Source organism: Miniopterus schreibersii, assembly GCF_964146895.1.
Source record: "Miniopterus schreibersii genome assembly, chromosome: 12".
Taxonomy (NCBI): Eukaryota; Metazoa; Chordata; class Mammalia; order Chiroptera; family Miniopteridae; genus Miniopterus; species Miniopterus schreibersii.
Window position 1 is genome coordinate 66,197,261 of NC_138112.1, and position 140,729 is coordinate 66,337,989.

Sequence of the window (140,729 nt, forward strand, 5' to 3'; positions counted from 1 at the left end):
GGGCAACTCTGGGGACAGATGAGCGCAGGAAACTACCGGTCGCCCCTGAGGTCCAGTTCGCCCCCACTAGGGTTTCTGAGGGTTCCTGCCCAGGTGGGCGCGGGAGGCGGGCTGAAAGGCGCAGTATTTGGGACAAGCTTATACAAAAAAAACAAAGCAAAATACTCGTCCAACCAGACGGGGCTTCCGGTCCCCACCCCCGCCCCCGCCCCACCCCCACCTAAAGCTGTCCTAGGTCCGTGTTGCTGTTTAACTAGCTCGACCCAGCCGAAATCCAGGATTTCTTTGGTGGAGTGGGGGCCCGGGGTGTCGCGATCCCCGCCGGGCCCCTCCCGCCCAAGTCGAGCGGCAGCGGAGGCGGTTCAGCCGCAGCCCCCCGACGTGGACCCGGAGACCGAGGGAAGGGGGGCCGGGCCGGGAAGCCCTGGGAGTGGGGGCGGCGCGGTGTGTAGGGCGCGCGGAGAGTCCCCCCGACGCGAGATCAGGGCCGGCATGCGGAGCTGAAAAGCAACGACAGAAATCCCTTTTCGGTTTCCAGACTTCTCGCTCGCAGAGGAAAAAAACAGTTCACTTCCTCGTGTCGACCCGAGCACGTTACCAAGCGCGTGAGGGTGGGAACGGCCACAGGGCGGCGGCCTGAGGTTTTGCCATGAAAAGGGGCTCACGGCCTATTGGGGAGGCCGCTGGTGGCCGCAGCTAAAACTGCTGCCGAAACCCGGGATCGAACCAGGGACCTTTAGATCTTCAGTCTAACGCTCTCCCAACTGAGCTATTTCGGCGGCCCCTGGGCGGGGCCTCTCCGCATATGCACAATAAACATTCGTTTCATTGTAACAAGTTAGGTCAGGGCAGCACAGGGGTCCCACCCCAGAGAGGCATTTAATAAATATCGCGGAGATGACTGACCAGACGGGCCCCTGTTCTAAGCTAGAAGAGACAACTAATTTTACTTTTCTCAGTTGTTTGTTTTATTAACTGCCCTGCAATCTGCTTTTCTCATTTAAAAATAAATCATGGACTTCTTTTCATGCCAGTTGTGTAGACTATTTTCATTCTTTTTAACCCATGCACAGGGTCGACTTATATGGATATAACACAATCCGTTTAATCAAATTCCTAATGATGGACATTTTTACTCCTCCCACCCCCAGCTTTCATTATTAAAGACAATATTGCAATGACTAGCCCTTTATATTTATTTGTTATTTTAGTGAGAAGGCAGGCTTCCCAAGGTCAAAAGACAGGAACATTTTGAATTTTTTAGATATTGTCAGATCGGACTGAAACGTATGGGAAAAGACTGTAAGACCACTTGTAAAGACTTCAGATGTGGACTTACAATGTTACCTCCGGGTGAGGCACACACACGGTCATTGTATCTGTATGTTAAAAGCATTGCTTTGCTAAACCTAAATAGTCAAAATATACCTCAGTGTTTGTAATTCCACCTTGGATTTTTAAATTTTTAAACATATAGACATTGTCAGAAAGTGGAATCGGCTCAGACCTCTCTCCAGCTTCCGAGAAGCAAGCTCCCGCTTAATGCTATCCCCTAATATGCGAGTTGTATTCCACCTCCTCCCATTTCATAATTTTGCATTCTCTGTGTTCATATAACCAGGTGGGGCAAAAGCAGGTTTACAGTTGTTCATATGGAAAATAATACAATAATGGATAAATAATAATACAAGAATAAACTCTGTTTCATGTACTCTCACAGCTGTAAACCTACTTCTGCCCCTCCCTGTATATATAATTATACCAGCCCTGGCCTTCACTGAACCTGAAGCTCTGCTGATGGGGCTCAGGATTGTATATTTTTTAAGCTGACCAGGTGAGTTAATGTGCAGCCTCTCTCAGCATCCTATTCCTCAGTTCTCACACAGATAGGTAGCTGTTACAGATAGGCCCGTGTTTTAAACTGCTTACTCAGCCTCCCCACAGGCACCTCCTGCTCAGATGTCCAAAAATGAACCCGTCTTTCCCTAAACTTGTTTCTCTTACTACCACCTTCCCTCTAAGCTCCCCAAGCCAGAGAAATACAAATTCCTTCCTCCCTCCTTCTGCTCTTCACCCATAGTTGAACTCAGGTGCTGGCCATTTCAGTTGGATATTTCTGGAATCCCTCCACTTCTTTTCATTCTCAAATCTTCCCCAACCTCTGAATTGATCTTCCTACCTACAAATTAGTTCCCACACTGGAACCCATCATCCTACTTAAGAATCCTTCGCTGGCTCCCTAGCTGAAAACAAAAACCAAGGTTTATCGACATGCTACCTAAAGACTTCCCAGCTGGGGCTTGCCCTCCCTTCAGCATCGTGTCAGTGCTCTCCCCTTGACCCTAAGCTCCAGTCATTCCTCACTCAGGCTGCTGTCCTTGACTCGGCTCTTCATCTTTGTCTACGCCACATTTTTGCCATTACTTGTCAAACCCCCATTAAACTTCGACACTGTCTCCTAAGTTCTAGAAACCTTCCCTGACAGGCCTCTGTCCCCGCCTCCCCATCTCTACAGGCTAGTTGCCCCCTACAGCGCTTTCACACCACTTGTCAAACTGGATTGTAATTGCCTGTTTACCTGGCCACTTGCATCTCTGAATGCACATTACATAACAAGCTGGAGTAAATGTTCAATGAATGAATGAAGACATTCCTAACCGTATCTCAGGGCCAAGTGCTTCTTTACTAACTTCTGAAATCACCTGGGCAAACTCAGAAGCGGTGACCTCTGCAAGGCTGTATCTAGAGAAGATTCTGAGCTCTTTAGTTCTTGCCTTTAAAGGTGCCTCCTCTGGCCACCCTACCTCCTTCCCCTGAAGGATCGCTGGGAACTAAAAGATACTTGAAGAAATAGTAGGGAGGAAAGTCTGAGGAGAATAAAACAAGATTTTATTTTGTGAGTTTTGGAAGAGAATGCCATGAAAGGCTTGGAATGCTTCCCACGGAGCAGGACAGACCACTGGGCAAAAGCTTTATAACAACGTATACTCTTTAAAAAAAAAAAAAAAATGGCTTTATTGATTTCAGAGAGGAAGGGAGAGGGGGAGAGAGAGATAGGAACATCAATGATGAGAGAGTCATTGATCAGCCGCCTCCTGCACGCCTCCCACTGGGGATCAAGACTGCAACCCAGGCATGTGCCCTGATGGGGAATCGAACCGCTGTCTCCTGAGTCATAGGTTGATGCTCAACCGCCGAGACACACCAGCCAGGCTCACAAGGTATCGTCTTAAAGTGAATAAATTCCAAAGATTTTTCTACACCCAGCGGGGCGTGGCTCAGCGGTTGAGCGTTGACCTAGGATCCAGGAGATCGGGGTTTGATTCCCCGTCAGGGCACATGCCCAGGTTGTGGGCTAGGTAGCCTATCAATGACTCTCCCATCATTGATGTTTTTCTCTCTCTCCCCCTCCTCTCCTCTCTCTGAAATCAATAAAGATATGTTTAAAAAAAAAAAAAAGGTTTTTCTACGCCTTGATTTCAAACCCATACATTTTATGGGTTTAACATTTTGTGGGATTGCAGAGGCCCGACAAGTGTAGCGATTTGTAACTTTGCTGTCATAATGCTGAATCACGAGTGTGGTGGACATGTCAGGATCCATATCCCAACCCTTCATGTCACAGTAGCCCATCAAACGACTAAAGGAGGGAGAGTTAAAATGTTTCAGGTACATGTGACTGCTCCTCCTGGAGGGAATCATATACCACAGTGGTATTCAAGGTTGCAGGATGCAGCTCTAACACATGTGGAGGGAGGGTCTACCGTGATGGTTACTAGCTTGCCAGGAAAAAAACTGTTGCTGATTCCCAAGTCCAGCATTGGGAATCAGGCAAATGACTTGAACAGATAAGTGGCCTCCTCAGAACCAGATCTCTGACAACATAGCTAATGTTGTGGACACCAGAGCCTTGAGAGTTCAAGGTGCCTGAGGCCGAACTTCAAGAATGCTCCTTCCCATAGGTGGACCCCCCAAAACGGCACTATTCGCATTAATAAGCCTCTGAAAACAGAAATATGCATTTCTGTGATGCGATAGAATCCAGGAGGAAACAACTATCAGCTGCCTTCCAACCCAGTTTCTCCCAGAACACAAGGTCGTAGGGGTCACAAACTCCAGGGTTAAACAAACCCAGCTTTGAATTCCAACAATGTGACTAACCGATCAGCTATGTGACCTTGAGTGAATTTGTTGTTTCATTGCCTTTCTTCATACTCAACATGGTGATTGTCACATTTTCCTCTTCAGACTGTGAAAGCGTAAGCCACACAATGTGAGAGTTCCCATCTCAACAGCCCTGGACACAGACTGGGACGCTCAGCAGGCTGCAGGCCTCCTGCAGCTCACAGGGCAGGGTTTGCTCTGCTGGAGGCCTCTCCTGCCCCTTTGCTTACTCTGCCCGCCCCAGCCCTCCCTGAACTCTACAGAGAAAAGCTAAAGGAGTGTGTTCACTGTTCTCCCCCCCAAGGTCTTTAAATCAATATTCACTTGCTTATGTTTCAAAATATAGTTTTGAAACCCTGTATGAAACAGATAAGAATTTAAGAACCTAAACTGGCAAGAGGAATTAAATTTTTATTTTTGAGGTGAAACAGGCCTGGTATCAATAACGCTAGAAACTAGTCCCCCTACCAAAGTGGGACACTGACCATGACATTACCCTGAAGCAGTGGGGCTGCTAAAACTACTCTTCTCCAGAATGCTGTTCAACATCTGGAACATCTGGAAAGCTGTGCCCAGTTTTGTTTTTTTTGGTTCCTCGTGAGGATCAGCATCCCAGTTCCCAGAGAACAAACCACCCCTGGGCACGCTCTCCACCTCCTCCCGCCACCTACCTAGTGGAAGTGAATCAGACAAACAATATGACTTTTTAAAAATTATTTAATTTAGTAGTTTTCTTGGAAAAAACCAATAAGGCAAAAAACAAAATATATATAGTTTTGTTTTCATGTGACTTTATTTCACCTGAAGCGTCTTCCATTGGCAGGAATCTCACTGGGGGCTGGGCTGGAAGTGTAGTGCAGACGGTGGGGGAAGAAGGGTGGCGGGAAACAGGAAACGTCACGTGGGGGGGGGTCCCGCTGTCTGAAGCCCCGATTCATCAGGTCTTCTACGGACCTCCCTGAAAGAAGCCCAGGGCCACCCCTTGCTTATGCTGGGAACCCGGCTCTTAGGAGGAAATTCCCCAGCAGCTGCGCCTGTCAAGTTCATCGCAGCTGGGGAGGGAGGGAGAGAGGGAGGGAGGGAGGGCGGAAAGGGCCAAGAGCACTAATTCCTCGGGTATAAGTGAATCCGGCTTCCACGGAGGGCTGGCTCCCTCTGGAATGACACAGCCCCTGGGACCCACACTGGCTGAGGCTCCGCAGTTAGGGAAAGAAACAAAACACAAACAAAAGGCATACAAGGAAGGCACCTCAATTTGTGATCCTCAACCAAGGGTGGGTCGCACGGGGGTGAGATTTCTGAAGCAGAAAACTCAAACAAATATGGAACAAAAACGGAGGAAGCCAGCCCCCCCCCCCCCCGTCTCCCCGCGCGTGGGGCTGCCGCCAGCCCAGTCCGGGAAGAACGCTCTAAGCGCTCCTTTGGGGCTCGGCAGCGTTGCTGCGCCCCGGACCGGGCAGAATTAAACGCGAAGTCACCCTCCGGCCTTGCAACCCACACTCCTGACAGAAGGAAACAGGCAGGAGAGGGCGCGGCAATAGCAGAGCAGACTCCAGACAGCAGAGGGCGGCCCAGCCACGCCGCCCTGACGTCCCTGTGCCAACTGGTCCGCCCCTGGGGGAAGGCGGAGGGGGCTCGACCCGCCTTCCCACACCCAAGACACAGTCCCAGGGAGACCAGCGGTATCGAAAAACAAGATTCTTAATGGGAAGAAGGAAAATCAAACAAAAAAATTATTTCTTCTCTACATATATATAATATACAGATATTTAACACATTATTCCATAGGTGGCTCCAGTCCACGGGGCTCGAGATACGGTGACTGCGGCTGGGATTCTGCAGGAGAGAACGGGCAGGCCGTGTGCGCCCGCACGGGCACAGCCCGCCCCGGCTGGGGGGGAAGGCACGGGGCGGGCGGGGCCGTGGGAGCGCAGAGCCGCGCTCCTCCTCCACGCGCCTGTCCCCGCCGCTCTCCCCTGAGCGAGGCCCTAACACCCCTTGTGGGGACACCGCAACCCTCCGACCGGCCGCCGAAGTGGCCTCCGGTTGTACCAAAGGCGATGGAGAGCAGCAGAGGGCGTTTCACGGGAGTGAAGACCGAAGCTTCCGAGCGCGCCGCTGCACGTCCCAGCCTCGCGGGGCAGTCCCCGAGCGCGGCCACCGGGAAACGCCACGCCCACGCTCCACCCCGTCACGCACGCTGCCTCGCTGGTGTCTCGTGTTTCTTTTTGAAGGAACTTCTTAAACCAGCTCTTGCTGAGCAGCACCAAAATGCCCCTGCGTCACAATCTTGGGTGGCCCTGGCTGAGCAGGACACCGCGCGGGCGGAGCGCGAGGAAGAGCCGAAGCCCGGCTGCAGGGGTGGAGAGGCCACCCTTGCGACCCCACAAACCGGAATCTGGCGTGTTGATTTCAGTGTCAATCGGCTAAGGCAACCAGCCAATCACCACCCCTGGCGTCTGCTTCTGGTGATTGATTTGGAAAAAGGATTGGTTCAGACAGACACTGGAGGAAAGCCCTGGGTGAGGTGCCCACCGCCAGCTTTCCCGCTTCCTCTGTCCTCGTGGCCTTAGCGTCCTCCGCTCGGTACTGTCCACTCAGAAAATGTCCGGGCATGCGGTCCACTCCTGCTTTTCTTTACACTCCCAGTACCCGCCCCTGTAAATGTGGGTTAGCTCGTTGGTCACCGGGTCCTTCTTCCGCTCAAACCACAGCGCCTTGTAGGGGTCGTGGGGCGTGCCTAGGGGAGGGGAGAGAGTCAGCGGCGCGCTCGGCCCCGGGGGCCGGGCGCAGGGCGCAGGGGCGGGTCCTTACCGTCCTCCGTGGCCCTCGCCGCCTCCGCCTCCCTCTTCTTCCTGGAGAGCCTCTGCTTCTCTTCCAGGCGCTGCTTCTCCGCGTTGGCCTCGTCCCAGCGCCCGTTCTCCATCAGCCTCTGGTCGGGCCGCAGCCGGCTGTCGGTGGGGGCCGTGCCCGCCTCCCAGGCGTTGAGCGTCAGCGCGAGCTCCGAGAAGTAGTACATGTTCTCCGCGTTCTTCCTAAGGGGGGAGAGGTCAGGCCGCAGCCGGCCCGCGGTCAGGGGCACCGCCGGAGAGGCGCCCGGGCCGGGCGGCGGACCCACAGCCCGAGTGCACGGCGCCCGCACAGCCGCCGACCCCGCCTCCCGGCTCGCGGGGCGCTCGGCCGAGAGCAGAGACCCGCCGGGAGGGAAGCACCTTCCAAAGGCAACGCCCTGCTCCTGCTTCCGCCGCTTTCCTTTTACCCTCTTTCTGGGAAATCTTGGCTCTCACCAGACTGAACATGTGAAACGATGACAGACAAACGGCTCTGTCTTAATTTATTTCCAAAGTCCTGTCCAGGACCTGGGAAGCTTCACATGCTGCTGGGCCTTCGGGCTAAGTTGCGAGCAGGCGGTAGGCACCCTGCCCCTCCAGCCTTCTCGGGAGTCCGCGCTAACGAACAGCACCGCGCCCACGGGAGCCACAGCCGCAGGGCTCAGAAAGCACCAGGTTCGGTCTGGGCTGCCGGGGCGAGGCCGCAACTCCAGCCCACGCGCCAGCCTCCGCGCTCGGGCCCTGCCTCGCCCAGCCCCCCACAGCCCGGGGGGGGGGCGGGATACTCACGGCAACGGGTTCTTCTTCCACAGCTCCACCCTGTTCTCCTCCGCTTCGTGGCCTCTCTGTCGAGCATCACCCCCATTGTCCCCAGCGAAGGGCTGGACTTTGAAACAATCCATTTTCTCATCCCACGTCCCCAGCAGCACAAAGTGAACTTTCCCTGATGGATCTGTCACCTCCCCTGTCACCTACAAGGACGGACAGCAGGCTTTGGAGTACAGACCAGTCGCTGTCGGTCGGCTTACCTGGCTCTTCTGGAAACCCAGGTCCTAGGGTAAATACTGGTTAAATCCTATTATGGCACACACCATGGAGTCGTCCAAATTACTTTGTTTCATTTTTTTTTAAGCTGCTTAAAACAAGCGAGGCATGCGTTGGAGCAATATTTGTTGCAATGATACTGTGTAGGAAGAGGGCGTGACTGGCACTCGGAATTATACTTTCTTATCTCCAGAATACACAGAGTGCCACAGATTTAAATCCCTAACTATTTCCTCTCCCATCAAACTCAAGCCACTAGTCCACTGTGGCGTAAGCACACGCTCACCCAGACCCATTCTCAGGCCACTGCGCCCTGCCCGGGCCTCCTCCCCGCTCGCCCACTGCTTTGGCCTTTCCCTCGCTTAGCTGTTCTTTCCCAGAGGAGGGCAGGGTTTGGTTTACTGATGCAGCTCCGCCCCTACTCACCGGCCTCTCCTCACCTTCTGTTTTTATCATCATATAGGTATAGAGGAGCAAGATACATTTAGATTATCTCTCTCTCTCTCCCTCTCCCTCCATCCCTCTATCCCAGCCCCAAAGGAGTAGGCTTTCTAAGGGATACAAACTAAATGAAAAAATTTAAATTCCAACTTCTCTTACCTTTCTCGCCACATCCCGAGAAAAGTAGCTATAAGGAACAAATTTAAGATTGCACTTGTCTCCTGTCTTGTGATTTATAATATCAATTTCACCAGACTATAAAATGAAAAGAATCATGGATTAGTTTTATTAAGACTGGATGACTTGAGTATCTGCCAAGCCCGTGCCTCATAATGCTTGCTTTCCAATCTCACATTCCAGCACTCCTCTGTCTAAGACTCAGGTCTCGCCGCGGGCGTGGCTCGGGTTGAGCATCGGCCTAGGATCCAGGAGATCACAGTTTGATTCCTGGTCGGGGCACATGCCCCGTTACAGGCTTGATCTCTGGTGGGGGGCGTGCAGGAGGCAGCCGATTAATGGCTCTCCCATCTTTGATGTTTCTTTCTCTCTCTCCCTCTCCCTTCCTCTCTCTGAAATCAATAAAGATATATTTAAAAAAGAAAAATCGTTTGCTTAAAACAAAAAAAAAAAGGACTGAGGTCTCAGCCAACCTTTCACTGCTCTGAAATCCCTTTGTAAGCCTGGTGCCCAAGACAGGATGCCGACCAAACACCTCTGCTTGTTTTTGAATCGTGTGTCACGTTAGGTGGCATGATTTCAGCATCAGCACACATACTGATATTCGTGTAACAATTTACTTTTCCAAATCCATCCTCACTGATACCCTTCAGGAACTCTGTGCTTAAATCAAAGTATTCTAGCCCCACCAGGTGGCTCAGCTGGTTGAAGCGATGTCCCATACATCAAAAGGTTGCGGGTTGGACTCCTGGTCAGGGCACATGCCTACGCTGCAGCTGAGGGTTTAATCCCGGGTTGGAGTATGTATAGGAAGCAACCGATTGATGTTTCTCTCTCACATCAATGTTGCTCTCTCTCCCCCCTAAATAAAAAATTTTAAAAATCAATAAAAACATTCTCAGGTGAGGATTTAAAAAGAAAGGTATTCTACTCACAATTTCAAGGTTACACGTGGCAGGCCTTTCTACACTTAATTCCCTACACCTGCCATGAACCTTTCCTGACAGCTCAGCTCAATGTTCCCACTTTTCTGAATTTACTACAATCACTGTCTTAAGCGAATACTGACAGATACATTAGTACACCCCTTCCACTAGAGTATTTTGTTAAATACTTGCAACCTATACATATTTGTCACATATGCAGCGACAGTAACTCTTTGAAGGACAGAGGTTCACCTGACTTGGTAGCCCCGGGCCCTGGCGCCCTGCCTGGTAGTCAATGCCTAAGGAATAATGGAAGGATGAAGACTGGGAGTGGTGCTTATTATTTTCTTGTATCCTTCACAGTGCTCAACAGTCCCAGGAGTCATTGACTATAGCCAGTTGGTCATTTATAAATAATAATTTGTGATACAGAAACTCCAGGAGGTTGGGGTGGGGCTACTGCCGAAGAGAAATTCTTCAGGGGAAACTGATAAGCCAGTAACAACAGTCTGGGCTTGAGTAGCACACTGGGCAGCTTGCTCACCTGGTCTATCCACAACTTGCCCACGATAATGTTGTGCACTGTGGTGGTAACTTTCTTCCAAGTGTAGTGGTGCCCAGTCGCATGGAAAATACAGTGGATGCTACCTGGAAGCAGACAGAGGTACACAAATTAAGCCCAATATTAAAAAAAAAGAAATAGCGCTATGTTAGCTAGAAAAACAATGGATTTTCTTCTTTCAATATTTCTTGCTTTTAAAAGGAAAACAAGTCAAAAAGGAATTTATAACCTTAAATGAAGTACTGGCTGAATTTTTTCACTTGATTTTTTTTTTAAATATATCTTTATTGATTTCAGAGAGAGGAAGGGAGAGGGAGAGAGAGAGAAACATCAACGATGAGAGAGTTATCATTGATCAGCTGCCTCCTGCACGCCCCCTGGCCTGCAACCTGGGCATGTGCCCTGACCAGGAATTGAACCGCGACCTCCTGGATCCTAGGTCAATGCTCAACTGCTGAGCCACACCCGGCCGGGCTTTTCACTTGAATTTATTCATTTATTTATTTATAAATATATCTTTATTGATTTCAGAGAGAGGAAAGGAGAGGGAGAGAGAGAGATAGAAACATCAATGATGAGAGTCATTGATCAGCTGCCTCCTGCACGTCCCCGACTGGGGATCGAGCCCGCGACCCGGGCATGTGCCCTGACCGGGAATTGAACCCTGATTGCCTGGATCCTAGGTCAACGCTCAACCGCTAAGCCATGCCTGGCTGGGCTTCACTTGATTTTAAATTATGAACAAAATATAGCTAAGTGATGACAACCACTGACAACTGATACAGCTTAGCTAGGAAGCAAGAGTGTACAAGTACAGAATAAAAATGAAAGCAAAAACCCCAATCTTTTATCCAACTGTGCCCACCATACCGGCTGCAAAATTTATAGGGACAGGCGAAATATGCCCCAACATGAAAAAATAAAATTGCATTGTGGAAAGTAGTATACTTCAGTAGTTAGTACTGGGGGCTGGGCCCTATTTTTTAGTAACCAGCTGTGTGCTTCAGCAAACCACTTATCTAAGGGCCCTAACAATAATAAAGGAGTAGTGGAGACAGTCATGGCTTCAGAATAAGACAGAACTGGATTAAGTCCTGGCTCCACTACCCACTAAATAAGTGACCCTGTGTTGTGGAATAAAGAACTTGTCTGCTCTTTGTGGTTCCTGGGAAGAAACCTCTACATCCTTGGAATTTCCCAAGTGACAGTAGTGTTTTTGTTACTCATGGGCCCTGAAAGTTTATGTCAATGAGTCATCATGGTGGGACCCTAGATAGCTTAGGCTAACCAGATGTTCAGGAGGAAGGCGGGCCAGAAAAACCAACTGTGACTCAGAAGTGGAACTTTGAGTTACCTGATAAGGGCTAGACCTCCTGACCTCCTGGAAATGATATTCCCTTCCCTCCAGGAGGGAAGGAGGCCTGAACATTGTATTCAATCATATGGTTAATGATTCAGTCAACCACGCCTACATAAATAAAACCTCTGGACAATGAAACCTGGAGGAGCTTCCCTGTTGGTGAATATATCAACGTGCAGGAGGGTCAAGTGCCCTGATTCCATGGGGAGGGCATGGCAGCTCCATGTTCAGGACTCTCCCAGACCCCACCCTATGTGTGTCTTCACCTGGCTGATCCTGATTTGTACCCTTTATAATAAAATTGTAATAATAAGTATAGCATTTTCCTGAGCCCTGTGAGTCATTCTAGCAAATTACTGAAACTGAAGTTGTGGGAATTGAACTTATAGTCAGCTGGTCAGATGTGCACGGGACGTCCAATCCTGTGGCTGTCATCTGAAGTGAGGGCAGACTTGTAGGAGACTGTGCCCTTATCTTATGTGGTTGGAATTAACCTGGGCAGTTAGTGCGAGAATTGCATTACAGTACTACACACCCTGGGGATGTTTTTAACTTTCCTTGGCCTCAGTTGTACCTGTCTGTAAACCTGGGGTTAGCATATCTTGTGCCGTAAATGTCTGTTTATTTACCCATAACATGCTTAAAACATAAGAGGCACTTGGTAGGTACAGTCTTCTCCTGTTCCTATGAGTTCATCTCTAGTGAGTATCAAATCAAAGTCTGCTGGTTGTTTGAACAGAGGTGACTGAAGAGTCACAATAATAAAAATATTTTAAACATATATGTCTTTATACTGTTTTGAAGCATATATATATATATGTATGTATACATGTATCATATATATAACAACATAGTCCAGTCTCTCTGTAACCACCAGTGACAAGCAGCACTGTGGCTCAGGTGTGACTTTCCTGCACAAAAGAATAAGGTAGCCCTCGCAGCTGCAGCAGGGGTGGTGATGACAATGACACTGACAACAATGCTAGCAACTCTGCTGAGAGCACTTCTGTGAACCAGACCCTGTGCTAGGTTCTCCTCATATGTCATCTCACTTCATCTTCACAACCATCTTCGAAATGCCCTAAATCTCTTGCTCAGTACCTCTCCCACCAGCACTGTAGCCTAAACCACCATCACCTCTGTAATAACTTCTTTCTGGTCCCCTAGCTTCCACTTTTGCCCCCCTTAAAGTGTCTAGTCAAAATGACCTGTTTAAAACATGGCGTATCAACTTACCACACTGCGAAAAACCTCTGTGACTTCCCACTGCAATTGGAATAAACCCTCTCAACTCACCCATCATGTCCCTCCTCGCTCACTCTGAACCAGCTGCTGAGGCCCCGCAGCTTCTCAAACATGCTCTGCTTGTCCCTAACTCACGCCTTTATCTTTGGGGTTCTCTCTGCCTGAAAGACTCTCCCTCAGATCATCTTTTGGTTCATTTCTTCTTGTTACTTAGGTCTCTGCTCAAATGTAACCTTTTCAGAGAGGATTTCCTTGACCATCCTATCCAAAGAGCCACACACACTTGTTTCTCATTAACCCCTACCTCCACTTTATTTTCTTCTTAGATCTGCTACATATAAAATCAAACCATTTATATATTTACTTTTTTGTCTACTTAAGAAAAGAATGTGAGCTAAATGAGAGCCAAGTGGCTTTTGTTCACCATGGTACCCACAGCACCCAGAGTATTTTCTGGCATATAGTGAAATGCAAGTACCTGTTGGTACCTCAGCTGTAGGCACTATTACCCCTATATTGGTTTCCTATTGCTGCTGAAACTAACTGCCACAATTTAGTGGCTTAAAACAACACAATTTATGATCTTACAGTTCTGGAGGTCTGAAGTCTAAAAGTGTCAGAGGGCTGTGTTCCTTCCTAAGGCTCTAAGAGAGCCTGCCTTTTCCAGCTCCGAGTGGTCACCTGCATTCTTGGGCTTGTGGTCCCTTCCTAGCACCACTCAAGAGTCTTGCTTCTATTGCCACTGACTCTGACCTTCCACCCTCCCTCTTATAACAACCCTTGTGATTACATTGAGCCCAAGGAGCAATCCAGGATTATCTTCCCATCTTAAGATCCTTAACTTAACCACACCTACAAGGTTCTTTATGTAAAGTGACATATCCACAGGTTCCAGAAATTAGAATGCAGACATATTTTAGGGGGCCTTATTTAACCTCTCATATTTCCATTTTATCAACGAAAACTCTGAGCACAGAGAGGTCAAGTAATTTGCCCAAGGTCACAGTTAGAGTGGCAGAACTGAAGTTCAAAATAAGGTCAGAACATCTGTATAGCCCAATACCACAACCCTGTATTTCACCTTGATGATGTACCTGCTGTTCTACAGTATCCCTTCCAGCTCACAGGGATAGTGCAAAAACAAAGAATGTCCTATCACTGCCTTCTTTTATGTAATATTTGTGTCTTGAAAACAGATCTAAAAACAGAGCCATTTAAAATGTATGAAGGGGAAGACAACCACTTCCAGAATGGTGGAGTAAGGACTTCCATGTAGCTGCTCTTCAGTCAATAAGAACACTAGCAAAAATTATCAGAATAAACTTTTTCAGAACTCTGGAAATTAATCAAAGGCTTACAATAATTCAAGAAGCATTTATTCAAGAAAAATGGCTGAATCTCAAAAACAAAAATGAGCTTCGGGGCAGGCATTTTAACTTGCTCTAGTCCCACCCTCCTCTCACCAGCTTGGCAGCAGCCTTGAAATCCAGCAAGCAGCCTAGCAAACATTTTTGGGGAGCCTCACACTTCACCAGCAAGTATGAAGTTCCCCAAAAGCCTTATCTTCAAAGAAATGTCATCACCTGACCTATGTGATGGTTCCTTGTAAACTCCCACTCACAGAGCTCAGCACCTGCTCATCTCAAACAGCCTTTCCCTTGGGGCAATTATCAAAACCATAAGCAGCAACTGCCAGTTTAACACAACAGCTGCCTGAGGTGGTGAGAGTAGTTGTAGTAGTTGAAGAAATATAGGCAGGAAATTCCCCCACACTGACAAGCACCTTTATCTACACATCCAAGAATCTCAATGAACATCATGTAGGATAAACTCAAAGACCACCACACCGAAATCCCTCATAATCAAACTACACACTGAAATCCATCATAATCTAACTATTAAAAAGGAAGGACAAGGAGAATCTCGGAGGCAGTAAGAAGTGTTCCTCAATACGACTATCAGAAACTGCGGTGGCCAGAAGGCAGTGGGATGACACATTCAAAACGCTGGCAGAAAAAGACTGTCAAACCAAAAATTCTATATCCAGCAAACCTATTCTTCATAAACAAAGGAGAACATAAGACATTCCCAGATAAAACCCGAAAGAATTCCTAGCTAGCAGATCTGCCCTTCAAGAAATAAAGTCCTCCAGGCTGAAATGAAGGGACACTGGACAGTAACCTAAATCTACATTGAGAAATAGATCAGTAAAGAAAACTACAATTAAACTATATAAAAGTCAGTATAAATACATTTTTTGCTTGCAACTTTTTTTCTCCTATATGAGTGAAAAAACAACTGCATAAAACAACAGTTATAAAACTATGTTGATGGAATTATAGTGTAAAAAAATACAATTTGTATGAAAATAAAAGCACAAAGGAGGGGAAAGGTAATGGATCCATATAGGTGACAAAGTTTTCGTATACTATTGAAATTAAATTGGTATTAATTTGCACTAGATTATTAGAAGTTCATTGTAACACCCAGGATAACCACTATGAAAATACCTTTAAAAATATAGTAATGAACAAAACAGACCCAGAAACACAGAAGCATGGAACAGACTGAGGGATCTCAGAGGGAAGGTGGGGGTGGGGGAGTGGGTGGGGAGAAATTAATCAAAGAACTTATATATGCTTATATGCATAACCCATGGACACAGACATTGGTATGGGGAAGGCCTGGGGATGGGGTGGAAGCAGAGTGGAGGGGATGAATGGGGGAAAAAAGGGGACAGCTGTAATACTTTCAACAATAAAGATAAATTTATATATATATAAAAACACAGGAAAAGAAATAACAAAGGAACTAAAATGGTAAACTAAAAAAATATCTACTTAACACAAAAAAAGGCACTAATGGAGGGCTAGTGGAACAAAAAAGACATAGGATGTATGGAAAACATACAAAACAGCAGACGTAAGCCCTACCTAATCAGTACTTACAATAAATGTAAATTGATTAAACACCCTAATAAAAAAACTTAGAAACTGGAAGAACGGATAAAATATATGAGGGGGATTTTGTGACTGAAGTACCACTCAGGGTCAAATTCAGGGTCCACGGAGCCCAGTACACTACTGACACAGAGCTCGACAGGCTCACCAACCGTTTCACTCATGTCCTCGAGTTTGATTCTTCCCGGGCTAGAGAACTCCAAACTACACATAATGCTTTCACTTAAATATATCTCTTTAAACTTCAAGGTTATTGCCTAGATCCTTCCAATACCCTGGAACTTGAGAAAATTCATGGTCTATCATTTTGCAAACTTCAATCATATTTTCCAGAAACACTCTTCTTTCCAACCTGTTCAGTCTGTTTTACAGTGGTACGCAGACCCCCACCATCACGTCAAAAAACATCTGTCTGACGACTCACTCTCGACCCCATTCATTTATTTTTCTTCAGTGACATCTACTGGGGACAATTTGCCCTCTGTGAGTTGAGTGCCATTGCAAATATGAAAATTTCATTGCACGATTCTCCTTCCAGGTCACTGATCCAAAAATATTAAATATACTCATCCCCAGGACTGATGTCTGGAAATCTCACTCTTTATACTTCTGTGTTCAGTTTCCTGTCACTATGTCAATTCTTTGTTTAATTTCCTTATGAAGGTTCGGATCTTGGTTTTGTTCACTTATATTTCCCATGCCTGGTATGTGGCAGGTACTCAGTATCTAATAGACAGAGGGACTTAAGACAACACATCCTAGTGACCTGAATCCTTAAATAACCATAGGAACAGAATCCCATCAAATACTTTTTTTAACTCTAAAAAACTAGATCTACCAATTAGAACATGTTCATATGGTTACTTACCCCTCAAAGAATTCTAGATTAATCAAATTATAGAGAAATGCACAGCACATTGCTGGTAAATTAGATTTATTGCTATTTTTACAATGTATACAACCCTCCTTAGAATGAAATATAACCCATCTCTTTAGAGAGCCTCAGGTGGCCTCACAGGTGAGTCATACTGCAATTTGACCACCGACACCCTAGTTCTGAAAATTAGGTGTGAACATCCCAGGTGTTTTTACTGCTCTTAACCGAATACTTCTGAAATTCTTAGCTTCAAAGATAATTAAGCAATTAGAACCTTTTTAAAGGTCTTCAGTAAAGACCAAGACCAACATCACTTGGTCTCCTTTTCATCTAAGAGCCTCTTGTATATAACCAGGAAGTGACAGAATTAACACTCCAGTTTCTTCTCTCTTTTTGTAATTACAAACATTCCTGATTTTTTTCTAGCTAATTTTTAGTCTGCACTATACCTGCTATATTTTGTGTTTCTGAGAGAAAGGGAACTTCAGAAGAAGAAGAAGAAGACTACAGTGCACTAACCAAGCACTGCAGCCAGGCCTCAGGGAAGACCAGACCAGGAAACAGAAAGCCGCAGGAGCTCAGGCAGGTGCTGTCAGCTGTCTCTAGAGAGCTACCTAGTTTCTTTCGACCTGCTCTGTGCTGCTTTTTCTGTAAACCAGCATTCCCTCTAGTACACATATGGCCAAGTGTGGCTGCTCTAGTTCAACAGAGTATCAAGAATCTCTGCTACATTTTTTGAACAATCTCATTTCCCCTAAAATGCAGATTCTCTAACGTTGCATATTAGGATTCCTATCCCCAGGCCTGTTCTTCTCGATCCTGGTGCAAAGTTAAATTGTAATACAATAAGATCTTTTAAAATAAAGTTTCGTTTTACCTGGAGTTCAGCCATTACATAAATGATACCTAAACAATCCTGTAGAGGAAGACAGTGGGGAGGAAGGAAAGAGAAAGGGGAGGGGTAGCCAAGAAACCTAACCTGGTAGTCACAAGAGTTTTGGTTTACATAGAGAACCCAACTGCTAGGGTAATGGGAGAAACACCAGTTAAGAGAATTTTTTTTGCATGTCAGAATTTATATTTTAAAATAGTACTTAAAGATTCATTAAATATAGATAAGATGAACAAAAAATTTATGGCTGGATGGGTCCTTAGAGCTGCAGGCCTCCTCACTCATTCAATAGCTGGGAAGTTAAATGACTCGTGAAAAGTCAGCAAGTTATAAGGTTCAGTGCCCACATCAGACTTCTGGTCTCCTGACTCCTAAACCAGTTACCTCGTCTACAATGCCAGAGAATCCTCATTCTGGGAGCACTAGTTCTTACAAAGATGGTGGCCTTACCAAGGGGCATGATGGAGAGGTATTTGCCTCGAAACTTGCTGGTGATTTTGATCTCCTGACGCAATGTCCAGCCATTTTTGGACTCCGCATGGTGTGCAGCGGCCGGGGGATGATGACTCACCTTGAAGAAATCAGTGATTCAAATAAGAAGGAAGAAAGGAGGAGAAGGTATTGCCTAGTAATTGGTGATGAACACCTGAAATTCATACTTGCCATTCTTGCACCTGCACCAGTGTGGGAGCCCTGAAGGAAAAGAAGGCAGTGTGGGATGACAGGGACTGGAATTTCTACAAACAACACCTGGTGTGGGCAGGAGCAACCAAAATATCATGCCTTTCTTCAAAAAGGAAATGTGCCCTGGTCAGTTTGGTTCAGTGGTTAGAGCGTCAGCCTTCGGACTGAAGAGTCTTGGGTTTGATTCCCGGTCAAGGGCACATACCTGGGTTGCAGGTCCAATCTGGGCAGGTGCAGGAGGCAACCAATTGATGTCTCTCTCACACTGATGTTTCTCTCTCTCTCAAAAAAAAAAAAAAAAGGAATGTATCCTCAGGTGAGGATTAACAAAAAAAGAAATGTCTAGCTGTCCAGAGGCACCTTTACCTGCTCACAGAGGGATCGGTACCCATTCTCCTCTAATCGGTCCAGTTCGAAGGTCTCCCCAAGGAGTGGGTTGAATGGCTTGCTGGTACGGGAAACAGTAGTGGAGTAGGAGGACACGGTGAAAGCTGCAACATAACAGAGCTGTTCTAGAGAGTTCTCACACTTTGCAGCTTGGTCTAAGAGCTCATGGTATTCCAGATCTTCAGTAAGGCGCTGAAGCATCGATAAGGGCTCATTAAAGTTCACCTGTCAGGAGAGAACAGATATAAAAGCTTGGCCCACACATCTATAGGAGACAGTTTAAGTTTTCTGAAGGTGGAGAAACATACTGAATTGTCACGATGATAAAGCAAATCACTGGGAAGAGAAGACCCTTTGCTCAGTAAAGCAGCTCTAAGATCTAACTTGCAAGCAATCCATTCTCCCTGGTCAACTGTTCATGTCAGTGGGTGGTATGCATCACCGTTTCACTTACATCCCGAACTGTAAGCTCTTGGGGACGGGAACCGTGCCTTTCTGTTCATCACTGCGTATGCTGTAGTCAGCGCCCCACACATGGGAAACCATTATCAAGTAGGTAATGAATGAATGAGTACAGAGGACATGCATTTTAGCACAAGGGCGCCCAGAGAGGAAGTTAGGTATTTAACACTGTTGAGGGAGTCAAGAGAGGGCAATCATTTTCAAGCACAGGTAGGTCCTGGCTAGTGAAACAGAAACATTACAGTCAGCTTCCACTCCTGGACCAGAGGGTTGCTAAGTATCGGTTCAGTTCTTTACCAGGCCAAGATTCCGACCTCTTAGCTCCGAGGCTGGACAGCTGTTTTTTGGACCTGGAGTGCTCTTGATGGGGCTAAGAGGGGGCTGTGTTTCTACCTCTCAAGTCTTAGAGCCAACTTAGGGCACTCAACCACCAAGTATCTGTGTGCTTCTGTTGTGGAGACGACAGATGTCCGCTCGCTCATTCACTCACTTCCTCATTCACAAACATTTATGGAGCCCTCACACATGCCGGACCCTAAGCTGCTCACTGGGTGTAGAGACGTGAACGAAAGAGACACTGTCTCCCCAGTCTCCCCCTTAAAGAAGTGTTATTTCCTAGACTGTTTGGAATTTAAGATGACATTAGTATTTTTAAAAATGCTATAAAAGAAGAGTTTAGGTTTCTAGACTAGCGCATAAAGCTTACTTAATCTGCAACACAGCTGAATAGGCCTGGATATCACCAGCTGGAGTTCTGAGTTCAGAGAACAGAGGATGGAAAAAACCAAATTCCTTTCTAGTGAATGGAGCTAGCCTAAAGCAGTATGTCAGTGAAACAAACCAAGCGAAACCACTATTCTTTCTGACGGCCCCTCTTTTTCTGTTTTTCATCTCTGTCCAGCTTCCTACCTGCCGATCTCTGAGCCACAGACTCCCCTCATATTTACTGTCATCCCAGTGATAAAATATCTTATCATTTTCACTATAATAAACTTTAAAAACAAAATATGAAGTAAAAAATTTACTGGAAATGCCATCAGCTAACGACAGCCATTATTAATATTTTTAGATGTTTTTTAAATGCATTTGTACATTTCTAAATAGTACACTAGAGTCTGCTTTTTCTTTGAGGAATGGAGCGACATTCCCTATGAAAACTTCCCAGTGAAGACAGGGCCACGGGACCAACCTCAGAAGACCCCTCCAGCGGGAAGTAGGACCTCCCTCCCTCAACAAACAGTGCCACTCTCCAAAACCACCCTCCTGGCCCAACAGAAGCGCACCGTGACGAGAAGCGTGCACACCGAGAGGGGCAACAGATGGAAAGAACTTGAATCTTCAGGGTGTTATGTTTTGTTTTTTACAGAGGGCACTTATAACTATGCCAACAAAATTTCTCATTGGCAGAATTTCAGGTGACGTTAAGTAATATTTCCAGACATTCTGAGAACTGGGGATGGGCTGTGTCCTCTCCTGGTGGCTAAAAGACATCTGAGCATTGCCTGGGACTAGAACCATCCTTAAGCGATCACTGTTTTTCACACAGACACAGCTCTGACTCCCCTCCCCCCACCAATGTTCCTGGAACCATAGTTTCTCTAAAAGTGCCAAGCTTTTCATATCAGTCATTTTATCACTTAGAGGCCTAATAGGGACACAAATGAATCTGTGAATTTAAAGAGGAAGGAAGCAGGAAATTCGTTATATAGCTGATGGAGAGTTGGGCAGCCCAAAGACAAGCTGGAGGTCAGCAACAGCAGGAAGCCACAGCCATTGGTAAGCTGGGGCCCAGAGGCCAGAAGCATTTGGCAGAAGCTAAGACCCTGTAAGATCCTGGGTTTTCTCCCTTCCTCCCTGCTCCAAACTCCTCCTGGTGCCTGGTACTGGTGGAGCCCAGCCAGATGCCAGCAAACATGGAAGGCCAAGCAACAGCCTAGGGGGACCAGCTTTCCTGTGACACAGCACAGAGCAGGGCAGGGCGAGGACTAGACCTGGAGGCAAACAGGAACAGGACTGCACATTCCGAGCGGCCAAGTCAACAAGGAACTAATGGTAAAAGGACGGGAGGTCACCTGTACTCAGAAGTGGTTTCTAAGCAGGTCTGCGTTTCTGAGGTTGTGAGACCCACCTTTCCGGTGACCTTTCTGCGGCGCCTGCCTCAGGCACCAGGCAAGTGGCACATTTTTTTAGGCCCCCAGCAAACCAGCTATTGTTTCTTCAGGGTGCTTACTCCTGGTCTTTTCTGGAGGTCCACATTCTCCTAACAGAAATCCTACACACTTACATGTCAATCTATTTGTTTTCCAAGACCCAGTTAACTAACCACTTTGACATCTTCTGAATGGTATGTATGTGCCAGGCACTGGTAAAGCACCAAGGTTACAGAGCCAATCAGACAGTCTGCGCATGAGGAACGCAGTCCATGGGCACTGGTCCGTAAGCCCCAGGAGGGGAGGAGAATGCTTTCTGTATTCCGTAGGCCACGTGCCTGGCTGTGGGCAGAACCTGTGGCCACCCTCCACTATCCAGTCCTCCTTCCTTCTACAAGTAGTAGAACCCCCAATTTTTAACTAGGTGATAACACCAAAACTAGGAGTCTTCATTGCCTCTTCCCCAGCTACTGTGGCCACATAACTAAGTTCTGGCCAAAGAGACTGAAGTGCAAGTGTTTATGCAACCTCTAGGAGCATGCCCTTCTTTTCTTTCCTCCCTGCTGGCTGGAGCAGCCCCTTAGGACCTGGAAACGGGCCACAGGTGGCAGAGCAAGAGGACAGAAAAGAGCCTGGTCCAACACTGCAGAGCATAGCACCAGCCCTGAACCACTGCTTCTGGAATTGCACATGACAATGAATTAAGCTAATATTTGTTTAAGGCAGGGTTTGGCCAGGCTCTTTCTGTACAAGAAGAGAGAGTAAATATTTAGGCTTCGAGGGCCATATGGGCTCTGGCACAATCACTCAGCTCTGCTCTTGTAGGATGAAAGCAGCCACAACAGGCAATCGAATGAGCGGCACTGTGTTCCAATAAAACTTTATGCGCACTAACATCTAAATTTCATATAATTCTCATGTTATGAAATATCTTCCTTTTGATTTTTTCAACCATTTAAAAATATAAAAACTGAAATTTATGTAATCTTATTAACCCATGTCACTCCAATAAATTTAACACACACACACACACACACACACACACACACACTACTGTTAGCTTGCAGGCTGCACAGAGAGTAGCCAGATCTGGCCCAAGGCCCCTGGTTTAAACCAGTATGTTCTGAATTTGTTTCTTTATATTGAAGCTATACCTAACCAACATGCTGGTATAACATCAGCACGTAAACGCTTGTGGGATTAATAAGCAAGTGCTATCCACTGCCCAGACATACACGATGAACTTAGAGCACAGGAGAGGTAACATCTCACCCTGGTCAGATGCATGGATGAAACTGTGCTGATTCCTGAAGAAAAGGGTATTTAGCGCAAAAAAAAAAAAAAAAAAAAAAAGGCAAGGGTGGGTGGGGAGCTGCCAAAATTTTGAGCAGAAAGAGCAGTGTGTGCAAATGCCCTGTAGGGAAAGCCAAGATGCCTCTGAGTACCTGAGGGGAATTCCCAATGACTGACCAGAACACTGAACGTGTGGGCACAGCCTGTCCTCGGGGAGGAGCTGCAAGTCCACCAAGGAATCTGGTCTACTCTCAAAGCCACAAAGACCTAGTAAAGGGTTTTCAGCTCAGGAGTGACATGATTACACTTTCAATAAAAAGGTCACTCGGGCAACACTGTGGACAGAGCGAAAGAGGGTCTGACTGGAGGCAGGGAGGTCAGCCCAAACACCATCTTACCATGATGAAGGTCCTCACCTGCCTGACTAGACTGAATATTTTTGCTTCTATGCTCCCGAAACCTTTGTATGTACAGTACTTCAAACAACACTATCACAGAAAACAATACTTTTTACCTGTTTTCATGCCTGTCTCCTTTAAACTGCACATTTCTTGAAAATGGAACAATTATCTTTGCACGGCTAACATAGGAACCTGCTCTTAAATAAACTACTGACCAAACGCATCTGATTCTAGGTGATCTGGGAACACAGCAGACCCACAGCTCACACAGAAGCAAATCATTGTAAGGGATAGTGTATAACTCTAGGGGTAACAAAGGCCACGCACAGATTGCTATAGCCGTGGGAGAGGCTGCCAGGCCACCTTCCTCCCACTGAGGCCTGGTGTGAGAACCTCACCGGCATGGGGATCTTAGAGAGTTCCTTTCCGATGCAGTTCTTCATGATGCTCCACAAGTTGAGGCTATAGTTTGGTTTGTATGGTATTCTAGTTCTCTTTTCCTTCTTGGTCTCTTCCAGCTGATGCTTGTACTAAGAACAAAACAAAGCCATTCAATCTCCCAAAAAGGACAGAAAGCCTCGTATTTATAACCTTCCCTTCCCCCATGCTAAAAAATATTTTAAAACAAACAAACAAAAAACCCAATCAGTACTTTCTGTTTCTCTTAGTGCTTTACCGGCAAATCCTTGGGAATCACCCCTCGAGGCCCTCACTTCAGGTAACTCCCAAATAAGAGTTACCTGTTCATCAAGGCTGATGTCACTGCTGGCTCCACTGATGTTGCTGCCAGTACGTCTACATGGATGGGAAATGTGTGAGAATTAGAACAAAGACCAGCACTAGAGTTGGGTCCTGCCATGTCTTTACAAAGCAGAACGCTAAGCATGCTACACAAACTTATCAATGGATGATCCAATGACACGCAGAATAAAATACGTATGAATTTAAACATCTCTGGACAACCTGGTCAGGTAAAAAAGCTAACAGTTTTCCACTTACTTAAGGAAAGAGCTTAGATCTCAGTAAATATTGACAATTATGATACACCCCTGAAGCATTTCTAACCTGCTGATGGTCAGGCGTGTTCATTCTTATTGGGAGTCAAAGGTAACTCACTTGTGGCCCAAACTTTCAGGCGTGGTGATGATCTCAGGAGCATCAAAAAATTCATTCTCATCATCTTCGTCACTCATGTCTCCTTTGCCAGAGCAGCATTGATCTGGAAGGGGAATAGCCTTGTTCATTCGCTTTGGCGAAAACCTGGCACAGTGGGAACTTTAAATGCTAATCACAAACATAGCCACAAATAGTAGAAACCAGTGGAAAAGCCAGAAGAAATCCATGGCTCCAACTGCATTTCACATGAGTCACTGATTCCGGAGAATTCGGAGTTCTTCTACCAATTGCAGAAACGCCCTGGCTCCTCTTAGAACCAACTACGCAAAGGCCCAGCATCTTACCTTTGCCAGGACCCGCACTGCCAGGAGCATGTGCTGGCAGCACTGTGGCTCCTCGGAAGGCCCGCTCCAGGTGATTATGCTGCTTCGCCAGCTGCTCCAAGGTCTCTTCTAGCCGGATCCGCTGGTCTCGCTCATACTGTAGTGATTTCTGCCATTTTTTACTATGGGTCTGAGCTAACATAAGGAAATCTCTGCAGGCCTGTAGGGGAAAGAGTTAGGGTTAACATTCACTCAGCTAGTCAGTGACATCCCTCAGGCTCTGTGAGCCCATTAAGTAACCTTATCCTGGGAACTTCAACAGGCAGATTACAATGAAAGACTTTCCCTGTCATTCCCCAGTGTCAGGGACAGCCAGCTCCATGAGGCAATGAAGGTCGACTCCAGAGGGGAAAAAAGCACGGTTGTCACGGCTCTCTCATATTTTCCTGGTCATGAGGAACAACCAAATGCCAAGTGAGCAGTAAACCTAGACAAAGTATTTGTGGCAGCATCACAGAGGGCAGCTATGTGAACTACACCGGAAGGAAAGAAATCTATCCACTGAAAGAAAGGTGAGGAAAAGCAGAGGATGACAGCTTTCAATAAATTCCTGACTAAGCCCAAGTCGCCTAAAGCTGAGGAATTCAGACACTAAGAGCAGAGAATCTGCACTGAATTGAACAAATGCAGGGAAATGGAATTTGTTTTTATTTTGGTCACTAAGAGAAACAACTGACCATAAAAATTAGAAGCCTACCTGGGGAATCAAAGGAAGGCTCTCTAAACAAAACACTAATGTGATCATATCACTGGCTCCCTGCTGGTATTGAGGCCAAATCCTAATCACTGGAAATGAACATAAAGGGCCCTTCACAGCAGGGCCCCCACCTGCCTCGTATCTTCCTCGCCGGGCTCCTGCACCCTCCCGTGGAATCACCCTGAACTGCTCAACCTCTTCCTGGAGGGAGAGATTTCTTTTGGGCCTGCCTACTATCATAGCAGATGCCATTCGCTCTGCCTAGAATGTTCTCTCCTACCCCTTTTCTCTACTTGGTCAAGACCTCTTCATTGTTTCAGATCTATGGCAAATGTTATTCTTCCGTGACACTTCCCCCCAGAGGCCTATGCAGCCAGTCTCTGCTGTACATTTCCACAGCACTTGGCACAACTCTATCCTACACCAGCCACAGCAGCATGACTGATGTGCGGTCTCTCGAGACGGATCACACACAACTTGAAGACACACAGTTTATAGTTAATTCATATACATATCTTCAGCTCCTAAGTTGCTTTGTACATAGCAGGAGCCTGATAAAAGTTTGCTTAATAAATAAATGAAAAAAATTAAACAATGTAATCTTAAAAGTCAATGCCCTGTTCTAGAAAAACTAGAAGGTAAATGAAATTTCTACACCCATGGTTTCGACTGCTGCCTCTAGGCTAATGACTATGAAATCAGTAATTCCAGCTCTGTGCTCATGGAGTTTCAGACCAGAATATCCAGTTGCCTAGTCAGTGGCTCACAGTAATCTCAAAATCTGTGGGTCCCGAGCTGAACTCACCATGTTCCCTCTCTGACTCAGCTTCTCCCTCAGTGTTCCCCATGGCACCACAGCTCCAGGGCCCTTCCACATGCCCAAGCCAGAAAACCCAGAAGCATAGTTGATTCTGAGTTTTCAGTCCCCCCCACATCTGACTATCTAGTCCTATCGATTCTTCCTTAATGTTTCTGGAATCTGCACACTTCTCTCCACCCTCCATACTCAGAGGTAGTACAGAGCACATGCACTGGAGTTGGGTTGTTGGGGCTCTAATTACAGCTCCATCTCACTGCCTAGCTATGAAACTCTGGGCAAGTAGTTTAACCTCTTTGTGCTTCATCTTCCTCATCTGTAAACAGTAACTACCTCAAGAGTTGTTGCTTTACGTGTAAAGCGTTTAGAAGCATACGGCTCACAGTAAGCATTCAATAGGTGTTAGCGATGATACTAAGCCTGCGCCAAAATCAACCTTGTTCTCTTTTAATGCACTACCAACGACCAAGCCCATTTAGTGTGATCTGCACCCCATCCCCTCCTCACACTCAATTCCTTTCCAGCTTCTCTCTAGCTACTACCCTGCTCCTCTAACAGTCAACTACCAGCAGTTACAGGTTTGGGGAGAGAGGGAGGGATCCCCACATGCCACACCTCTACCTGGATTGACTCTTCTCCCCCACTTTCTTTTAATGATGTTGATCACAGCTAAAGCTTAGTAAGAGACAATTATATGTTTGGCATTTGCTGAACACTTTATACCAATTATGTGATAAAAGCCTTTCAACAACCTTGTAAGCAGTTTACTAGTATCATCATCACTTACAGAAAAGGAGCTGAGGTCACGGAAGAAGCAGGTTATACAGTTAACCAAGGCAGCTGGACTTTAGGGCCCCCAGCTCTATATTGTCTTTTTTCATAGGAGGGCTCTCTGGTCTTTCAGAATTTAGCTGAATTCAAACTTCTTCCAGTCTGAGTGGAAGGCCTCCAATGTGCTATGCCACAGCAGCCTGTGCTCATTTCTGTCAGGCACTTAGGACAGGCCAAACTGATCTGGTAGCTTCTCTGTCCCCTCATAGAGTAATCTCCCTGAGGGCAGGGACCATACCACATCTGTTTTATATCCCCTAGCATAGTGCCTAGAAGACAGAAGCTGCGAGGTAGATGTTCACTGAATTAGCAAATGGATATGCTAATAGCATCAGATTTACTCCCCTGGTTAGATTCACGCTGGTAGTAAGAAAAGCTATATCCTATGAAACTGAGTAAAACGTCTTCTTCCTTTGATATATATGCCCCTTTGGAGACGTGATGCGCTAGGACTGTAATCTCTGACATGCATATTTCACTACAGGCCTTGCCCCTATCACCTAACAGGCACAAAGGAAACAAGACAGGTATAAAAAACGCCTTTTAAGCAATAACTAGTGATGAAAGGGTACAGGCCGGGAGGACAGGCTACGACACAGCTTTCCTCTGACGCCCACGCAGTCATCCCCTTTGACATAAACTCTGGACCCTCACAACTCAGGGAAGAATTGCCTGAGGAACAAAGATGAGCATAGTTTCAATAGTAAAGTCCAAACGAAACTTTCAGTTTTATGAGAAATTTTTCAATGAAGAGGTGTCTTATTTAGCAGATTCTCCACATCAAGGGTAGCAAAAAGCTGCCATGGAGCGGGGTGCTCATCTGACAGGGTAAGAGGCAACATCTGCGACCAGGAGACCCGTGTCTCCAGCTTTTCTGTGACTTATTCGCTGTTGACTAATTGACCTGGATGGCTTCTGCTCCTTTCCTGGATTATCAGGATCACGGGAGGACCAGAAAAGCAGGCAGTCTCTAAGAAGTGCACTGTCTGGAGAAAGAGTGCGTGGGAAATGCAGCGTCAGTACTGATAAGCAGTCCTGGAGGCAGCGGACCTTCTTGCGGTGGGCAAAATAACTGTCCCTTCTACCTTTTGTGAGTCAGAGCTCTGAAGAAAGTGCTCTGTACTTAGAAAATGATATGAAGTAACAAAGGGGTTTTAAATGAGAAATATTAGCCATCTCCTTGGTCACAGGGCACACCTTTGATCTGTACGAGCCACGAGAATCACACTAGTTCTAAGCAAATGTCTATTATCACTCCCCCAACAAGGGAAAATCAGGCCCTAGTGAAGTAATTTCATCCCATTTAATAAGATAAGGAAAAAAAACACCTGCATAAGCCCTTTCTCACAGAGGCCCCTTCTCACTTGCATTATGAAATGTCTTCTAAAGTTCTCATGTGGGAGCTGCTAAAACAACCTGCCAGGTGAGAATCAGCCACCCGCAGAGGAAAAACAGCATTGTTTAAACCATGTATTAATTTCATACTGTGCGCCCAGCACCTGAAATGCATCATTAATGCCCCTGGGGATTTGGCTTTACCTAGAGTCTTGCAGTCAAGCAGCAGAAGTACCACAAACCAACAACAGCCACCAAGGCAGAAGTCATAAGGAGGCAGAGCACTGGCCCCTTCTTTTTAAACAAAAGTGCCCAAAGCTGAGTGTTTTGTCTTATCACCCCAAACTACCCCTGAAACCAAGGAGTAAATATGGGAATAACTAGTATTATAAAGTCCTCACTAGTACTTGATCCAACTCTATTTACCACACTGTAGGCCAGAATACACTAGCAATGAAGGGACCAGACTCAAACCTAAAGCTCAAAGAACTTGACAGTGGGAAGGAACCATGAGATCTTTTTGTTGCAACAGATAAAGTGAGCTCACAATAAATAAAACCGCAACCCAGAGAGGTTAAAAGATACAATTAACATCACCCTCGGATGTCCTGCTGGTGCCAGAGCAGGGCTGAAATCTGGACTCCTAACTAACTCCCTGGCTGGAGCCGTGTTCTCCTGATGATTTGAGCAGAGCAGGAAAATCATTCCATCTGTGCATCCTGTTCTACTCCATGCAACAAACAATGTAACTTCAGTGCCCCCAGCAGCAAAGCAGGACCTACTGTTCTGTGCTTTATCAATTAGTTTCCCTGGGAAGAATCACATTTTGAAAGAGGGAGAAAATCAAAAGCAAAAAAGACACCATTTGCACTTACGTTGATCATGGCATTGGATGTGATCCTGAAGAGTGTGGCCCGTTCATTGACCTGCTTGATCTTTTCGTTGCTCTCGGCGGGCAGCCGCAGGGACTCTAGCTCACTGAGGGAGCGCTGCAGTGCCGTGCCGTGCTTGGCTATCAGGTCGTTGCATGTGCTCAGGTCTTCCACTTTGCTGGTCAGGGTCCGGAGGGTGTTCTGCAGCTCTGTCTTGTCAGTTTGCGAGACAGACTCTTCATCTCCTGACTCATCTGCAGAAGCAAAAGGTAAGTTACATGATTCAGTCCCAGGAGTGAGAGCCTGAACCCTGCCAACTCTGCCCACAACCAAACTGACACTCCTCCCACTGTGCATTCTGACCAACTGACAGTTTGCCATTACCAGACAACTTCTCCACAGTGTGGTCCACAGCCCATCTGCATCACAAACACCTGGAGTTCTTCTTACAGGTGCAGTCTCGCCCCACCCCCAGAGATTTTGATTTGGCAGGTGTGAGGTAAGGCCCAGCAACCTGCATTTCAAGCAAGCTGCCCAGGTAATTCTGATGCACACTCAAGTTTCAGAACCTAGAGGACAGGATGGAGAAGCTAAATGGCTCTTGGGGTTAGGTATGAATTATTAAGCCTTTAAACTCTAGCATGAGAATTCCAATCTAGTCCCAGATGATTATTACTGCAAATCCACTATCATTTGGTGAGCCCTGCATGAAATGGGCTGAGAATCACAGTCTACCTCTTTGTAAACAAAGTCCACATCACCAAAAGACTGATTAATTTACTTGTCTTTTCTGAAGATGAGAAGAAGATAAAAACTTGGTATTTTCCGACACTACAGCCACACTGCACTGAAAGCAATGCAAGATCTTCTGTTACATGACTCTCTAATGGTAAGTCACGCAGACAGCTACGTTGTACCTCTCGCTACCAGTTCTGTACCTAACACTTTTGTAATTGCAAAGTTGCAAAGTGGTTTTCCAGCAGTGTCACTTCCTTGGGGGGGGGGGGGGCTAATATCAGCACTAAAATCAAAACAAGAGAAATAAGGAAAGACTTGACCCATCTGCTAGGCAGAAAGGCAGGGCCAAAGTGAAAACATAACCTGTTACCAAAAAGTTTACAAAGCAGTGAATTTTCCTTCACTGCTCAAAAGATAATAAGAACGGTACTAGAAATGACAGAAGGCAAGAAAACAGCAGATGAACAAAGGTCAGCCGGTGACCATCTTGGTCAGTCCAAATGAACAAGCTCAGTACGCTTAAACTACCAACACTTAGGGGGGAAATCCTACCATCTTCCTTGACAAAAAATCCAAACATAATTAGATTGCTCTTTTTCAGTAGAAACTAAGATAGCAAAATGAAGATGTTTCATAGAAAAAATCACATAAAATGCTTTTGACAGTCTACAGAGACTGTTTCAACTCCACTAACAAATAGTTAAGTAAGGAGGTGTCAGGAGAAAAGAAAAAACTAAGGGTATATCCAAATTGTGAGTTGTAATAATTCTAAGACTGATCTAGCAATAACATAATTATTTCTCAAAATCTGAAGGTAGTCAATTGGCAATAAAAGCCAAAGGACAACTGTTTATGCCCATAGGGCATAAACCTCAACCTCAGCACTACTGACATTTGGCCAGATAACTCCTTGTTTTGGGTGGCTGTCCTCTGCATCACAGGAGGTGCAGTGGCCTCCCTGGCCCCTGCTCATGACAGACCAGCAGCACCACCACCCCTCAGCTGGGACGAGAAAAGATGGCTCCAGACATTGCTGAATGTCCCCTGTGAGGCAGAACTGGCCTTGGCTGAAAACCGCCACTCCAGGATAAATACTGCATGGTGAGGAGAAGCCCGAGACATCTAGGCCATAGTTGATAATTAAATGACAATCGGGATAAAATAAGATGTGTGTGTAAGCCGGGTGAATGGAAAGTTTCCCAGACACAGTGTTCTTTGCTCCCTACCCGATTCTGCCAGCATCTTCACAGCCTTGGCCTTGGCCAGTTCCAGGGCCGTCACCCAGCGCTGCCGCTCCACTTCCGAGCTGGCCTTCAGGTGGTAGGTCTGGGCACCCCCATTGGAGATGATGAAGTTGCAAGAGTCCTCCACAGTGATGTTGGCTGTGGCCAGGTTGATGGTACCACGGCAGGTATGTCTCATTTCTGCCTTTGACCTGCAATAACGAGGCAGACATATGCTAAGTAGAAAGCTAATGGGTGGCCTGTCCTTGATCAAATTCCATTTCTCTTCATAACTCTAACCCCTTTGAAAATACAGTGGTCTTAGGAATGAGTAAATTCTAATATTTCCCTCAAATGGGTCCCTAAAATTAAAGAAATAGTCAGTAGGGATTTCCTTTCAAAGCCTAAGTATTGTTTCTGAGTCAGATTGTTTTGCTCTGCTGGTCCTCTCACCCTTAGCTATTTAAAAAGATGCTTCGCTGAAGTATAAAACAAACTATAAATTCAGCAATTTTAAGTGTGCGATTCAGTGGGTCCTGACAAATGTGTATCACTGTGCAACCACCTCCAAATCAAAATACAGAATATTTCCATCACCCCCAAAAGTTCCCTTGTGCCCTCTCGCAGTGAGGAATTACTTATTTAGAAAGCTATAATTATAAAATAGTGCTTTATAAACTCGTGCAACAAAATTTCGTAAAACAGTCTTATTCCTTGAGAGAAAGAACAGCTCTGTTTACATATACTGAACGATCCCTGCCCCCAACCGGAACTCAGCCCAAACACAACCTGTCTCACTCTGCTCAGGACTGTACTGCAGAAGTGTAGAGCACACGTAGATGTTTGAAGTATTAACTATTGACTACAGCTCAAGTGATATGAAACAGGAAGAACTAGTTTTCTGTGGGAGAAGAGACAAAATAATCATAAAAGAATCACCAGGTGGTCTAATCTTTCTGGACTGAGTTCTTTCCTAAGGTCCACTGACCTCTATTGGTGGCAACTCCTAAGCCATCCTATTAATAGCCAGGAGAGATTCAGCAAATCTGTTCTCACAGGGCTGGGTGTAAAATTTTCCCCCATCTCTCCTGATTGACAGTTCTATTCATAGACTAGCTTTTGAACTTTACAGCAATGCTTGGTGACAACAAGCTACAAGAGACTTACGTGAGCTACCAAGCTGCTGGCACAATTGGGTGCACAGTGCAAACTGTGCTCATTTCCCCACCACCTGCCGGCTATGCCCAGGGACCTGCGTGTTGAGAACTCGGTTTTCCCTGACCAAGAGGTCAAAGTCCTTTGTCAACTGCCACAGTGCAAAGCAGAGCCACTTCCCTGTCACTGGAACCAAGTGGCCAAACATACCTGGCACATCCAGAAACTCTGCATGCCAGAAAGGACATACGCCTGTCTCCAGAAAGTGACTCGGTATGTTTGAGAAAGTTGGTTTACTGTGCTTAGCAAGACAGACTTGCTATTGTTCAGTCTGTCACATGAAACTGGTTTGCATCCTCAAATGCACAAATGAGCAGGCTGGGACGGCTGGGGGGTCTCAACGGACTGGGCCACTTTCTATGCCCTGCACCTGTCACACTGTAACGTGAATCCCTGTTTTTTCTATTCTTCCCTCCCCTCCCCCTACCCAGAGCTTCGGTTACATTATGAACAATGCAGACGGAATTACACACCCACAGCGGACGGCGCTCACCCCTGCTTTCTGCTCCAGAGGTGCTACTTGGACCTTCTACCACATTCCTCATAATGTGTTGGTGCTTTTCACAAATCACCTCCCAGGGATCTCTTCTGCCTGTTCATCTTCATGAACTAAAGAAGGTTCTCAAATCATAACATCTGTAGCAGTTTTAAAAATACAAAGGGACCCTGGGAGTAAGGCAGGCTTGACCTCAGGGCTCTTGGGTTTGGGCAAATACACCAATGGTTATAAATGATTAGTATAGAAGCCGGGAAAAAAATGATTTTCAGGGTGCAAGGTAAGTTCTTCATGCACTATAGTATTAGGTGGTATTTCTGGCTAGAAATTTCCTCCCTGAAAAGGCCAGCTGAAACAGTAACTCCATCTCCAGAGGCTGGCCAGGAAAACTAATACCATGGGCCTGTCATGATGGGTCTGGGAGAGCTGGGATTCTGCATGTGGTTTTAAGTAACTGCCATCTGTGTAACTGGGTATATAAGGAAGAACAGGGTACATAAAAAGAGAGAAGGGGTGTGGCCAAGCCTGTTAGCACAGCTCATCAGGGGATGGGTCTAGGAGGTACATCTCAGTAAAAAAGAAAACAGTATTTTTAAAAAGCATGTATAGAAAATAACAGGTTCTGGAGGCATGAAAAGCAAGAATGACAACTTAGCTAAGCAATTCTAGGCACATGGGGACCGGAAGAACACTTTTAGGAAGAATAAACTACCGACATAGTTGGTCGGAAGTACTTCAGTGTGATTTTGAGGGTAGGGCATAGACTTGGTAACTCTGGGTCCTGTTGCTTGGTTGGTTTGTGGGTGGGACTATCTTAGACAGCAAGGGCAGGCCCATGGCATATTTCCCAGCATGTGGTTTGGTATGTTTTGGAAGGAGTTTTATCTGTGGTCAGACAGGTACCACTAGCTCTTGTAAGAGAGAAGTCACAAGTGGCTACAAGTACTCGAAGAGAAAACAACATATAAGTTAATGTCCAATCAAGATCAATATTGATCAAGACTGGTACTGACCAAAGAATTAACTGGCCTGGAAAGTGGATATAAGAACTTGGATGAGGGAAAATGATTGTACATTAAGACCCTTGGTTGATATACAACTATTGAAAATAGGGAATCAGTGTTAATAGTGACTTACAAGCCAAGTAAGGATACGAATCGACTGAACATTAGAATGATGGTCAGTTTAGTTACTTATTTTTTAATATGTTTTTATTGATTTTAGAGAGAAAGGAAGAGAGAGAGAGAGGGAGAGAGAGACATCGATTGGTTGCCATCCGCACAGGTGCACCCAAACCGGGGATCGAACCCACAACCTGGGTATGTGCCCTGACCAGGAATCGAACCAGTGACCCCTTGGTTCACGGGACAATGCTCAATCAACTGAGCCACACTGGCCAGGGCTGATGGTCAGTTCAAAAGATAAACATAAACTTGAGTAGGGGAAAAGCTTAGGAGCAGACTAAATTTTTGATATTTGATCAAACCTTAAAGTCCTGGATAAGTAATTAGAAGAGGTTAAAATTAAAATTAATTCTGAATATAATAATGCAAATGATATACACAACTGATCACAATTAATGTCACTTAAGCAGTGAGGATGCACTAAGGCATTTTCTACTGTTCCTAACTCCAACTAAACCTCCAGCTCCCACCTTCAATTCCCCCTCAAAATACTCTAAGAGCCAATACAATAGAGTTAATGGAAGAGATTCGTTCACCCTAACTCTCCTGGTGGCAGAGTGACCACAGCAGAGGAAAAGAAACAGAGTGAGCTGCTCTTAACAACAGCATTTTGTGTCCTAAATAGGATGATCTTCATAAAAAGATTTCAATTAGAAATGTCATCATACTAAGCAAAGTCTCCCTTAAAGGAGACTTTTATACATTTTGTATAAAAGAAACATAGAAACCATGAGCTCTAAACTTAGTTGCTATTGATAATTATCTCTGTATCTGATTCATGTAACAGGAACCTGGGTTTTAGGTTATGTTGGTGTGAAGGGAACTAGTTTCAAATCCTGACTCCTCAAGACTTTGGGAAGGTTGCCCAAGCTAAGTCTTGGTTTCCTCATCAGGAAGATGGGCATATCTCCTAATTCCCAGGGTTGTTGGGAGTCAACAAATACCATACACAAAACACCTATCCAAACTGTCTGGCCCTCAGAAAGTGTTTAAGTCCTGTCCCCAAATCCAGTATCTTAACCCCTCTTATCTATAGGAGCATGAGTAGCCAAAAACATGTTATGGCAAGATTGTAAGTCACCATAAGTATATATTAAACATTCCAAACACACACTGTTGAACAGAAGTACTCATAGCAAAGACACTGAGTCTTCTTTTAATAAACTGAAACCACACTAACCAGACAGCCCAGAAATACTACTGGATAGAAGACCTAATCATTCCCATGGGAGGCGGTGGGGCAAGCAAAAATAAAAGCAGCACTGGAGTGCACCTCTCCATTCTGAGCTGTCCAGGAGAAAGCATACCCAAGTCCTGGAGAGAGAAGGAAGAGGGGGGCTAGATGGAGGCCACCCTGTGCACGGTGTCCTTGTGCCTGGACGTGGAGAGAGCAAAGGCGGGTTCATCAAGGGCTGCTAATAACCTTGAAATCTGGAGACCTGGCACAGACAGCTAAACCTTGGGAGGTTTACTCTGAGTTCTTTGAAAGCAGTGCCTGGGCTTTGCACTCCCATATGTGCCCCTGGGCACCTACAACAGCGCCTTCCTTGCAGAATCAATCTTTACACCCATGTGCTGGTGGAAACGTAATGGAAGAAGGGATGCTCTTCACACATGCAAAGGCCAGGGGCCGAGGGGGAAGGTGTGGCAGCGCGGATGGGGAGCCCAGGCAGGGGGGTAAGTCCCGGGGCGTGCACTCTCCGTGACGGTGGGCTCGTGTCGCGGGCTGTCAACGCGCGCAGGTGACGAAAGGGGCCTGGGGCGACCTTGGCTGCCGTGCGGGGACTGAGGGCTGCGGTGGGGGGACAGCGCCCCGGAAGCAGTTACCTGTAGTAGCTCAGGAGCCCGTTGCTCAGCACGAACCACCGCCGCTGGTAGCCTTTGATATAATTAGTCCATTTGAAGAGCCAGCCTTCTCGAGCCGAGCCCGAGCCCCCAGCGCCCGAGCCGCCCGAGCCCCCCGCCGGCGGCGCGGGAGCCGGGCCCGCCGCCGCCACTCCCCCGGCCCCCGGGCCCGCGCCGCTCGCAGCCGCCGCGGCCACGGTGCCCGGCGCGGCCCCGGAGCCTGGCGTCGCGTCTCCGCGGCCGCCCCCGCCTCCCACCACCGGGGGGCCGGTGCCGCCGCCGCCCGGAGCTGCAATGGCTGCCGGGCCCGGCCCCACCACTCCTCTCAGCTCCGCTGCCGCCATGAGCTGCCACCGCCCCGAGACACAGAACCGGAACCGCCTACGAGAGCCGCCGTCGCCGTCGGAGCGCCGCACACGGCTAGCGCATCAGCCGCCGCCGCGCAGCGTCACCGCCCCGCCCGGTCCGCCGTGGGGAGGCGGGACCGGCCGGGAAGGAGCGAGTCGATTGGTGCCGCCGAGTGTCACTTGCGGAAGACCCCTAGGACACTGGTGTTTTTCTGGGGCCTGTCATTCTACACAATCCAATGAGAGCCCCTGGTGGGACTCGTCCGCCAGCCACGTCGTTGATTGGTTCTTATCGAGGCCAATCAAACTTCTGTAAAGCTCATTGGTGCTTTTCTGAAGTCTCCAGCGCTTCGAGAGGACTCTAAAACCAGAGTGCCCGGCCACTTTGATCGCCCATTGGCCAGTGATTCCGCCACTCATTTCAGTTCATGCTCCCGTCACCGCCACGTCACCCCCTCGCATCATTCTTCTTAGCGTCCCTCTTCCGCCCTTATGGATTGGTGATTGGTATCAGCGGCCCAATCTCTTCTGCCATTGACTGTAGCGGTGGAGGAAAAAGGGGAGGAGTCTCGTCACATCCTTTTATTTTTTATTGCTTGGTGTGAGTGCCACTCACCTGCTGACCAATGAAAGAAATCTACTGGGAGACGGGCAGGCCGGAACAGCCAATCAAATCTGGAATGTGCGCTTGGGGGCGTGCCCGCCTGCTTCTAGCTTTGGGGGGATGTTGGTGGGAGGTAAAAGCATATCAATTTCCCTAAAGCATTTTTGATATAAGTGCCGTGATGGAGTCGCTCTTGCTGAGTTAATCTCTCCGTAGTTTCTCAGCAGTCACGCCCTGCGTGAGTCTCCTCCTTCCAGAGCCCTCTTCCAGCAGCCGGCTTGGGTCTGGAGGCCCAGATCCGGGAGGAGCCCAGAAATAGCTTCATCAGTTCCCTCCCGGGTCCACGATCGTCCTAAGTCCCTTCCCTAGTTTTCTTATCACCGCACCGCACTCCTCATTTCCTGCTCTAATTCTGCCCCACGCGTTGCCCACCTTGCCGTGGGGAGGGCCTGGCGTTATCCACGCTTCCCACCGGTGTCTCTTCCAGACCTAAGCGCACGTGTGTATGCCTAACTTCGCACCACATTTTTTTTTTTTTTTTTTGATAAATTGAGTTTGTTCACACATTTGTGAAAGTAACATTCAGTAACTCATTTAACATTTAGATGTAAACGACTGTTAAAATGGAGCTTTGGGGAACCTGTTACATTTTGCTAGTTTAGATAGGCAATAGAAATAGCTGCTAGGCACTGGAGAACAAATTGCTTTTTCTTGGTAGGGTGCTTCCCGGTTTCAAGAAAGTAAAGGAAAACATCCTTTTTAGAAAATGTTTTTAAAAGGAGAAATTTATTGAATTCAGAAGAGAGAATACATTTTGAAAATCTGCAGTTAGATGTAGGCTATTTGGGATTAGTTTGTGTGTGTGTGTGTTTAACTGAACTAAAGTGAACCCATTTATGCTATAGTCCTCCTGCCTTTGCTACTTACTGGCTCTAGGACTTAGGGAGTTATTTATTTAAGAGCTCCAAGACTCAGTTTTCACTTCTGATAAATAGAAATAAAACACTACAGGGATGCTGTGGGGCATTTGAACACGTTTGATAAATTGTAAACAGCTACACAAATGTGAGATGTGTTGCCAAATACACCTCTCAGAGTACTTGCCAATCAGAATGAAGACATACTTTTGCAATGGAGAAATCTGGCTGTCCCACCTTAAGCCAGTTATTCAACTTAGCATCGTTAACCCTGGGACAATCAAGTTTTTATGAGGTTCCTGGTGTGCTGCAGTTGTAAAGTATTCAGCATCACTTAATGGTTTTTTTTGTGTTTTTTTTTGCTAAAAATGTTCAACCTGAATCCAATCAAACCCTTAGGCCTATCCCCTTCATAGGGGCTGGAGGAACCAGTTAGACATCCTCAAAGAAACAGCAGGAAACAATCAGATAAATCAAGAATGAGAGGCATTCTCTAAGACAACTGGTTTTATAGAAGATAAAATCACAAAGATTAACGAAAACTGATTTCATAAAAAAAGGTTAGGGGGTGACTGTTCTGTTCCAAAAAACTTAAAAGACAACAAAATCTTGATTGGATTCTGGTTCTGGGATATAAAATAACCAGCTTTTTAGACATTTTTGGGATAATTGGGGAAGTTTGAAAATCGGCTGGTATTAGATGTTAGGCAGTTATTACATTTGTTCAATGTAATATCGGTATGATGGCTCTGAAGGAAAGCATCTTTAAAATTTGAAGAAATGTTTAGGAGCGACCATTGTTAACAGTGTGACATATAGTCTACTATCTTATGGATTTTAAAAATTAAGTAATTTTAATGATGAAATATTTGGACACCTGTACTTACTAGTTTGCTAGGGCTGCCGTAACAAAATACCACAAACGGGGTGGCTTAAACAATGGAAATTTATTTTTCTACAATTCAGGGGGCTAGAAGTCTGAGATCAGGTATTGGCAGGGTTGGCTTCTGGTCTCTCTCATTGACTCAGGTGGCTGTTTTCTCTCTGGGTCTTTGCATGGTCTCCTCTCTGTGCCCATGTCCTCTCATCTTATGGGGATACCAGTCCTATCAGATTAGAGCCCACCCACACAAATGATCGTATTTTAACTTAATACCTCTTTAAAGGCCCTGTTTCCAAATACAGTCACATTCTGAGGTTCTGGGGGCTAGTTTCGAGGGACACAATGCAAGCCCTAACATCCACAGAATGCATATATGAAAATTATGAAGCACAATAGTAAAACTAATACTCATTAATGCACCACTCAACATAGTAATGACATTTCCTACATCTTTATGCCAATCCCATTCCATAAACACTCTCAAAGCTAACAACTGTCTTAAATCTATTTTTTAAAAATTTTATTCTCAGTCACTTTACCTTTCAAAGGCTCAGTCTCCTCATCCTGTAGACCAGGAATAGTGTTGTGAGGCCCTCTCCTAAGTGCCCCCTTCTCTTGTCTATTTCCATCTTCATACAGCAGTGATTTTTAAAAGCGTAAATAAGATCATATGTTGTTTTGTACTTTTTCCTTAAAAACTCTGCAAAAGCTTCCCATGCAATGAGAACAGATCCCTTCAAGATCCTGTGTGGTCATCCTATCCTGGCCTAGTCCCTTCACTCCAGCAATACTGACCTGCCATGGCCCCTTCAACTCCTCACTCACTCTCATCTCAGGGTCTAGACCATCTTCATTTTGCTTGGGCTCTTCTGAGACCTTTGCAAGGCTGTCCTCTCATTAGTCATGCGCCTGCTTAAATGTCACATGCTCGAGGCCCTTCCTGACCAGTCTGAAGTGCACATCCCTCCATCGCTCAATTCCATTATCCTTTTGTTCTCTTAGCACTTATCACTGTAACTATGCCTCTCAGAATGTAGGTTGCACCACAGCAGGACCTTCCTTTGTCTTTGGCACCACTGTACCTGGAGTAATACTGGACACAAGTGCTTGCCTTATATTGCCAAATTGTCCCTGACCTGGGGTGGTTGTGATAAAACAGTCACAGTGTATTTTGAAATGAGCCTTGCACACACAGGCTAACTTATTACATTAAGGTCTGTCCCCTGAATAATCCTTTTAAGCTGTTTCTTCACAGCGTAACTATTTCATGAACAGGCATTTGTTTGATGCCTGGCAGGTGTCTCTGTGCTGGGTCTTGGGGTACAGCTGTGGACAAGACAGTTCCTGCATTTGTGGAGCTCACATATTAATGCAGTGAATTAATGAACGAACCAATCACTTATGACTGAATATACCTAATGTAAAAATGCATTTCAAAATACTGGACCATACAGATGCCTCACAAGGGCCTTCCTCCAGCTCTGATCCTTATACATTGCTATTGGCCTTGATAATTGCAACCTGAATTGCCTTTTTTTTAATATTACTAGGAGGCAATTGCTTAATTTGTCTACTGAAAATGAAGGCATTAAAGTCCAATCAGGAGAGTTTGGAGATACGTCCTTAAATGCTTGTAGCTTTTCTGCTGATCCTATATGAAGCACAGGTCCAGGGCCACAAGTCTTTTTGTATCCAGGACACTAGATGTAGAGCTTAACATTTACAGTTTAGATCCCAGCTTTAGCCCTTACTAGCTGGATGGCCTTGCTGATCTAGTTTGGGTACTGTACAATTAATTATAGTTGCCCATCCCATTTCAAAAGGTTGCAGAGAAGACTGAATTAGAAAACGAATGTGTGTTCCTTGTACACTGTAAAAGAGCTGTAAGGTGATATTCTAGACTTGCCTTTGTTCACGGTTGGATGAACAATGACGACAAAAGTTCATGAAAGTTGAATCTTATTAGTAAGGGAGCAGTCAATGAATTATGGCACAGTGGCACACAGTGGGACACTATACATTTAAAAAATGGTAGCTCTCTCCAGTGACACAGAAAAGATGTCCATGATGATGAGAAAAATACAAATGCTTATACTCCTAACTGCCTGCACACGCATACAGATCACTTGGGCTTCTGGGGTGGAACCTGAGATCCCTTTCCTTTCCAAATTTTATGCAGACTTCTCTCTGGTTCTTTAGACTGGTACAAAATCTAAGCAATTTAAGATAGTCTATTCACAACTGGCAAAGTACACACAGCACTGCTTACGTAGCTCTCTCCCTTATAGATGTTTCCCAACTTCCAGGTCTGATTTAGGTTAATATTACTGTGAAGAATGAACGTGGCTAAGTTGGGGAGCTTGGTGAGTCACACTGAGTAATAAATGATAAGCTCCTTGGAACAGCTTTATGTGCAGTAATAAAAAGCAAAGCAGAGCCTGTTACGAGACCTGTAATCTACTCATAACTGTGTCTCTGCTTCAAAAAGCAAGGGCAAAACAATGGTATGAAGTGATTTTAAGATACTGATTCCTCAGATTAAAGACCTGTTTCCTAAAAACGAACATATTAATTTCTTAAGGATCTCAATATTAATATATGTAAACATACTTGGGCGAGGCAGAAAAGTATAAGGTGCCTTCAGCCTCCCTGCTTCTTTTCACACAATGGACTTCATCACCCTCCAATAGATGGCGGATGGCATCCAGTTCTCTGCATCAAATTCAGTCCTGCCTTGGCCTCCCTAATGACCGCACACACCACGATGGCAGAAAAAGGGGGTGAGAGACCTGAACCTTTTATCTTGAGGATTTTAGAGTAAAAATATACTCAAGTCTGAAATAATTAACATAAATTTACTATAATGAACTAGCAAATTTCCCCCATCTCCTTTAGGGAGTTGAATTGTGAGGGTAGCTTAAGGCCAAACTGGGCCACACGAGTCTCTTAAAAAGTCACATATGCCTAGAGATAGATGGCATAAAAAAGATGAACTATAGGGTATCTACTACAATTCATAATCCTATTTTGTAGCTAAAATGGGTAAGTTTTTAAAGGAAAGTTACCATGTAAACATAAGATCTTTCTCTCTCTCCCTTACAACAAAATTAAAAAGGTGAAAACATTAGTTAATATCCTTACCAATCTCCAACACCAGTTTGCCAGTGTATCTAAATATGCCAAAAACAAATTAAAAATCATGTTCAGAAATAACAAGAAAGGAGAAACGCAGGCACACGTTTTTTCAAGTATACAATTTGTTTTTATTTACAATACCCTATAAAAATGTAAATTTAGAAACTTTAATTTTTATTAATTAAAACCAAACAGAAAAGCACAGAGAGGAAGAAATACTAATCAAGTATCCACTTGATTGGTTATGAAGTGGAAAGGCAGGGAAGGCGCCAGTGGAAATAGTCAGTTGATAATGGCAGAGGAAGCTAGTCATGTCACTGGGAACAGCTGGTGGAGCCAGGGCCACAGAATGAGAAGAAAAGGAGATGGAGACAAGGACAGCTGGTTATATGGAGGATTTTACTGTTGTACAATACATGTATGTGCAAAATGTTTATTCTCTTTAAACATCATAACCTGTCTCCCCCACTACATTCGAAAAGGTCAGAACAGCAAAAAGTAAATCAGGACAGTCATGTAAAATGAATTCAGATTTTTCTTGAGGGCTGTTATCACTAGGGATCAAAACCCCTTATCCTGGTTGCCTGCTGAATGGGAGAGGGACAAGAGGAAAGGGTCACAGCAGGCTGTCCCTGCTAGGGTTCATTTCCAGGCCCCTGGGATGGGACCTGGGTGAGATGAAACAGCGAGGACAGCAGTTCTGCCCACGCGTGGGGAGTGAAGGACAAAGCAAGCCCGACTTAGCTTCCACGTTTACATTTGGAGGTTTCTATCCCAGACACTGAATAAAAATGGGGGAGAGAAGTAAAAGCATGGCTTACTGAAGTAGTCTCAGGAAGACAAAAGCTACACTGTGGAAGCGGGCTCTAAGTTAGAATCACCTCGGGCAATCTTCCACACACTAGGGGGACAGGCTCAAGTACACTGTAGTTGTAGCAGGAAAAAGGCTTAACCGTGTGCTGTTTCCACTCAGGTGGACAGAAACAAAGGAAACTCAAGTGGGGAGGAGACAAGGACTTCTCAGTCTAGAGCTGGGCGCCAGCCAGTTAAGAGTTCTGATTTTATTAAATATGCTGGCATACCCTGTATTTGTATTAAAACAAGGGGAACCCACTGAATTAATTATAAGGAGGACTAGAAACAGACCAAGAATACATCAGCTGGTTTGTGTTTAGAAGAGGGATGTGTCAACTGAGTATTTCTCCATCTAAAACTCATTCTTTAAGGAGCCTCTGGAGACCACAGAAACATATGTAGAGGGGTGTGTGTGCACGCATACGTATATTAATTTCTACTTAATTGGCTCTCCTATAGTCATATTAATATGGGGCAATGAAAACGACTTCAGTAAGATGCTGGAAGGGATCCTTTGGCAGACTACAACCTACTCTGAACTGGGAGAGATTATATTTGTGTCTCTAGGGCAAAGAAAATGCAAAATTGAGAAGAGTTGAGTAAAAGTAGGACATGCAGAATTGTAACAGAGAAGGTAAGAGGAAACCAGCAGAAGTATCACCCAGCCAAATATCACAGAGCAGTGGGGAAACGCCTGGCGTTTAGAGACAACCCTTGAGAACAGGAATCGGTCCCACAACACACTCTGGGGAATGAGCTACCTCCCCTCCCTCGTTACAAACACTCCATTGGTGATGGCAGCAGTGCAGGTGACAGCCAAAAGGAGGTACAGGACACATTTGCAGATCTTTTACCGTATCCCCTGAACTAGCCTACAGGTATAAAGAAAGAAAGGAAACTTGTTTGTATAAATGAGTTAAAACAGAAGGCCATGTATTATATCCTTGTAAAAATTCTCGTAACAAAACACCTATGATGTCTCTACCCTTAGCATTCAGTCAACTATGAGGGTGCTGCTGCACCCAGTACAGTGTTTGATATCTAGTAGATACTCATATACTTGAAAGAGGTCTTTAATCTCTTCCACCAAATTCAGATTTATGCCCCCCGACCTCCTCCTCCTAACTTCTAAAGTGCCAACATTAGTGAGATGTGGAACTCTCTTGTTGCCAACTTACTGCAGCTTTGTCTCCAGCAAGTTCAGTTTCTGTCGGTCAACATAGCGAGAAAAGAGAGATACTAGGTTTGTGGGGATAGAGATTGGCTTGGCCAGGGCTGCCTGGGGAATCTGCAGAAGTTCTCGGGTTGCCATGAACATCACCTGCGTCCTGAAAGGGAAAACCAGTAAAAACAATTGAAGAAAAAGAAAGAAAAAATTACCTAAAAGAACTTAAAAGAAGAAATACAGCCCAGACTGACCACTGGTTGTTTTCCGTTGATTCTGTAGCAGGGTCTGAACTCTGTAGATCTTCCCCACGGCTCAGGACGACGAGGAGCAGTGACAGGCCAAACTACAAGAGGAAAGAGGGAATCAAGCTCAGCACCGCATCTCCTTCTCCCCCACCACCGAGGGGAAATAAAAATGACCCCACTGCTGTTCTTCTGTGTGAGACCGGGCAAAGATCAGACAACCATAGCGGACAACCAAAGATCAGGAAACCAACCTGTGCCTTCTCCTTGCACAGCAGCAAAAAGCATCATCAATGGAAATGAAAGTCCCAGTGTCCTACGGTTCTCTCTGCTCCCCCACCCCATCCTGTGATAAAAAGATAATTTTCCTTTCCATGAATAAATGAATTAAAAAGGAAAGTGAAATGAAGACAAACTTTGATACAGAAAATTATAGTTTATGGGAAAAAAAACAAACATTAAATAGAGTAAGATATTTTGAATTAAGAAAAAAGGTGTTAAAACCCGTGGGAAACTGTACAAAGAAAAGTAACTGGGATGATCAGGACACAGAGAGGAGATTTTTGTTAAAAAGGACACACCTATCTGGAAATATAAAGGCTGAGCTGGATGCTAGTAAGTCTGACAAAGAAAGAGAAAGAGGGTAAACAGATGCACTCCCATATCCAGGACTATCACGGTCAGCAGCATGCGCTACAGGCTAAAACACATAATGGTTTGTTTTTAGGGGGAGCAGTAAAAGCAGGAGACGTGCAGTGTAAAGGGGCACAGACGAAAACACAAATAGGGACCAGAAGTGGAGTCAGAGTGATCATGGACCATAAAGAGAAGAGGGGGCATTGTGAGATCCCACCCACCTGAGTTCCCTGCACAGAGGAGAACCCTACCTTCCCGCAGAAGTTCCCTTCATGTCTGAAAACAACACTGGGCTATATAACCCTGTCTGACCTCACAGTTTTCTACTCCTTTTATCAAAATTAGTACCAGGAAACCCAATTACATCGGAGGCACACAACTGATCACTCCAGAACCCCACCTGAAGTCCCCAGAGGCACTGCCGCTGCTCTCCCTTCAGAGTCATGCTCTGACAGGTTTTCAGGTGCAAGGAAAGAGCCTGCTTTTCCACTTTACTGTTTTAGCCCTCTGAACCCACCACATCATGAGAACCATCCATGCGCTGGGCACTACAATAAACTGTTCACAGCTGTTCTCTCATCCTAGGAAAATGCTGAAGTGGAATCACCACCCCCACTTCACAGATCAGGAAACTGACTCAGCAAAGTGAAATAACCTGTTCAGGGTCACAAACCTAGAGAGTGGAAGGCAAGGAATGCAAACTTGCTGTCTCAAAGCTCACGCTCCTTCCTCTGTATTATGCGTCCCCTATGAGTCTCTGGATCTTTAACTTGACATAAATGAAACATGGAATGGGATGTTCTTCTATTTACAGTTGTGGAATGAAGACTGTTACTCTCTATTATGCTTCCTCCTCCTATGAGAACTCTTTTATTTGTGATGACAATGGTGTGAACTAAAAGATGTTTTCCACCCTTCCTTGCAGTCAGGCTGGCATGTGACTAAGACTGGCCATTGGGATTAAGTAGTTGTTAGTTAAAACTCCTGGAAAAGGTCCACATGTTTTAGCCCTCTGCACCCACCTCTTCCTGATGCAAAGTGGAGCCTTGAATTCTACAACCACCATGGACCGGGAGAGGTCATGAGCACAGCAGCCACTGCTACGGATGGCAAAGAAGGCAAACCGAAGGAGCCTGCATCCCTGACCACGCTGTGGAGCCACTAGACCAGATTTACTGACATGAGATACATAAAACTGCATTTTGTTGAAACCACTGTTATTTCTAGTCTGTTACTAAGAGCTCAATGTAACTCCCAACTGAAAGAAACCTTTCTAACAAGTTGCCACGGCCACAGCAGCCATTATTGTTATCTATAACTCAAATTCAGAAGTGCTGCAAAGTTCAGGGGCGAAAAAGGCAAGACTACCTTGTTCTGGAGAACAGCAGTGAGGTGAGGATTAGAGGGTGCTGGTGCAGCTGCACTCTGAGGTAGGTTCATTAGCTGTTGCAGAAGGCTGGTGACAGTCACTGATGGAAGATGATAGAGGAGGAGAGAGAAGGGACTCAATAAGCATGGCAGCACCTACAAAGAAGAAATAAAAGCATTAGATCCTGGCAACCGTTACTTTGGTCACCCTCCATTGGTGGGCATGGATGGAAGGGTGCTCAGCTGTGTACTCAAATGCCTGAGGCGATATTTAACAAAAAAGGGCTGACCAGTCTAGCAGATACTACAGGAGTCTTAACAATGGATTCTAAGGTATCGACTGAGAACTTTCTCAACTCCATTTGCGTAGGAAACATCATGATTTACGTGAACCAAGGGTATAAAATCACTTCTCAAATACAAAAGACTCATGATAAAACATCAGTATTTTAATTTACCCCACAAAGATTTAAATGCATCAGGCACTCAGACTGAAAGTTAAAAGGACAGCCAGACCCTTAGGGATCATAAATATGCAATTTCAATACACTGTGAGAACCCCTTAATATAGGGAAAGTCTGAATGCTACAGAATTACTGAGAAGTATTTTCAGACTTAATTCTATCTTGGTTTATTCAAAAGCTCAATGAGGAAATGGAGAAATGACTTACCAGTTTTATAGATTATTAGAGAAGCTACATGACCAAGCTCAGTGTTCAGGGTTACAAAGCTAGTAGCTAGAAGCAGAATCCAAGGCTGTTGGATTCTAGCCTGCTAGCCATTCATTCTTTTGGCCATAAGGCCCAGACTGAAAAGTTAGAATACAGAGCTACCAACATAACTAGGTTAAAACACATGAAAGGAAATCAAAAGTGCTTCCAGCACTCAATAGTCATGGTATAAAAAAATGATACTTGGTTTTACTTTAAATAGCAGCCAAGGGTGGAGAGTAGGTAACTTTTTGTGATCTACTAATTTATTGTATCATTTCATCTATAAATACTTATTTGTATCTCTAACAAAATCTCTCATGACATTATCGCACCTAACAAAATTTAATTCCTCAATATCATCTAATATCTACTTCAAATTCAAATTTCTCCAATTGTCTCAAAAATATCTTTTAGCAGTTGGTTTATTCTAATCATGGTTCAAATAAGATCCACACATTGACTGCACTTGGTCGGTAAGGCTTTTAAAATCTGTGAACAGGTTCACTGTCACTGTCCATCTCCTTTCCCCATATCATTTATTTGTTGAAAAAACTGGGTCATTTGTCCCATAGCTTGGACCTGGCTAACTGTACCTGTGTGGTATCATTTAACAGAATCCTCTATCTTCCCTTCCCCCCCCATAAAAACTGATAGAATTAGAGGTTTGATTAGATTCAAATTCAACGGGGGTTATAGAGCTGTGTGCTTTCTACTGCATCACATCAAGATGCACATAGCATCCAGTTGTCCCCCTCTTACTGGTGTAAACAGTGACCAGAGGGTTCAGGTGCTGTCAGCCTGCTCCAACCCCTGTAAAGTTCCCCATCCACCTTTTAGCTAATGCTTTTAGCACCAGTAACGACTGCTATCCAGATTGACTGCCTTTTCCATTGGGGGCTGTAAAATGATTTCCTAATTTTATCATATTTTTGCATTTTGTAGCTGAAATTCTTCTCTAAAGAACTTTCTATTACCAACTCTCTGGTCACCATATTTGGTTGTGATGAGAAGGCAGAATGAATGCCTGATTCTTTTATTTTACTTACCAGTTTTCAGAATAAATTGATGGCTTAGAAATCTCTGAGGGTGACATATTTTTTGGTATCATTATAAACACATGAAATATACCTATTTCAATCCATTGCTGTAATTTTTCTTTAAGATGCAAATAATCCCACTTTTACCAACAGGAGCCCCTTCAAGTTGGTTTGTGCATCTTTTACACAAGACCCTGGTAATCTTTTGGCTTCCTTGCTTTCTGGCACAAGATATTCCAGGATTATCTTGTACATTTTACGCCTCAGTCCTGGAACTAGCTATTACTTCAAGGAAATGGTATTTAGAGAGTGGTCTACTACACATTAATAAATATAGGTAAAAACTTAGCCTCTCTATTTAACCAAGTTTTCCTCACTAGTGGGTAATCTCCACTGAGGCAGGCACTTCTGGATTGCTAGCTGACAGCACTTAGAACTAGGCTCCATATTTCTAGAATCTAAAAAAGTGTCTGGTACACAGAAGTGTTCAGTAAATATTTGCTGAATGAATTAAGTTCTCCCAAACTTGTTTCCACTGATGGGTTCCTCTGAGATTACGATGAGTGTCTGCCTCCTTGCCTACAATTTATATGCTGTAAGGTAGTGATTACTTTTAATCTTGTCTTCTATTTTCTAGGATAAACCTCAAATCCTTAAGCTCTAACCCATTTTTCATTCTTGAACTCTTTAAAAAAATGTACTTGTCTCATCTCAATTCACTTTTTCCAATGATGAGACCTAAACTTCACATTCATTTCTTCTGTAGATGCTTAAAATTTCCAGAAGGTATTTTTTCAACTCATTTCAGAAGGGATAATTTTCAACCCTTTCATGTTACACCACTGATAAAGTATCTTGAGATCGTGTTTCCTGGGGACTATTATCAGATGGTTATTGCTCAACCTGTAGTTTATTCTAATAGCTTCACTATCATTAATTCTATTTTTCTGAATCTCAGTTAATAACACTAACCCTTTGTGCTATCCTTGGCAATTTCTTGTTTTGAACTTCTAAGACAAAGTTTTGCTCTTTCAAGTGTTACGACAGGAATAAGCAAAGAACAATTCTTACCAACAGTTAACTTGTAAACTTGATATTCATGTTTCAATTTCCAACCTAGTTTAGATCATGATAAAAATTACTTCAAAGCACTGACCTGCTTCCTGTGGGCAGGATGCCATTCAACTCAGTCTAAGGTAAATGTTAAGCTGGTGACAACCCAATGAATGCTACTTTATATCCAGTCAAGTAACCAAGACCGTTAAGTTTGCAAATGCTAGTGAGCATCCTATTCAGCTGGGGACCTTGACAGATCCAGAAGCCCTGATCTCTTCTCTGTAAACTCTGGCTCAGCCTATTTGGGGTAGGGATAAATTATTTGCCTCCCAAGTAATTCGGATACAGGGCTACAGCTTTACAATTATGTTAAATAAGGAAGAACTACTGCCTTCTTCATGTTTAGAAACATGGTCTGTTGGACAAAACATGTAATTAAAAACATAAGCCTGCAGTAAAATTTTGTTTTAAATAATCAAGTCATACTGACAAAGGTTAGGTGAACCAACACAAAAGGAATGGGGAGGAAAAGAAATGTGGGTTCTAGATATCTTATTAACTCTGAAGACCCAAAGGAGAGCCGTCCCTTCCTCCTGTGAGGATCACCTCATCTTGTGCATCCTTCTTAATAAGGAAAGGGAGGTTCCTGGCCGTTGTCATGAGAATGTCGGCTGCTTGCTCTGTGGAGAGGAAAGGGAGAATGCGGGCAACCATTCTCTTCCCCTTCCGGATACACATGATCTGGACAAAGTGGTCATCACTTGGCCTGCAGGGGAAGAAAAATGCTAACTCAGGTCAGCAAGAACGATATGAAAACCATTTTCCTCTTACATGTTACTAAATGAATATACTACATTTATTTTCACTCTATAATTATATGTACTACAAAATAGTGGGAATTACTTCTCCAACTTTCAACCAAATAATAAAAAGTAATTTTTCAAGTTTCCCAAATGTTTCAAAAACCATATGTTAAAAAAACTTGGTCAAACTATATGCATTAATTTCCTTTATTAACTTTTCACTAACTACACAAACTTTTCACTAACTACATGGTTTATAGAGCAAAATTTGAAAAATACATAAGCAAAAAGGAAATAAAAGTATTCATAATCTCAGATGTAGTGTTAACATTCTGAAGAATTTTTTGCTGTGTGTAATATTTTTATCTTTCTGCCCGGCCGGGTGTGGCTCAGCAGTTGAGCGTCGACCTGGGATCCAGGCGATCAGGGTTCGATCCCCGGTCAGGGCACATGCCCGAGTTGTGGGCTTGGTCTGGAGGCCGATCAATGACTCTCTCATCATTGATGTTTCTATCTCTCTCTCTCCCTTTCCCTTCCTCTCTCTGAAGTCAATAAAGATATATTTAAAAAAAAAAAAAATTTATCTTTCTGTGGGTCCACAGAATTCACATGGCTTTGTTACTTCACTTTTCCACATCAATAAGTAAACTTCAACTACATACGTTTTAATGGCTGGGTAACATTCCAATCCATGCATAAACCCACATTTACCCAACCACTTCCCTGTCAGCCCAACTCCAGAAAAGAAGGGGCTTATTCTTATGTTCTGTTTGGTGTATGTCCTGGCCTACACAGTCCTCTTGCATTCATCAAATAAATATTTGGGATTTAGAGAACATTTATCTTTAGCAATATTCTGTTCCAGATACTGGGTGGGAGAGAGATGATAGAGATACAGAAAAAAAGATATATTAAGGAGTTTAGTTTCCACTGGAAGACTGACTGGCTGCCATAGTGTATGAGTACTCTATGAAAATCCCAAGGAAGTTTAAATGTTTCTACTTTTCAGCTTGGTAGGAAAGAAAATACATAAAGATTACAAGGTTGAACATGCTAGTAAGCATAACCCAGGTACAATCTGTAAACTCATATACAGTAACTAGATAATATTCCCCACTCTCTCTCCAGCACCCAGCACAGTCCCTAGTAGATACTAAATAACTATTTGTTGAATAAAATGAATTCAGGATAAAGAGATTTTTCTCTGGCTGGGAAGGATTACAAAATGTTTTATATGAAGTGGCATTTGAGTTAGGCCAAAAGGACAGACTTGGAGCTCACAGAGATGGAAGGGAGCATATCTGAAACGTAGAAATGTACCAAGTTCAGCTTAGCAGAGCAGGGAGTCCAGCTAGTCTCATGTTTTCCTCAAAGTGCATAATTCTTACCTCTCTTGTCCAGGTAATTTCCCCCTTAAGTTGTCATACATGCTACAAATTTTGTGCTTTCTTTCATCCATCAGGGCAGGTCGCTCTTCTTCTAGACTTAAGAGGTAACGCCTTTCATAATCCTCCACATCCAGGAGCAAACTGTAGGTCTAAGTGAGGATCAGAGTATTAGATAACCCACCTCACAGTTTAGGACTAGCAGATAAACACCTAGACATAGAAGCTCACTGCAATAAAACTGACAGAACGGTGCTCTTCGAAGTCCAGAAAAACATTCATCCTCTTTGACTTCTACTCCAGAAGGTAATGATGGTAAAACGATTATACACTTTCTAAAATTACCAGCAGCAGCAAGAGCTCTGTAATAAAACCACCTGTATCACTGCTGCAAGCTATGCCTTCCATTAATAAAAAGGTAATCATTTTACTAGTGGGCGCCAGACACTGTTCTAAGCACTTTGCATGTATGTACTCATTCACCAAATACTCACTACAGCCTAGTGAGAAAGAGACTATTATCATCTCCATTTTACAGATGAAGAAATTGAGGACTGCACAGAAAGGTTAAATAACTGGCCTCAAGTCTCAGACTCAGTTAAAAGTGAAAAAGGCATGATTTGCAGCCTGGTTCCAGAGTCTGGGCTCTTAACCACTACACTCTGTGGCCTTGCAACAGTATTTACGCTTCACAAAGTAACTGCCAATGTATGTGTTACCTTGTTTTTCTTAGCACCCAGCACAATGCCCAGCACCCAGGGAGTATCCAATAAACAGATGTGAACTCATTCAATTGATTAAATCAATTCATAGGTGGAATTGTGACCTAAGTACAGTGCTCTTTCCATGAGGCCCCAGGTGAGGTACACCACATTCCTTTCTCGTGTGCTCAGTACATAACCGGCACTTAACAAGAATATATCCATTAATTAAAATTACGGAACACTGATCACTTTCTTTCCCACTTCTTGTGTACACATACATTTGACAGTTCCTTATTTGAAAGCATAGCAACAAATTCTGAAACTTACTTTCTCAATTATGACAAGGGTTTTTCGTCTCTTGTCCCGAACCTGTTTTTCTTTTGTTTCCTAAAAAAGGACAAGACTATTCAATTTGTACTCTTTACCTCTGTTAAAAATAAGTTTCTATGTGTGCATATGTTAAGTTCCATTTGTAACAATTCTTTGGGAAGACAATCTTGACTCTTTGAAAATTAATAATCTAAAAACACTGATGTGGACAAAGGTCACAGTTGATTGAATCAATCCACACACAAACCATTAAAATGAATTCACAGATAGGCAAAAGGTAATTGTAGAATGCAGAAGATGAAGATATCACAGAAAAATCTTAAAACACATAGAAAATGATAATTTAAAAACTGGAGCCCTGCCGGCGTGGCTCAGCGGTTGAGCATCAATCTATGATCCAGGAGATCGAGGTTTGATTCCAGTCAGGACACATGCCCAGGTTGCCGGCTCAATCCCTAGCAGGGGGCATGCAGGAGACAGCCAATCAATAACTCTTTCATCGCTGATGTTTCTCTCTCTCTCTCCTTCTCCCTCTCCTTTCCTCTCTCTCTGAAATCAATAAAAGTATATTTTAAAAAAAACAACCCCAAAACAAAAACATGGAGAAAATAGCTGATGCTGTTTGCTGCCAGTTACCCAGTGGAAAGATTCCTGCCACCCCAGGTCCTGCCTGGCTGCCTTAGAGATGAAGGTGCTAGAATCTCAGCACAGCTGAAGAAAATCAGAATGCCATGACAGGCCAGGCGAGGGCAGACTGTAAACAACTCCATCATGCCTCATTCCATTCCGCAGCGACCCCAAGAGTAGTAGTGATGACCCAAAATTTCTTAAACACACAGTTCTGCTGACACTTACATCGTCCTCACTCCGAGATGTCACAACAGCATCAATCATTTTCCGGGGATTATTCACACTAGAGACGGTAAGCTTTCCCAAAGAGCCCTCAAACTGCACTGCAAGGACAAAACATTTCCAACAAAAAGTCAGCTGTGCAGGCAGGCGGCTTTCTGAGATCTTTATACTCTCTATTCTTTATTCATAGAGTAACAATTTACTACAAAAATCTATGTATTATCTAAAGCAATCTCATATCAAAATTTGCCCTTTCCCATTTTTTATTGCAATAATAATCAAATAAAGATCTGAAGTGTTCCTCCCTTATCTATTTCATCGATATCAGAAATTAAAACAGGTATTAAAAAGTCATGGAATCTCAAGTAGAAAAGGACCTAAAAGGTCACCCACCATACCACTCATTCCACACCTGAATAAAGGCCGATCTCTGTGTTTATTAAGGACAATGGTGCTTCATTAATTAGTTTTAAACATCTCTATCCAATCACCTATATAGTTATTTATATTTTATCATATCAGCAGCCTGTCAAATTCCTCTTATTACAGGTGTGGGGATAACGGCTTACCTGGCTTATAGGCATGCTCCAGTTTGGCCACCTGAGGGGTAATGAGCTTGGTGCGCTCCTTTTTAGGGCCATCACCTTGCAATTCTTCAGCAGCTGACAGTTTCTCCAGTTTTTCAAAGTAATTCTGCCACATGAGAAGATAATTTCAGTTGCAACACAAGCACAGAATATGACAGCTCTTTACCATTAAATAATTATACTGGTGGCTGTAACAACTTGCCATCTGTAAATGTATTGATCTCTAATTTTTGTTAGACCATAAATTTCCTTTATCAAAAAATCCCAGCCTTCAAAGAAGTTAATTATTGATAGAAATATCTTTAAAGTTAGACTGCCAATATTCTCTTTTTTTTCCTTAAAGATTTTTTAAATTGATTTTTTAGAGAGAGAAAGGGAGAGAGAGGGAGAGAGAAAAGCATTGAGGTGAGAGCAATATATTGATCAGCTGCCTCCTGCACACCCCCTACCAGGGTTTGAACTCGCAACCTAGGCATGTGTCCTGACGGGGAATCAGACCTGCAACCTTTTGGTTCATGGGATGATGCCAACCAACTGAGCCACATCAGCCAGGGCAGAATGCCAATATTCTTAATTGAAAGAACCAGATTACTGATGCCAAAGGGATCTGAAAACACTGGTCTGAGCGCCTGTGTGTGTGAAAAATAAAAAGCATCTGTGCAAACCTTGTAGTGAACAGTGAGAGGCTCTCCAGCTTATAGAGGACAGAATTTGTGCAGTCATTCTTACGACGTGAAGACTACTTCAAAAGAAAACTATCAACACTCAACTCTACTAATATATTTGAAGGAGAGCCTTCACTAGAGGAAAGGACTGAACTGTGATCCTCAAACCTAGCATAGAGTACTTACCTGGTAATAGAAATCATCCAGGTAGGGATCAGTGCTCTGCAGTTGCATCATCTGGATTTTGGATACCCAGTCCTTTTCTCGCTGCAACATGAGATTGGCATAGGGATCCTTCCGGAGATGATCTTGGTGGCTGCTCCGGTGACTTGCTCTATCTCCTGCACCATTGAGATTCCGATGCTGACTGAAAAACAAACATATGCCACATTCACTTAAAGTGGGTACATTAATTATGCCTTATAATAATACAAGAATAAACCAGGCCTCTTAAAAAGATTCCCCTTTGCTTTTGTTAAAAGAGAAGTGAAAAAGAGGTGAATCTTTACAAAATTTGAGGGGAAAGACCTATGTAGTACACAATTAAGGAAATAAAACTAAGGTCTGACTTCCTTACCAGATGCTAAGCATGTTCACCTATGGATATTTGTATAAACCCTACAATAACCCTATGAGGTAGGTTTATTTTCCCCGTTTAAGACAACAAACCAAGGTTGAAAGAGATCAGGTAATTAATCCAAAGCCACACAACTGGTCACACGACTTTGGTATGTATTGGTCAGAGTATGAAATTTGAGCACAGGCCAGTTTGATTCCTAGTTTATAGACTTTTTAAAAACTTGTTGAAAATCATGGAATACTTCAAATGTAGAGAAAAGACTAGCAAAAACTATGATAAACATACACTTTCCTTCTACCCAGACATAGTGAAAAAAATCTATTTTGCCAAATTAGCCTTGGATTTTTAAAAAGTAATATTAAGTGTTATATTTAAGGCTGAAGGCCCTCTTGTACTTCTCTAGATGGATGCCAGTTTCTAGCTTCCCTTCCTTCCTAGAGGAACAACTTTGGTATGTATCCTCCCCGAAATGTTTTTATACATTTTTCTTCTTTTTTTTTTTTTAAATTGTTGACAGTATTACAGATGTCCCCCATTTCCCGTTTGCTCCCCTCCAGCCAGCCCCTACCCCACCCCAGGCATTCATAGCACTATTGTCTGTGTCCATGGGTTATATACACATGCATTATCAGTTCTTTGGTTACTTGTGTGTCCATCTTTAAATTTTATACAGTGTTATTTTGTGTGCCTTTCAGTTTTATATAAATGGTCTCCTTGTTTCTTACTCAACACTGTGCTTTTCATATTTATATCCAGGTTGATAATATACCCAGGTATGTACTAAAAAGTAGAACTGCTGCCCTGGCTGGTGTGGCTCAGTGATTAGTGTCGGCCTGCAAACAGAAGCATCTCCGGTTTGATTCCTGGAGAACATGTACCTGGGTTGAGGGTTTGCTCCCCACCTCTAGTTTGGGGCACATATGGGAGGCAACCCCATCGATGGGGTTACATCGATGTTTCTCTCCCTCTCTCCCTCTCCCTCTCCCTCTCCCTCCCCTCTTCCCCTGCCTCCCTCCCTCCCTTCTACTGTCTCTGAAAAGCAATGGCAAAAATATCCTAGGATGAGAATTAACAATAAATAAATGAATAAATAAATAAAAAGTGAAACTGCTAAGATATGGTATATTCACATTTTCAACCTTATTATTTATTGCCAAAGTCTCTTAAGAGGCTGTACACTCCATTCTTGCCAACAATGACTATGATGAAATGCTTCAAGTTTTGCCTATCTGGTGATATAAAATGGTTATCTAATTTTAATCTCCATTTTTCTATTACAAGTGAGCTTTCTGAGACTCTTTTCATTTTTATGAGCCACGTAGGTTCTACTGGGAACTGCGTATTTGTGTATGATGCCCTTTGTTATACAGAACAGTTATCATGAGATCTACCCTCTTAACAAACTCTGAAGTGTACAGTCCCATGTTGCTAATGATAGGCATTAGATTTTTAATATGGTATTTTTAAAATTAATATTTTAAGAGCCCATACTGTTTTTTTCCTGCAAACAATATTCCAGAGCTTCTTTGCAAGTGAGAAGAGATTAAACACTGAGAACAATACAACTGAAGGTTGAAGAAACCTCAAAGTTCTGTTTAATTTTCTTATTTTATATATATGAATGATTATAGAATAAGTTCCACTAAGGCAGGGTTTTATATACCATTCTTTCAATCCCCAAACCTACTACAGTGCCTGGTATACAGCTGGGGTCACATATATCAATATATGTTTGTATTTGTTGCATTAGGATTAAAAAATTACAGCTAAAATTAAAGAATGACTGTTGGCTTTATATACGACCTAAATGTAAGGCTAGCCACCATAGTCCAAGATTCCTTCAGGGCTGAGATGGTAGACAAAAGGTAGTTAAGAATATGGTAAGAACTTGGTAAGGAGTATAAAATGTTGGCTAAAAAACCCCACAAAAAACCCACATCTAAACTGTATTTCTGATTTATGATCAACAGAATTATAGTAACTTGGAAATTAGCTGACAAAATCTTGTCATTAAAGCTAGTGTATCAAAAACATAAAATGACAGCTTATATGTTCTGACTTTACCAGTAAAATAAACTCAATACTAATTAAATTTACTAAAAAAGTAAACTAAATTAGTAGCACCTTGTTACACTGTCAAAATGAACATCTGAACCAAGAAACTGCAGAGGAGGAGGGTGAGCACTTACTTTCTGTTCTGCTGCTGTCTCTGATGCAGAAGTCGACGGTGCTGGGGATGAAGGTGAGTGGTGTCTGCTCTAAACATTGGGGCCTGAGATCTAAGAAAAAAGGGAAAAGGTTTTCAATTCTGTTGTCCTGATGTTTTCAAGAATGTTGTCAGTACAAGATAACTTCATACAGATCCATCCAAGGGAATTTTAAGTCTATTCTAAGGAGATCCTTTAGAAGAAAAAGATAGCCGTATGTTCTTATGTCTTCCACAAAGGCCAATTCTCAACTCCTGAGCAGACGATCATAAATTTCAGGGAGCTAACATTAAGGCAGTTTAATTCTTTTTCTTTTGGCTCCTGTTAAACAGAAGCCTCCAAATAGAGTTAATGTACTTAGGTACAATGACTTGGCATGACACTGAAACTAGTATGTGTGTTTGTAAAATGAATATAAAGTGAGACATAAACTTTAGAAGAAATAAAGAGGTGATTAACTAGTAATGTGCAAATGTACATAGGAAGCATGTGACTTGGGGGAAATGAGACTCATGAGGCCTCCATATTAAAACACTAAACGTCAACAGGAAACTCAGCCAACAATGAATAAACAAACAGCAGCATTGGTTGTGTATACCGTAAGTTTTGCAGGTGAGGTCCTGCGCCAGGGGGGTGCTGCTGTGGAGGAGGCGGTGTAGCAGGGGGTGGAGCACTAAAGAAGGCACGGAAGCCTGGTGCTGGGGGAAGCATCTGCCCAACTCGCCCTTGCAGCAGCTTGGGATTCATGGCAGCAAGAGGACTACCAACAAATCCAGGGACCCGTGCAAACTGGCTGGGAGACATCCGTCCAGGCTGTAGCTGCAGAGGAACAAAATCTTAGATTTAGTTAGGCAAGTCCCCTTGCTTTTACCCACAGAAAAGTTAATACTGTTTCCATCAGTAACTTTGTTTGAAAAGGTAATGGAAAAAAAAGGAGGCAGTAGTGATTGACCAAAGAGCAAAAAAAGGGTATCATCTAGGAAACCTTAGGAAAGTAAGAGAGCTCTTTATGGGTCAGGCTATTCAAGGCTTACCTGTGCTCCTCCAAGAAGCTGTGCTCTCTGGAGGGGGCTGAGAACAGGAGGAACACTAGGAGGGAAAGGGTGACCCAGTAAGGAAGAGTTCTAGAAAAAAAAAAAGAAAAAAATTATACTCATATTATGAAACAGGTAAACCAATATAATAAGGGAACTCAATAGAGATCCAGAAGAAACTTGGATATAAAAACTCTTAAATTATACAGTCATGCTGTACACTGAAGAAATGTAAAAGAGAATAATTATGAAATTATGAAGTACTATGATCATGTAACATGAAAAAGTAGAACGAGGGACAGAGATAGCAGGAAACCAGATGATCACTCTGAGTTTAGATTTTTAAAGATAAGAACTGAAGTAAGAAACAACTGAACATAATGAACCATGTCTTCTGAACAGGGTACCAGAAGATCCAGAAATTCAAGTAGGGAGATAGAAAAAATATGTATAATTTAGGAGAAGACTATATACTCGTATAGTGATTATATAGGTAGTGATCAGAAAACATAGACTGCATTTTCATTAGGTTGTAGAGTGACATACCGGGACATTGCAGAGCTGGTTTGGAGACATCCTCTCACCATAGGGAGCAGGATAACGTGGTGGCATTGGGGGCCGAACATGGACAGGCTTCGGACACAGAATCTATCAGGACAAACATATAAACAACTACACTCAGTGAAGTCAGTTTTTCCTCCACCTACAGTCCCTCCCCTCTAGCACTGGTAGAGACACAGATCTCAATGCAAAGCCCTACTTCTAAGCAAATTGCTAAGGCTATGGGTTCACATACAGAACCTTTGGTCACTTCCTCTCACAAACATCAAGCAACAGTGCCACTTTTAACTGAGGAAGATTTAGCTAATTCTCCAGTTATCCCACCCTTCCATGCTATCTGAGGGAGGTACCAGCAGATATTCAAACTTGCAAATTCTCTCCAAGAGGATATATTTTGGAGCAGTGAGGGAGAAGGAATGATAAGAAAGCTGGAGGATTAACTAAGTCCTATTCTAAGCCCCTGTGATATGGCCGCCATGCTTAGCTCTTTTGTGATACATGTGACTCCACCATTTCATGGGATATTGAGCCTAACTAGGCCATACCAACACCACCCTCCCCCCATACCTTCCAAATTGGCCTTCCTTTTCAGCTGCTCGTTTCAGGTGGAGGAAAGTCTATGGAACAGGACTGCACAGGCTCTAGGGAAAGCAGGGATATCTTAAAGGTAAAAAGGGATGTGGACAATGCTGTGTGTTCCCGCTCCCCCCAGCTTTCAGTTACCTCTCTGCTAATGTTTTGGGCAGCCAGCAAAACCCTTTAAAAAGGATATATACACTAAATGTGGTTAACTACCCTTTTTTTCCCCATTTAAAAAGCAGCAGCAACAGGAGCAGCACCAGCGAGGGGCATTAGGGAATGTGTCTCTTATTGGTACTAACTTCTCCTCTAATTGGCTATTTTTCTTTCTAATCTAATGCCTACCCAAAACATCCACCCTCCTCCCGGCATCACCAATTTCCCAAATAGTTTTGCCCAGATTCCCAATATCCTGGGCTGAGTGCCTGTTAATGAGAGGTACCTGTTGGTTGAAGCTGGGTACAGCCATCTGCTTAGGTGGGGTGCCTATGGGGACAGCTCTAACAGGAGGACTCCCAATGATTGGTGAAGTTGACCGCCTTGGTAATGCACGCTCGGAAGGGTCTCGATCATCTTCTGGGCCTTGTGGGGGCCTCTGAGGCAAGGCATATTCTAATACAGACACTGTAGGCATTTCCTAATCATGGAAGTAGTAAAAAAAAAAAAAAAAAAAATTAGCTAACTTGAAATGTTTTAATAATCTCTACAGATGTCAAAATATCTCAAGAAAATTTTTAAATTTTATTTTTACTACATATCCAGTAAAATTTACCCTCTTTGGTGTACAGTTCTCTGAGTTTTAATGAATGCAGAGTCATGAATCTACCACCACAATTGAGATATCACTCCTCAAACTTCCTCCATACTTTGGCTTTGTAGTCAACCCCCACCCCCACCCCCAAGCACTGGCAAACACTGATCTGTTCTCCAGCCTTATAGCTCTGCCTAGAAAAGACTTTTTAAGTAACTCAGATTGTAAGCTGACAAATCTGAGTAAGAATGGCATCCGTTCAACCCTTTCAAAGAAAAGCACAGTCAAGTGAGCACTTCCATGGAGGCTGAGGAAAGGTACAATCAAGTGGTACAACTATGAGTGCTGGATGGAGTAATCAATGTAAGACATGATATCCAATTACATGTTTCTGCAAGGAAAGGATGACAACAGGGGCCAGCTTGAAATTTTCACATATTAGGAATTTTATATAAAGAGAAAATGTTTAATACCTGAGCAAGCAGTGGTCCTCGGATTCGCCTCAGAACTTCAGATCCATCCCAGATGCTGGAATTGAGACTTCCTGGTTGGGGCTAACAAAAAAGGAAAACACACCAAGTCTGGAACAGTGTGGGCTCTCTGCAAGATATATCTGCTTTTAGCGAACAGGGTTCTAAAGAGCCTCAACTGCTTGAGAATAAGAAATTATAGGGTTCAAGAGTATACATCATCCCCCAACTTCATCTCTAGATCTGTCACCAGGAATTACATTAACAATTTTCAATAGCATGGCATATATAATTCTCTCATTATAGTACATGAAATAAAATGGCAAAGCTCAATATTTCACTTTAATTATTAGTCTGCTACTGTGCTCAAATCAGAGTAACTTACTCACTTGCAAAACTGGCCTGGTCTGCACTGCCCTCATGATGGCTGGATCTTCAAGTTCATTTTCAATCACCATCTTACTGAGCCTTTCTGCCAGATTTTCCTCATGGTCACCCAACAAGTCCATCTCATCCCTTTCTCCATTGCCTGTTTGTTCATTAACTGCTACCGGTAGCTTCTCTTCCAATTCAGCCAGTCGCTCATGTGCTTCTTGCCAATCATCATCTATAAGGAAATCATAAAAAATAAATATTGGCTCTAAAAAAGTTTTATAAAATTCTGTTAACCAAGTGAATAATTCCAACTCCAGAGGATAGCTGGAAAGTTAAATTTCCACTTAGAGACAGGAAATAAAGTTTAAACTAAGTAGCATAATAAAGTGGGCTTTTCACCTTTAAGAATAAGTAACACATACCAAGCATTTAGAGTAATAGCTTAATAACATTATCAATGGTGTCCAAACTATATTCTGAAACCAATTTTGAAAGTGTTGGTCTTGAATTTCTAACATTTCAGGCAACAAATTTAAAGTTACAACTCACTGCACTAGCATATAGCTTTCTCTTATATTATAACTGCCATCTTTACAAGCTTTTGAATTTATTCATTTCATTCAATTAATATTTGTTGATCATCTATTATGTGACAAGCACTGTTTTAGGTACATAGGAAACATAAGTGTACAAAACAGACAAGGATCCCTGCCCTCCTGTAGTTTTCTTTCAAGCAAGAGATAGAAAACAGACAAACATAATGAATAAGTAAATTAGAAACTATATTAGAAGATGAAATGCTACAGGAATATGGAAGGAGAGAGGCAGGCTGAAAACTTTAAATGGGATGATGAGAGGGTAACATCTGAGTAAAAGATTCAAGAGTAAAAGAACCAGTCATGTGGATATCTGGAAATGTTCCAGGCAGAGGAAGTCAGTGTAAAGGCCTTAAGATGAGAGACTGATGATTTTGAGAAACAGAAAGAACTGTGTTTGGACTGGAATAATCAAGGGGGGAGATGAAAGAAAATGAGGTCAAAGAGGCAGTAGGAGGGAGCTCCTTCAGGGCCTCTTGGACCACTCTGACTGAAAGAAGGGGTCATTGGAGGTTTGATGTGGCTTGACTTTTTGAGAGAATCACTCTGGCTATGGTGTTGAAAGCAGACTGGGGGAAGGAGGCAGCAACACTGGAAGCATGGAGGACTGCCATGTGGCTACTGCAATACACCAGGGCAAAGGTGATGGGTCAGTTCCTCTTCTATTTTGACTATGTCTTTGCTATTCCTGCACACTACTATACAGTCTGTAGCACTGGCACTAGGTTGCGGTTTCGTTTTTTTATGCTGACACAGGATTATTTTTGAGTCCTGCTATAGCACAGATGAGCATCTTCGGAACCACCATCACTTCTCTCATTCCAGTGCTCCTCAATCTCATCATTACATTCTGCTTCCATCATAAAAGCTCTACTCACTATTTTGCTCCTCTCAGAACTCAAATTCAGATACCTTTCCCTCTTCACTGAGCCTTTCCCTAAATAACCTTTTCATTTTAATTCCACCTTCACCTCATCTAAACACGCACTACTTTCTATTCCACAAACACCCATGTATTCTTTTGTATGTGTTATATATTTTATTTTGATTTTAGTTTTGTTTTCTATGTCCAATACAATTCAACAGAGGGATAACAGGTAATTCCCTTTATAACTAACACAAAAACAAAGAATTCTCAAAAAGTGTCCTTAATGACAATTCTTCCCATATAATTTTCCCATATACCTCATTAGAAAAAGACGGAAAAATGGAAGGGATCATGACAAGAAAAAAAAAGGTGTCTGATATGTAGGCACATGTAACAGACGGTAACCACTTAATTTGTTAAAATTATCTTTATTCTTTCTTCTTACAAAGAAAATACATGTTAAATCACACAAATATGTAACTTAGAAAGTAAGAGTTTCCCATAACTTAACAGGTATGTTAAAATTTTCATATTGCAAACTATAAAGTTTAACTTGTTTCTTTTTTACTTAAGCAGTACGGCTTGGACATCTTTTCATGCGTGTGCGCACACACACAACTACTGATAGTATTATCTTATTCTTTTTAATACCTATGTAAGATTCTACCCTGCTGATAAACTAAAATTAATTTAACTTATCCCCTACTGACAGAACTTTAGATTATTTGCAAATTCTCAATATATCTTAACATCTTAGGCAAATATTTAAGTAGGCTAAGTCCCTTTCGGGGGTCAGATTATAAACACTTACAATCTGCTATTTTTACTACATAACAATGTATCACTTAACACTACTGGTCCAAAAAGTAAGGGAAGTGGCACTTCTTTAAATTTATAATTTGGTATGATGACAACCACTGTCTAGACTTTGGGCACTGAATTAGATTTAAAAGTACTACTTATGGTAAAGAGAAAAATCTACTTTAGATGAATTAAGAGTATTAATTTAAATAATCAGTTATCTTCAAAAATATTCTTAAAAGAACAAGTGTAACTAAAAATCAATTTGACATTAATATTTGTATCATCTTTGCTAAGGAAGAGTAAACTGAGAAAGCTTTTAAAGGACAATTTTTTGCAATTTTATTCAGCAACGCCAAAAAAATGGTAGTCTACAATGTCAAATAAGGAATGTTTTTACATTTTTCTTTTTTAAAAAATATATCTTTATTGATTTCAGAGAGAGGAAGGGAGAGGAAGAGAGAAACATCAATGATGAGAGAGTCATTGATCGGCTGCCTCCTGCACGCCCCTGACTGGGGATCGAGCCCGCAACCCGGGCATATGCCCTGACTGGGAATCAAACCGTGATCTCCTGGATCATACATAGGTCGATGCTCAACTGCTGAGCCACGCCTGGCCAAGCTTTACATTTATTTTCCAAATTTAATAAGTTAATTTGTTAATGGATCGATTCTAATGCAGCAGAGTTCTAATCTGCATTTTTTTCATTCACTGCTTCCATGCCTATCTTTACTAACTTTACCAGATCCTACCAAAAATGAATAGTCTGTTTGTCCTTAATAATTACACTTTAAAAAAAACCACTGGTTAAATAGCCAATATTCAGTGAGAATGGCTGTTGTGAATTGGTACTTTTTCATACATGTAAGTAAAGGAATCTATGCCATAAATACTATCATCATTCAGGTTTTACTTGCTTTTGTGAAAAATCATCTGAAGCAATGTCAGAGATGGCGGGCCTTTACTGTAAGAGGATACTTCACTCTGTACCTTTTTCTAATGACCTAAACATATAGTTACTTACATACGCCAATGCTGGACCTCAATCCACATTGTTAAAAATGATAAACAGTAGGCAAAAGAATGAGGGAAAGAGATACCTGTTTTTCTTCAACTCATTAACTTCTAACCTGATATGGGTTAGTGAATTAGGAAAGTAGTAAAGTTAGTAAAGATAAGCATCGAAGCAGTGAATGAAAACAATGCAAATTAGAACTCTGATGGCTCCCATACTTATACTTGCAATAATTCCCCTGAAGTCTGTCTCAGGGATATTTTAAAATAAAAACAAAATGATAAGGAAGTAGAGATGATTTAATTTTAAGGCAATCTCAGTCCCTAAAGATTATAGCAGCTAGCAATAAAAGTAGGAAGAACAGGAGGGAGGGTCCTTCCACGTGGAGGTAAGAGAGTCCCAAAGATTCCCCCCCAAACTGCTTTAACGGGTGGTTTACACTGATTTCATTTATAGTTACTTAACCTCTCTGTCACTTTCCTTCCTCATTTGCTAAAATGAGGACAATGATAGCACCTACCTCACAAGGTTGCTGTGAGGACTATATATAAAACATTTAGAATGGTGTCCAAGATGCTTACATCTTGGAAAGATAAGACTTTTAGAGAATAAGTTGAAATTACTGTGGCCCAATTATTGCTGTAAGATGCTGCAAACATTTTCATGCAGAAGACAGTGACTAGTTTCTTAAGGAAAGGTGACATGAGAGTGTTTCTAGCTAGTGACTTAAAATAATTACTGTACTAACAGGTTTCATTCAAGACACTCCTTGAATTAGAAACCATCAAACCAAACATATGTCAAAGGCCTGACATTTTATCTCCTGGTTTACCAGCCATGTATCTACTTGTAGAGATGTATTAAGCAGTTCACAGGTGGACTTACAAAGCAATTTCCCATTTGTAAATCCTTATAGTATTTAGATCAAGATATTATGGGGGGGGGGGGGAGATGTTATGAGGAATTAAGATTTTAATTTTACAATTCAAGTACATTATATTCAATGGAAAGGGTTTGTGTTTAGAAATCTTTTTCTCCATTATAAACTTTGTTGACCAAGAAATCCTTCTTAATCATCCCTTATGCCCCACAGTACAAAGTGGGCAACCAAATGCTATTTCACTGCCTTTGCTTTTTACTACCTGTTGTTTTCTGTGCAACCCCAGGGGCTTTCTCATTGTGTGTGTACTTTTCTTTCCATTATATAAAATATAGTTCTGAATCTCCAGCATTCTTTTAAGGCAATATTTTCCCCATCTTGTGAAGAACGTAGGAACTCAGAAGACTATCCACAGTATTCTGGAAGTCAATGAGAAGGGAAGACTATTCCTCATCTGTCCAGGTTCAAAACTGAGGACATATTACTATGCTGCCTCATCTTAATATAATATCTATAAATCAATTCCATCAATTTATTTTAATATTGAGGAATTTGCTTAAAAATGGTAAGATTCAGTACAATATTTTAAAAGAAAAAGATTTCCAGAAACAAGCACACAATGTTTGTAGCTTCTATTGTATTCTATAGGTTATTAGTAAATTAACTTCAAATACAATTTGCAATTCACACCAGTTCCCTGTCTTTGTAATTCTATTCTATTGCTTTTGCCTGTGATCTCCTTGGAGCGAGAACAACATCTTAGATTATGTCATCCTCTTGGAAGATCTCATCTCCTAAACTATGGCTATAATCCAAAAGGTCTTTGGTTCCCTTCTGTAGTGAGTCTATCCTTCTACCTTAAACACTTCTTTTGCTGCTCCTAATAGTGGAGCTCTCTACTGAACTTTGTAAACCCTAACTGATAATATACTCTTTCATTTTTGCCAATTCATTCAACTCAGTCTAAGCTTTAATAAATTTAAGCTGTTTAGGTTACAGCAAAACCAGTAACCATTATAACACTTTTAAGACCTCTTATTTGTTTTTGATAGTCAACACCTTGGGCCTACCTACTACTGTTAAATTACCTCTTCTTATTACTTAACTTTGAATATTTGCTGCATAGACAGAAGTGCTTGATTCCAAAGAAATCACACATATTTACATATCCCAGCAAAAACAGAGCAAAAATACTTGCACTGAGTCTTACCTATTCACTTTTTAAAATGTACAGTTTAATTTTAACTTAATAGTGTACTTGTCCTAGGCTCTCTAATTTTAAACTTTATCATATATGTCTGCTCTCTAAATTCCCCATCTCAGTAACCATAGTTCTGTGGCCTCTAAAAATAGGTTGGCTCTTTAACTTTTTATAACCTTTGCCAACTCCTAGAATATTTATCTATATCCAAGGATGGGAAAATTTCATCTTGTTTCTAACCTATGAAGACTTTCCATCACCAAAATTCTTTGAATAAAAGGATTATTTTATTGAAGATACTATGAGATAATAGCAGGGTCATGTAATATATAGTACTGATCAACTGAATTTTAAAACATACATATCCGAATCTGAGTTTTCTCCTAGTCCACTAGTTTTCCTTAAGTTACATGTTCCACAAATAAAAATTCCCCTCTTCTAGGATTATTTTATTTATTTATTTATTTATTTATTTATTTTATTTTATTTTAAAAATACATCTTTATTGATTTCAGAGAGAGGAAAGGAGAGGGAGAGAGAGATAGAAACATCAATGATTAGAGAGTCATTGATCGGCTGCAGCCCACAACCTGGGCATGTGCCCTGACCAGGAATCGAACTCTGATTGCCTGGATCCTAGGTCGATGCTTAACCACTGAGCCACGCCCAGCCGGGCTTCTAGGATTATTTTAAATCTTTATTCTACTTCTCTAACCATTTGAATTCCTTATAGTGTCAACCTAGAGCAAAAGATCATATAGCCGGAAGGGACAGGGCTTAAAGAACATCTGGTTTTAAAAGTGAGTCAAAAAGAGGCCCAGAGGAGAAGAGTAGATGCTTCCAGTCAAGACTAGATTATTCTAAGACCAAGATGGAATGTTTTGCTAAATTAGTGACTGAGGTTACTCCTGCTAAGACTTACAAAGTACTTATAAAAGAGCATTTGAAAACAGCAAGAGATCAAGATGATATAAGACAAAGATATCACTTACCAACTGCACCTGACCCAAATGTATCATCATTGAATTGATCAATCTCTTCATCTTCCTCTCCCAGGCCCTGAAATGCATCCTCATCTTCATCTAGAGGACCATCCTCCAAAGACTAAAAAAAGAGAAAAGAGATTTAGTTATTCATTAAGTTCACAACCTCATTGTAAAATATTCTAAAAATGTTCATCTCACCTTCCCAATCAACATAATAGCTTATGACTTTTTGTAAAGATGGCATTTTTCCTCTCCCCCAATTTCCCCAACATTGGAAAATTTTCAGTATCTTCTTTTCTTTCAGTTTCTCTTTCCTATTCCTTATTTCATTTAGCCTTTTCCCAAAAACATCCCATTTCTCTATCAGGAATCTAATAAAAGCATATCTTCATGGTTTGCCAGCTTCCTTTACATCACTGGGTAGAACAGTAATGACAACTGAAAATGAACACTTTCCCCTCTTCTGTTTCCTACAGGCCCAAACTCTGGTGATAAAACAGAAAGCTAAAATTTTCAACCACAATTAAGTAAACTCTCAAAAAGCTGTGATATGTCAAGTTCAAGTTCTGACTCCACTCTTACAAATGGCGTGAACTTGGGCAAGTCATTCTTTGAAATTAATTCATTAAATACCTCTGGAGCACCTACAGTGCCTCAGGCTTTGCTAGGCTCTAAGTCTCGGTTTCTTAAGTGGCAACACAGGAACACCACCACCTACCTCACGGTTATGAGGATCCAATGAGGCATAGATTTACGCGAAGACTGGATTGCTCAACAATGCTAGATATCACCATAACAACTTCAGCGGGTTCTATTTTAAACACTTCCTCCTTCTACTTCACTTTGTAACAGATTTTCCAAGTTTTCTTTTCTTTTGGCAACTGACTACCGCTTCTCATCATCCCTCTATGTTTCCATTTCCTATCAAGTATAAAGTACGTGTCCGCGATTTTCAGACTCAGACTCCAAAGGCAGGGCTGTGATATACCTTGCCTGGCTCCCTCGCAGCGAGGCTTTTCCCAAAGGCAAGGCTAGGCCACGGGGCCGTCTCACCCATCCTAAGCCCTCGCAAACGTACACGAGCAGGTGTGCAGCTGCCTCCACCTTAGACGCAACATCCCGCAGCGCTCCTTTCAAATCACAAAGATCTACTTAATCAAATCGCTGGCTTTTTACATTGGAAAGACTCTTATGGATTATCTAGAGCAGCCCTTTCACTCTAGAAATCCGGAAACTTTATGTCCAGAGATTAGGAGTCGCTCAAGGTCACGCAGCGAATTTGTGACAGGTTAGGACTCTCGACGATTGCTTCACGCACCGGGACCGGCACCAAACCCACGTCTCCCTCCACTCGCCCGGAGGGAACTTCCGCCGGACACGCCCCCTCCCAACTCCCAGGCCTCTTTAATCAACAGCCTGCGGACCCAGTCGAAGGGCACGCCCGGGCCCCATGGACCTGACGGTCGCCTGTGTGCACAGGTGTGTGTAACTGGAGGGTCGGTGGTTCCGGATCCAGGGCGGGAAACGTCTCTGGGCTTTCCCCGGTCCCTCTTCCTCAAGAAGAGCCACCAGGTGGATGTAATGCTTCCCCTCCGCCGCTCCTCCCGGGGTGGGGCTGGCAGGTGGTCCCGTTAAGGGACTTAACGGGCCCTCCCCGCCTCAAAACCGAGGCCAACTCTCCGCAGCCACAACTAAGAGGAGAGTCCCGTCCCCTGAAGCCAGCTCACGGCTCTTGGATGAAACCCACGACCCCAGGTGCGACGCGCTCCTCTGAGTCCCGCGGGTCCCACGGCCCGCTCCGGCCCCCCCCCCCCCGAAGCGCGGGACAGCAGCACACGGGATAAGAGGGGAAAAGAGAGGAAAAGGGGCGCGTGAGGGAGGGAGGGGCCACTTCCGGTCGCAACAGCTCACCTCGTAGCGGAACATTCTTGGGGAGGGGGGAGGGAACGGGGAGGGGAATGGGGGAGGGAGGGAAGAAGAGTTGTCTCCCCGGGCTCCTCCGCGTGCGGGTCCTCCACCGGCTCGCGACCCCTGGCCGCCGCCGTACGCCAGAGCGTGCGTGGGAACGTGCGCAGGCGCGCCTCCGGGAGGGCGGCCACCCAGCTCCGCGCCCGGCGGCGTCTGCGCGAGGACGGATTTGGCGTCCCGCTTCCTCGTCTCGGCAGCGGGAAGGAGGTCCCGTGGCGCGGGACTGCGCATGCGCCGCCTGTCGGGGGCTTCCTCGCGTCCGGACTCGCGGCTCCGACTGGGTTTCTCTGCGCCGGCCCAGCGCTCAGGTCAGAGTCACGAGTTTTCCGTCACCGTCGGGGCGGAGAAATCCCTTGTGATTGTCACAGGATATGGCTTTGAAGAGTTCCAGGCTTAGTCTGAGCGGGGAGAAATGGAGATTCCTGGGCTGTTTTTTCTCCAACGTCCGTCAGGGCTCGCGGGCGGCTCGGCGCTCCTCAGGCTCCGTGATGGGCGCCGAGTGGCCGGGAGGGAAAAGGGGGAGTTCGGTCTCTCAGAGGCGCTGAATTCGTCGCCACCTTCAGCGGCCCGTCACCCACTGAATCAGCAGCGAGTCTGGGCTGTGCTTTATGCGTCTCGAAGTGGCGACGGCGCCCGGTTTTTTAAAAAACCGAAGGCATGCTCCGGAGGTTTCAGTCAGGGTGATATTTTTAGGCGCCAGGCGCCCCAGGCACGTGGAGCGTTAGAGCCAAAAAGGGCAGCGCGACCGTGGGCAGCAAGGTCGCGGAGGCCGAGGCGCGCGGCGCTGGGCGCGCCGCCGGGCGACACCTGGGAGCAGACCCGGAGGAGAGCGTGTCCGGGTGACGAGCCCTGGGCGCGCTGGCTGCGGAACCCGCGCTGGTTTGCAGCCGCCGCCAGCACCTCCCATGCCCTTGGGCCTCCGTGCCCCGGAATCGGGTTTCTCCGCGAGGACTGAGCTTGCGCGGCGGGGAATGAGTGCTCGGGCGTTTCGCAACTCCTTTCCCGGGGTGTCTCAGGGTGCAGCCCCGCCTGGAGCGGCGTCCAGTGAATTCCTTTCCTGCTGCTGTGGTTGGGTTCACGAGAGCCTGTTGGAAGGGAGTTCTGGGTGTGAATCAGCGTTTTGTGTCACTGGCCGTCAGCTTGGGGCAAGCTCGCTAAACACGTTTCAGCCTTCGTTTCTTGGTCAAAGGGGTTTAAGGATACTTGCCTCACGGAGCAGTGGCTCATTGGCAAGGTGATGCCAGTACCACTACTCGGGACGGCTGCGGCCTGCCTGGCTCTCTGCCAGGTGCTCTGTATGGCTGATCTCATTGAATGTCTCCTTACGCCAACCCCATGAGGGAGGTACTCGTGTTTTTTTTCTACTTTATAGATGAGGAACCTGAGGGTAAGAGACGTTACATAATCTGTCCCAAGCCCCCCAGCTGGCAACTGAGGTCTGTCTGATTCCAAACACCCAATCTCTTAATCCTGTGACAGTTTAACAAAAGCAAAAGTTTACTTGGGCCGGGCCTGAAGCTTAAAGAAGTGGAGCAGGCCAAGGAGGAGGTAATTGGTTTTCAAGCACGCATGGAGCTTCACAGAACTTCTGTGCTAACGACGACCACAGCACTGGTACCCTGTGAACCACGGGCTGGCACACTACGGCCCTTGGCTGAATCGGGCCAGTTGCCTGTTTTTGTAAATGAAGTTTTGTCGGAATGTAGCCACCCTCATTTATTTACATAGTTTCTTTGGTTGCTTTCCGGCAACAAAGGCAGAGTTGAGACCATTTAGCCAGCAAAATCTAACATCTTTACATCTAAGTAGAAAATATTTAGAACTGAATGACAAACATATTAACATATCAAGACTTTTAGGATACAGCTATAGCAGTTTATATAAGCGAATAGGAAAGCCTAAATATAAATTAACTGTAGGATAAGCTTGAAGACAGTAGAAGGAAAGAAATAATGAAGAGCCAAAAGTAAAGAAACAGAAAACAAGGTGTCATAGAGCAGGTCCACAAAATTCCCTCTTTTTTTCTTTTTCTTTTTTTCTTTTCAGCTATGTAATAGCTGTTATTAAGATGGGAGGCTACAAGTTCTTTTCACAAGTGATTCGTTAGAAATAAGGTACAACATGGATGGGACTGGAGAGTATTAATCTAAATGAAATAAGCCAGTCAGAGAAAGACAAGTATCACATGGTCTCACTCATATGTGGAATCTAATGAACAAAAATAAACTGATGAACAAAATAGATAGAGGCATAGAACCATGGAGCAGCCAGACAGATTTCAGAGGAAAGGGGGGGGGTAGAGATTAATCAAAGAACTTACATACATCTATGCATAACCTATATGCACAATAGTGTGGAGAAGGCCTGGTTGGGGGGGGGGGGATGCCGGATGGAGGGGATCAATGGGGCGGAAAAGGGGACATCTGTAATACTTTCAATAATAAAGATAAATTTAAAAAAAAAAAAGGTATGATGTCTCTGGAGAGTGTCCCTTGAGTGAGTGGAAGAAAGTCTCTCCTGCATGCCAGTTAGGTAGAAGAGACTTTTGACAGCTGAGAGAGGATGTCAATTAGAGAAAGAAATTGTGGTAAAAAACAATTTTAGTTTCTTGTGAGACTAAGATGGGATTAATTTTCAGTAAGTAATGTACAACTCTAAAACAGTGTCCTCAACATCACCAAGAGGACTTATTAAAAACCTAGACTGCTGAGTCCCATCCCTAGTTTCCGACTTAGAAGGTCTGAAGTAGGACCTGAGAATTGCAAGGTTCCCAGGCAGTGCTGCTGCTGCTGGTTCTGGAACTATTCTTTGTGAACCATTGCTTCAAGACATTGTCCACAGTTAGAGAGCGGGAGTAAAAGAGTGGTGGGCTGCCAGATTGTAGTCAACAAAGTCATGACAGACAGACATCCCAGAAAGTTATGGCAACCCTTGGTAAACAAATTGTAAGACAAAAGGATTAGGGCTATAACAAAGATTTAAATTTACAAGATGAAATTTGTGGTGCATTAACATGGCCATAAATTCTTAGGCCAAAGAATCCCATCGAGGTGGGTTCTATTTCCTCTTCTCTGAATCTGTAATGGACTGTGACTTCTTTGACCAATGGAGTATGGGAGAGGTGATGCTATGCCAGTTCTGGCTCTAGTCTTTAAGAAGACTGGCAGTACAGTAGTCCCCTGTTATCCATGGGGGATACATTCTAAGACCCTCAGTGGATGCCTGAAACTACAGAGTAACGAACCCTATATGTACTATGTTTTTCTTCTGTACGTACATACCTGTGATAAAGTTTAATTTATAAATTAGGCACAGTAAAAGATTAACAATAATAAAGTAGAACGATTATACATATACTGTAATAAAAGTTATGTGAATATGGTCTCTCTTTCAAAATACTTTATTGTACTGTACTCACTTTATACCTAAAGGAAGAACTTTACAGCCTCTCTTCGGCATATCTGAATCGCCAGCATTGCAACTTTTGTGCTTTGGAGCCTTTATTAAGTAAAATAAGGATTACTTGAACACAAGGACTGCCACACTGCAACATTCAACCTGAGGACTGAGATGGCTACTAAGTGACTAATGGGCGGGGAACTGTGGAGACACTGGACAAAGGGATGATTCATGTCCCTGGCAGGATGGAGCCACTCAGAACTGTGTACAGTTTAAAACTTAAGAATTGTTTATTTCGGGAATTTTCCATTTAATATTTTTGGACCGCCATTGATTATGGGTAACAAACTGGAAAGTGAAACTGCAGATAAGAGGAGGCAACTGTATAAGCCCATGTAAGATACTAAATAACCTTGCTGAAGAGATCACATGGAAAGGCCCCGAGACTCATGGAGAGGAAGAGGGGTCCAGCTGTATCCAGCTTACCAGCCATCCCAGTCCAGTCACCGGACATGTGAGTGAAACTGTTTTGGACTCTCCAGACCAGCTTAGCTACCAGCCAGGAATCAAGTGACCCTTTTACACAATATGGAGCAGAATTACTCAGTTCAGTTTTTCCTGAATCCTGGCCCAAAAAGTCATGATATATAATACAATGGTGGTGGTTTTAAGCTACAAGATTTTGGAGTAATGTATTACTACTAGATAACTGGGACAAGTCTGTTTAGAAAAATTATACAAAACTTGGAAATAAGGAAGGACTATTGTGTGCCCTTTCAGTGTTACCTAACAAGCCTGCTTAAGGGCCATTTGAAGTTCTAGGTGGGGGTAACTTTGTTTGGCTGAGTATTTACTATTAAGGAGGTCCCACACTCAGTAAAGTTAGATGTGAATTTATAGAAGGTTGATAAGTTGCAAATTATTTTTGTCCAGTGGAAATTATTTCCTTTTGGTAGAAAAGATAATCCCAAAGGGAAAAGTTTTATTGCCCTGCCAGACATTAACTGGCATTATGTGTAATTTTTGAGACTTATTTCAGCATTTTCCCCCAGCTATGTATAGTTCTTAGTTTGTTTCGTCTTTTGAGAATACAAGAACCAGCTTTACCACCTTGGTGGTCCTCTCATTAATGACACACACAGATGTATTTTTTTAATGTTTTTTTAAATTGATTTCAGAGAGAGAGAAACATCAGTGATGAAAGAGAGTGTCATTGATCGGCTCCCTCCTGCACACCCCCTACTGGGAATGGAGCCTGCAACCTGGACATGTGCCCCGACCAGGAATTGAACTGGGACCTCCTGGTTCATAGGTCGACGCTCAACCACTGAGCACACCAGCTGGGCAATAGGTGGCTTATTTTTTAAATTACAAAACGCTGAAAGCCACAATTATTTAATTGCCTTTCACCTGTGCTCCACTATGTCCATCCTCTTCCTCTTGACAGGTGTTTCAAAGGTCCTGTAAGAAATAAGCAGCTTAGAAGCAACAGCAGCTTCTGCAAATGAGGCTCCCACTGAGTGTCCCACTTCCCTTACCATGTGCTTTAGGGTTCCCAGGACTGAGGGATTTGTATAAAAATTAAAAAAATATGTGCCTGCTTAAGGGCCATTTGAAGTTCTAGGCAGGGGATTTGAACTGCGTACCAGGCAGCCCTCTGGATGGCCCCTGGTCTTCCATTCCTTTGCCTTGAGTATGGGCTGAACCTAGTGACTCACTTCCAATGAACAGAATATGACAAAATCGATGGGATGTCACATCTGAGATTAGGTGACAAAAACACTGACTCCCATCCATCTGTCTCATTCTCTCCTTCTCTCTGTCCCTCCCACCTGCTTGCTCTGATGGAAGCCAGCTGCCCTGATGTGGGCAGCCCTATGGAGAGGCCCACACGGCCAGGAGCTGAGGGTGGCCTCCAGCCAACAGCCAGTGAGGACTGAATCCTGCCAAGGACCACGTGAGCGACCTTAGAAACAAGTTCTTTCCCAGTCAAGCATGAAATAGGACTGCAACCTCAGCCCACACCTTCCCTGCAGTCTTGTGAGAGATCTTGACACAGAGGCACTCGGCCAAGCTGCACCCGGATTCCTGAAGCACAGAAGCTGTAGGATAGTAACTGTTTGTTCTTTCAAGCTGCTAGGGTTTAGGGCAGTTTGTTGCTCTGTATCTGAGTTTGAGGAAACCAAATTTCTCATTACATGGTAAGTATATTTTTGTTAGGGATGTGGAACCTTTCCAAAAACTAGATCCACAAATGAAAATAAAGAGTACATGATATTTTTGAACTTGAAGCGTGGGAATCATTAGTTTTGATCAGCTCTCTTACTTGAAAGGTGAGAAAATAGATCGTGTGATGTCAAGTGACAGCTGTTCTGTGGCAAAGCTCTGTGTCGGGTCAGGAGACCCTCTTTTCCTGAAGCGCGGGGACCTGGCTACCCCAACAAAAATTCGTTAGGAGGCGGGACAGGCATCTGATTTACTTTTTTCTTTGCATGGCCACCAGGGGGCGCAGAAGCCCTTTGTCCCACGGGTGGGAGACTCCACCCAGCTGGCGCCGGGGGCGGGAGGGAGCGCTCGGCACCGAAGGCGCGGATCGCGGGCCGAGAAGGGCCGAGTTTGCCCGCCCGGCCCGCTGCGGCCGGCGCGTGTCTTTCTGGGACGAGAAGAAGTCGGCGTGGAACACGCGCCGGGATCGCAGGAGCGGGCAAAGGTCTGTTCGAATCACGAAAAGTATTACAGCCCATTAACCTGAGTGCACCGAGCAGGTTCTTCTCCCGACTTGAGATGAATCTTCGGGCTGTCCGTCCCACTGATTGAGAGCCAGCCTCGCTGGGTGTATCATCTGCTCCCAAGAAAGGGGACCAGTAGGGAAGAGGGGAGGGAGGGAATAAAGAAGGGCGGGGGGCAGGGCGAAGGACCCGCCCCCTTTCCGGAAGGCGCAGCTCACCTGGGAGTCTGCACCAGGTGGAGGTGAGGCGGCTCAGGCTGCCCCGCAGGCCTCACGCCAAACTGTAAAGCGGGCACTCTCTGGTTTATGGGTACGGAGACAGCTCCCCAGAGAAACGGTTATGCACGTTCGCCCCCGTTATACACGCGGTCAGCCGCAGGCGCCCCGCTTCAACCCCGAGCTGCGCGCCATTCCTCCGAGTGGCCCCCGCCTGCCCCGTCACGAAACCCGGGGGCTCGGTGCAGCCCGCCGGCCCCGCCGCGCTCCGGCTCCGTCCAGGGGCGCCCTCTATCACCCGCGCAAACCCCGTGGTGAGGGGCCCCTCACCCCCAGGGAAGCCAGCGCCCCCTCCCACCCGTTTCAGCACAAAGCGCGCGGTGTTCGTTCTCCGTCCGCCGCACGGTGTCCCCGCCGCGCAGCGCGTGAGCCTGCTGAGCGCGGGAGCTGGGGCGCCGCGCGGCCGGCGGCGAAGGGCTGTCCAGGGGCAAGGCCGGGACGGGGGCCGGACGCTCCCGCTCTTCCCGGGCCCGCGGCCGGACCGGCCGGCGCTCGGCCGTCTCCTCGGACGCCCCGCTCCCTCCGGGACCGAGGGGGGCGGGGGGCGTCCGAGGGGGCGGGGGCGGCCGCGGGGGGCGGGGGACGGGGAGCGGGGGGCGGGGGCGGGGCGGCCCTTGACGGCGGGGCGGGGCGGGGCGGGGCGGGGCCCGGCGGCGGGCGGGGCGGCGCTGCGCGGAGCGGCCCGGGAGCCGGATCTGCAGCGCGGCGCCCGCGGGGCGGAGGGGGCGGCGCGGCGGAGCCTCCCGCGGCCTCGGACGCTCCTCCTCGCCGCCGCCCCCGCCCCCCGCGCCCGGCCCGGCCCCGCCGCCACTTCCGGCAGCTCCCCGGGGACGCGCTCGGCGGGACGCGCACCTGCCTCGGGGCCCGGCGCCAGCATGAGGGACCGGCTGGAGCAGCTGAAGGCCGTGAGTCCCGCGGGCCGGGGCTGGGGGGGCGCCCCGCTGGAGGGGGTGCGGGCGCGAGGCCTGCCCTCCGCGAGCCCCGGCCGCATCCCGCGCCCGGTCCCCCCCCCCCCCCGCCGGGTCATGTGCGGGTGATTCACCGCCGGGCTGCGGTTTCCCCGGAGGCCTCTAGCCCCCCCCCAAGCTGGACAGCGCCGGTCCCGAGCTGGGGTCCGCGGCGGGGTGCTTGGGCCTGGAGGACCCTCGGTGAGGTCCGCGGGCACCTGCTGCCCGCTGCCGCCTGGCACTGCGCCCGGACCGGCCTCCTCGCACCCCCTGTTTCCCTTCTGGGGGGCCCAGGACCGGCCTCCTCGCACCCCCCTCCCCTCCTGGGGGGCCCAGGACTGGCCTCCTCGCACCCCCCTCCCCTCCTGGGGGGCCCAGGACTGGCCTCACACCCCCTGTTTCCCTCCTGGGGGGCCCAGGACTGGCCTCCTCGCACCCCCCTCCCCTCCTGGGGGGCCCAGGACTGGCCTCACACCCCCTGTTTCCCTCCTGGGGGGCCCAGGACTGGCCTCACACCCCGTTTCCCTCCTGGGGGCCCCAGGACTGGCCTCGCACCCCCCTGTTCCCCTCCTGGGGGTCCAGCCCGTGCCCCCGCCCCGCACGTGCGGGATGGGCCCAGCTCCTGCCCAGGGGTCTGTAGTTACCCATTTCCCCAGCACCCCCAGGACGCGGTGTCGGGCAGAGGGTCTGGAGGTAGCCGGCCTCCAGCGCTGCTGCGCGAAGGCTGTAAAATCTTGGGCTACTTGCTCTTTCCAGCCTCTATTTTCTTATCTGTCAAATGGGGGTGATCATGCCTTAGAGATTTGCTAGGAGATCGAATCACATAATGGGACTTACGGAGAAGTGTTAGAGCACAATAGGTTTTTGAGTCCGGTATTCACTGACTCACTCGAGCGGTAATTGTTGAGGGCGGTCTAGGGGCAGGCCCAGCGCTAAGCCCTGGGCAGCGGCTCTGCATGAATGGAATTTAAAATCTAGCCCTGGACACAAAGTAGTCCGTCTACTTGGGAGCTTGTTAGAAATGCGAAAGTACCAGCTCTGCATCCCTTAACCTCTGAGTCGAAGCTTTGTCATCTGTAAAATGGGTGGTTGCGAGGACCAGCCCCAGGAGAGTGCGCAGAGCCCTCGGTGGGGTGCACAGCACCGGGGACTAACAGGTGAGCGTGGGGAACGGAATGCTACTCTTCAAGCTCTTTGGAAAAACAGAGGCCTCGTAGGAGTGTGAGGAACTCGTAGGATAATGTCACGATTGTTTTTCTTTTTCCTGCCTCATCTCTGATGAGATCACGACCTTTCCCCGGCCCTGGGTAGTAGGGCAGCCGAGGAGGCAGGTCTAGGAGGAAGTGAGAGAGGGAAGGGACAGTTGTGGGAGTGCGAGGAAGTGAGACGGGGAAGGGACAGCTGTGGGAGTGCGCCTCCCTGCCTCCTGCCTGCTCTCTGTCACCCGAGCCTCCCCACACAGTGGCCACCAACGGGCAGAATGGGTTGACGCTAATTTTGTAGGTGAGGAGACGGGCTCAGGCTGAGCAGGAGGGGTGCCACAGGTCGCAGAGCTGGCGACCCGCCGCGGTGCTCTCTCTCTGAAGCCCTGGCTGGGGAGGCAGAAGGAAGGAGGAGCCTGGTTTTGAAGGTCTTCTCTTGTCGGCACACCCAGCCAACATTAAACAACGCAAACTGAACTGCAGGCAGAGACGGTTCCCTTCCTTAGTTAGGGATCCATTTCCAGGGGAGGAGACCCTATGGCCTCTTTCAATAACCCATTGTCAGCAAATAGCAAAGAGCCTTCAATGAGCTCTGAATTCCAAGTATAAATTCAAGTTTCCTTATGACTCCTTGTAACATGGAGCTAATGCTGTGTCTCCTCCCTTTACCGCTTGGGGTGGTGGCGAAAGGGAGGCTGGGGCCGGTGCAGCTATTGTGCGAGTGCAGTTATTACGGGAGTGCAGTTCTGAAGCCGCAGGTGCTCTGGCATTTTGGAGCAGGGAGATGGGTGGGACTGGGCTGCAGGTTCAAAGGGTTCTACCCGTGGCCCCGCCACTTAATAGCTGTTCCTTTGTATCACTTTCCCTCTCTCCTTCTCTGTCCCTCCTCTGTAAAATAGAGTTCGGTTGATCTCAGAAGCAATATTAATGTTTTCCACGAAGACTGTTGTTAAGGTTTATATAAATGTTGGCTTCTAGTCCAGTTCCTCTCTCCCCCTCCCCCAGGAGAGAGACAGTTCTCGCTGCCGCAAGATAACCATCTTCTCTCTGAATTCTTTTATCAAGGAAGGACATTTGTTAATCTGCATGAAACCAGTTTCACACTGCTAAGCCTGTGCAATCTCTTTCCGAGGCATCTTTCTAAACCCTGGGGGAGGCGAGCTGATAACTGCCTCCAGAGAGCTGGAGAACTGTCATGTGCAGATTAGGTTTGCTCTGTGTAGATACAGGGAGAAGATGTGAAGTGGACGGGTAGGAATTGTGATTATGCACGAAAGCATTTTTAGCGGTCAGAGCTGCCCAGAGTTCAGCTAGGCTGGCTGGAGAAGTTGTGAACATTCGAGCATGGGAGGAAGGAGGCAGGAATTTGTTAGAACATTGCATGTTGTAGGGATCTGAGCATCTTTGAAGGAAGGGAGGCAGATCAGGAGGTTTAAGGCCCCCCTCCACCCTGAGGATGTGTGGGTGTGTGAAGTGTTCATTGTGAGCCTGTGCTAAGCACCCGTTAGGCTCTGGAGTCCATAGGACTGAGGTCTCAGAGTTGCACCTGTAAAGTGAATAATCATACCTTTCCCTGGGGTCATTAGGAGGGTGAAATGAAATGATAATCACCCACCCCAGTAAATGTGAGCTCCTCAACTGGAACTGCTGGGAGCAGCGTCCATACTGGAGGGCACACCCTCCTGAGGCCTTGGTCACAAGACCTGACTCATCTCCTGCACTGCTCCTCCTCCTGGACTTTCTCAGCAGGTGGCTTCTTCAGTGACTGGGATGAGGCTCGCCAGGAATGTGCAGTGCCCACACCTTGCCTATCTCACAAGGCGGGTCCTGCTGATTTCTGATTTCTCGAGAGCTGAACTTTGGATCTGCTGAGTCCAGACCGTTCCTGTCCAGGAACCTCTTGCCTGGCCCTCTTTTCATTCAGCAAACATTTACTAAGCACCTACGATGTGCCAGGTCCTTGGGATGGTGCTGGGGTGTAATGGTGATTAACACATTTTCCTGGGTCTTAGGAAGTCCGTGGTCAGATAGGAAGACACACAAGAAGCAGACACAGCGATGTGATCATTGTGATAAAAGCACCTGTAGCAATACCCTGTGGGAGACGGGGACAGGGCATTAGGGAGTTGGGGTGCTTCCCACAAGAGGTCATGCTTGAGTACAGGCCCTTCGACAAGTCCTGGTTAAAATCAAGTCTAATGTCTTCAGAGGCATGTAGAGTCTCCCACCTAAGGCAAGGATCCTGAATTTTCTCAACCCCGCTCCCGTCGCTGGGCGTCCCCCATGCACAGTGCAGTCAGTGCTCTGGCCTCCATGCGGTGGGCATGCGCATCACTGTTTTTCACTTCATTCTACTGGGCGTGATCGTTAGCCAGAATTATTACACAAAGTCCTGGTCATAAAGAGTAAGTGGTCATAGAAGGAAAACAAAGGGCTGTATTTTATGAAAAGAGATACTGCCCCCCCTCCCCCCCAAAAAATCGAAGGTAGATAATGATAGTAGAGAAGCCAGTGATGTATGGAAAAGAAGTCAAGGATTTTGGGCCCTGTTGGAGATTAATTTACGGAGGACTGGAGACGATTTGGGATGTACTGGCCCCTCCAACGCCAGCACCTAATGAAATCACCTGCCTGGGGCTCCAAAGGCCAGGGTTTCACCCTTTCTGTTCTGTCTTGTGTCCTAAAGGGCTCGTCTTTGGGCTCCTTCCCCAAAAACTTGAAGTTCTGGTGTGTCTGCAGGGTCAGAGTTGCTCAGGGTAACGGTGATGCCGAACTTCTCCTTTAAAGCTTAACTCATTCTGTAAATATATATTGAGCCCCTACTATGTGCCAGGCTCCTTGGATCATAACCAAATCTTAATACCCCGACTTGAGAATCTCTTCATTGAGATAAGACTTCTGTGATAAGACTTCTGCCTGGCCGGGGACTTCAGGGATAAGACTTCTGCCTGGCTGGGGACTGCTTCCCCAGCTCCCCGCGCTCCCTCCAAGGGGTCGTTTCCTGGGTGAGTCGTTTTGCTGGGAGCAGATGGGAAGCAGAGCTGAGATGAGAGCGACAGGGATTGAGTGGGGATTACAGACCCATCAGCCAGAGGCCAGAAGAGAAAATGCTTGGATGAGAGAAGGGGATTAGTTTTATTTTTATTCCTGTGAGTGTGGGGGAGGCGGGGGGTGGGGAGGACTGGACTGGCAGGCGCCGAGGGAGGAATGCTTGGTCATATGTCCTGTCTCCCCTTCAGCGTTCCCTTCCCGTGTCAAAATCCCTGCCTGTCTGCCAAAACTCATTCTTTACAGGCGGTGCTCCCTAACTGGAGCTAGAATATCCTCCCGCCCTCCCAGCCCATATATTGCTTTGCAGCGAAATACCTTTCTTTTAATAAGTCAGTGGGGTTATTTGTTATCATGGAGTGGACGTGAACCCACCTTCCACTTGTTTGTTTATGAGATGGACTCTGTCTTCTGGGTCCCCTTGTCTTTAAGATCAGTGGTTCTATTACTTCTTCTTGTCACCATATAAGCTACAGTGACAGTGATGATTTATTGAGCAGCTGCTTACCGTCAGACAGGACCTGGGTTAGAGCCTTACATACCTTGTCTCTCATCCTCTCAATCCTGCATGGCAAGGTGCTCTTATGTTCTCATTTTACAGGTAAGGGGCGTGAGGCTCACAGTCGACTGAGGTCTCCAAAAATTGAGCATATCTTTCTTGCTTTATTACGTCGCCCTGAACTGTGTTTGTTCATCTCCCCAGCTCCTGTATGCTCCTTGAGGCAGCGGCAGATGGGCCGTTCCTCTGCGGCCCAGCACCACACTCTGCGGTAGTTAGTTACCTATTAAACGTTTGTGGACTAATCAACAACAGCTTGGCCCTTACACATCCCTTATTCATTATTATGACTTACTCTTCCCACTCCGTTCCCTGTGGGTTGGTGAGTCTTTACTTGCCCCAAGTGCAACATTAACTCAGGGACCCCATGCATTGGCTAATGAAGCCAGAGGCCACTGGTTTCCACCCTCAAGGACATGGATGGATGAGTTTTCAGGGCTCCTAGCTATATTCCACCCCCCAGCCCGGTACCTCATGGAAGGTCACCCTTGTTCAGAAAGAAGTGAAGGGGAAGGTGTGGGTACCACAGTGAAACTCTGGCTGCCCCACTCCCCCCTGGCCAAATCTTAAACAGCCCTTCAGGGTCAGTCCCGACATCATCGCTGCAGGGAAACTTCCACACCCTGAGCTGACAGCATTTCCTCTGCCTCCTGGGACCTCCACAAACTCTGTTTTTGTCGATATATCAAAGCAGCCACACACACTTGTAATTTCAGGAGCCACCTGCCCTGGGACGTCCCGCTCTGCGAGAGCACAAGCTGCGCATGCCTCGTTGCCCCGGCATGTTCACGTCCCAGCGCACAGTGGGACCTGTCACCCATGCTGGCCGTGGATGAATGGAGATGTTCTGCCAATGAACTCACCTGAGACTCTGCAGTCCCTGGGGGGCGCTATCTCCAGCCACCTTCATATCAGGCCCCTCTGCCTTTTCCTCCCCTCACCACTGTTTCCGCGGTTAGGGCAGCCTGTTTTCTGGCATTGAGCTGTTTCCACGGCAGCGTTCCCCAGTCTGTCCGGAGACTGAGTGAAGTTCAACTCCCCGCCCCAAAGAGATCAGTGGACCGTACACTGTCTGGTATGTTTAGCCATCTGGGTTAGGGCAGCTTGGTAGGGCATCGGATTAGCTTTATTTTTAATTGACTTTTTATTCTAGACTAATTTTTAGATGTACAGAAAAGTTACAAAGATAGTCCAGAGAGTTCCTGTCTACCCCTCACCCAGTTTCCTCCATGGCTAAGGCCTTAGTTACGATGGTACACTGGTCAAAACCGAGAAACTGGTATTGGTACATCGCTATTCACTGACCTCTAGACTTTATTTGGATTTCACTAGTTTTTCCACAAATGTCCCCTTCTCTGTTCTAGGGTCCAATCCAGGACACCACACTGCATTTAATTGTCATGTTTTCTCAGCCTCCTCTGGCCTGTGACAGCTTCTCAGTCTCGTGTGTCACGACCTTGTGGGTGTGGCATCTGCTTTTAGTGCCCTGGAAGTGCGTTTCTGTGGCTGTGGCCGGTGATGCATGCGGTAGCTGGGGTGGGGCTGCTGTCGGGAGGCACCACTTTGTGATGGTTGAGAACCGGGGCCCTGCCGCCAGCTGCCCGGGCTGTCCTGCTCAGGCACGCACTGTCTGCATGATGTAGACAGTTTCCTGCTCATCTTTCTGTTTAGTTTTCTAAGCTGTCAGACGGGGAGGGTCTCCAGAATATTGCTGTGAGATTAAGTGCCTTGGTAAATATTGAGCACATGTCTTATAGAACCCTCAGCATGTGTGGAGCGCTCAAAAAATGTTATCTGTTAAAACCATCAATGGTGTGTTCTGGATCATGAAGGAGATGATCCTTCAGGGAAGGGTTGAGAATGCTGAGGATGGAATAGGGAGACCTTATGAGTTCCTTCCTCCTTTCTGTATCCTGAGAACTGGACATTGTGGGGGTGTTGGGGAGGAGGGAAAGGGGGGGCAGGCAGGAAAGAGTGAAGAAGGCTAGGGAAGGGGAGGAAGGTTTGAGGGGGACCGGAACTCTCTAGGAAGAAGCAGAGGCATTCTTTGAATGGTTCCTGGGAGCAGAGAGAAAGCAGGAAAAAGGTGTAGTCTCCTCACGGCAATGGCCCTCCTGAAGGTATCCTTTGGTAAACCCACTCCACTTTCAACATTTCCCCGAGGAGTCACCTCTGCACACATCTCCAGTAGGCTTCTGTCTTCCTCAGGCTCCGCCTCGAATGCAGGCGAGGTTGAGCACCCCCTCTTCTCCTGGGTGTGCAATTCCTGCACTGAGTGCGGACATCGCTCCCCATAGGGACTGGTGATGACCGGTGCGCCTGTCTGCCTGCCGTCCGAGACAGCGAGGTCTTGGAGAGCAGCGGGGCCCAGTCGGGTCTGTGTGTCTACAGTACCTGTACTACTGCTTGGCAAGTGACAGATGGTTGATGAATATTGTTGGGTGAATGAGTGAGTGGATGGATGGATGAGTCGGTGCCCCTGGATGGGACCTTGCAGTGAGAAGGAGAAGGTTGTGGGTGTGGTGGTTGGTTATGAGACTCCAAGGCCCTCCTCTAAGTTAAATGCACTGTGAACAATGTATGGGGCCCAGCAGCCCGCCCAGCGCTTGTTCCTCTTTGGCTGAGTGCTTCCTGATGAATTAACCTCCCTAACCACAGGTTACTCCTCAGGATAGATAACATCTGCCCAGAGGGCATTTTTGTTCTTTCCTCCTTCCTTTGTTCAGGTGAACTTCCACGCATTTTCACTGCTCCTCCTTGTAGACCTAGGTCAGGTTTTGGGAAGCAAAGGCCGATAGGAATGAACATGACATGTGGAGATGAAACTTCCATGATCTTTATATACAACAGATGAGTGTGAGATCTTTTCAATCACACGTAGAAGATTAAAAAATACCCACCGTGTTATAGGGCACAAAGAAAATGTCAAATTCCACAGAACGTGAAGTTTTCTCGTCCAAGTTCCTCGATAATGACGTAATAAAATTAGAAATTAACAGGACAATAATAGACCTCCCCAGATGTTTCTTGCTTTGGAAATTTAAAAACACTCTTCTAAGTAACTTTTGGGTTAAAAAGAAAACAAAATGGAAGTGACAGACTATTTAGATGACAGCTGTAAGTAACAGAATTTGTGAGAATGTAGCAGAAGCAGAAGCCACAGGGAGCTTTATTTCTTTAAATACATGTAGTAGAGAAATGACTTCATTCAAATAAATGAACTAAATCTCAGCTCATTCTAAGGAACCTGCGCGCAGCTTCTGAGAATTGGTGTGAGGGTTGCATCTTTAGCAAAAACTCTCTTTAGAGAAAACTAGGCCCGATTCTCTGCTTTAGATGGCATGGTCTTGGGCATTTAATATGTACCTAGCATTGCTTTAGACCTTTCATATGTATCAACTAGTTTAATCCTTGCAACAATTCTGTGAGTATTCATGTTACAAACAAGGAAACCGAGGCACCGAGAGGTTAAGTGACTTATTTAAGATCGCTAAGGCACCCAGCTACTAAGGCACAGCTGGGTTTTGAACTCAAGCAGGTGTATCTCTGCGTCTCTGCATACACGCACATTCATAGGATTATATGCACCGGTATCTTTTTCATTCATCATATAGATTAGTCCGGTTTAGTTATATTGACATTGCAGCGTCCCCTGAAGTAAGGGAGGGTGTGTTCCCAGGCCCGAGTGGGAAAGGCGTCTTCAGGTGGAGTGTGGAAGGTAAGTACAGGGTGCTGGGCTCCCGCAGACCGGCTTTTGTGTCCTAATGCTGCCATTATTAGCTGAATCACTGTGGACAAGTCATTTAACCTACTTAAGTAGTTGCTTCATCTGCAAATGGAGAAAGTAATAGGGATGATGTAAGAACCAAATAATATATTTGAAACCACAGGAGTTTCTGCAGTCAGACACACGTTATGTGGTAGTGCGAGTGTTGTGGCAGAGGGCATGGGGTGGGGACTTGGGCTGCTGTCCAGTCGCCCACTGGCTCACCGGCCTTGGCATTCTGTACTGAGTTTATTCCACGGTGTCTTCGTCTTCCAAAGGTGGCCAGTCCCTGAAAGTGAGAGTTCGAGGATCACCTGGGGTTCACTATCCGAGTGTCTCCTCTTGATCCATCTGACAAGTGTGCTGGGGAAGATGCATTTCAGCGGAAAGGGGAAGTGTTCCCTCTGGGAGGGTTTCACCGGACCAGGAACAAACAGTGCAGGAGGGAGAACTGAGCACTGGAGAAAGGCCATCTGACTCTGTGTTGGGGAACAGAGAACACGGAGTGCCTATTGAGAGCTGACACTCAGAATTTCTGGCTTCTTTTAATTAAAGGAGAGGGACAGGAAAAACCAGGTAGTGGGCAGTGTGTCTCGTGTGTGTGTGTGTGTGTGTGTGTGTGTGTGTGTGTGTTTGGAACTTTTGGACGTGGTGCCTTTCATCTTTGGGAATTCACAGACCCTCATCCTATGGAGACACATGCTGTGCCCAAGGCCCACTGCTCCTCTCTCCCACCTGTGCTTTCTGCAGGGCTGGGTGCTGCTCTCCTGGGCTCCCGGCTGCGTCCGTGACAGGCTGCTTTGAGCAGGGTGCAGTGGAGTAGCAGGGGTTTAGGACCGGGTGCAGTGGAATAAGCAGGGGTTTAGGACCGACAGCATAAGCTTGAGCCCTGACTCTGAAAGCCAATAGCTTGAGTAACATAGAACTTCTCTGACCTGCAGGTGCTGAACTTCAAACAGGTGGGTTTTGTTGACATAGTTTATATAAAGCAGCTAGAGTGTTATGGCCACCCGGAACCTACGAGGGACTCTAAGTAGCAAGTGTATTTTATTAAAGGAGCTAACGAAGAGGAATTGCAGGTTAAATCACTTCATATTGAGATCTGGGCCCCTGAACTCTTTCCACTTGCTGTCCAGAGAGGAGGTCATAGCCCTGGCTGCCCTCACAATGGAGAGGTGGGGATGGGTGATAGGTCCTGGGCTCTCGCCCAGTGCTACCTAAGTCACTGGCAGCATCTCCCACCTCCTGGTGGGAGAGGCAGCAGGAGGCTGGGGTCGGGGTCGGGGTCGGGGTAGGGGAGAGGAAGTGGGCGGTTGGGTGCATGGTTCTCACATACTTTTTTTTTTTTTTTTACTGTGGCTGATGTTGCAGCTACTGGAACGTTCCTATTACCACACGCCTTGATTCTTTGATAAAGATGCTGAAGTTCTTTTCTTGGCTGTGCTCTGTTATGTGGGCTGAAGATAAAGGCACCATGTGCTTCCCTTGCCCTTGGGGTCCCTGGGGCCTCTTGGACTGTAAGGGCACGGCTGGGTCGCAGGGGAAGGAGCCCCAGCCCTGGGGTCTGCTGGGTCCCTTTCTGGAGAAGCTTGGTGGTCGTTCCCAGTGTCACGTGACTCCAGATAACCACATTATCCAGATCACCTATAAGACTGGTCCCCTTCCTTGACTTTTTTGATCTGCCCTTTGTTGCTGTTGTGGTTGCTGTTATTTTATAGTTTTGGAAGCAGCCCACTCCAGTGGGAGAAACTGCCTGGGAAGATGGCATTCAGGAAACCTAACACGTGTTACTGGCTGTGTCAGTAAATCGTTATTTGGTCTTGCGCCTTGGTAGGCCCATCTCTAAGTGAGAGAGTTTAATGATAGAATCTGTAAGGTTGCATTGAGCTCTACAAGTCCTCTGCCCCCACCTCCCCACCCCCGTCCTTCCTGTTTAAAGGTCCTTAGATCCAGGTTAAAGCTATAGAGGAGTTGGTGCAATCTTACACACAGGTGTTTAATTGAGTTGTTACCGTGTGCTGCTCATTGCATAAGGAACTTTAAAACCTAATCTTTCTTAATCCTCACAAAAGCCCTGGTAGACACTATTGCTCCTATTTTGTAGATAAGAAAATTGAGGCTCAGAGGTGTTAAGCCAGTTGTTGAAGTGCCCGGTACGCCATGGAGTGCATTAGGGAACCCTGGTTGTCCTGATGCCGTGCAGTCGGTCTTACTGACTGAGCTGTAGTGTGAGAGCCTCCTGCGGACGAGAAGGGTGCACTCCTTAGGCACCAGGTCTTCATGGCTGGGTGGCAGGGGAACTGACCCTTACTAGGTGCTGGTGTGCGCCCAGTATTGTTTGAGAAGCTTTCCATATGTGACCTCCTCTAGCCCCCAAGAGATGTGATCAAGCATGTGGTGTTACTGATATTCACAGGTAAAAACCTCAGAGTAGTAAGGGACTTGCCGGAGGTCTCCCAGCCAGTAATTGGTGACACGTTTTGGACCTCGGTGGTGAGTTGCCAAGGACTTCCCTTTTCCCGGTTCACACATTCTCTCCCTGGAGGTGGACTGGACTGCCCTGCAGGGGCCTGCTGAAAGCCAAGAGGTGGTGTCTTGGACATGGGAGGTCCCTGTACAACTTCCAGGGGTCTCAAAAAACCTATGTCATGTTGGAGAGCTAGGTGCCTGCCTCTCATGCTCCAGGACGCAGTTCCCAGCTTCCAGAAACTTCCCTCAGTCCATCCCGGGATGGTGGCCTTATTCCACTTTCTTAGCACGTGTGCAGCTTGAAGAACTCTGAGTTGACACACTCGTGTGTGTGGGTGAACACACACACGCATGGGGCATGTGCCTCAGCGTGGGTCTCTAGAAGACCTCTGAAGACAGGAAACCCTCAACAAATGCTTCCTAGAGGTAGGCTGGGTTCCTGATTGCTAGTGAGGATCACGGAAATCCTTCCTGGGAGGTGAGCTCTCTGGAGGCTGCTGGGAGGCCCAAGTATTCGCGATAGTTGATGAAGGGAGCATTTTGTCTCAAACTTGACAAACTGCTGGGTGAATGCAGGCTGCCGGTCTATGTGAAAACTAGTTATCTATTCAGCTAAAATTAATTGATTAAATTTCTGTTATGTAGCTAGTGCAGGGTAAGTGCCCAGAATACATGTGGAATACATTAATTAATGAGCAGTACAAGTTATTTTAATTGCAAGTGACAAGAGCCAATTCTGGGCAAATGAATAAAAAATGTTAGAATACTGTTCCGCCCATTGAGAGAATACTGAGGAAGGTCTGCAGAACCTGCCCTAAGCCCAGGGGTGGTTTGGGAAGGACAGAAACGAGGGTAGCTCTGGGAACCTAGCAGATATCTCTGTTGGATGCTGACACTGGTCAACTCTGCTGTGTCCCCTGCGCAATTCAGATTCCTCAGGGAGCCTGGGGCCTGACTGAGAACCTTCCCAGAATCATGTGGGCAGGTGAGGGGTATCTCCCCAAAGGAGGGCGTTCTGGGCAGGCACACACACTCAAAGCATCTACTGTAGTAGGTACACACGGTGACCCTGCCCCTGCAGGAGTTTGTGATCAGTGGGGGAAGGATCAATAAGTAAAGGGATGTTAGCAGTAGTTGAATTGGCTGCTGTGTAAGTTTTCATAAAAGGCATTGGGAGCTTAGGGAGGTTTTAAGTTCATGCAGGGAAGTGTCACGTCAGGTTGACAGGTAAGATTGTTGGAGATTGAGTTTTAAAGGCTAAATAAAAATTTGCCAGCTGGACAAGTGCGTTCCAGGAGGAAGTCCCTGTGTGACAGTTCAGCAACATGAAAGAGTGATGTGTCCAGGAAATGCGGGAGTGCCTGGTGGAGAGAGTGCCTCACAGAGGGAGAAATGGGGTGGGGCCTGAGTTAAAGGGCCCCAAGCTCTGCTGTGCGTGGGGACTTTTAGTCCCGGGAGGGGAGCTCTCATTGAATGACTTTAAGTGGCAGAAGGACATGATCAGGTCTTAGTTTTAGGAAGAGGGTTGGGGGGGCTGTAGCAGTGCCTCAAATTTAACTCCTCTGAACGTAGCTGTTAAACTTGGGTGGCAAATGGTTCCAGCTGAGCCACAGAATGAGATGATGGGAATGCCAGTCAAAAGAGACTCCCCAGATGACCAGAGAGAGAGTCCCACGTTTTGATGGCAAGTCCCAATAACTCCATCTTCTGTTGCAGATCAGGGGCATGGTAGCCAGTGAAGAAAAGAGGCCCCTGGTGGCTTTCATTGCCCGTGGAGTTCTGAGTGTTTGACGGTGACGTGTCTTGGCTTAGAAGGCCGTAGGCCACTGAAGGTTGTGAAGAAGCTGGTGTAGGAGGTGTGCCCCTCCCACCTTCACTCCCAGCTACCTGTTCGCCGTCCGTGCTTAGGAATGGGCCGTGTGCAGTGCAGCAGTGGTGGGGAAGAGTGTTGGAAAAGGACAGAGCAGAAGCTCAGGCCCCTGGTGCTGGGTGGGAAGGGACGCCTTCCTTGAGACAGCCGTTGGGTGATTCTGCAGAGGACACTGAATGAGGCTAAGAAAGCTGGGGGCTGGGAGGTAGAGCTCCCTTTTCCTTACAGACATGAACCGTGACAGGGAACAACACAGTGCCGATTCCTTTGCAGCAGGTGGTTTCTGAAAACAGGAGAATCTTCACTCCTGTGCGCATTTGCAGCTGCTGTTTGGAAGAACAGTGGCCGGAAACTGTTAAGAGACCCCTGGTAGGGCGGATCGTGCATTTGAACGCTGCAGAGAGGGGGTTGGAACATGGTCTCCAGACCCACGATGGGCTAGAATCTGCCTGCTTTCACGTTTTAGCTGTGTGGCTGTGGCCAAATTACTTAACCTTTCTGTGTTTTCGTTCTCTGACTGGAATGAGTGTTATGTCACCACCACCAAACGAGCAGTTTATTGAGTACTTGCAGTACGCCAGACACGGCGCAGAAGTATTTCATATTCATTATCTCATTGATTTCTTAACCCTGTGCAGTAAGTAGTGTTATTAACGTTTCACAGATAAGGAAACCGAGGCACAGTGAGGATGGTAACTTGCCCGTCCCTCCCTCCCCGACCCTGCAAATTAAAAATCAGTAAATGGTGGAACTAGGATTTAAATTCAGACCGTGTGACCTTGGAGTGTGGCACATCACAAAGCTGTTCTGAGTTTTCAAGGAGATTATATGTGTAAAATGCTTAGGTGGATGCAGCTCCTGACCCTTGGTGTGCACCGAGCTCTGCTACCAAGTTCTCATGCTTTGGTGTCACCGGCTCCTTTCTGTCTCTCCCAGAAGCAGCTGACGCAGGATGATGATGCTGACGAGGTCGAGATCGCCGTTGACAACACGGCCTTCATGGATGAATTCTTCTCCGAGGTAGGCCGCCGTCGGGAGCCTGTTCCTAAATATGCATAAGGAAACACGTCTTCTTCAGTAAAGAATAGAAACCCTCAGATCTCCAGGGTGGCAAAGAAAGTCAGTCTTTCACTGTGGTGGGGTAGCCAGACCAAGATGCCCCAAGGAGAGTCTCTCCAGGACTGACTTGGGCAGATTTGGATTTTTAATCTTATGGAGAAAGTCAGCAGGAGGTAAGTTATTTAAGAGACCCTTTTGAAGTCTTAAGCTACATGACAACATTTTAGCAATATCCTTTTTTGCCTAAATTACATAATTTGAATACAGGATCAGCCGTGGGGTCCCAGCTACGAGTATATAATGCATTGCGTTTTCAGGCCTGCTGTTCATATAGGTCAGATTTGTTTCCAAAAATTCAGTTCCTTTGACTTAATTATTGTGATAATGGAGAAACCAAGAAACCACCAATTTATATTTTTGAAGTTGAATAGGGACAAAGAGGGGCTGCCCTTGTCCACAGATTCACACACTCTTTGATTTTGAAGGCCCTTGTTGGGAAGGTGCTGCGGTAGGTGGTGAGTGTGGGAAGCTGGGGGGGATAGCGTGTCATGGCCAGAAACAGGCTTTGGAGCCCGGTGAACTTGGGTTCCAATCTCAGCCCTGCTTCCGACCAGCTGTTGATCTTGCGAGTGTTTCTTTGCGTGCTTGGTTTCCTTCTCTGTAGATTGGGGTGGGTAATACAATTCCCCGGAGGGTCATTATCAGGATTAAATGGGATAATGTTTCTCAGACACTCAGTGTAGCATCGGACTTATATGGGCTCAATGATGATACTTTAAAACAACAGAACAAAACCACAAAAAGTTCCGTCACTGAAGTTTCTGCCACCATACTATGGTTTCTTTTTATGGCTTTAAATTTTTTTTGGAAAGAAGACAAGAGGCATTGTATTCTTTCCAGGGAACACGTGGGTGCTTCCCATCCTCTAGCTTATAGGTGTGGAAAAGTCACCCTCTAGTTTTTGTCTACATGGAGTGAGCGAGGCTTGCCGGCTCGGGCCTGTTCATGTGTTAGAGTAATAAGCGGGTGTAGGTGCTGGTCCGACTGGGAAATTGGCAACATTGCTGCCCAAATAAAATCAGAGTTCTTTTAGCAAGAAGGGCAGGGGTCGGCGGATGGCTGTCACAGACAGCAGGATGCCCTGCGAAAGAGACTTCTGGGATCAAATATGTCTGAGAAATGCTTCCTGCTCCTTCCTGCCCTGGAGGTGTAAAATGAACCTTAACTTATTAGAGGCCCCAAGAAGTCCTGTAACAAAGAAATCTGCCTATTTGCCTATTTATTTTTCCACAGAACCCTCTCTGATGTGTCACTTAACAAGGATGAATGATTGCATTTTGGAAAATGCTATCAAAGTTTTCTATTTTGGACGTGCTTTTAAAAAGTCAATGAGACTGTTCTGCAGTGGTGTATGCTTGTCTCCTGCGGTTACTTATGTCCATTTATTTATCCATTGAACAAACTTCTATGGAGTGATACCACATGCCTGGCACAATGGTGGATGCCAAGTTGTTTAGGACGAGCAAGACAGTCCCAGCCCTGGAGGAGATCTGAGTCAGGACCGGGAGAAGCGAGAGTGGGTAGAGTGCGGGCAAAGTGCTGTGGAGCGTGCCTGCTTAGAGGGCCGGGGGGAGGGGGAGCAGTCTTGAAAGCATAAGGATTTGCTAGGTGGGCTTGATTTTTGTTAAAACTAAGAACCTTGCCCGGCCGGGTGTGGGTCAGCGGTTGAGCGTCGACCTAGGATCCAAGCGATCAGGGTTCGATTCCCGGTCAGGGCACATGCCCGGGTTGCGGGCTGCAGCCGATCAGTGACTCTCTCATCATTGATGTTTCTATCTCTCTCTCTCCCTCTTCCTTTCCTCTCTCTGAAATCAATAAAGATATATTTTTAAAAAACCAAAAAAACTAAGAACCTCGAAGTGAATGTACTTGGAAATCCATGCATTAAGTTAAATATAGCAGGTTAAATACTCCTTGATGCTTTCTTTAAATGGACTGTTTGGGTGACCCTGGGAGCTGGCAGGCTCTGCATTTCTGGGCTCTTCAGCAGGCAAGCAGGAAGCCCTTGCCGGTCATTTACCTATTTGCTCTCAGGTCTGTTCCCCACCCTTCTTCTGCTTCATTTCCCAGGTTCTCTTGCCAACTAGCTTTGGTGTGTTTGATCTATGGGAGGAACTGGTGGAAGACTCGAAGAGGAGGGGAGACGACATGGCTTTCCTCCCCAGACATGTCTCCCCTGTGGCCTCAACTTTCACTCCACAGACCTTGCCTCCATGGTCCCATTCTGCTGGTCAACTTCACCATGGTCTGGCTCCCATCCAAGGGGCCCTGGCCTTAGGCCCAGGTGACCCTGCCTTCCCTCTTTGTCCCTCCAACCTGCTGTTGCTAATTTCCTGAGTGTCTCGCCATCCGCTGTTTGGCTTCTTGGCCCTTCCATCTCTGTGTAAAAAATTCCCTGTACTCTGTTATTTCCATTAAAATAACTAGATAGGCTTTTGTTTTCCTGGCTCAATTTTGAGCAATGCAAAGCCCAAATACACTGAGTTGATTTGAGATTATTGTCTAAGAATACTACTTTTCACTGGTCAGTATAACTAAGATCGTTTGTTTATTTTCATTCATAAAAGAGAATTGAACCACTAGTCCCGGTTTTGATAAAACCCCTGAGGAGTTTGCCTTCTGTTGCTTGGCTGACTAAGACCTCTCTCTGTCCCTTCTCATCAATGTTTATTTGTTTTCCAAAGCAAAGAGGCCAAGAAATCGAAGAGGACTTGACTGAGAACTACTAATATGAGGACAGTTTTGGATTATACCATTTTGGGGGGAAAGTAATGAATTTTGAAAAGGCAGAGTCATTTATTTGACCCTTCCATTCTATTGCTTTGTCGTATTAAAGGGGTGGCACATAATATGTTTTCAATAAATAAGTATTCAGGAATTTGCCTAACTGGAGGTACAGGCACGTGGGCACTCAGGGGAGGCAGGGACATTGTAGGTAGAATGGACAAAACCTTCTCCTCTAGCCCACAGCCCCTGCCAGTTCTCCAAAGTGCTACTTTCTCCGCTTAAATTTTACTGACTGATTAGGTCCAGAGGCAAGAGGCCGTCCATGCCTTGAAAATAACCCTCTCCTTTTAGTTAGATGATGGTGATTAGTGTACTGTGCTAATTATAATTTGTTCCATGAGGCAGACACCCAACTTGAAAAGCAGTCTCCTTGCTGTCCTAACTTGATTTCCTTGGGTGCTCTTGAGGACATCACACAGCATTTTGTTATAATTAATCTGTGAGGAGTAAATGAGATGCCCTTGTGCAGGCGCAGCCCGGTACGTGGCATATAATAACTGCAGTAATTGCCGGTTATGATGTATCATCATCACCACCATTTAATGTTTATTGAGCATGTACTTTATGTTAAGTGGTTGCCATGTATTATCTCATTTAAACCCCACAACAACTCTAGGAAGTGAGAACTATGATAATCCTCATTTCACAGGTGAGAGAACTGGGGGTGGCGATCAGTGGCTTGTTCAAGGTCATAAAACTGCTAAGAGGTGGAGTGGAAACTTGAACTTGGTCCATTTGATTCTAACTTACTTTCCTAAACTATGCTATCTGGATTTCCACGTTGCTGACAAGTCATTGAAAAATACGTCTTAAAAAGTAACGTACAATAAGCAGGTATTGAAGATATATTGGCTGCAAATTTAGCATGGTGATGAGGAAAACCTGATTGGTTCCCTAGGTCAGAGGTGTTTCATGAGCACACCTGGTGTAAAAGCTCTCCAGAGGAAGCATTGGTCAGAGAACAAAGAAAAAAAGCACAGATCGCAGTGAAAGGCTGCCGAGCGCCTCTCACACAACAATACACCGAACTTGCACATAACTGGGCCCAGGCCAACGGCTTCGACCTGGGAGAGGAGGCAGAGGAGCCTCCCACGGGTGGTTCTTGCACCTTTGCCTGGTTCAGGGTTTAGTATCTAGCAGATGCTGGCATTCAGGCCTTGATTTTCCCTTTCTGCGGTATGGCTTTGAGTTTCTCGACCTCTCTAAGCCACAGTGTTCTCATGTGACTTCACAGTCATCCTGTGAGGGCCTTGCTTCTGATACAGATACGTGTTAAATCAGTTTTAGTTCTTACACGTACTATTGTGCAGGGTCATGTCATTACGCTTTAAACAACCCCAAGCAAACACACAGATAGCCTTGAGCTTTTAGGTTCAGCAAGTGTGGATGGCCTATAGCTTCCTGGTTCCTGGGCGCCCTCCCCACCCCCATGATTCTTTGTCTGGCAGATGCACAAGGGGAAGTTAATGGCCAGCAGCTGCCACTGTGGAATACTCAAAAGTCACCTCCGAGAAAAACCAACACTTCCAAGAAAAAATAAAGACAACAAAGTTCAAAAAAAGAAAGCTTTCAATAAGTTTAAATAGTTAGGACCCGATCCAAAGGCTGATGTGGGCTTGATTCTGGAAGGTAAATCTTTTCACAGCTGCCTCGATGGAAGAGCCTTTATAAAAACAGACATGCCCCAAAGCCTTTTATTCACATGGTCACACACTGATGCTTAGATGTTCCAGTATCCATATGGCCACGGTAGTCTTGCTAACCAGAGTCATTTTTCCCATCTTTGGAAACCTACCCAGGAACACCAGACCCACAGATCTCCAGCTACTGTTCGTGTGAATGGACATTCCTTTTGTTTCCTACCTGAATGCTGGGCGCCTATTTTGAATTGTAGACTGTGTTTGTGTATTTATGCTTTGATTCATGTTAACTTCTCATGCTATGGAATTGATTTGCATTGAACACAAACTGTCAATAAAAAGAATGGCTTCTGTAGGCTGGTCAGTTGCCCATCCTGAGGTTCTGAAAGGTGATTATTTGGTGCACTGACTAAATTACTAAATCAGTTTCTGAAATGCCTCCGAAAGGCGAGGTTGGTGGGCACAGAGGAAAGAGCAGAGTTGGGAGTGGAGAGGAGGTGCATGCTCCCCGGGCCCAGGAAGTCCTGCAGGCAGGTTGAAGATGCAGTGCCAAGGCCCCATTCTCCTGTCCCCAGGGCTGGACAAGTCATTTCCCATCCAGCTTCCAAATGTCTGGAACTACTCTGAGCGTGAGGCCCAGCTGTCTCATCCCAGCAGCTTCCTGTCTTGTTTTTTTATACCATTGACTGAACTTTGGGTCACGGTGCTCTTCAGTTTTGTGAAATAAAATTCCAGCATATATTTTCTAAGACATCTGATCCATTGAACATGCAGAATCTAGGGCCCCTGGCTTGTGAAAGTATGTCAAGCTCACTTATCACTGGTTAGTACATTTTATTCTGGAAAGCCTTTCTCCCTCAGTCCTGTTTTATGTAATGTAATTTGTTTGGCAAGACAGTCATGTGATGGAAATGGAAACCTGCTGTGATGCAAGGACATTTTATGAGTTGTCAAGAGGAGCCAATATCTGATGTGAGAGATAAAGGGGAAGGGGAAGGGAAGGCGGCAATTTGTGGGTCACCGGAGGGCCTGATTCTGATCTGGTTACACCTCTGAGGCTGCTGGATTTCACAGGTGATAACAGGCCATTTTTATAGTCCCATAGGCTTGGGATTCTGCTAAAAGTGAAACAGTATGGAGAGGCCAACCATCAAGCCTTAGATCTAATGGGAAAAGCATCCTCCTTGGAGCCTGGAAAGTACTGTTTGAGTGCTGTCCCTGGCACCAACTATGTGACCTATGACCTCTGTAATATTAGGTTCCTTATTTGAATAATGGTACTAATGCAATACTGTGTATTGTTTTGCCAACTGTTAAAATGTTTCACAAATGTTTGGGTAGCTCCTTATATTTGTGTATATATATATCCTGTGTATATATATATATTTGTGTGTATATATATATTTGTGTAAATATATATATATTTGTGTATATATATATATTTGTGTATATATATATATCCTGATGATATTATTACACTGATATTTTGTTCTCCGTCTTTAAGCAAGTGATTCAACTCTCCAACTATGGCCCATCGAGGCCAATATTTATGGAGGGGAAGCCCCTGGTCCATTGGCAAAGACACCGATTTGAGGCTTAGAGAACTGCGGTTTTATTCTCCTACTTTCCTGCAGTTTGGAGAGCTATGATCAGGTTTAATTATTTGTGGAAGAAAGGGATGCTGGAAGCCCCAAATTGAGATGTATTTCTGTTGCATCTCAGATGTTCAGACCCTCCTGATTGGCATTTTACAGGCTTTTTGTTCCTTCCTCGCTGCAGTGCTGACGTGCCCCTCACTCTGGGAGTGAGGCAGGTAGACGAGGGGGGTTTTCAGGCCTCTTCAGCGCGGCTGCCCCCGGAACGGGAAGCGGGGGCCAGGGGACTGAGGCGGCCGTGGCTTTGAAGAGGGGAAGGGGGTGAGGCTGCCCATGGTCCCGCAGTGTCCTCTGATGGGGTTCCCTCTGGGAAGGAAGAGCTGCTGGAAACCCGTTACGACACACACCTGCGCAGTCAGGAGCCAGCCTTAGGAGTGTGCGGAAATGGCCGTGCTTCTGGGTCTTGATCGTCGGAGGGAATCGGCTGCATAAGATGACAGTGTGTGGGAGAGGGGCTCGGGCTGCTCCCGGTGGCCGCTGCTTGGTCTCGCCCTTCCTCTCTCCTTTATCTCTTCCTCCGTTTCTGTTTCGCTGTTTCTTGTTGTTTTTTAAAAATATGTCTTTATTGATTTCAGAGAGAGGAAGGGAGAGGGAGAGAGATGGAAACATCGATGATGAGGGTCAGTGATCGGCTGCCTCCTGCACGCCCCCCACTGGGGATCGAGCCCGCAACCCGGGCCTGTGCCCTGACCGGGAATCGAACCCAATCTCCCGGGTCCTAGGTCGACGCGCAACCGCTGAGCCACGCTGGCTGGGCTCTGCTTTCTCTGTTTTTCACTCTCTGGGTTTGCTCTCCCCTCGTCACTTCTTTCCCCTCCCCCGTCCTCACTCTCTCTTCTCGTGTTGGGGGGGATGTTTGCAGGGGGCTAAAGGCCCTGCCTGATCAGGCGTGTTGACCCCTCCCTATGGTTCCTCTTCATGGGCTTTCCTGGCTCTTTCTGACTCTGGCCTAAATCCTCCCATCATCCAAGGTGGGCAGAAGAGTCTGAATTTTCAGTGACGGCTCTGTTGAGATTAGTTAACCTATGAAAAGCTCACTCACTGGGCAGCAGAGGGCATTTTAGTCATCATCTCCCCCAAACCCAGGAGGTGGGCAGCTTTCACCGGGGAGCGCCCTCAGCTTTCATCTCAGTCGTGGACATAATCTTCCTCTTTGATGACCAAGGCTGCTATTGTCTTTGTGACTGTAGATCGAGGAAACTCGGCTCAACATTGACAAGATCTCTGAGAATGTGGAGGAGGCGAAGAAGCTCTACAGTATCATTCTCTCTGCACCAATTCCAGAGCCGAGTGAGTGTTTACCCAGGGATGAGTCAGCCAGCGGTGACCCTTGGCATGGGGGCTGAGCCAGTCTTGTTTTTCCTTCCCTCTGTGAACAGCAGGGGAGCGTACGTGGGCATTGTATTCCACCAGTGTACACATCGCATCACCTCCCATTCTCCTCTACGTTACTGGGCTCGCCCTGCCCAGCCCCAGCCAGCTCTTCTCTTCATTCCCACGTAATCCGTTCAGCCAAACGTTCTCTACTGCCCAACTGGTTGCTCATGGCAGCGATTCTTTTTTTAAAAATATGTCTTTATTGATTTCAGAGAGAGGAAGGGAGAAAGAGAGAGAAAAAGAAAACATCAATGATGAGAGAGTCATTGATCGGCTGCCTTCTGCACGCCCCCCTCTGGGGATCGAGCCCGCAACCCGGGCATGTGCCCTGACCAGGAATCGAACCTCGATCTCCTGGATCCTAGGTCGATGCTCAACTGCTGAGCCACGCCCGGCCGAGTGATTCTTACTGCTTCTAATGAACCTCGTCTCTGCCCCACCTCGGCCCCTTTGCTTGTGCTGTCTCCTTCTAAGTCTTACCAGATCAAGTCCATTTCTCTTTTACGAGATGCTCCAGAATGGTGCAAGTCCACACCAGCCCCTACACCACTAATCTGTTTGTTACCACCATGGAGGCAAACTTTTGCCCCCCTAATTATTTCACATTTTTAGAGTAGAGTTTAGGGCCACATTTTAGATCCCATAAGAACAAGGAACAGCTCGAGACTGTTATTTTATTTCTCAGTGACTGCTACTTAAAGATTAAGTTTGAAACATGTTAGCAGAGCCCCTGGGCATGGTCTTGGCCGCATCCTCCCCCATGTTACCTACACTGTAGCCAGACTGAGTTCTTTGTTTCTCAAATGCTTCTTGTCCCCGCAGGTCTTTCACGTACTGTTTCTTCTCCCTGAGACTGTAGTCTTAGTCGCCTTTTCACCCTGATTAAAATAACTCTGAGTCTGTCTTCGAGAGTGTTTTCATCTGTCTTTAGAAGCTTTTCCAGGTCCCCCAGCTGTGCTAGTGGGCTGTCCATAACCACCCATGCACGCCTTGGCCAGAGCTCACACCTTCCTCCACACCGCACAGTAGATCTGTAGTCAGCGGTGTCCCTTGTCCCCCGCTGGACCCCGAACAGCTTGAAGGCAGGCTCTGTATCTTCTCCCTGACGGCGTAGTTTCTCGCTCAGTTCCAAGCCTGTAGTAGGTGCTGGAGGGTGGTCACAGGTAGAACTCATTTTGCTCCATTCCTCCTAGGTCAGCATTGTGCACACAGTAGGTATGTCATAAATATTTGCTTGATTCTAAGTTGGTGATCCATGGAACTCTTTTCCTCAGAAGTCCCATAAAATCCCTATTCTACCTTCTGAGCTGACGCCCTCCTGGTAAACCAGGTTATTTCCTCTAAAAGCAGGTTTCTCACATTGTGTGTGCCAGAGAATCACTTGGGAAGGCTTGTTAAAAAGGCGGAGGGTAGAGCTCCAACCCCGGGGGGGGAGGGGGTTATTCTGTAATTGTGGGATGAGGTGCCTGGAAAATGCCTTTTAAAAGTTAGCTCTCTCCGATTCTGATGGATGTCTGGGGAGCCCACTGGGGTAGATACTGCTTTGGGAGGTGGGTGCCTGAGGAAGCTCCCCTCCTTCTCTGTTGACGTAGCTCACACAGCAATTAGTCTTTTCTAACTGGTCCTACCTGCCTTCATTTACCCAGAAACCAAGGATGACCTAGAGCAGCTCACGGCTGAGATCAAGAAAAGGGCCAACAACGTCCGGAACAAACTGAAGAGTAAGCGGGGAGCACAGGGAACAAGGCAGCCGCCCCCACCATGTGTCTCACACCCCCAGGGTCCAGATCTCCTGGACCGATGGAAGCAACGCCACGTGCTCCGTCTTGGCCTGTGGTTTGGGCACTGTCCCTGGAATGACCTGTTTTAGCCCCAGAGATTTACCTGTTCTTGGTCATGACTATGGTTGAAAGTGCAGAACTGAAGTGAGGAGATGGGAATCACAGACGTGTGCTCTGAGCTACTGAGTAGTTGTGTGACTTGGTCCTTCAACTTAGTCCCTCGACCTGTCTCTGTTTCCCCAGCACCTACGTACATTTGTGTGTTTTTAATTTTTGTTCAAAATATTATAGATGTCCCTTTTTCTCCCCATTGACCCATTCCACCCCGCCCCACCCCCTCCCCAGTCCCTCACCACACCACCGTCCGTGTCCTTGGGTTGTGCACATGTGCATCTAAGTTCTTCGGTTATCTCTCCCCCTCCACCACCCGCCCCCCTCCATGCCTCTCAGATTTGTCAGTCTGCCTACGTACATTTGAATAGTAGTGGTAGATATATATATATAGATGCAAAATATGTTATTTAGTCAGTGGACATTTCTCGGAGGAGGCAGGTGTATCACCTCTCATTACCCCAGCCCCCCCCCCTCAGTTCGGAGCATTGTTTGGTGAAGCCAGTGTCATGGATTCACTTCCTGTGGGGGCCCAGAGGTTTCAGTTCCATGGCTGTGGTCTGCATTCCTGCCCAAAGTGTTTGGTGAATGCATGTTATCGGTCAGAGAGTGAAATCAGCATTGCTCAGCCCAAGTTATTACTTCTTCCCTCAAAACAAATCACCATACTTGTTTTCACGGGGGTAGCAGCTTCCAGTAATAGCGATGATGGCGTGTCTGCCTCTGGCCAGGCACTGTGTGCCAGCTCCCATTGCGCCTTCGCATCGGGATTGCGAGGGAGGTGCTGTATGTCGTCCACGTTATAGGTGAGGGAACACAGAGAGGTGCAGCGGCTTTCCCAAAGCCACACAGCTAGCAAGCGGCAGGACAGGGATTTGAAGCCAAGTGTCTTGGTGACTGACTCATGCTGTTAACTGCTGTGCTAAGACCGAGTCAGAGAAGACCTGGTAACGGCAAAGCGTGTGGGATGCAAGTCCTGTGGCTCACACGTGAGCTGATTCTTGGAGATTGTGCCTGCTCGTTGCTCCATCGCGGGCTGAGCGAGGGAACGAGGGAGGAGGTTTGTATTGAGCAGTGTTTTCTCAGAAGAGAGCGGCAGGTGTGTTGCGGTAATAACCTGTCTCTCTGCTCTAGGCATGGAGAAGCACATTGAAGAAGACGAGGTCCGCTCGTCCGCAGACCTTCGGATTCGGAAATCGCAGGTAGGACTTTCTCTGGTCTCGCAATCGTCTAGTTCAATCTTTAAAAAATTTTTTTCTCTTAGCTCAGGATTCTTTTTTTTTTTTTTTTTAAACACAATTCTTATTTGGAACCCAGTTGAAAACTGGAAAGGCGGGAGCTGCCCCCGTTAAAGCAGCGAACAGGGCCGGAGTCCCTCTCTCACGCTTTCCTTCTCCAAGGAGGCCCCTGAAGAACTTCCTAGGGCTCCCAGAGCACAGTTTAGGATTTCGTATGTCTCCTTGTTTTACAGGCGAGGAAATGGAAGTCTTCTCTCTAAATATTGTTTGTCGTTAGTTACCCAGTTTGGAGTTAGGCTCTGTGGTGCTCGTGAAAGATGTGATCCTTGTCATTAAAGAACTGGGATGATGTTCAGGTGCATAAGGAGCCTGTTATGTGAGACCCAGCAGGAGGGCAGTGCAGAAGATGTAGTCCATGGCACGTGCTCTCAGCATGGAAAGGTTTTGGGAAGAGTCGTGGGTAGCCAGAGGAGGCTGGCTCTTGGATGGGTGAGCGTGCCCACCTGGATAGGCTCAGGGGTAGAGGTCCTCCCAAGAGGCAAGGGGGCAGGGATAGCGTGTGTGTGCGTGTGTGTGTGTGCGTGTGTGTGTGCGCACGTGTGCGCGTGTGTGTGCGTGTGTGTGCGTGTGTGTGTGCGCGTGTGTGTGCGTGTGTGTGTGTGCGTGTGTGTGTGTCCGCAGTGGTGGTGATGGGGGTGGGGTGGCGAACAAGGGCGGACATGAAGAGAGGCAGCCCATCTGGAAAAAAAAGTTTGTTGTGGGCTAGCGGAGGTTGAGCTTTTGGTGGAGGAAGTAGTACCGTGTTCCAGAGGTCCCCGACTGCTGGCCTAGGGCACCTGATTCGGATCGAGTCGCCCGTGTGGATGCTGCAGTCGGTAGGAAGATAGTCTGGTAGCCGTCTGAAAGCTGGCTGGGAGTGGGAAAGAGGCAGGAGGCAGGCAGGTGCAGAAAAATGTGGGAGCAGGGCGCTGAGACGCACCGAGTACCTCATCTGGCCTCACAGTTACCGTCCGAGGTCAGCGGCAGGTGAGCATGCTGAAGACGGGCTTCGGAGAGGGCAGCGGAGCTCCCGCTGGCGGCAGGTTAGGAAACCGAAAAGCTGGGCCTGACGTTGGTCCTTTGGTGCCGAGGCCGGAGCTGCTGGAGATGGAGCCCTGGGGGCGGCGATGGGGTGGGGGCGCTGCAGGGGTTCGGGACCCCCCACCTCCCCCCCTCACCGCCTGCATTTGACACGATTCCCACAGCACTCTGTCCTCTCCCGGAAGTTCGTGGAGGTGATGACCCGATACAACGAGGCTCAGGTGGACTTCCGCGAACGCAGCAAAGGGCGGATCCAGCGGCAGCTCGAGATCAGTGCGTGTCTGAAGCTTGCTGGTGTTTCTCCGCCTTGTCCCGCCACGTGGTTGTCCGTCCCAGTTGTGAGACGGGAGAGGAGCAGCAGCCGTGCCCGTGGCTTCCGTCTCGTACTCTGTGCCCAAGCCCGGCCCGCTTCCTGGATGCTGGTTCTTAGGCTGCAAGGTGGCTCGGTGTTTATCAGGCCCAAGCGACTCTGTTCTTGTGGGAGCCACCGTGTCCTATACATAGAGGGGAGCCACGTGCTAAATAGTGGCTCTTCTGGGGACTCATGACACTTTTTGCTGTATTTTTAAAAAATATATTATTGATTTTTAGAGAGAGGGGAAGGGAGAGAAACATGGATATGAGAGTGAAACACTGATCGGCTGCCTCCTGCATGCCCCCCCCCGGGGGGAGCCCACAACCTGGGCATGTGCCCTGACTGGGGGTCGAACCAGTGACCTCTCTGTTCACAGGACGACTCCCAACCAACTGATCCACACCTCCCAGCGCATTTTTGCTGTCTTTTTGATAGTGAAGAACATTTATGAACTAAAAGGTGCGACCCTGGCCAGTGTGGCTCAGTGGTGAGAGCGCTGGCCCGCAGACTGGAGGGTCCCGGTTCGATTCCAGCCAAGGGCACGCACCTGGGTTGCAGGCTCGATCCTTGACCCTTGTCGGGGCGCGTGCAGGAGGCAACCAATCGATGTGTCTCTCTCGCATCGATGTTTCTCTCTCTCTCTCTCTCTCTCTCTGAAAAAGCAATGGAAAAAATATCCTCGGGCAAGGATTAAAAAACAAACAAAAACACACAGAAAATAAAATAAAAAGTGCAGTGCTAGTTGCTGTGAGGAATGAAGATGCTGATGAAGCCGTGCCCTTTAGGAATTTATTCACATGGAATGCAGGGCCCTGCGGGGTGGAGGCACCAGGCCGTAGTCAGAGAAGCGCAAGTGTACTTAGGAGTGCAGGTCGTGCAGGGCCTGGGCAGAGCGTGCATTTGGGAGTGGCTGGCGGTGCGAGGGTAACAGGGACGGAGGCGGGGCTCGCCCAGGAACCGGCTCCTTGTCCCGAGGGCCTTGGGCTCCGTGGGGTAGTGATGGGACCAGTAAGTGCTCTGAGCTGGGAAAGAATGTGACCGGGTATATGCTGCAGGGAGGTAATTGCTGGTCACGGTAGTGATGAATCGGGCTGGGCGAGAAGTCAGAGGACGGACGAGTCGGAACTGCTGCGGGAGCGTTGTGAAGGCCGTGGTCTTCGTGGGAATACCGTATCCCTGATCTCCAGGGAGCTTCTGAAGTGGTGGGTTTGGACCTTATATGTGATGCTCTCCTTTTGTTATAAAGCCGGCAAAAAGACAACCGATGAGGAGCTGGAGGAGATGCTGGAGAGTGGGAACCCCGCCATCTTCACTTCTGGGGTGAGTGCCCCGGAGCCGGGGTGCACGCCCTCCACAGAGGAGGGCGGCCACCAGGGAGCTCCACCTGGTAGCGAGTAAAGGGTGGGCTGCGGGTGCCGGAGGCCGGGGAGCGGAGGGGCTCGGCAGGGGGTGCTTCAGCGGGGGGTGGCCGACGGCCCATCTTTGTGTGGCCTCTCCTAGATCATCGACTCGCAGATTTCCAAGCAAGCCCTGAGCGAGATCGAGGGACGGCACAAGGACATCGTGCGGCTGGAGAGCAGCATCAGGGAGCTGCATGACATGTTCATGGACATCGCCATGCTGGTGGAGAACCAGGTAGCCGCCCGGCCCGGCCCGCCCGGCGTGGGGGAGGAGAGAGGCTCGCTCCTGAGGAGGGGACGCAGGGCCTGTGGGCCAGGTGAGGGGTGGCGGCGTCAGCAGAATTCGCTTAACGGAGAAACGGTTCCGGCGTCCCGGGGAGAGGAGCGCGCTCCTGAGCCCTGACGCCTGGGGCAGTCTCGTCCGCTCGTTCTTTCCTCCTGCTCTGGCCTCACAGTCGTTTCTGGTTAATATGGGGTTTGAGGTGTCTGTCAAGTGCCTGGTTCCCTCTGGACTCAGGGTATCTCTTTATTTGTTTTTGAAAGTTCGAGATACGGGTTCTTAACGCTGATGCCTTAAAAACGGTCTCCTGATACGAGCTGTTTCGCTGGTGGTGTCAAAACGCGATCTTTTCCCCAGTGAACAGTGAAAATTAGGTTTAACAGAAGTTTTTATTTTTTTCCACTTTTGTATGTTATCTTATATTTGTTCTTCCAAAAATGCCGATGCTGTTTGCTCAGGAACAAGAGCAGACAAAGCGAAGGAGGGAGTAGCACAGTATTCACGTAAAACCCGGAAGCGCCCGCGGCACCGAGGCCCACAGCTCGCCCCGTCCCTGGGCCCACCGGGGATGCAGGGCTCTCACCTGCGGGCGGGCGTGTGAGTGTCTCGCAGTCACAGGCGCCCAGTCCTTACGGCCGGTGCCGCCGTGACTGTGAACCTGCCTCTCAGCCAGCGGGGCGCTGAGGCCGCAGACCCTGCCTGAAGCCTGGGCACTGCCTGGCGGGCGGTGGACTCAGGTCCCTGCTCGGGGCTCAGGTGCCTTTCCTCCTTCCCCTCTGGCCTTTGAGACCATGTTTCTGGTCCTTCCATCCCCACGTTTCCTTTTTCTCCCCACACTGCCTTGCCGAGGAGCCGGTTTGAGATTCAAGCGGTGGTGAGTGCCTTTCCCGTTGAAAGACTGCTGTAAAGCTATGGGTCCGGTTGAGGAAGGTGTAGGTAGGTGAGGGGAATTCTCATCCTAAGATGCCCAGAAATTAATTGAAACGACAACACTTCCTGCCAGGGAGTAACAGCTGGAAAGTGGTTGGGAATATTAGTAAGAGGCCATTGTTTGTTAGCTAACCAGCTCGGGTACACCCAGTGTGCTGCTTAAGGGGCCTGGGAATGTCTCCTAGAGAAAGCCCATCTTCCCAGCCTCAGGTACTTACTGAGTGAGTACCTACTGTGTGCCAGGCACCATTCCACAGTAGTGAACAAACTCAGTTCAGGCCCAATGAACTTGGTTCAGGCCAGATGCCGCCCTAAGAACATGAGTTGTTTTTATTTTGGTTTCTTGCCACACATGCTTAATTTTAAAAAATGTAGTTACCAGGCATGTAGGCAGAGTGCTCCAGGCGACCAGCCCAGGGCCTGTCACAGAGAAGTGACTCCGTGAGTGATCACCAAGGCCCATGGGTAAATCACGGGAAAAGCTGGGCGTGTGCCCTCCAGAAGGCCGCACATCAGGGTTTCTGGATGCGCCCCTGGGCATTGAAGATTAAAGTGTGGGGATAGCCAGGACTCTGTGGGGCGGGGTGGTTATTGAGTGTGACTAGTGTCTGTTCTCTGCAGGGCGAGATGTTAGATAACATAGAGTTGAATGTCATGCACACCGTGGACCACGTGGAGAAGGCTCGGGATGAAACTAAAAAAGCCGTGAAATACCAGGGGCAGGCCCGGAAGGTGAGATTCTCCCGCCGCCTTCAGGGAAGAGTCCATGCTCTGCGCTGTCTCTCGCTCTTTCTCCCCCCGCCCTGTCTCTTTCTCTGCTGCCACCACCTCTTGCTCCCGGGGAAAGGGAGCCATGATTGACCGCATTGAGAGCAACATGGACCAGTCAGTGGGCTTCGTGGAGCGGGCTGTCACCGATACCAAAAAGGCCGTCAAGTATCAGAGTGAAGCTCGGAGGGTGAGCGCCCTGGTCCCGGCTCGTCCTCTCTGCCTCTCCTCTCTCCGGCCATCCCCACCTGTGTCCTTGGGCCCGAGCCCTCTCTCTCTGTCCTCTCCCCCTCCAAACTCCTGTGTCAGCCTCTCCTGGAGACTAGCTGTCCTTCCCTCCCAGTGTGCCTCGCATGGATCTGGCTCACAGGCTCTCCCAGGAACCCACACTGAACGCTGCTCTGTAGGGTGGAGGTTTCGCCCAGGTGTTGCTCCTGGTCAGAGCTCATGGTCCCGTCAGATGTTCCACTTGACTCCTCTGTCTTTAGAAACCTTCTGTTCATTGTCTTCCACTCGAGCGGCCCAAGCTCTGCCCCCTTTCCCCTACCACGAGCCCCGTGCTGGGCTGATTGCTCTGTGAACATTCCTACCTCATGGAGCACCTGCTCTTTCTACTTCACAGATGACACACTTGAGGGGCAGGGGTGAAGTAATCGGCTTCAGGCCACCTCGTCAGCGCAGGAGCTGGGATTCAGACTCAGACTCTAATCATGTCTTCCCCCCGCCCCAGCCTGTCTCCCCCTTCCTCCTGGTGGCCTGACGCTGGAGGCCTTCTGCCTTCTCTGCCCCTTGACTGGTAGCCGGCTCTAGTGGCTTTTGCTTTTTAGATGTTTCTTTCCTGTTCCTTCTGGGCTCTGCTATTTTTGTCCTTCGGTTCCTTATTTTTCTCGCTTCACGTGTTGCTTGTGCAGGGACTTGGGGAGCTGGGGAGTTGTTTTACCTGATGAACCCAGGCTGGTTCACAGCAGGACCTTAATCTTACTTTTGGATCCCCCGTCACTGGGGCTGTCAGGTGCTTTAGGGGAGGGATGGACAGAGTTTGAAATTAGTCTTAAACATCTTCACAGCCCTTCTTGGAAAGGAAGGACGAGTCACTTTGTACCTTGGCCCATTGCTGTTTGGCAGCTCCGTGATGGTTGCTCTCCTGTCTGTCCACGTGGGCAGGCCTGCAGTGGGAGCTGAGAGCTAGTAGAAAGTCCGTGTTTCCATCTGGAATACACGGCAAGGCAAGAAAGAACCTAACAGATATACAGTATCCTCATAGAACATCTTCAGGTAGAGAGGTGGGCTTTCTTATTTGAGTTGATAAGATGCCGAGGTGAGAGGGGCTGGGTTTTGGATGAATCGCCGTTGCTTCCGGCTGCCTGTAACCATGCCTTGTTTTTGTTTCTCTCACCCCCTCCAGAAGGTGATCATTATCATTGTGGTAGTGGTTGTGTTGCTGGGCATTTTAGCCTTGGTTATTGGACTTTCCGTGGGGCTGAAATAAGGGCGGCCCGAGAGGCTGCTGCACTGAAATGTAAGTAAATGGGAGGTCCCGGGGACTCTGTCTGCTCCCTCTTGACGAATTAGCCTGGGATTGCAGATTCCACTTCTTCCGCCTTGGGGTTGTCCTCGGGCACCCCGAGCGCTCTACCGCTTCCAGGTGCCCGTGTGTTCTCTCATCTCTCTAAGTTTCTGCTCTTGGGTTCTGGCCGAGGCCTGCGGGCGGGGCCTCCTGTTCTCCCTCCCCTGCGGGTTCCGTGCCTGCTCTTTGCCTGCGAGTGTTTCGCCGCCACCCCTGGCCCCTCTGAGCACCTCATTCTCCTTACCCGGCGAGCGCGCTCCTACGCTGGGTACCATCTGCGTTTTGGATCTGGGCTTTGACTTCTGAATTCTTACTCGATTTCATGGATGTTGGGCTTTGCTTTCTGTCTCCTCTTCGGTGTCAATGAGGCTTTGAATTGGGATTGGAGCCTGTGGGGGTTTGTCTGTGGCTGAACCGGTTGGGTCATGAATGATTTAACGGTTAACATTTTTGAGTGTTGAATTGCGCCAGGCAATGTACTAAATAACATATACACGTAGCAGACTCCCCACAACACCCTGTGAGATAGGTGCTAGTATTATCCACACTTGGCAGATGAAGACACGAGTAACAGAACCAAGTCTGAACCCACAGCTAATAGTGGACCTACGAGGGTTCTTGACAACACCTCAGTTTCTCTTTGTACAGCAGGGTAGCCATTTATCACTGTCTACAAAGTGTGGAGAACCTTACAGGATAGTGACTTTAAAATTTAGCCTATTGATTTCTTTAAAATCTGGTAAAAAGAACAAGGCCGACCCCTGGATCAGGGTTTCACGGGTATAGTGATAACACGATAGGAATGATCCAGTTATTGGGACTGTTAACACTTAAGACTGCTAAGTCAGCGACTTCCCGAGTAGTACTTTCCTGAATAAAATATAGTATTTTTGTTTAAAAACCTATAAAATGCAGAAAAGGTGAACAGAATTAATGTTTAATATTATTGCTGACAGCCTTGTGACATGTTCACACGCTCAGACGTGGTTTTACATAGTTCTGACTGTATTATTTATAGCTTTGCGCCCAGTTACGGCATCGTGAGCATCATTCCACACCACTAAAATCTCCTCGTAGACCTGATCCTCAACACACGATTGGGACTATACTCTCAATTATCTAACATTTCCCCAATGTCGGATGTTTGTTGTTAATGTTTTCATTACTAACAGTATGAGTAACTTATGTAACAGTTTTCATTTCTGTTCTCTTTATTACAAATTCATAGAGGTGGGGTTACTGAGGTACTAGGCAGAAATGTTTTTAAGACTTGATACACGCTAACATATTGACATCCAGAGCTGGTCCTTCCCTGTATATTTCTTTCCTTGTTCCATGTGACTAGAGGGTCTGAGAGTCAGATTGTTACAGCCCTAAGCATCCACCTTCCTCTGGAGAGAGAGGCAGCAATGGGGTGATCAACATCTCTTGAGTAACCGATTGGTTCTTTTCTTCCCAGGCATTGGGAGTCTAGCCCTTGATTTTTTTATTTTTATTTTTTGCTTTTAAAGTTCAAGTTTTGTTCTGACTCTTAACTATGTCATTGGAAAGGATGTTAAAATTGAGCAAAGGCATAAGAGTTGACATCTTTCCATATCCTTGGATGAAAGATGTCTTGCAAACTCATAATGCCCCAGCCTTTCCTAATCCCAGGAATTCAGGATGTAAAATGAATCACTTTTTAAAACGAGGAGCCTACTTAATATCTTGTTTTGGCGACATGCTGAGTTACTGGGCAGCTGTCGAGTTGCTTACCTTAGTGTACCCCATATTCCCTGATAAAGTCAGGACTGATGGTTACGAGTCTGGACTCCCCGCCGCCTCCATGTGACCCGAGGGAGAGGCCTCTGAACAGGCGGGAGGCACACGGCCTGCAGCTCTCCCTAGTTGTGTGGCAGCTTCTCCCGTCCAGAAGAAGAGCGTTGCCCCCCTGCAGACAGGGAAGTCCTTTGAAGCTCGGTAAGGTTAAGAAACTTGCCCAGGCCTGCGCGGCTCATCGGGCGGGGTAGCCTCCGTGCAGCCCTGAACGTTTCCATGTTCTTTGCACTGTGCCTTTCTGCCTTCCCGGAGAAGCGGAGCGCAAGGGGTCATGGAGAAGACAGAGCCCGGAAAGCTCCGAGGCGTGTCCCGAAAGGCGCCGTGTGGGCCCCACAGAGAGAATAGGTCGCCAGGAAGCGCTTGTGCCTCCCCACTGACCGACCTTCCGTGGGAGTGTGGCAGCCTGTGTGCAGGATTAGAAGAGGCCCAGAGGTTTCAGAGTTTTCCCTCTCATCGTAGGGCTTTGCTTCCAGTGCAGCAGGATATCGGGTTTCAGGTCCTGTCTTGGGTGCATCTATTGAATTTCTCAGGCTTGGCGTTGACTTTCGCATTATTTTCCTCTTTTCGGGTATTTCTGATCCTTCCTCTCCACCTTCTAGGTCTGTGGCTGATTCTCAGTGTTGCCCGTCAGCATGATCCCGCACACTGACCGGCTCCTCCTTCCCCTGCCCCCCTTAGAGCCGGAGTCCACCCCGGCCTCGTGTGGCCACCTTGTCTTCAGGTGGGAATGGAGTTTGAATGGCCTTCCCGAGAGAGACTGGGACCCATTCCTTTGTTTCCTGTAACCGTCCTTGGACCTGACCCAGCAAACCGTCCAGCCCTGGAGGAGTCCAGCCTACTTGGTGCAACCCCGAGGTTTCCTCACAACCATCTCCCCCGGAGTGTCTGGACCGGCCTCGTCTCTGTTCCTTCCCTCTGCTGTGTCAAATTTCGCCTTGCACCTCGGAAAGCCAGTTATTTGAGACCTTGCCAAGGTGCTGTATTGTCTACCTCATGGAGTATTCATCTCCCAGAAGTCGCGTTGTATTTTTCTTGGGAGGGTTTCTTTAAAGCAAAGGGATTCTTCCAAGTTTGGCCACAGTAAGGTTTGGACTTGAGTCTTCTACCCGGCAAAAACCCCAGTCCTCGCTGTTCATTGTCCCCCTGTCCTGGAAATACGAGGGAAAAGATGTCACTTTGGTCTGGGAGCTGACTTGCTTGAAATTCAGCCTTAAGTGAAGCTCTGAAGCTTGGTGGCCAACTTCGATATTTGTCTGTGTCGTTCGTTCTCTCATGTTTGCTGCAGGTGGCGCCAGCGTGACGCGGTCACATGAGGCTACCGCTTGTGAAGGCTGAGGGTATGGGATATTTTTTTATGGCTGAGTCTTGGAAACTGGTGGCTCACTGTTAGAGTGATGCTTTGTGAAGCCATTGCCTTGAAGTCAAACATTTTTTGCTTAAAAAAAATTTTGGCACTTAAAACTGGGCCAGGAACAAGGTGCTTAGGTCTCCGGCTCTGGAAATGTTTCAGGCAGGTACCAGCATTCTGTCACTAAAGTTTCATGTGCGAAGCACCCCCCCACCCCCCTCTCATTGTGTCTCTCACGAAGTAGGAAGCTAGAAGCGGAGGATATTATAACCTCAAAAAACAAAACAAAACAAAAAACCCAACAAAACCTTGAGCTAGGCTAAAAATTAGGTAAGACACATTTGCTCACCTGCAAATGAATCATCGTAGAAGCAGGGTTTTCCCCTGTCATCGAGCACCCTGCTGGCTCTGGCTGAGAACTGGGAGACGCGTAGGCCTTTGGAGTGAGGACTGAGGTGATCTCCGAGTGTTTCTGCTTAGCAGGTAGATGGCAAGTTTGGACGCCTCCCCCTACCTGCTTCCTAGGGTCGGCTTGTCCCAAGAACATCCCACAGCAATCTGGTGTCATTTGTGTGACTTTTGGAATGTCCTGTCTTCAGGATTGAGTCCCGTTGGGGGACACCAGGAACTACCAAGTAACTCTTCCTTCTACCAGGTTAATGAGCTTGACAGGTTCTTTGTCTCCCTCAGTTCTTGTCAGGGAGGAATTTTCAAGTGTGGTGACTGTTGAGCCTCCTGGATTCCCTGCCGGTCTCCGCCAGCCTGACTTACACTTCAGCATTGATTTGAATGCTTTCTAGGACAGGGCGGGCACCCTCATCCAGACACTGCCCACTGGCTTCCTTTGCAAAGGCCACTCCCAGTCATCGCCCAGCACTCAGACAGAGCCAGGGTGATGCCCTCTTGCCCATGGCTATGAAGTTGACAGTGGACTGGCTCCAGCAGCAAAGCCAAGCAAGCTCTAATCACAGGCTTTTGCTCTCCTGAGATTAAGGTCTGGGGCTTATAGTTTGGAATACAATAAGTGAAGGGTATTTTTTATTGTTTGTATTTTTTAAAAAAAATGTCAACTTGATTATTTTATTGCTATTTAAAAATAAATGACTTTATATTGATTGTGAAACATTTCCGGCTCCATTTCCTTGCAAACCACTTAGTGTTGGGCGCCACCATGTGGTGGGCTTAGGTTTTGGAAAGGGGTTTAAATCTTTCTAAACGTGCTGTATCCAAAGTTCCAATTTTTGAAAATAGTTCAACTCTCAGAGTGCAGTGTAACTGTACTAGAGTTTTAGAGTTGAGGGGCTCCCCCCAAAAGAATTTTGGCCCATTCACTGAGAGCACCGGCTCCAGAGGAAATGGGGTAAATTGGTGTGATGGTATCTAGACATCAGCACATACTAAACAGCTGTCCTCTGGGATAGCTGTTGACTGAATTTGGAATCCCTCACCTGGAAGGAACATTCCTACACTCCGGGTTCTGGAAGCCAGATCCATTTCCCCTTCCCTTCATCTCCCCTTCCACGTCCAGATCCACTTTGTCTCCCTTCCTTGGGAACTCTGTCTGCAAAGTGATGCTGTTTCTCACGTGCTTTTTCTCTCCTTGTCTGGATGAGCAGAAGAAGATCATGATCATGATCTGCTGTGTCATCCTTGCGATCATCTTAGCTTCTACCATTGGGGGCATATTTGCCTGAAACAGGTGAGCCATCTGTGGGGGTCAGGCCTGCTTTCACTTACCTGAAATGCGTGTTTCCTGAGGGCATTCGTTGTTTGTGACCAGGTCTGGGTGGGATTAGGTGTTGGAATAGATGAAGGTTGGAGAAAGCAAAGAGATGCTTCATCATGAGAAAAGCGAGTGAGAATGCATAGTAGGTACACAGGGAGACAAAGGTGGCAATGTGGCCTGGTAGCAGAATGCTTTCTATAAGGGTATTGATCTCCTGCAGCAAAATTTGGGCCCTGTCCTCTGGGAATGGCCAAAGGATAAAGGATCAGTTCTTGCATTAGAAGCATCCCGAACTCTTTGGAAGAGGGCCACACAGTAAACGGGACATAAATACATTTCCTCCCTTAAAAGGTTATAGGTTAGATTGACGTAGCCCTGTGAGTGGTCCGTCACCCTGCAGAAGAGGGGTTAGTGACCCTGACCTGAACCCCTTGCTGTATAACATTTGACTTCCCCCCTCCACTTTTTTATTATCTCCTTCAGCCCTCACAGATGGATCCTCGACTGGCATTTTTAATCCCTCTTCCACCTCGGTGGCACCATCACTTCTCACTATGGATTCCTCAACAGTGACTCCCCTTTCCATTATGAAACCTCTTATGACACAGAGCGCAATCAACTACCTACTGAAAGTTATACAGAGGGAGACGTGTGACTGCAGTTGGGCGGGGGCATGGGTGTAGAACAGGGAGTACGGAAATATGTAGCTGGTCAGAAGGATGGTTTCAAGGAATGGACTGCAGCGTAACAGGCCCCTGTTCAGAAAATCAAGGCAGATATTTTCACAGACTCACTTCATCAGGATCTTGTGTGAACTGCTGTCAGTTGCTCAGGGCCAGGGCACTTGTTACTTCTGCCCTTCAGGCTCTTCTAGGTCTCGCCTTTGACCAGCCCTACATCTGCTTCCTTCTTCAGGGCCAGCTAGTCTTTAAAGTGTCTAATGTAGGTGCCAGGCATGTCTTGCTCACTGCTGTCCTTAGTGTTAAGCACAGTGCCTGCCACTTACAGGTACTCCTCTGTTGACTTAATTACCTATAATTAAGCTCTGGTTTCTGCTCATGGACAAGTCCTTGGATTTGACTCTTAACCCTTGAAGGCACCAATGGAAAATGGTTTGTAAGTATCAGAAGCTGTGTAAAATGCCTGGAATGGGTTGATCTACTTATGTAAAAACAGAACAGGACCTCCCTCCACACACAACCTATACGGTAAAGTCCTTTTTCTGTGGGTGGTGGTGTGGAGTTCTCCCAGCAGCCTCTCACTCTGCTAAGGTTGGCCCCAGGACTGTGGTTCAATAACTAGACATGGATCCAAAACAGAAGCAGCAGGTTTATACTATGGTTGGACTCGCAGCAATCATCAATACCATGCTCTATGAACCACAACAAAGAAGATGAAGATGTTAGGTCAGAAAGGTGAAGTGAGACTATCACTTCCTTCTCACCCGATGCACGTTTGTAGCTGAAACTGACTGTTGGCCAGCAATGTGTGTACAATGTGGGGACTGTGTCCAAACTGTCCCCAATTCAAGGTTCATCTTTGTTCTGTGCAATTTAGTGATTAACTGTAAGAGGTTAACTAAAAGTACATTAAAGATAGTATACAACTTTTGAGGACCACACAACTCTTTAGATAAATTTGTACTTTTGAAAGTACTTTCTTTGTGGGAGATCTTAACTTTTCAAGAAAATGGGATAAAAATATTTGACAGTTTAGTCGGTGTGCTTTCAAAAGCAAATGGTTTAATACTTGTATCAATTTGTATTTCTTTTAGTTTGAGCAACAGATAGAAAACTACTGCTGGCTAGTTCTGAAAAAAAAAAGACTATCTTGGTAAAGGCAGACAGGGAGCTAGAACCAGGGGGCCCTCACTTATCCAGCAATAACTGTTTGAGTGCTGTGTGGCACATGGCACTGTACTAGAACCCGCAGGGACACAGATAGAGCCAGACACTCTTCCTCAAAGAATTTCAGACGTAGGACAGGCCACACAATTTCAACTCGTTTTTATCAGTTTCTTTGGCTAACAGGCAAGGGTGTGTTCTCTACCATAATGTCCAGTATCCCCCCTTCCAAGACTGAGAGATTGGTAGCTGGGCATAAGTAAATATCTGTTGAATTAACCCACATATTGTCATTTTATTTCTTTGCTTTTCCAAAAACATTAGTTTGTAACTAGTAAAATGTCATAGAAACTAGCTCCTGAGGTGTATATATGAAAGGTAGTACGGATATTAAGTCCGACTTACATCAGAGGCCAGAGGTACAAACATCTGCTTTAGCCCTGAAGACGTTCACTGCAAGGCCAGGGAGGACCAGAGCTCCCGAGTCCACCAGGACTGTTTCTCAATCATTTAAGGGACTGAGAATGACTAACAAGAAGTTATAAATAGAGGTGATATTCAAAATTTTATTTAATATAAATATAATGCATTTAAATCTGCAGATATTGTACAATTTTTCAGAAATCATCTACAGCACTCATGTGTTTCCTTGGTTATGACATCAGAGCTACCCAAAGACAGGGTAGCTGAGGGGAACAAAAGCGTAGGTTCCTTCTCTGTACATTTAGTTCTCATAGTCTCACTATACACGTTTAGGCAAGTAGAATTTGCCCCAGTATCGCCCCTTCTGGGTCAGGTCATATGGGCTCAGGAATTTCCGTATCCCCAGCATGTTCGCAGTGACTATCCGCTCAAAGGTCCAGGGGTTTTGGTTGTTACGTTCTCGCTCCTCTTGATGTTTCCGCATCTTCTCTAGAGTCTCACGGCTCACGGCCTTTGCTGGGAAGGGCAACTTGTGGGCAACTTGGTCAAGGAAACCTTGTACCTCTTTGAATTCACAACGTCCACCCACCTCTACTATGAGGCGGCCAGTCTTCACGGGAGTCACGTAGTGATCAATGGCGCCTTTGCCGCCCCCCATGCGCTGTCCCATTCCCTTACGGGTGATGGGCTTGAAAGGGGCTGGTACACGCCATAAGGCAAACATGTTCTTGGGGTCCAGAGAGCGGTTGATTGTCAGGCGCATCATTTCAAAATGGCCCCAGTGGAGGTAACCACCCCCCAGTGCCTACAAGAAAATGGAAGAATTAGAAGCACATGGGAATTTAAATATCTTTTATAGGCTCTATTCTTACGTCTTCTTTTATAAAACTGTGGCTTCAACAAGGCACATGAAAATAAGAGTTCTAGTAAATACTATGGAAAGCCTAGGACTGAGTAATAAATGAGAATAAGGTGGACCCACCTCAGTGGGCAGCGGGGAAGGGTCTCTGATGAGGTGACATTGAAAGCTGAGGCCAGAACAGTAAGAACTAACCAAAGGAAAAGAGATAAGTGTTCCAGGCAGAGGAATGGCGTAGGTGAAGGCCTGGAGTGTGAGAAGCCAGTGTGGCTGGAGTAGAGTGAGGAGCTAGGGGGGTGGGGGGGTAGGAGTAGCCATGAGGTTCTGAGAGGTAGGCAGGGGCTGATCATCCAGGCCGTGGGGAGAGGACTTTAAAACATCACTCAGGCTGCCTGATGGGAAATAAAGCCTAGTCCATACCCATTTGTGTAGCTACTGACACCAAGTCTTCATGGAAGCTACTCAGTGAGGAAGGAAACAGCTGTCCCACATCCTAAACAGTGGATAGTTTTAGTTTTCAAGAGGCCTGCAAAGATCTCATGGCCTGATTATAGGGTAAGTTAGGTAGCCTCTTTCCCCCCCCTGCTTTTACATTTTCACTCTACATAAAAAAGAAAAAGAAAGAAACATAACTCAAATGTTTTCTGGGCATTGAATATCAGTTTAAAGAGCAACTGGTGGCAGTTTCAATAAAACCTGTGAAGGAGGAAACTCGAAGAGTGAGATTATGTTAATCCCTAGCTTCCACCCTGTAGCTGTTTGCTGCTGAACTCACCAAGATCGCAAAATTGCCTTCTGTGAATTCAGTAGCTTCAGTCGAAGGTCCCCGTATGTCACGCAAGTTTTTAGGTTCTCTTCTCACTTTTGGCACAAGTGGCACCCTTTCAACAAACCTAAGCTTGGGCCTTTCAGGAATGGAAACATCTAAGAGGAGCACACACAATTAAGAGTAAGTGATACTACACATCTCAAAGGATTCTTTTTCTTCCTAGGAAGATTTGTAGCAACCAGGTGAAATTTTGTCTTAAATAAAAGTTACCATGGAACAAGAGTTCCAAACATGCTTGGTTTTCCGTGTGGATGCTTTTACTAACACTGAAATCCTTTGGCTATGACAATGGCCAATGCAAATGTTTTTGAACCTTTGAAGATAGCAAAGTTTTAACCTTCAAACCAAAATGCATTCATTAAATGCCTACTCTGGGCCTAACGCTCTAAAAGGGAACATTTGGGGATAGTATAGAGATATAAGACTCACAGAATAACACTAGCCAACATTTTTATTTTTTAATTTTTTTACTTAGTGCTGGAATTGAGCTGAATACTTTGCATGTATTATCTCACTTAATCTTTTAAAACAAGTCTATAGCCTTGGTGTATTTTTAGGGCTTCCTTTTAAAAAATTTTGAACATTTTAGAGTTTTATAAACATATATCAAAGGGCCAAATAAAAAAATGTGCCGCTCAGTGAATTATCACAAAATGAATGCATAAACACACCCACATAACTATCACCCAGATCAAGAAAAAGAACATGAGGCAGGTAGTATTTTTAATCTCCATTTTATAGAAGAGGAACTTGAGGCCTAGATACATTTTATAATTTGGTCTCGGCCATCAGTTAAAACAGCAAAGCCAGACAGTATGCCACTTAAAAAACAAAAAACAACATTGCCTCTCTGGATGTTAATGGGGGTAGTGGAAAGAATACTATATTGTACATGAACGCATCGAAATTCTCCTGCTGCCACATTCTTGTTGGGGAACTTACAACCTAGGACTCCTGTGATCACTGCTCTTTCCTTTACTTAGGCAGGGGCTTTTCATGTTGAGACTTGCACATACCCTACAATACATGACAGCTTGCTGGGTGAGGGTGGGTGGGCTGAAATGCAGGTCAAGACATGCTACACCTTTATCATGTCTGACATTTTGGGGGAAAAAGTCATCTAAAACACTTCTATAGTAAAACAAGCACGGCTCTAAGATGGAATCAAATATAAAACAGGAGACTTCAAGGAAATAGGAAATTATGAATGGGCTATTCAGAGTTATAGAAGCTGTCCCCTCTCCTCTACACCCCCTCTCCCCACAAGTTTGTATATGTGGCTACAGAGAAACAGTAATGCTTTCTCTAGCCTCTAAGCCCATATGTACTTCCGGAGCACGTAGCAGTTTAACAATTCTGTGTAGAAGTTACGGCTCTCAGAGGTCCAGGCCCCTTTCATTTTTTGAGATTTCCAATATATTAAAAAAAGAAACAGTAAATTACTAAATTGTGGCTTACCTTAAACATTCACATTTAAAAAAACTAATGCTTTTTGCATAATTTTGTTAAGCGACTGCATATATGAAACCTCACTTGGAGAGAACATACAAAGTCTAAATTTGAGGGGAATAGCCCTCACTGAGGGTGGGCCATTGGCCACGGGCCACATACCAGTGGTAGGCCATGGGGGAGCTATGCCATTACACATTTGCTCCATAAGAGCAGGGACCTTTTGGGGGGGATGTCTCTTATTTTTTCATTTATCCTCGGTGTTCAGAACACTGCTTGGCACATATTTACTGAACGAATGCAGGGAGGGAGCACAAGGACGCTCCTTCGTCTTCCCTGCCCTCTGCTGGGTTTCATCAGAGAGAAGGCTTACAAACATGAAAATGACAAATCAGCTCTCACCCTCGAAGGTCGGCACCGGGAGCAGCGTCTTCAGGCCAGCGCTGGCGGGGAGGGCTGCCCAAGAATCTACAAAGACAAATCAAATCAAACAAGGAAGGCGACGAGGGCCGCGTACGCTTCGGGCCAAAGACGCGCCTGACCGAGGTGTCCTGAGGGGCGGGCCTCGGGCTCCGCTACCTGGAGCTCAGGCGCCCACGAGCCGAGCCGGGGTCTCTGGGCGCCGACCCCACAGGCGGCGGGAACCCTCTGCCCGATTCTCTGAGGGGGGCGGCGGCAAAGCGCAGCCCCGCCGAGCGCCTCGGCCCCGGTACCCACAGGCAGGGCCTTCCGGGCGTGAGACACAGGACCGGGGGCGGGGGGGGCGGGGGCCCGCCCGGGGGACCAGGGGCACGTCTGACCTGACGAAGGCACCCGCAGGACGGGCGCAGCGGCGCGGGCCAGCAGGCGCCACATGGTCACGCGAGTCCAGCCGGGCTCCCCGCAGCGACCACGGACGGAGGTTACCTTGACCGGGAGCGTGGCTCTCTGCGGCCCCGCGCGGACTCGCTCTCCCCGCTCAGTCGGGCAGGAAGTTGCGTTTGCGCCGGTCCCTCTGCAGAGAGTCCCGGCGGAAGCGGAAGAAACCCGGGCCTCTGCGCGCGGGTTCCGGCCCCTGCTGCGCTGGAAGGGCGCCCCTGTGGCCCTCTGGGGTCTGCATCCAATCCGGGGTCTTTTCCTAGATAATTACTTGTTGTAAAAGAACCAAAAGGTAAACCAGAGTTCTGCCTGTAAATAGTAACTACAATAATGTCTGTTGTGTCTTACAAGAGTTGTGTGAGGTACAATGGAAGACACTAAGAGGGAAGCTCAACGGTCCTGTTCTGTGGGAACTTGTGTGGATGCGGGGAACAGGGCGAGCGCGCCGGCAGGTGGCGCTGCGGGTCAGCGGGAAGCGCCGCTGAAGGCGGAAACCCTAATTTAATACGTGACTTTACAATGCACTCAGTTCCCACGCACTCCTTTGGGTTCCTTTTGACTTTTCATTCCGTTCTGACTTTCTCCCTGATGTGAAATCAGTGCTACACTTTTTTTTTTTTTTTAATTTATCTTTATTGTTGAGAGTATTACAGGTGTCCCATTTCCCCCTCCAATTCACCCCCTCCACCTCGCTCCCACCCCCTCCCCAGGCCTTCACCCCATTATTGTCTGTGTCCATGGGTTATGCTTATATGCATATAACTTCTTTGGTTAATCTCTTCCCACCCTCCACCCCCCTTCCCTCTTTCCTCTTAAATATGATCGTCTGCTGCATGCGTCAGTGTCTCTGGATCTATTTAGTTCGTCAGATTCTTTTGTTAATTAGCTGCTTCTTAAAGGAGACCCTTTAACTTTTCCTGTAGTGCTGGTCTGGTGGTGATGAACTCCTTTAGCTTTTCCTTGTCTGAGAAGCTCTTTATTTGACCTTCAATTCTAAATGATAGCTTTGCTGGGTAGAGCAATCTTGGTTGTAGTTCCATGTTTTTCATCACTTTGAATATTTCTTACCACTCCCTTCTGTCCTGCAAGGTTTCTGTTGAGAAATCAGCTGACAGTCATATGGGTGCTCCCTTGTAGGTAACTAGTTGCTTTTCTCTTGCTGCTTTTAAGATTCTCTCTTTGTCTTTAACCTTTGGCATTTTAACTATGATGTGTCTTGCTGTGGGCCTCTTTGGGTTCCTCTTGTTTGGGACCCTCTGTGCTTCCTGGACTTGTAAGTCTATTTCTTTGCCCAGGTAGGGGAAGTTTTCTGTCATTATTTTTTCTTATAGGTTTTCAATTTCTTGGTCTCTTTCTTCCCCTTCTGGCACCCCAGTAATACAAATGTTGGGCCTCTTGAGGTTGTCCCAGAGGCTCCTTATACTATTTTCATATTTCTGGATTCTTTTTTCTTTTTGCTCCTCTGGTTGGGTGTTTTTTCTTTCCTCATGTTCCAAATTGCTGATTTGATTCTCAGCATCCTCTACTCTACTGTTGATTCCCTGTAAATTATTCTTCATTTCAGTTCGTGTAGCCTTCATTTCAAATTGGTACTTTATTATGTTATCAATTTTCTCAGTTATTTCCCTAATAGTCTGCTTAAACATCCTTATAAACAAAATTCTGGACTCTGTATCTGTTAGCTTGCTTGGATCTATTTCTTTCTTTCTGTTTTTTTCTTAAATATATCTTTATTGATTTCAGAGAGAGGAAAAGAGAGGGAGAGAGAGAGAGATAGAAACACCAATGATGGGAGAGTGATTGATTGAGCCCACAACCGGGGCATATGCCCCGACAGGGAATGGAACCCCCGATCGCCTGGATCCTAGGTCGACACTCAACCACTGAGCCACGCCCAGCCGGGCAGCTTGGATCTATTTCATTTAGTTCCTCTTCTAGAGATTTCTTCTGTTCTTTCTTTTGTGACATGTTTCTTTGCCTCCGCATTTTGGCTGCTTCCAGGTGTTTATTTCTATGTATTAGGTAGAGCTGCTATGTCTCCTGGAATTTGTAGAGTGACTTTGTGTAGTAGGTGTCCTGTAGGGTCCAGTGGCTCTGCCTCCCCAGTCACCTGAGCTCGGCCTTCTAGGTGCTCCCCTGTGTGGGCTGTGTGCACTGTCCTGTTGTAGCTGAGCCTTGGTTGCTGTTTGCATCCCTGGGAGGAACCGACCCCCAGGTCAATCAGCTGTGAGGACCAGCTTCAACTACAGCCAAAGAGCTGCTGTGCTGGAGACACCCCTATGGAGCAGGATTTGCTTCAGTGGAGCTTTGGTGTTCACCAAGTGCGCCCCTTGAGTGTGCCACTTGTGGATGTGGTAGGGTTGTAATCCACTGTGGTCGAGTCTGACCACCAGGTGCACTGTCTCTGGGGCCTCCCGGGAGGTGCAAAGTCAGCCTGTGGTTGGCTGCTACTTGTGCTGGGCTTGGAGGTGCCCAGGAGAGGCCAAGCTATGAGCCAATGCAGCTGCCGCTAGTGCCAGGCCTGGGGCCACTTATCAAGCCATATGGGGCAGCTGCTGCTTGTTTGAGAGATTTTAGGAGAGTCCTAAGCATGAGGCTCTAGAGGCCACTTGCAGAGAAAAGCCCCTGGAAATGGCCCGGATGAGCTGCAGGTGGGGAGGGGCGGGGCCTCCGGGAGTCACGGGGCGGGGCCAAAGGTGAGTCAGGTGCTGGCGACTCAAACATGGCGCCTGCCTGCCGGCTGTGTGGGGAGGACTCGCCACAGGAGCCTTGGCCTCCGCCAGCCCCTCTGCCCGGGAGGAAGCCGCCCTCCGCCTCTCGCCCGGATCTCAGGCAGGTCAGTTCCTCCCGAGGGTCCCGGGTCCTTTCCGGCTGCTCCCGGCGCTGGGCTCAGAGGGAGCGTCCGAGTGAGTCTGCGCCGGGCCCTTTAGAGGAGCTGCTGGGGCTCCCGCAGCCTCCGCGACCCTCAGGGACAGTCCCCGCTGGGTTCATAGCCCGGAGTTGTGGGGACGTCTCTTCCAGGCCCTGGAGCCCTGGGCTGGGGGCCTGCTGTGGGGCTGGGACCCCTCTGTCCTCCGGGAAACCTCTGCCGCCAAGATTCCCTCCCGGGTTTACCCCGCGCCACCGGGTGTGGGCCCGCGGCCGGGTCTCTGATTCAGCCCCATCCGCCCGCGTCTCCGCCCCTCCTCCGGGTCTTGGTGCTTCTTAAGGTCCCTGGTTGTGAGGCTTCTGTGCAGCCGGATCCCAGGAGGCTCTGAGTGACGGTGGTTCTGGGTTTTAGTTGTGATTTTGATGTGGCTGCGGGAGGCGGCGGGTGCAGCTGCTCCCTCCGCTGCCATCTTGTTTCTTCTCCCTGCTACAGTGTTTTAATTTCTGTCTCTGTATATATTATATATTTTCATATATATGTGGTCACGTTCACTTTACAAAAATCACTGCAGCTGTGTTTTGCATGTTTGGTTTTCAAGTTAAAATTTATTTTTATTTTGTTAATTTTTATTTTCTTGGCCAGAATTACTCTCCTTCCTCACAAAGCCATTTGCAATTCAGAGCAAAATTCTTCTTTGCTATTTCAAGGAATTATAAGGTCTCAGTTGGACGGGCCTAGAGGCATCATGGATTTAGTTCCACTTTCTTATCAGTGTTGTCTTCAGTCACGTACCTGCTATAGGTCACTCATCTATGTAGTTAAAGGCAAGTACAGTTGCATACAATTTTTTAAAAAAGTTTTATTTACTTTTCTAGACTGTTTGCTCAGTGGTTAGAGCATCAGCCCGAGGACTGAAGGGTCTTGGGTTTGATTCCTGGTCAAGGGCTGCAGTTTGAAGGCTCGATCCCCTGCCCTGGTCCAGAAGCATGTGGGAGGCAACAAAGACACATCAATGTTTCTCTTTGTCTCTCCCCCTCCCTTCCACTCTCTCTAAAAAAAAATCAATGGAAAAAATATCCTTAGGTGAGGATTAATGAACAAAATAAAGTTTTATTTATTGATTTTAGAGAGAAGAAGGGAGAGAGAGAGGGAGAAAGGGAGAGAGAAAAACACTGATTTGTTGCTCCACTTATTCTTGTGTTCATCGATTGCTGCTTTTATGGGCCTTGACCAGGGATTGAGCCCGCAACCTGGGCCTGGACAGAGACACTCTAACCAACTGAGCTACCTGGCTGGGGCCCTGCATACAGTTTTTGAATGAGTAAAAGTATTTGGTAGCAATCTCCCCTCCTCTCTCTCCTGCATCCTCATAAATCTGCATCACTGACCATTCCAGGAAAGGAAGTTTAGGGAGTCGCTCAGCGGGGGTGCCGAGCTCGGGCTGGGACTTGCAGGCCTGGGCCCAGCGGGAGGTGAGCACGCCTGAAACTCACGGAGTACCCATGGCCACTTCTGACCCCCGAGAGCAGGAACCAGTCAGAGCTTAATACCGAGGTTTCCTGTGGGCAGCAATGGACCCTAAAATACTGGCTGTCATAATGCCTCAGAGTCTCCATTCCCTGAGGAGGTTAAGGGCGCCATGTGTCCTGGTCAGCACGAGGGACGCGGTGGAGTGGCCCTAAGGACAGCCCTGTGCTCTAGACAGCCTGTGAAAGGGTGACCTTGGTGACCTCTCCTGTGACCTTCCATCCTACTGCTCCAGCATCTTTCAGCCGGACAGCTAATCAGCTCCCCGACCCCGGCCCGGTCCCCACCAACACCGACTGGCGGAGGCTCCTTGCTTCTTGCCTGGGTTTCTGCCCAAACCTCCTAATCGGCCTCATTTTCTGTTTTGCTATGGCACCCTCAGTCCTGACGAAAATGTAAAAACAAACCAAACAAAGATAAGAACAACTGTCAAAAAAAAAAAGAAAAAAAAGAAAAGAAAGTTTAGGCTCTACCAGCCATGACCAGTAGAGGTCACAAAAGCGCCTGTTACAGTCACCGAAACACCTGAATGCTGTCCTTGGACATTGTTATGCCTTATGCAGTAATGACCGCAGACTACGTTTTATGAAGGCACTTCTCAAAGCGGAATTACAACTTGTCACAGCAGAGCCCAGGTCAGTACACTCCCGTCCCCCATCCTTGCAGATACAGATGAGCACACACAGTGAATCACTAGGCGCGTGGCTAGAATGAGGTTTTCATGTATGAAGCCGACCTGTGATTCCCCCCTTCACTGTCTCCCAGGCCACTCTTGTTCCTTGAATTTCTATCATTAGAGCAAAAGTTGGGGGCAGGGCTCTTGCCCATGCACATACAAACAAACATCTTCCTGTCGTTGCCTAATTTATGGTTAAATGAGAAAAATCTCTTTGTTTAAAATATTTTTTCCCTCCATTTTCCACTTGCTCAACGATTACATATTGAATGGAGAAAACTTAGATCAGTCACCGATAATTCTATCACACAGAGATAACCACTATACTTCTCTGGCATGCGTGATGTTATATAATACTGTCTCATCTTTTCGTGTCAGCAAGTGTTTATCTTCAACGTGAATTTTAGTGACTTTTAAGTACCTTGTCACGTGACTCCACTAGGGTTTACCTATCCATTGCTCTCCTGTTGGACATACAGATTGTTTCCATTTTTCCATGTTACAAACATTATGGTATGTTATCAGAGAGCACCATTCACCACTCCCCAAGGGGTCCTTCATTACAGTAACAGTTCTGGCCTTTTTCTGGGGTATAGTGACTTACCTAATAGGTAGGCATGTTTGGGATGGGGACCTGGGCCTGTGGAGTTCACACCTCTTTCTCGGGGGAGCCAAACTGCTACCAGAGAGCAGATTCTTGCTGAGATACAGTAGGGGGTGGGGGGCGGGGAGAAACCTGTGATAGGTCCGTTAAGTCTGCCTGCTCTGGGGTTCAGCATTAGGAGGTGTATTGAGGCTGCATATCTAAGGTTTGGTCAAAATGACTCTTGTATATCTGTGCCCACTTAATGATTCTCCCCTTCATAGAACTTCCAGAACTGGGATTTTTTTTTGGGTCAAGTATATTTTAGGTGTTTTAATACAAATTTCATATCCTTCTCTAAAAAGTTTGTGCCACCAGCAGAGATTAGGGTTATGACTGTCTATGAAAGCTTTCATATATACATATATTGAGATATATCATGGGTTTATAGATATATATATATTTAATATATAAAAATTATATGTTATATATGAGGTGGGATTACAGATGCATATCTACATTTAATATATAAAATATATTAAATTTTATATTAAATATTAAATACAAATTATATTTATAGTAAATGTATATTTATATATAAGTTGTCTAAAAATATACATTTAAACCTTGATTTTACCCAGAACAAATATTGGAATTGGAAGGGGAGAGTTATGACATTAATGTTGTCTTCCTCATTCTGAACCATCTGGGGGCTTCTCATATGAAATAATTTTGACCATTTCATGTATGTATAAAAGTATATATGTTTACAATAGTGATTAGAAAAGGAGTACTTGGTATACAAAACAAAAATAGGAGTTTTAAAAATATATCACTTCATTTATAGAAATAAAGGAGTGTGTTGGTTAATTAATCAAGAAGCTCAGAATGATCTGAAAAAATACCAACTGGGCTCTCCCATCTCCTGTCACCCTAGGTTTAAATGATGACTGGTGGTCATTGCCTTGAGAAGCCAGACTTTGTTTTCATGGGTCATAGATATTTCGACTCTAGAGAGGTTTGCATCATTTATTCTACATAGGGTTTCCATGTTTTTTGTGTGTTTTTTAAAAGCCAGGAATATGGTACCACCATAGATATCCACTGTTTTGCATAGATTTGAAATGACGTGAAAAAATTCCAGCCATCCTTTGGAGATGTTCAATAGAATCTCAACCCACTTCTTCCTTAGTACTGGGTGAAATTGGCTGTGATATGCTCATGGTTGAAAGGTATGTAGTCAGCAACACCTGGAAACAAGCAGAGAGTAACAGGAGGTGACCATGGTGCATATAACCACCCCCACCTCCCAAAGGATCAGCCCATCGTTAGAGAAGTAAAGTCACTGTAGAGCGAAATGGGCAGCTTGGTGAGTATGGAAGGAGCACTGAATTGAAATTTAGGAAGTCCTTGTTTCCAGGCTCTAGGTGGCCATAAGGAGCATGTCTTTGGGCAAGCCCTTTAAATTGTAAGAGCCTCGTATATAAAATTGCACAAAGAATATTTACCCTGGATTAGAAATAATGACTACTAGATGCCTAATACAGTACCTGATGTGAACTTAATAGGTGTTCAATAAATGGTGGTTATTATTAAAATGACTTATTTAAGCCAGATTTAGAGCATTCAGGGCAGGAACTTAAGATCACTTTTGATTTTTTTTGAGAATTCTTGTCTTTCAAGGCAAGAAAGCTAGATGGTGACAATATTGATGATTGGCTTTCAAGTAGCCTGGCATCAGAGAGAATAACAACCCCAGGCCCAAGTCTTTTTGGATCTCTGAGGCCTTTCTGTTTACCATTCTTTCCTTCAGAGAAGAGTCATAATCGGCACACGTGAGAATTAACCTACTTTAAGTTCCAGAGGCAATTCTTGAGATGAAGGTGGCAGGGGAACTAATAATAATAATGATTAGCATTTTTGAACGCATGTTACGCAAAAGACATTGCACTTACTCATTTTAAACCCATTATTGCTAATTGTCACAATAACCCAAGCAATGGTGGTTACTATTTCCTTTTTGTGGCTGTGGAAACTGGCTCAGAGAAGATTCATCACTTGCGTAAGGCAGCCGGTAAACAAGAGAAAGAGCTTCTAATCACAGCTCATGTGACTCTAAGACCCTTGTTATATGCTTTGTTGCAATTCCACAGATTCTGATTGGCCAGACTTTATTAACTACATGATAGACTCTCAGAAAAACATCTCTCCCATTGTCATCTTGGATATTGAAGCACCTTAACAGAGCCCAGTCCCGGCTCTGCTGTGACTTTATTTGGCTTCACATCTCTCTGCAAGGTGACAATATCAGATTAACCAGGTAACATTATCTTTAGACAAAACCATACACCATTGCCCTTTAAGTTGGAGGATATTTTAGTTTTTGTGCAAAAAATTTAAAGAATGTTAAAGTTTTGCTGAACTCTGGGGCTTATTCATCCCTCTTTCCTCACACAAAATGTGTGAATTCACATTCCTCTCTTTGGAGATTTAATAACAAAACAGTACAGCAAAAGAAAGCAAAGAATGACTTTTGAGTGAAGCTGTGGCATAAAGCATACTGGTTCCGCGCTCGCCTGTCTGCCCTGGGGCACGCTAGATGGGCCTTGTACAAGTCCCTTTCATGTCTCTAAGACTTAGTTCCTCTCTCTGTAAAGAGTCACTAATACCTGCAGAGCGGATGTATGAAACGAGAAAACACAGCGTCTCTGCACAAGTGGCTGTTATTCTGTCCCTCATATTTGTTTACCACTGGCTATGGATTCACTGTGCTTTTGTTTTATACATACATGTTTAATTTTTTAGCCCCAAGGTGGCCATCCTCTTAGATCACATGCTACGTTTTCCATTTTTTTTGGGTCTCTCTCACATTATTTGCTCTTCCCTTCTTCAGCCCTTAGTGTTTTAAGTAGATTAATCTACTTTTCTTGTACTCTGGATTTTCCCAGAGTAGAGTTAGGATTCTTGATTTTTAAAAAAAGCTGTTTTAAATAGCCACCAATTCTATCTATCATCTATCTATCTATCTATCTATCTATCTATCTATCTATCTATCTATCATCTATCTATCTATCATCTATCACTTATCAGTCATCTATCAACTATCACTCTATCATATATATCTATTTATCAAGCTATCTAATCACTATATATATTCATAATATATTTATGTATGTTCATATATGTAACCACTGTATGTACAATTATTATTTATGCACATGTGATCTTACAAGTATTTACTGATTAAATGAATGAACTAATTAAATGAGGAAGTTAAAGAATGTAGCCATCAAACTTTGGAGGAAATGCCTGCATTCCTTTTATTCTCCGACCTTCAATCAAAGGCGTCGTGCCACTAAGGAGCTGCCAGTACGTCTTGTGATTCACATTTTCTGTGATACCGTTGATAGAAGAGACAATAGGGCCCCAAGATGTCATTGTGGTTTCAAATCTGTAAGAACAAAATCATATATATGATTAACACCTCACTTTAGGTCAGGAAATAAGAGGTTAAGATGTAGGGACAGAGACATTTAAATGCTTTAAAGATGAGATAAAATCATGTTTAAGAGAGAAAATGTAAATGACATAAATATGAAATCACTTGGAATTAAATGAAATTAAAATGAATAGATTTAAAAGAAAACCATCAATAAGCAAATTTAAAAATGTAAATGTCCAACAGTAGGCAGATAATTAGGTGAGTGATGGAATTAATATCCAACACTGGATATTTCACAGTTATGAAAACTATATTTTTCAACAATTTTCAGTGGCATGGGGAAAGGCTTGTGCAATAATGTTAAGTAAAATGTGGGATACAATTTTTATATGAAATATCTATTCCATCTAGATAGTGGATCACAACTTTTTGTAATATGCATAGAAAAAACACCTACAAAATTACGTAACAAGCAGCAACAGTGATTATATTGTGGACGGACTATAAAAGCTTTGTTTCCTTTATGCTTTTTCTTCCTCAAAATTTTCTACTATGTGTATTTTTTATTATATTCACTGTCAGAAAGAGAAAAATCAGGCAAAATTAAAGCTAAGCTCAGATAAGTAAAGTATATTCAGAGAGTTGTTTGAAAATTAAGTATTCTCGAAATGGGATTTTTATCCTGGAAGTTTTGGAGCTGGGCTGTGGGTAGCAGACACATGACTTAACCTAACCCTGTGGGACAGATCCCACATATCATTCAGTTGTCAGGTTTTTGGCCTTTGTCAATTTTTTCTCCTTGACATATCTCTGCAGAATTTGGGCCATGTCATCTATCCTTTGAAACTATCTCCTCTTTTCCTTTCCATGACCTGACATTTCCCCTCTACTCCTCCTATAGCTTCGTTTTCTCCAATTTCTCTACCGCTTCCTCATTTTGCAAACTATAAACATCCCCCAAAGTTTAATTTTCTCCTCTGTGATTTATTTCTGTATTCTGCTCTTTCCCGGCAGAGCAGTAGAAAGAACATGAGCTTCAGAGTCACTCAACTCTGGGTTCAGATCTCAACTCTATTAGTTACACGTTATGTGACCTTAGGAATATTACTTAACATCTTTGGGCCTAAGTGGTTCAGCCTATAAAATGGGAATAATTAGATCTGTCTCCAGTTTTGTTGAGAGCATTGTATCTGCAGTTCTTTAACTTCGGTCATCACCTCTATTAGATGACTATCCAATCTCTTTTGCCTGTCCTGACCTCTCTTCCTAGAACTTCCTCTGTACCTCCAAAAGTGTCCTAATGTTTTTCTCTCAAACACCCACAATTAAAAATGTCTAGAGGGATTATGTCTTTTTCTCTAAAAGTATTTCTCTTTTCCTGACACTCTTGTCAACAGTGTTGAAGCTCCTCTCTCTTGACCTTCACATCCAGTACTGACAGAACCCTGTGACTCTTCCTTGCTATACATATGGACTTGTAGGATTTAACTTTTCACCAGAGATTGCAGGCTCTCAAGGGGCTATTCAATAAAAATCTGTAACATTATAAGAAGGGAAAAAAGTAAGTAAATGAAGGAAAGAGAGAGCAAAACTGGGAATTCAGGTTAGACTCGGGAAGAATGGTGAATGCCACTTGTAGTGCTCACTTGAACGTGGAATTTTTGCGTTGTGCTTCTTCTAGGACCACAAGAAGCACGGATCCACTTTTCACACTAACGTCAATGGTGAAATTGAAGAGCAGCTCCACCCCCCTCAGCTGGTTATTGATGGTGTATATGACCGTGATGTTGGATGCTGCGGTGGGGACAGGACTAGGATAGCTGGGTAGAGTGGCTTGCACCTCAGGATCTGTGAAGGGCGAAGAGGCCACATTTGTTAAAGATTATGGGGTTTGTATCAAAGGTGCAAAATCTGTTGTCAGCAACCCAACCCAGAAAATATTTCAACAAATGGCATTGCCTTGTGGGTTGTTCTGAGAAACTGGTGTGATCTGTGAAGTTCCCATTTCCATTCTAGGGAACTGATCGTAGCTGAAGAAATGACAGCTAGTTTTACAATGAACAATTATTTTGTTAAAATAATTTGTAACCTAAAGGGAAGATTGAGAGCCCTAAGTTATATATTTTACATGGTAGTCACTGTTCAGTTGTTGTGGATTTTTTTTGTTAACCCTAAGGATGCAGAAGCAAAGGTTGTACACTTCAGACTATTGAACAGAGTACCTGGGCAATTACTGTGGAATCCTGGGTGGGACTCCATGGTCACCTGGCTAAAGCTGGCAAATCACTGGGAAGCAGCCTAAGGTTAGGGGAATGTGACTGTGTCTGGTATGACTGGGATTAGGTTACTTGATTGGGGTCCCTGTGGATTCTGCTCTGAGATAGACAAGGAGCTTATTAATCTCTGCTTATCTTAGGAAGTCCATGCAACATAAGATGAATAGTACTTTATATTCGTATTTGAGTGGAAAGAAGAGTTGGAGGAATCTATACCAAAGACTGGTTGTGTCTGGAGTGGTAGAATTTTTATGCAGGACTCCCACTTTCTAAATGCACATTTCTGCATTGTGTCTCTGTATTATATTTGTAATTGGGCAAAATAAAGATATTTCAAATAAAAAGGCTGTGTGCCAGGGTTCTACCCCATCCGTTTGGTGTGCTGTGAGCACCAAGGATTCATATTTAGATTTCCAAGACTTGGCTGAAATGTTGACTCTGTTCTTTTACTAAGCCTCTCAGACAAAGTTGATGGTTGGTTACACTTTCTTTGCTTTTGTATATGCCTTCTATTTCTATTTAATAGTTACTTCATTTCTCCAGATATTGTCATTTTTGCCTACCTATTTGTCTACCTATTTGGCTTTGTAAAGAGAAGATGTGATAAGATACTGCATATTAGGTACATTTATCTAATGAAGTGATACGTTATTTGATGGTTAGGACCATGGATCTTGCCTCTCTATCAGCATCTCACAAAATGCTTTACTCATAGTAGGCACTCACTGAGTGTGTGTTGAATGGAGTGGACATGAGGGCTGGATTCTGAGTGCAGGATGGTATATGGCTGTGTATTATCACACAACTCTTGAGGACTAGAAGTCAGATGTGGTTCTGCCCGCATGGAAGCAATGGAACATAAAAAAACCGGTATGCCACTTAAAATGGATCCACTTAGCATTCTTGACATCAGTTGCCAGTTTACGACATGAGGAGAGACAGATGTTAAGTGTTCTTACCAGAGCTGCAAGACACGTGGGGCACATCTAGGTAGGTCTTGCCTTTCAGGGATGGGAGGATTTGGGCAATGGACATGGGGTTGTGTAATTTCCCCTGCTTAATCTCATTAAGCACTTCATCCATAGTCTTCTTGCAGTTCCACTCCTTGGTAGGTTGCTTAGGTGACACGGAGAGAGCCTGGGAGAGAGGGAGGGAGAGAGGCATAGCTGAAGTTGGTCTTTATATTCCTTACAAGGCATACACTTGGTCATTAATCTCTCTGATCACCCGGAGTCCAAATGAAGCTGTCTTGTTCACTGCTGCATCCCCACTTAGCTCAGTGTCTGTCACATGCTAGTTACACATTTAGTTCAGGGAACACTATTAAGGCTGCTATATTTACTAACAGTTCTTGGGACAGAGGATGAGGGTGAGAGCTGGGTAAAGCAGCTCCGGGGTGGGATGGGAAAGGGCTTCAGTCTAGGACAACATGGCCCTCTAAACATAGTAGACCTGAAATCACCTAATCCAGCCCTGGACACCACAGTTTGTGTGAAATAGTAAGTCTACATTTTTCTTAAACCAAAATTATTTGGATTTTGGTTATTTGCAAAATGAGTCTTGATTAACACACCAAGCAATTCGCTCTACTTGGCTGACTTCTACATCTCACGGGTAAATAGAAATTGTAACTCCTGTTTAGCTTTGTGGGGGGGGTCATATGGGATGTTATGCACAATCTTTCTGTAAAGTGTGACACGTGAGCTATTATTACCATTACCACCTCCCTCCCTTTAGGATTGTGCTGACCACAGCCACCAGAGCCTGGCAATGCCCTGAGATAGCTGATGATCGATTTACCTGAAGCTGGAGATGGGAAATGAGAGAAGGGAGAGGAGAGTCAGAAAAGGCTTTGTGAGCCAGAAGCATTAGTATGAGCAACCGGACAGTTTGGAAAGTAAAATCATCACTGTTAACCTCAGCAGCCATGAACCATGGCTCTTGCCAGAGGCCACTTTCTAGGGCACTTTGGATTAGGGACATCTGGTAGGTACTTGTCAGCAACCTTATCGTCTCCTTGCCATAGTAAACTCCCAGATCCCCTACGTGAGCTGTAGCCCCTTGAGACAACACACTACCAACACCAACACTCGGGAGAGGAGTAACACAGTCAGCTGTGAGAAGTCATTAGTAACTTCCCACGAGGAAGTTTATCAGATCCCTTTTCAAGTTAACTTTCAATTAGAGGAGCCCTGAAAGCATTAGATTATTGATGGAACAAAGAGGAGAAATTCAAGAACTGAGGAGATGCCTCATGAGTGCCCTTGGGAAGCAATGCGGGTGGCTCAGGTCACCGAAGGGCCCTGACATCCTGGAAGAGGGTGAGTGGAGGCTGAAAAGGAAGCTCAGTGTCACCATTTTTCTGCTGGGAGAGGCCACCAACCATTATTGAACACCACATTGTGCCTGTGATCGTTTTATGCATTTGCAACCTTGTTATTATGAGGAAAGGTGAAATTCAGATAAATTCAATATTTGCCCAAGATGGTGGCAGATGGGATTCAAACCCAAGTTGTTACAGCTCCTGTGCCCTTCAGTTTTCTACACTGGAGCATTTTAGATTAGAAAACGGTTATATATTAGACTTTTGGTGGTTTTAGACTTCAGGCTGCCTGGGTAGACTCCAAAAATGGGCCATAAGTGAGGCAGGAGAAGGCTTTTCGTCATAAACTGATAAGAAATTCACCGGCCTGTTATCTGCATACGGATATGGTCCTGCCTTTTAATAGGAAAAGCTTTGATTCTAGGAATAGCTTATTAGCGTGTACCCTGTAGGTAATAAAATCTCACACGGAATTCACGAACCAAATTAGCCAAAGCAAACACTTCTCTTGCCTTGTGTAAAGTGAAGCAAGTTGATTTTAAGTGAGTCATGTTTAACATGATCTAATTTTTAGCCAGTTTATGCTTCTTGCTAACTTTCAATGTGTGGTCTGTCAACACCAGCCTCCATCCCCCCCTCTCCCTAAAGGATTTCTTTCTAACAGTAGGCTGGAGCTATGTTAGGGTAGGGCTGGCGTTGCAACTCCATGACTCTGTTTCCCCGGCTTTCCGAGTTGGGAAGGTCATGATGTAGTCTTTCTATTCATCCCAATAGGGCATTTTGAGACTTTGAAGCACAAACTTCTTAGTTTGGAATAGAGGATTTGGCCATACATAACCCTTTAGTTCCTGATTCTAGTTGCTTATCCCCGCTATCATAGGTGTGTTTTCCATTAGTGTGCATCCGCTGCACTAATCAACCCTAATCAAGCAGCATGTTATACAATCCAAGTCCAGGCATCTATACTAAGGAAGCATAGTATGGATTTGGTTACCAGACACACCTGGCTTCACCATTTATTAGGGCTCTTCGTGTGGTGAAAATGAGATCAATATTGAAATAGAGCTTGACAAAGATTAGATTTCAGTTAGTTTTAGATTATTTTAATTAACCATTTTGAATACAAGCCAGTCCTTTTTTTTTTTTTGGATCAAGATAAAGGGCTGAAAAAAAGAACACTGGCAAGGTGGAATTAGAAAATTCAATATTTTTTTGAGGACCTATTTTAATATCCTTATTTTTTTATACATCAAACTTCCATTAGTCTATAATTATTATGAACAAACTGATCATAATAATAAACCAATACATTTCTTGGATTTGTTTCTTTTTTTTTTTCCCCAAGGAAAGGAAAGAATTCATGTAGATTTGTTTTCACACTTTACCTATAAGGTAGGGAGGAATTAACACTTACTGGCATTTTATCAGTTGAGAAACAGGCACAGGCACCACAAGGAATCTATCTCGGGTCACACTAGCTGTTCTTTCCCAGAGATATTAGAAGGAGCCTGGTCTCTTGATCCTACAACCTGGTCTTATTGGCATGGACCCAATGAAGGGCATCAATGATGTGTTTACCTGCATGGCAAGGCCAGTACTGTAGATGTCCCCAATGATGCCGTTGTCTTTGATCTTCATGCTGATATTCTCCACAGTATCTTTTAGTACCTTACCAAACAGGGTTCTATAACCTTCTTCTGATCCTACAGGGATCTTGTTGTACATACAGGTCAGAGCCAAGGTCACCACTGCTCCGGTGTCTGAAATGATAGGGGGTTAAGACCAACCACCACCACAGCAATATGAACAACTAACCATTATTGTTTGCTTACTGTGTTCCAGGTATACAAATAGGGCCTATAATTATCTCCATTTAAGGGGTGAGAAAATATAGTCCCAGAGAGGTTAAGTAATTGCCCAAGACCACACAGCTAGAAAGTAGTAGTGCAGGGACCTGAACCTAGATCTGTATGACTTCACAGCTCATGCTTTTAATTAATGTAGACTGGCAGTCTATTCAGTCCCACTTCTCTTATCCCAATGTTTGTCTTTCAAAAATGTCACTGGTTCTTGAAGGCCTAGCAACCACCATTTCTCCTTGAAGCCTTCTGTGGTCATCTCAGCACAACATCTCTTTTCTGAACTTCTGTAACATTCATTGTTTGTACCTCTTTTGCAATCTCAGCACTCTCTACTGTTTCATTGTTACTGTGCTCCATGAACTCCTGCATAGTGTGAGCTTAACACCCCCCATAGTACCCAGGACAGGGTCTTTTCTATTATCTCTATGGAAGAACATGTGTGGACTGGATGAGCAAGCTCTGGCCTGACAAGGCCAGAACAAATGAAAGACTTGCTAGATGGCACCTTTTCTTTCATTGATCTTCTTTCCATACCCCAATCTCTACAAAGTTGCATGACTTCATTAAAGGTGACAGAATTGTTGAAATCAGTGTTGTAAAAAATGTCCAGGTGCTCCCGATGGGGAATGGAGGCCAGTCTGTTCTTGACCCACAGTGAGGGGACTAGAGTAAATGTCTACCTGCTTGTTGACCTGAATGGCCCTGAAACGAGAGAGATTGCTGATGAGGCATGCATAAGGGAGTGAAAACCTGAGATAATCCCTTTGCTTAGAGTGACAGAGGAGAAAATGTGACTGTGAATGAAGGGCATCGTACAGAGAAGGGATCCTTAGATGCAGAAGGGTGGGCCCAAGAAGGATGTGGTGTTGTAAAGGGAAAGCTTCCGTCCACAAGCAGCCATATATTTGCAGAATGAAGAGACGAGATGGTTCTACTATATCCTTGAAGGGGATCACAGTGGGCTTAGGGTTCAGAGAGTAGCTGTTGCATAGACAGAGCATATTTGAATGTTCTAAGGAGAAGCATTGAGAAGAAGAGAGTGTGGAAGCATCAGTAGTGATAAAAGAGAGGGTTCAGGGTAGAGCTGAGTCTAGACGTTGATTTAATAATCGGCTTGGTAACAACTCCTGGCTTGGGTGGCATGTTTATTGCCCCCAGTGGAGATTCTGTAACTGCCAGACATTTTAAGTATTATCCTGGTCTCTATGTTCTGCTATCTCCCTTTCATTTATTCCTTAATTCACATGTCCAACAAATATTTGTTAAATACTCCCCTCTACAGACATTTTCATGATCCCCAACTCCTCCCCCTCCCACTTTCCCCTCTAGTCCCACCATTCAGTGCCCTCAATGTTCCCAGCTCAGGGCAATTTGAAAGTGGTGACCCAACTTACCAACATTGAAGGGAGAGGCATTGGCCAGCAGGGCCTTGGCAAAACGGGCTGCTATTGGCAAGGTCCTCTCAGGGTTCTGCTGGCACAGAGCCAAGATCGCCAGACTGGGCTGATAAAAACTTGATGCCTCGGCATTGGGGCCTTGGGAGGGCACAGAGGGCCTTCATAAGACTCGCATTCACCACAGTGAGGACATTTGTGAGAAAAGAAATGCCAAATCTTTTAAATAGACATTGCTAGAAAACCTGTCCAAAAAGAAGGACCCTATAAGAGTGTCATCTGGCATGAGAATGGAATAAAAACGATAGTGCTATCTTCAGGTAGGAGGTGGCATGGTAAGGCTGTGGCCCTGGGCCAGTGGTCTCTTCTGGTTCATTTTGGATAGGAAGCGAGTAACTCATCTGTGGAATTAGCAGAGGGAACCTGAGTGGAGACACATTGTCTCTTTCCTAACTTTCCACTCTCCCACCCTTTTCTTCCTAGGTGCAAAATTCTCAGGAAGGACCATTTGCCTTACTCTCCCCTCCCTTCTGACGAGGTCTTACCTGCAGGTTCCCAGTTCTTCATTTGTGTCTGCAGAGTCGATACTTTATTCCCAGAGTCTCGGCAGGAGGAGGTGAGGGCCATGATGTTGAGTGCCAGCTGACCAATGGTCAGATCTGCAGATCAGAGAACAAAATATTTCAGGGTAATTTCAGGCAAGAGAAAGCATCAGGGGCCAGAGCTGAACTCTCTGCTTCTTTCCAGATCATTTTGATTTTTAAAAATAGCATGATTACTTTTTTGATCTGTCTTAACTCCTAGGGAAAGAAGTAAGGAAAAATCCTTAAGGAACACTTAATCCAGTGGGCTCTGTGTGACTTGACAACTCCACCAAGAATCTCTGGTATTTGTTTAGAAAAACAGCAAGAACTCCCATACCAATTCATATGTGAAAATTCATAGTTGCAAAATAATTTTAACTTTATTTTCTAAATTGAGCTTCAGAGGAACTCCTGTGAGGGAGCAGAACAGAGATTTGACGACTGTACCCTTGTTGTTACCATTAGTGTTGCTGTTATTAGAATCATTTGCATTTTGCAAACGAGGAAAACGAGGTTGAGCAGGATGAAGAGACCTGTTCAGGGTCACAGGGCTCGTAAGTGGCAGAGCCGGGGCTGGAAGCCCGCCGTGTCTGCATCGAATCTAGAGCTCCTTCAGCATGACTGCCTCCTCTATGAATGCCCTGGCCTCGTGCATATTTCCTTCCAGGTGTTTTACAGAAATGTCGGGAAAGGTGTTTGGGAGATTTAGGTATGATCAGAGGCCGCATCGGGGTGGGGGCAGGAGTTGGGATCTGGGGCGGTGAATGGTGTGCCAGATTCAGGGAGCATGTGGATGGAGAGGCTTTGGCTTCTCACTGTTTGTGCCAATGGCTGCGATCTTGTCAGTCAGGAGCTTCTGGGCCTCCAGGTTGTGGGGTCCAGCCAGGTTCATGGCAATCAGGATGCTGGGGTTGGGGAAGGCTGAACTGGTCACTGAGTTCTCCATAAGCACTTGTATGCCGTTAACCAAGGGCTGCTGTGCTGGCGGAACAGCTGAGAAGAGACAAGCCGTTTACAAACCCCTCACCCTCATTCCCTCCTCCCAGAAACATGTTCCCTGGGTCCTTTAGGGGGAGACGGTTAGCATTGCAGTCCTCGGAGATGATTACTCAGGGGTGATTACTAAAGAGAAATGGAGAAAACATTGAGATTTCCTTCTGAGGCCCATCAGTCCCACCATCTACTCAGATAATTTTTATCTTTAAGAAAAGTGATTTCTCATTTAACAACTTCAAGCGACAGTTCATATTCTTTCTCGTACATTTCGTCAAAATGACTGTTTTCCTTTCATCCATTTTTTTCTCTCATTCTTACATGAGGAATTCGTTAAAGATTTGGGATATGACTCAGTGAGTAGCCCAAACTCCCACTAGGAGTGGTACCTGGTCAGCACAGTCACTGAGTGTGTCTTTGCACCACCATTCCTGAAACACCATTTCAACCTCTTTTTATATAAAATGCATGGACCTGCCTCCCAAAGAACTTGCACTGTTAAGTCAGGAAAGATGAACTGCACACACGCGCACCCTGGCTGGCCCATTTTGGAGCTCCTATAGTGATCGCTTTTTAACTACGTTCTTCTCATCAGCAGACCTCAGTGTCTGAGGTCCCTGCCTATCCCCTGGTGTAGCTGCTTCCCTGACGTCCTCAGGAAACACACCATACTTACGGCACGAGCTTCGGGGCTGGGTGCTGGTCCCAGCCGTAGCCCAGAGAAGGTTCAGGAGGTACAGGGTAAGCCAGGCCATCCCTCTCTTTCCCTTTCTGCCCACGTCTCCTGTTCAAAATCCCGGTATTATTAAGAAGAGAATCTCTCTACTTTCTCTTATATATGTTTCTTTTTATGGAAAGTCTGCCCTCCACCCCCATACCAGCCACTCCTAACCACCTCTGCTGACCTCTCCTTCCCTGATAGAATTCATTTCCATTTTCTTATCTAAGTTTACCTACATAGACCCTCCAGGGTGCCTGAAGGTGACTTCTGGGTAGCACAGTCATATGAGAAACTTGGGCTGTGTGTGCAGGGAAGGCAGTGATAACAAAGTGCCCTTTACCAAAATCCCGGGTCTTTGCACTGGGAGGTTTGGCTAATGCGTGAGTATAAATGAAACTTCCTCCCAGGCCATGTTACACCCTGTCAGGCAGCCTCTGTCTATCAGCAACTGCTTCATAGAGGTTTGGATGGTTCCTAAGACATCACCTCACTGTATGGCTTGAGGTACGTGCTTTGCCATCTGCCCTTTGGGGCTGTCAGGTGAGCATCTACCAGGCGAAGTCTGGCTTTGTGTAATCAACGCAGTCGACATGACCTGGTTTCCAGCCTAGGCTCTTCGAAGTTGTTGACTTTAGGTGGGTAATGGACCAGTTTCCCAGGAATTGTTCTGTTTGACTTCTCTTACCTTATCTGGGGATGGAAGTAGTTTCAAATACCCAGGGCCTTCAGACCTTATCTTTTAAAGTAAGTAATTAGAAAATGTGGGATCAATGCACTGTATTAAGTGTTGAGTATACACAGGTGTGGGCAAAAGTAGGCAAAGAACTCCATGCCAAAGTGTGCTTGAGTATAGCAAGTAGACTACAAATATTCTCACAGTGGCTCCCTCACTTCTTTCATGTCTCTACTCAAAGGTCGGCTTTTAAAGAGGTCTTCCCGGACCACTGTACATAAGACAGGCTCCCCACCGACCCCCACTGTGCCCCTTACCTGTAGCACTTCTCACCCTCTGTCACACTATGTGTGCAGGTCATTTATTGTTTCTCCTCCCCACTAGAGTGTCTATTTCGTTCCCTGTTCTGTCCCCAGCACTTGAGATACTACCTAGCTCACAATAGGGAGGTACACTTGAATACCTTTTGAATGAGTGAGTGGATTAATGAACAAATATAAGACATGGGTTATAAACCATATTTTTCTTTCCCAGGGAATGTTAGTGGTCTTGTGAGGTGAGAGTGCAGGGTTCATGTCGGGGTGCGCTGGAATGCCTCTGACGTGGCCCTGTGTTCCCACCAGCTGGTACATGCCCTTGCATAACTCCTCTAGAGTGTGGGCTGGCCTCCCTTTTAATGGATATAATACAGCAAAAGTGATGGGATGAGGTTATGAAAGGCCAGCTTCCCTCTTGCTTGCAGTCTCTCTCTGGCTCTTCTCGGCTTCTGCTCTACTAAAGCTATCTACCAAATTGTGAGCTGCCTTTTTGAGAAGCCGTGTTTCAAAAGCAGCCTCCAACCAATAGCCAGGGAGGGAGGAATCCTGCCAATGACCATGCGAATGAGCTTGAAAGCAGAGCCTTCCCTAGTCGAGCTTTGAGATGAGGGCAGTGCCAGGCGGCATCTTGACTGCAGCCATGTGAGAGACCCTGAGCCAGAGGACTCAGTTAAGCCATCCCTTGGATTTCTGACCCACAGAAACTGTGAGATAATAAGTGTTGTTGTTTTAAGCCATGAAGTTTTAGGGTAACTTGTTATGCAGCAATATGCAACTGATACATGGCCTATGGTGGGAGACGAGACCAGAAAGGCAACTTGGCTCTGTGGTGGAGGGCCTTGCATGCCATGTGAAGGAGTAGTAGGCAGAATAACAGCCCCCTGAGATGTCCATGTCCTAATCCCTGGAATTGGTGAATGCGTTGGGTTACCTGTAAAGGGAATTAAGGTTGCTAATAAACTAACTTTAAGATAGGAAGATTATCTTGAATTATCTGAGTGGGCCCAATGTAATCACAGCAGTTCTTATAAGTGGAAGAGGGAGGCAGGAGAGTTCGAGTCAGAGAAGGCGATGTGATGATGGAAGCAGAGGTCGGAAGGATATAGTTGCTGACTTTGAAGGTGGAGGGAATGTGAGCATCTTCCCAAAGCTGGAAAAGGCAAGGAAATAGATTCTCCCCTAGAAACTCTAGAAGAACACAGCTCTTTCAAAACCTTGATTTCAGCCCGGCGAGATAAATTTCAGACTTCTGATAATAAATGTGTCTTGTCAGCCAACAAATTTGTGACAGTCAGTTACAGCAGCAATAAGAATCTAATACAGGAATAGGAACCCAGCATGGCATTGACCTTGGCTTCCAGAGCCTGTGCATGACCATCCCGAGAGGAGGCACACAGCCTGGTGTGCCCACTCTTTAAACATACACTTCCTTATAAATGATCTCTTATGGCCATGGTGCTGCAAGATTGATTATGACACAGTTTTTTCAGTTAGCAAATAACTTGCAGAACAGGAAACACTCAGGCCATGCATTACTTCATGACATGATATATTTGACACTCCTTGGTTAGCTATCAACTGGGCTAATTTATGATTTTTTAAAATTTATTTGCTTGTTTATTTCCTGTGCCTAATTTCCTGGTATCAAAGCACCCAGACTCTCTCTCTCTGGACATTTTAAAGGCTTATTTGTGTTGATTATTTTTTGCTGTGGCGGCAGATGGAAGTGTGTCCCCTCAGACAATGTGATGGTTTTGTGACAGCCCCAAGCCTGAGGTGCTTGAGAATGCCCGTGTGGCCGGAGCTCGGTTGCGCGGGTCCACGTTGGTGCACTGGCAAGGCAGTGGGATTCCATTCACTTCCTATGTCTGAGACTGAAGGCATTTCTACCGGATGACAGTGTTACTACCTTCCACGTAGAGACCACTGGCTGGGAGAAACTTAGCTCTTTCAGTTCAAAATGAAAGCTGATAGCATTAGGAAGCACAGCGGCATACAGTGAGACTTAATGCTGAGAGGGAGCGTTAGGGCCCTCAGAGGGACATTCAGTCTTCCGACCTTATTATACTGAGATCCAATTTCATTGGTCAATTACAGGGTCAGTATTTGGACGTGTTTGTGTCTATGTTTTTGGCTTAAGCCTCTTTATTTTTCATGACCAAACAGACCATATGTACTGGTTTTTCCAGGATAGTGTCAGTTCTTAATCTGTT

At 46.0% G+C, this 140,729-nt stretch overlaps 5 protein-coding genes across 22 annotated transcripts; 1 reads left to right on the top strand and 4 right to left on the bottom strand.

The window, feature by feature from the left end:
- Nucleotides 1-4,863: 4,863 nt before the first annotated feature.
- OSBP (oxysterol binding protein) lies at nt 4,864-36,048 on the bottom strand. 2 transcript variants are annotated; one of them, XM_081154775.1, is made up of 15 exons: nt 35,994-36,048; nt 35,591-35,642; nt 30,872-31,080; nt 28,911-29,161; nt 24,317-24,515; nt 23,973-24,075; nt 23,597-23,651; nt 23,255-23,386; nt 18,530-18,775; nt 17,930-18,050; nt 10,128-10,231; nt 8,640-8,735; nt 7,785-7,966; nt 6,979-7,199; nt 4,864-6,904 (listed from the first exon to the last, which is right to left on the bottom strand). In XM_081154775.1, exons 3-15 carry the CDS (start codon nt 31,065-31,067, stop codon nt 6,762-6,764), a joined length of 2,049 nt encoding a protein of 682 aa, XP_081010901.1. In that variant the 5' UTR covers nt 31,068-31,080; nt 35,591-35,642; nt 35,994-36,048; the 3' UTR covers nt 4,864-6,761. The 2 variants fall into 2 exon arrangements, with proteins under 2 accessions (XP_081010901.1, XP_081010900.1); XM_081154774.1 differs by having other exon boundaries at nt 35,591-36,028.
- A 5,556-nt stretch (nt 36,049-41,604) lies between these two features.
- On the bottom strand, nt 41,605-69,716 carry PATL1 (PAT1 homolog 1, processing body mRNA decay factor). 3 transcript variants are annotated; one of them, XM_081153255.1, is made up of 19 exons: nt 68,714-69,716; nt 66,809-66,920; nt 60,467-60,684; nt 60,081-60,161; nt 59,299-59,493; nt 58,263-58,364; nt 57,717-57,806; nt 57,281-57,501; nt 56,665-56,754; nt 54,082-54,262; nt 53,213-53,336; nt 52,647-52,744; nt 51,789-51,848; nt 50,761-50,909; nt 49,176-49,335; nt 45,764-45,919; nt 43,769-43,860; nt 43,528-43,677; nt 41,605-43,221 (listed from the first exon to the last, which is right to left on the bottom strand). In XM_081153255.1, exons 1-19 carry the CDS (start codon nt 68,999-69,001, stop codon nt 43,200-43,202), a joined length of 2,589 nt encoding a protein of 862 aa, XP_081009381.1. In that variant the 5' UTR covers nt 69,002-69,716; the 3' UTR covers nt 41,605-43,199. The 3 variants fall into 3 exon arrangements, with proteins under 3 accessions (XP_081009381.1, XP_081009383.1, XP_081009382.1); XM_081153257.1 differs by lacking the exons at nt 60,081-60,161; nt 60,467-60,684; nt 66,809-66,920; nt 68,714-69,716 and having other exon boundaries at nt 58,263-58,388; nt 59,299-59,381; XM_081153256.1 differs by lacking the exons at nt 59,299-59,493; nt 60,081-60,161; nt 60,467-60,684; nt 66,809-66,920; nt 68,714-69,716 and adding an exon at nt 58,845-58,916.
- A 5,009-nt stretch (nt 69,717-74,725) lies between these two features.
- Nucleotides 74,726-114,134, top strand: STX3 (syntaxin 3). 12 transcript variants are annotated; one of them, XM_081153264.1, is made up of 11 exons: nt 74,726-74,879; nt 89,971-90,054; nt 97,426-97,525; nt 99,259-99,333; nt 100,639-100,706; nt 101,987-102,095; nt 103,424-103,497; nt 103,678-103,812; nt 105,409-105,519; nt 106,961-107,074; nt 109,619-111,408. In XM_081153264.1, exons 2-10 carry the CDS (start codon nt 90,034-90,036, stop codon nt 107,042-107,044), a joined length of 777 nt encoding a protein of 258 aa, XP_081009390.1. In that variant the 5' UTR covers nt 74,726-74,879; nt 89,971-90,033; the 3' UTR covers nt 107,045-107,074; nt 109,619-111,408. The 12 variants fall into 12 exon arrangements, with proteins under 12 accessions (XP_081009390.1, XP_081009400.1, XP_081009399.1 ...); XM_081153274.1 differs by having other exon boundaries at nt 74,732-74,879; nt 89,974-90,054; nt 109,540-111,408; XM_081153273.1 differs by having other exon boundaries at nt 74,752-74,879; nt 109,540-111,408.
- Nucleotides 114,006-118,408, bottom strand: MRPL16 (mitochondrial ribosomal protein L16). Its single transcript, XM_081153280.1, has 4 exons — nt 118,219-118,408; nt 117,821-117,886; nt 115,916-116,064; nt 114,006-115,086 (listed from the first exon to the last, which is right to left on the bottom strand). Exons 1-4 carry the CDS (start codon nt 118,271-118,273, stop codon nt 114,601-114,603), a joined length of 756 nt encoding a protein of 251 aa, XP_081009406.1. The 5' UTR covers nt 118,274-118,408; the 3' UTR covers nt 114,006-114,600.
- Nucleotides 118,409-124,755: 6,347 nt separating this feature from the next.
- On the bottom strand, nt 124,756-137,629 carry CBLIF (cobalamin binding intrinsic factor). 4 transcript variants are annotated; one of them, XM_081153260.1, is made up of 9 exons: nt 137,482-137,629; nt 136,629-136,805; nt 135,774-135,887; nt 135,229-135,369; nt 133,551-133,732; nt 130,609-130,786; nt 129,020-129,221; nt 127,264-127,382; nt 124,756-125,181 (listed from the first exon to the last, which is right to left on the bottom strand). In XM_081153260.1, the coding sequence occupies exons 1-9, from the start codon at nt 137,558-137,560 to the stop codon at nt 125,120-125,122; spliced, it is 1,254 nt and encodes a 417-aa protein (XP_081009386.1). In that variant the 5' UTR covers nt 137,561-137,629; the 3' UTR covers nt 124,756-125,119. The 4 variants fall into 4 exon arrangements, with proteins under 4 accessions (XP_081009386.1, XP_081009385.1, XP_081009388.1 ...); XM_081153259.1 differs by having other exon boundaries at nt 124,893-125,181; nt 137,473-137,612; XM_081153262.1 differs by lacking the exon at nt 135,229-135,369 and having other exon boundaries at nt 124,893-125,181; nt 137,482-137,612.
- Nucleotides 137,630-140,729: the final 3,100 nt, after the last annotated feature.

Coding starts and splice junctions, on each gene's coding strand:
- OSBP (XM_081154774.1), bottom strand. CDS start 35,952: ATGGCGGCAGCGGAGCTGAGAGGAGTGGTGGGGCCGGGCCCGGCAGCC. Junction 23,387..23,596: donor ACATCAGCCTTGATGAACAG/GTAACTCTTATT, acceptor TTTTGTTCTTAG/TACAAGCATCAGCTGGAAGA. Junction 8,736..10,127: donor GCAAGTTGTGGATAGACCAG/GTGAGCAAGCTG, acceptor TTCATTTTATAG/TCTGGTGAAATTGATATTAT.
- PATL1 (XM_081153255.1), bottom strand. CDS start 69,001: ATGCGCAGTCCCGCGCCACGGGACCTCCTTCCCGCTGCCGAGACGAGG. Junction 66,921..68,713: donor CAAGAATGTTCCGCTACGAG/GTGAGCTGTTGC, acceptor CTCTTTTTTTAG/TCTTTGGAGGATGGTCCTCT. Junction 51,849..52,646: donor CATCTCGGAGTGAGGACGAT/GTAAGTGTCAGC, acceptor GTCCTTTTTTAG/GAAACAAAAGAAAAACAGGT.
- STX3 (XM_081153263.1), top strand. CDS start 76,049: ATGAGGGACCGGCTGGAGCAGCTGAAGGCC. Junction 97,526..99,258: donor TGCACCAATTCCAGAGCCGA/GTGAGTGTTTAC, acceptor TCATTTACCCAG/AAACCAAGGATGACCTAGAG. Junction 100,707..101,986: donor TTCGGATTCGGAAATCGCAG/GTAGGACTTTCT, acceptor CGATTCCCACAG/CACTCTGTCCTCTCCCGGAA.
- MRPL16 (XM_081153280.1), bottom strand. CDS start 118,273: ATGTGGCGCCTGCTGGCCCGCGCCGCTGCGCCCGTCCTGCGGGTGCCT. Junction 116,065..117,820: donor CCCGGTGCCGACCTTCGAGG/GTGAGAGCTGAT, acceptor TGCTCCTCTTAG/ATGTTTCCATTCCTGAAAGG. Junction 115,087..115,915: donor AAGGCAATTTTGCGATCTTG/GTGAGTTCAGCA, acceptor ATTTTCTTGTAG/GCACTGGGGGGTGGTTACCT.
- CBLIF (XM_081153259.1), bottom strand. CDS start 137,560: ATGGCCTGGCTTACCCTGTACCTCCTGAACCTTCTCTGGGCTACGGCT. Junction 133,733..135,228: donor TGCCTCTCCCTTCAATGTTG/GTAAGTTGGGTC, acceptor CTATCATTTCAG/ACACCGGAGCAGTGGTGACC. Junction 125,182..127,263: donor CACGACGCCTTTGATTGAAG/GTCGGAGAATAA, acceptor GCTTGTTTCCAG/GTGTTGCTGACTACATACCT.